The 144,179-nt window shown below is 37.0% G+C and overlaps 1 protein-coding gene across 1 annotated transcript; it reads right to left on the reverse strand.

Moving 5' to 3' along the window:
• Positions 1-11,421: 11,421 nt before the first annotated feature.
• NXPH2 (neurexophilin 2) lies at positions 11,422-86,980 on the reverse strand. The gene is made up of 3 exons (XM_090287292.1): positions 86,860-86,980; positions 82,954-83,069; positions 11,422-13,814 (listed from the first exon to the last, which is right to left on the reverse strand). Exons 1-3 carry the CDS (start codon positions 86,978-86,980, stop codon positions 13,071-13,073), a joined length of 981 nt encoding a protein of 326 aa, XP_090143418.1. The 3' UTR covers positions 11,422-13,070.
• Positions 86,981-144,179: the final 57,199 nt, after the last annotated feature.

Genomic DNA, 144,179 nt, shown 5'->3' on the forward strand with positions numbered 1-144,179 from the left:
TGAATTGGAAACAATAAGCACAAATCTTTAGAGAGCAAAAATTTCTTCAGCAAGATTTGAGGAATGGAAAGTAAGTGGGACATCATCAGTGGTCCTTATATTATTAAAAGTATGGCATTTGGGAATCATGGAGATTTTCCTTTGACTTTAAACTTGGTCCATTCCCTTCAGTCTCCCTCTTGTAACCTGCCCACTTCTTACTTAACATACAGCAGGCTGATACCTATTATGATTTTCCTTCTTGCTCTCTCCTTAGAATGCAAACAAAGGGGCACTGTAGTTATAGATGCACATAAAATTTAAAGAAAACAATTTTAAAAATACACATTCTATAGTTACTTTTAAGCTTTAATTTATATTATTGGGTCCTCAAAGGAAATGCCTACGAAACCTCTAAAAGCTTCTCTCTAGCTGATGTCTGCCACTGAAAATGAGTGGCTGACTGCTCTGATGTTATCGATGGTGATACCACAGCATAAAATAGGAAGAAATAAATGGGACTGGGCTTCATTGGTTTAATCTCTAGAAGAATCATGGAGCTAAGAAGAGAGGTTGTGGGAGGGGATCAATAGTTGACAAATGAAAAGAGTCTCAGTGAGTTGAAAAGGGCATTTATTTTCCCATGACGTAGCAGAATAAATCATTGTAGAATCCCACAACTCAGTGTTGTCTTTTGCAAAATAGCAGACTCTGTTTTTCTTTACCTAAAATCTTTGAATGCTACAGTACAAAATTTTTTTCTACATTATATAATCTGGAAAAGAGAAATACAACTATCTAAATTGATGCTGGAAGAAAGGCAAATAGATCATCATTACCGTTGTCTTGATCAAGTATTTAGGTAATATATAAATTACATAGAACAATTCTAGATGCCTTGGAATCTTCATAATAAAATGTGATTCCTGTTCCCATCAAGTATTTTTCCCTCAATAAAGTAGCTTATTGCCTACAAGAAACATATGGTCTCTATGTTCTTTTCTATTGAGAGATGTATCTCAAATCATTATGTTTCTCTCACTAATTCTTTGTGTAAGTCCAATTTATCTTCACTTTAGGAGGTCTCTTGGTTGTACATAACCAACAGATTTGAGCTATTTTTTATGGTCATTCTACATCTTCCCTTCCCACTCTCCATCCATTCACTGCCATCTTGGCTAATGGCTGGTGTCTGCCACTACGTTGCTTTATGCTCTGGGAGGCTGAGCTTCGTGGGCTCGTTCTGTTGCACCATCTTGTTGATTGACTTGTGATTGGTTTGGCAATGGGAGGTGTTATCAGTTATGAATGAGGGCAAGGGAAGAGAATTTTGCTCTTTTCTGAACAGCAGCTACATTCCCTTGTCCATAGACCCCATGAGGCTCGGCAGCCCTTTCTGCACTGCTTCAGCTCTCACTGGCTCTCTCTATACTATTCCTTCCTTTATTTCTTAAGGCTAAGGTAGTAAGAGCTTACAATGTTGCTCATTTCTGGGTGCCTCACTGTATTTTTCAGCTTTTATTGTGGCAGCAAACAACCCTGAAGTTTCAATGGCCTAAAACAACAGATATTTGCTATTAGCTCTTATAATACGAGGGCTAGGGGTCAGCTGTGGCTCAAATCCCAAGTGTCTTCTCATTTATCATTCCAGGCTGAAAGAATATGATGTTTTCATGGTAGAGGGCAGAAACTCAAGAGAGCCCAACCCAAATCCCACAATTACATGAAAAGCTTCTGCTTAGACAGGGGAAAGATCGAGTCTGTTCACTTCCAAGACGTCAAAGCATGTAACATGGCCAAGCCTTCAGTCAAACAAGTGAGGACATGTACTTCTCCCACAAAACTTTCAGACTCTCTGGGTGACCTTTATTTCTGTTATATCTTGGACTGATACAGTTTTCTATATTAAAAAAAAATATTATGACAATATATAAAACAGTCTCACTGAACCCAAAGGTGGAGATTGCAACCAGACTCCAGAATAAATGAGAAAGAGAGCCTTGAGTATTTTCAGGAGTTTCTCTTTATAAAATTTTAAAAAATTGTTTACACTATTACAATTGTGCCCATTTTTACTCCCTTTGCTTCTACTCCTTTCTGTTTGCTTCACTCTTTCTCTTTCTGTAGACAATTTCACTGCTTCTTTACCTACATGCTGGCAAACATTGTGGCCAACAGTCCCTAAGTGTAATATTCCATGATGAATTGTCTTTTGATCCAACCCCTAAATTCCTCAAGAAGGCAACAGATTTGGGCCAGTGTGCAAGAAATGCTCATTCCCAATACTATTGAAATAATCCGATAGGCAAGGTCATATTGTACAAAAAATCTACTAGGATCCAGCAATGTAATGGCATTGATTATACCAAAGTGAAATTAACAGAAAAAGAAGGGACTGGGAAGATCTCCCACCAGGTGTTCATACATCTAGAGATCATTTTTGTCATAGGTTTTTCTATATAATCATATTTTGTTAAGTGGCATTTATTAACTATTATTTTGCTTAGTAAAATATCTATTCTCTACTTGAAAGAAATATAGGCTTTACAATATGAAGTTGTCTCTTGTTTTTTTAATCTTAGATTTTTCAAAAATATAAGACAATAAGTCTAATATTTTAACCTCCCAAATACAAAAAGAAGGATTGCACCTTAAGTAGACATCTCTTTGAAGACATCTGAGCAGTCCAACATCCTTTCTAGTGGCATATATGACTTTGAGCCTGGTAATAAGGACATTTTTACTGATACCAGGTAATTTTGGAAGGAAGAATTTTAAAGAAAAACAATGAAGTGCAATTATTCACAATGGCTTTCATATGTCTACACTGTATAAAAATATTGCTAGCAAAAATAATAATAAAAAGAGCATTGTATTTTAAGGTTTCTGTCATCCCTTATTGCTTAGAATCTATGTAATATTTATTTTCACATCAACACCACTTTGAACCAGGTATTATAATTCTACTTTGCAGATGAGAAAAATCTAAACCCAAGGTCAGATAGCTATTAAATGGCAGATTAAGACATAAATCTAGGTTGGACTAACTCCAAAGTCTGTGCTTATTTGTAAAGTATCTAGGATAGTATCAGATTCATAGTAGACATCAATTATGATTAACTTCCTTTCCCTGTAAAGACTCTTTTACTTCTATAATATTATGACTTGAATCGTTCTTTCCGTATGTAAGTGGAGCTGGATTATGACAATGATATTTTCCATTTGGAACACTAGATGCCATAAGGGTTCTGAGAATGAGTTAGCTTCCCAGATTCTATAGGGAGCAGAATCTGAGCTTGCTCTTCTCAATTAAGATTTATAATTTCTGCTTTGGCTCACCAAATTCTGCAAGATTATTTTATATTTTAGGAATCAGAATAATTCTACCCAACCTCTGGTTGTGATAGAGTAAATGACAAAAAGAGAGAAAGTGGAGGGTGTCCCATTACTCAGGTAATCCTGTGGTATTCCATTTTTGAGTTCCTGTTGAGCCACACACTATTTCTCAGATGATTTGCTTAGGAAATGTTCTTATGTATTTTAATTACATTCAGACTTTGTTTATATATAAGATATAATGGTAGATTTACTACATTACCATACTTTGCATAATTGCAACTACATGCAAAAAATATATGAATCTATACACACATTCATATATGGGGATAAAAATGAAAAGAAAAATAGAAGAATGAATATGTTTTACTTCTTAGAGATTGTATTATGGGCAGTATTTTTAAAGTGATAAAGAAAGTAACTTACTAAATTTAAAAAGGAAACAATAACCAATTAATGCATCATAATGTTTCAACTAACCAGAATACATGCAAATGGGAGTATCCTGGAAAACTAAGAAAAATATTTTTAATCATTTAAAACACTTCAAAATATATTAATTTATTTCTGCCAGGATATGAAAGAAAGTTTAGATACTAGAGTTTTCCCCTTGAGAGGGAAGCAGGGTGGCTACAGAAAAGTGGTGGGGACATCCGGTCAAGATGGAGGCATAGGAAGACATGCTTCACCACCCTCCACAACAATAAGAAGAAATACAACTAACTTAAAACTGAAACCAACCAGAACTACCAGAAAACTGAACTACATAGAAATCCAATAAACACAGATACAAAGAAGCAATACTCATCCAGACAGGTGGGAGGGGAAGAGAAGGGGCGGTGTGGATGTGGTGTGCTGGCAGCTCAGGCAGCAGGGCGGTGGCTGTGGCCAGTTATCAGAAAGAGCAGTCATGCATTATAAAAGGCAGGAAGGACACCTGGGGAATGATCCCAGCCCCAGGCCAGACTTGGAGAAAAAAAAAAAGTGGTGAGGGGAAGGGCTTCCACATTGGTACCTTTGGAATTATGATTTCATTTAAGCATATTACTAACAACAACAACAAAAAGATATAAAAAGACTTTCGGCCAAGATGGAGGCATAGACAGACACGCTGAGTCTCCCTTCACAACTAAGAAGGAATACAACTACCTCAAAACTGGAAACAACCAGAAGTTGCAGAAGATCAAATTACATGGAAGTCCAGCAAACAAAGATATAAAGAAGAAATACTCATCCAGACAGGTAGGAGGGGCGGAGCCTGGGCAGTCCAGAGGAAAGCACAGTCACAGATTTTAAAAAGTCAAGAGGGACACCTGGGGAGCTTTTCCAGCTCCTCACCAGACCTAAAAGATCACAGTCCCAGCACTGGGGAAGATCAAGCCTCATTGCTTCTGACTGTGCAGACCAGTGGGGGTTGGGGTGGAGGCAGAAACTGCCGGTCTCTCAGCAGAGCCCGCATGTTTAAAGGACCCCCATGGTTGCAGAATATCCTCAGACCTACCTACTCTGGGAAGGACAGCCAGGGCAGCAGCTAGAGGGGCACCAGTCCGGTGCAGAAGTGAGAGAGGTGCTTGGAAAAGGGGTGAGTGCTGGGTAGGCAGCATTGTGCCCTCTCGGACCCCTCCCCCACATACAGCACCACAACGTGGTCAAACGGGTCACCCTGTACTGATGAACCCCTAAGGCTCTGCCCTTTACAACATAAAAGGAGCAACAGCTCTACCTGGGATGTGGAGGCAAAGAAACACAGGAGCCTGTCAAAATGAGGAGACAGAGAAGTATGGCCCAAAAGGGGGAACGGATCAAGGTTTCAGTGGGAGAACTAAGCGATTAGGAGATAGCCGACCTAACAGCTGAGGAGATAGACAACCTAACAAATGCAGAATTCAAAACACTGGTGATAAAGATGCTCACAGGCTTGACAGATATGCTTGAGTACAGCAAACGCATAAGAGAAGAAGTGAAGGCTATTGTAAGTGAATCGAAGGAAAATCCACACAAAACCAATGGTGAAGATAAGGAAACCAGGGATCAAGTCAATGATTTGGAACATAAGAAAAAACAAACAAACAAACAAACAAAAAAACAGTCAACCAGTGCAGAATGAGGAAGAAAGAATTGAAAAAAATGAGGAAAACTTCCCAAATTTTGTGAAGGAGATGGACATACAGGTCCAGGAAGCACGGAGGATCCCGGGAGAGCTGGACCCGGAAAGGAACACACCAGGACGCATCATGATTGAGATGCCAAAGGTGAAAGATAAAGAGAGAATTCTAAAAGCAGCAAGAGAGAAGCAGAGAGTTGCCTACAGAGGGTGCCTATAGGACAATCAACTGATTTCTCAGAGGACACTTTGCAGGCAGAAGAAACTGGCAAGCAGTATTCAATGTGATGAAAAGCAACCGACAACCAAGATTACTCTACCCAGCAAAGTATCATTTAGAATGGAAGGGCAGATGAAGTGCTTCCCAGACAAGGTGAAGCTAAAAGAGATCATCATCACCAAGCCATAATTATATGAAATGTCAAAGGGACTTACTTAAGAAAAAGAATATCAAAGCTATGAATACTAAAATGACAACAAACTCACAACTATCAACAACTAAATCTAAAAAATAACAAAGTCCAACTAAGCAAACCAGAATAGGAACAGAATCATAGGTATGAGGATCACTTGGAGGGTTATTAGCTGGGAGGAGGAAGGGGGAGAAATGGGGAAATGGTGTAGGGACTAAGAAGAATAATCAGTTGGTACAAAATAGACAGGGGGGAGTTAAGAATAATATAGGAAAGGGTGAAGCCAAAGAACTTATATGCATGATCTATGGACATGAACTAAAGGGGGTAGGATTGCTGGTGGGAAGGGAGTTACTGGCCAGAGGGGAGCAAAGGGGAAAAAAATTGGAACTACTGTAACAACATAATCAATAAAATATACTTTAAAAAAGGCAATAGCTTCATCTGGGCATTGTGGGAAATTCAAAAAAGTATAAAATGTGATATCTAGTTTTGGTGAACTTACATTTTTTGATGATAGAACACATGAAGAAATATTTTTTAAAAGGCAAGCTAAAAGTTGGGCATATGAAATTATCATTTAAATGCCTAGCAGTGACAGAAAGAAATAATTCAAATATATGGGCTACAGCACAGAGAAGGAATCTATGCAATGTTTGTGTTAGTTAGGTCATACTGAGGTGCAGTAACAAATCCATCCTAGTACTTCAGTGACTGAGAGAATATATTTGTTTATTTCTCAGGCAGCAGTCCAGAGTGGACTTCCATGGTCAGAAAAACTCAAATGGGCAGTTGCTCTGCCTCTTTCACCATCCAGCATCTCAGTTCCCTCAGGGCATCACTCCGAGACCGCCAAAGGGGAGGAACACAGAGAGCATGAGGGCACTTTTATATAAGTCTATAAATATGAGTCTCTATATATGAGTTTTGAAAGCATACGTATCCTCTGCCCTTCCATTCTATTTATTGCAGCTCAACAATGAGGCCATATCTCACCATATGAGAAAGGGGCATGCAACCTAGTAAGCTAGCCACATAAAAGCCACAAAATTGACCTTTCTATTGCAAAAGAAGAAGGAAGAGGGTCCATTTTGGTGGACTGCTGACAGTATCTATCACAGATATGGAACATCAGTGATTTAGAAGAACAAAAAAAAAAAAAGGACTGGCTTGACTCAGCAGGAAGAACAATAAGAATCACTAAGTTGTTAAACCTCACCAGGCCTCTTTTATCTGATAAAACTTATTCTAGATGATTTCCAATTTTTTTCCAGTATTTAATTTTTTGTGGTTCTGTGAGCTAACATTCAATTAGCATTGTGTTCAGCTGGGGCAATGTGTTTATGTTGAAAATGGTGCAAGGTAACACATTACATGGGTAGAGTGGGGTCTTGAACAGTCACTGTATTGCACTGGAGATTTTTTAGAAACCGAGTAACAGATATTGAACGAGTACCTCCTAGCAGACACTTTACCAGGTACTATGGAGAGTGCAAAGAAACCAATTATTTTTGGAGAATAGATTACATACTACCTATAGGGTAGCTGAGTTGGATGAAGAAGAGAGAAGACTGGAAATGAAGAAGGATGGGATGTGTTTCCAGGGTTCCAGACTTCACAGTATTGGGTAAGAGATAAAAGTGAATATGAAATTGTTCTGGAAACTTCTCTATACAATTTTTATGGAAAAAAAATCTCTTAACGTGAACTTATTTCTCTGATTTGTCTCTTACCTTTGGAGATATTAAATTTCCATTTATTGAAAGTTCTGATTCACTTGAGGTTAACTATAGTTTTACTGCAAGTAAAAATGTATAACTCTGACTTAAATTTTATAGACCAGTTAATTAATTTAAAATTCTTTATGAAGTAGAATTGGACCTTTAGGGAATTAAGATATTTCACATAATTTACCTATTTCTATGAAAATATATTCTCAGGTGTTATAATCACTTGAAAATTCTTCTAAATGTAGTATTCTGTTAATTTTTACCCAGTCCCACATCAAATACCTAGGACTCTTATCTTTTAATATAATGACTCTATCCTGACTGTATTTTTCTTTAGTTTTAGATTTTAAAAGTTTTGTGTTCATAGAGAAATTACCATCCTGAAGGTTTTGGGGAGAGAGCATTTCCAGCCATTTTCATGTTTAGTTTTAGCTTCTTGAGTATGTTTTGATATCAACTCATTGCAATTATTTCTGTTTTCTCTTGAATATTTGCTTTCACTTAGCTTTCTTATTTAACATAAAACCTGGGTCTAGGAGTCAGGAGACCTGCATTTCAGTGGGGTTTGTTACTATTTGCTGGGCATATCCTTTACTCTGATGGGGCCTCAGTTTTACTTGTCTGTCAGAGGAGGGGGTTGAACTAAAAGTACAGGCTACACTCTCTTTGCAATATTACTCTTCCATATGGGTTGATCACTTTTCTTTATTTGGTCCACAATCTTTTAGTTTAATTTTGTTTTTAAAAGGGTCAGTTCCTTCAATGTATTTTGAAAATATTGCCATAAAGTCCATTTGAACCATATAACCTAGCGTGCTTATTGATGACGTAGATTTTTTAAAAAGTATATTTTATAGATTATGCTGTTACATTTGTCCCATTTTTTTCCTTTTGGTCCCCTCCACTTGGTACCCCCTTCTCTCTAGCAATTCTACCCATGTTAGTTCATGTCCATGGGTTGTACATGTAAGTTCTTTGGATTCACCCTTTCCTATACTACTATCAACATCACCTATTTTGTTCCTATCAATTATGCTTCTTGATCCCTGCACCATTTCCCCTTTTCTCTCCCTTCCCTCTCCCAGCTGATAAACCTCCAAATGATCCACATACCTATGATTCTGTTCCTGTTCTGGTTGTTTGCTTAGTTTGTTTCTGTTTTTGTTTTTATTTTTTAGATTTAGTTGTTCATAGTTGTGAGTTTGTTTTCATTTTAATTTTCATAGTTTTGATCTTTTTCTTAAATAAGTTCCTTTAATATTATACAATAATGGCTTGATGATGATGAATTCCTTTGGCTTTACTTTGTCTGGGAAGCACTTTATCTGCCCTTTCATTCTAAATGATAGCTTTGCTGGGTAGAGTAATCTTGGTTGTAGGTCCTTGCTTTTCATCACTTTGGGTACTTCTTGCCAATCCCTTCTTGCCTGCAAAGTTTCTTTAGAGAAATCAGCTGATAGCCTTATAGGTATCCCTTTGTATGTAACTCTCTTCTTTTCTCTTGATGCTTTTAATAATCTGTCTTTATCTTAAACCTTTGACATTTTAATTATGATGTGGTCCTCTTTGAGTCCAACTTGTTTGGAATACACTGTGCTTCCTGGACTAGTATGTCTATTTTTTTTTTTTTTCCAAATTAGGGAAGCTTTCTTTCACTCATTTTTAAAATGTTTTCAATTTTTTGCTCTTCCTTTTCTACTGGCACCCCTATGATTCAGATGTTGGTACATTTCAAGTTGTCCCAGAGGTTCCTAATCCTCTCCTCGTATTCTTTTTTTTTTTTTTCAATTCTTGTTTCTTCTTTCTGTTCTGGGTGGATGTTTATGTCTTCCTTTTGTTACAAATCATTGGTTTAAAACCTGGCTTCCTTCCTATCACTGTTGGCTTCCTGTATATTTTTCTTTGTTTCAATTTGTATAAGCTTTCCTTCTTCCTTTATTTTGTGGCTGCATTCAATCATTTCTCTGAGCATCCTGATCACCAGTGTTTTGAACTCTTCATCTGATAGGTTGGCTATTTCTGTTTTGTTTAGTTCTTTTTTCTGGAGTTTCATTCTGTTCATTCATCCAGGCCATATTTCTTTTCCTGCTCAATTTGGCAGCCTCCCTGTGTTTGTTTCTGTGTATTGGGTAGAGCTGCTTGGATTCTGTGTCTCAGTAGTGTGGCTTAATGTAGTAGATGTCTTGTAGTGTCCAGTGGCACAGTGTCCACAACCATTCCAGCTGGGTACTCGAGGTGCACCTTTTGTGCGGGCCAAGTACATCCTCCTCTTGTAGGTGGACCTGGTTGCTGTTGGCAGATCAACGGGAAGGATTTACCCATCCCAGTTAGCTTCAAGGACTGGCTGTGATCATCAACTACTAAATTCTGTCCTCTGTGGAGGATCAGCTGTGCTGGGGCTGGGTGGTGGTGCTCCCACATGGTCTGTAGCTGTCCATCAAGTGTGTTGGCTCTGGAGCTTCCCAGGTGGTGCAGGCCAAAGGTCAGCCCCCACCTGTGTTTTTCCATGGGCACCCTGCCTGAGCTATAAAGCAATCTGAGATGGCTTCTATGTGTGCTGGACTTGGAGATTTCCAGGCAAAGATGAGCTATAACTCTAAGCTGGCTGTTTTGCTACTAGTGTCAGGCCTGAAGCTCACTGGGGCCAGGTATTGCTTGTTTAATAGAATTTAGGAAATTGTGAAGGATGAGCCAAGACCAGCCATCCATATGGAGAAGCAACTCGGGTGGGCCTGTAAACCGGGTGGAGTGGAGTCTCTGGTGATTTCCAAGTAGATCAAACAGTGTTAGCCAGGTTGATGGAGTCTCAGATATGGCATCAGCTCACCAGCTCTGTGGGAAGAGAATTTAGAAAAGAGATAATGGCCTCTGCTTTCCTTGATGCCAGACACCTCAGTTTCTTCCTATATACCACTGATACCTTTCAAGCTGCTACCCCAGTGCTGGAACTCAGAGGGAGTGAGTCTGTGTAGGTGAGTCCATAAGTGGATTCTTTAAAAGGAATTGCTTGGGGCTCCAGCAGTTTCTTCCACCAACTCAATCCCCTCTTGTTTTTGAAGACAGAAGTTGCGGGGACTTATCTTCCTGGTACTGGAACCCTGGACTGGAAGGCCTCAATTGATGATTTGGTGTAAAATTGTCTTACATGAATATTCTTTTCCTCCACAGCAGGGCTCAAAGGCAAAAATGGTTCTGTAGAAATGTGTGCATTTGCATGTTTAAATGGAATCTGATATATATTGTGCCAAGCACCATTATTGACAATTATGTAGGCTTTGAAATGGAGTTATGACTAAAAAATATATGTGGCATATGTTCTACTTCCATTTAAGAATATGCCTAGGGAAACTTTCTTTCTTTTTTTAAAACCTTGTTAAAATCTAAGACTCATGTAAACTGATTTCATATTTTTTCTTTGCATAGATATAATGTTTATATCACTCAATTTTTTTATATCACTCAATTTCTAATCATCAGTGCTACATCTCATTTCATATTGTAATAATAATAACAATCATAAAGGCAACTCACACTTATGGAGTTCTTACTAGATGCCAGGCTATGTGCTGAATACTTTATATGAATTATCATTTTATTCTACTTTATAATCTTCATAGCTGAACTGCTTTGTTTAATATGAACATATGGAGAATCTTAACTCTTGGTTGATATTGCACACATGCACACACATATACACACACAATAGGCACTAGTGAAGTAAAACAAGAACAGTCTTTTAAAAAGTAACCTAACGGCATGTGACAGATTTAGCAAATTCTTTTTATTTACATAGAAACGTGTACACATTCTTTCTCTGTACACAGAAGATTCTATGTATATATACAGATATGTTCTCACATAATTTACAATAAACAATATTTTAATCTTGTTTCTAGATGAAAATAAAAATGTCTCAAAATATTTCACACCAACCACAAAATTGCAAAATCACCTGATGAGTTCAGAGCAAAAATTTCAAGCCTGGACTACCACACACTAAGCCTAGTACAATTTTTACAAAAGACAAACCAAACACTATGCAGTCGCAGGAAAAGGAAAGAGATGGAGATGCAAAATAGAGAGCAGAGCTGTTGACTTTTTCAACAAAGTGGCAAAAGCATTTTTTGTTGGTTGAGACTGATTTTTCTTCAGTCCTCAACTTAATATTTTACTTTAACTGATAGCTTACAGATGAGAAGGAGGGGGAAGTTAACATCTGAAAGTTAGCATGTACAAATATGTTACCATTCCATGAGTCTTACAAGTTCTAGAAACTTATTTATGGGTCACTCAGACTCTCATTCTGTGCCATTTCCAAGAGCACCCAGTTCTGCAAACCAGGATGACTGTCCACCCCCTCAGAGAAGGTGGGAAGAGATGACTGTGCAGAAACATTAATTTGTAAAAAGTTTCAGAAACCTGGTAGCTTGATTATTAGCACTTAATAATAATTGGTAAGGTTTAAATATACACTTCATTTCCACATAGAATTTGATCCTTCACTCAAATAATTAACAATGCAAGGATGACATAACCTGAGAGACTAGAAATAATGAATCCATAATCCTAAAATGTCTTCCCTCCACTTCCAATGCTTTTCCCATTCTAGCCTAGGAAACAATAATTTTCTCTCCATTTCAGAGTTGTTCCACATGTGTATGTCAAAATCATACTTCTGAATGAATAGAATGAGGGTATAGGTTATAGGAAGAATATAGACTTATGACATCTTTGACAGTCTCACAGCACTGAATTTGGCAAAATAATCTAAAATATCATGATCGTCATTATTGTTGAATTTACTTATAATATATCCAGATTTACTTTCCCAATACACCAATATTACTACTCAGACAAAAATTATAAGGGCAATGACCCACATAGGGCTAAGTGTTTAAATTACATTTGCTCAACTGTAGCTTAGGTAATGATGTATTTAGTTCTACTGTGGCACTGTAACTTCACACACAAGTTTTGAAACAAATTTTAACCTTTCATCTCTCATATCAGTAACAGCACAGATGTGGGGGGAAAGAGAGAAATAAAAAAAGAACTCAATGTCAGAAATGCAATTTATCTATCAACAAGAATCTTTTCAGTTACTTTACTGAATCTGCTATTTGTAAGGTAACTTTCCAAAACATATTTCAAGGCAGGCTCATTTTAAGAGCAATGTTTATCACATGCATAATTCAATTATTCCTTGTTACATGTTGTTACCACTGATGCTTCTTTTAGAGAAACAATAATTTGAGAACTTAGCCACCTTACATGAAAGTGATGGCTTCATGAACAGTTTGACTCTTTACAGGAAGGTACTTATGATCAAAACAAACACACTTCACATTTAAAGAGGTGTTGTTTTTTTTTTAATTTATAAACCTATTAGGGAACTAAAGTTCACTGCCAGAAACAAAAGGTATCCTTTACCATGAAGAGCTGGGCTTCATTCTTGGTCATTCTATTTAAATATACATCAGTCCCTCATTTCTATCACTGTGGGAAAATTCAGCCAGAAGATAAGTAAGGAGTCTCACTATGGTAGTTATAGTCAGGACAGACCTTTTGCACAAGTTTGTAATCAACACTGTAAAAGGCAATGTAAATGCAAATGACTTTGAAGGGCTTGGAGCACAGCCAAGACACATGGCTTTGAGTCTGCTCCTGGTAGCAGATCTTCGATGGGTCAAAGTTGCACAGTGCAGTCTTCTTCGCCCGATCTGTTTTTTCATACTCAATGCGACAATTAAAAGATTTTGATTCCTTGGTCTCCAAGGAAGACTGCGGGGAAACTTCAAATTCCACCACTTTGGAGGGGGGTACCAAACTTACTGAAACATTGCCCAGGCCTGTGGAATTATGTCGGAAATAAACACTGAAGGTTCCATTTCCATGGTCAACAATTTTCCCTGTGATCAGGAGGTTGAGTTTAACAGTTTTAATGTTGGAATGAAAGTCACCCCATCCAAACATTTTCTTAAATTTTCCTGTTTTTACTATTGGCCTCCGTTTAGTTCTTGCCAATGGCTCCTGCACCTCTGTGATGTTGGCCAGCCAATCCCAGAAGTCTTCCATACTACCCACATAGGCCAAGTGTCCGGTCTTTGGGACTGGAGACTGTTTAACAAACAGGCGCAGAGGATTGACGATCCTTGAGTGAACCACGTTCCCGACCAATGTCCCCGGAGCATCTTTGTCTTCCCACTCCAGCCCCTCTGTGGCATGAACCACCTTTTCACTGTCACAAAATAACTGTGTGAAAAGAAAAAAGAAAATAAAATTTAGGTTAGGCTTTGAGCAGACACATACTATAGAGCCAAAACACAAGGGAAATTCTTGCAATACAATTTTGATTCTTGCTAAAAAGCATTTCACACAGCTGGCTGACTCAACAGTGTAATAAGATGAGCATTTAATTCGAGCAGTAAAAATCTGTGAGTACAAAACTTAAAATGATGAGATTAAGAAGAAAGTGCTTCATTGTAATGGGTTGATGTAATTTTAGTCTCTGTTTCCTAATCTTTATAATTCTATCTTTCCAGATTGGGATAAGTAGTATATTTTTGTCTCTTATTTAATAAAAACATTAAATTTGTGATGTACTCTCTTTCAGCTAGAAGACATATCTAAAATGCTGAAAGTTTCTTTCAAGGGGCTACAAACCATCTGAATATAAACTATTAATAAGTCTTAAGTATATTTAGAAATATTAAGGATATTATATTTAAATGCTTGTCTTATATAACTTCATAGCTTTTGATATACTTCCATTTCAAACTTTGTAACAAAAAAGAGCATGACTAATAATATAAAGTTCTACAAAAGTTTTAGTTGTAAAAAAAATAATTTAAAATTTAGTTACTTTTATAGAAACAAATAGATTAGAAATGCATAATTTGAATTAATAGCCTGTATATTATACAATAAACTTTATTCCAAATAAATTGTACCTTGAAAGACAGAATTGCTAAGAGTTATGTGCATGTGGTTTATAAATTCCACAGTATTTTGGTTTAAGTCATACCCACTGAAACATAGCACTTTACCTGCATTTGATTTTTCTTTTTTTGTAGTAGTATGGAAGCCCTCATGATTTCTAAAAATCATGTAATTAAGTCAATATAAATTCTGAGACACAGAAGTGTACTATATGAAACTGTTGCCTGGAGTGAATATTTGTAAATGAGTTATAAAGCCTGGAAAATAAAGGTTTCTAGTAGAAACACAGATAGCCTCTTATCTTTAATGGCACAAACCATGCTGGTAATAATTCTTGGGAGAACTGTCAGCATGATGGAGAGGATGTGAAAGAAGTGAGGATGTGCTTATGTGCTGTTTCCCCAACTCCTTCAAACTTGGTAAAGTACCTGGTGAAACTAGTCTCAGATTATTATAAAAATTATTGCTTTCAATCCAGTTTTGAAAAAAAAAGACCTAGCCTGGATTATAGATATTGTACTTGACTACATGGTATCATTTAATAATACCAGGTTACCTTTTGTATGTTCATAAAAGTTTAGAAGTTCAAATTCTAACAGAGCTTTGTGAAAAGTGTCCTCAAGATCAATTTAGAGTAGGAATCTAAGGTCTTAAATGTATGGGTGGGTTTTCTTGTGTTTTGCTTTGGGAGGAGAAGTTTGGCTGCTTTGATTAATTTCCTGAAGACTTTTCTTCTTCATGTATAGTATTTTCTACAATCTTTTCTCTTCACTTAAATTACTGAGGTGAGGCAGAAGAGAAAATTGATATGATGTACATTCTTACTATTTTGAGAACTGAAATCCACACTGCCTCTCCTTAGGGACTCACACATCCTGAGTTGATACTTTTTTTCTCTCTCTTGGTATTGAAAGCCTAGCATTCTCGGCAGCGGCAGCCGTCCGTCTCGAGAGACGATGGTGTAGCTTCTTAAGAGTCTATCTGCACCGCCGAGAATGGCTGTGCAGTCCGACTGGGGAGTGACACGGTATCTGTCTCCTCCCGTGTTGAATCGACATCTTGCGATGACGCTGGAGTGTCCTCTCCAGTGAAGCTGAAGCTACAGAGCCTGGGCAGGGTGATATGGAGGCTCTGCTGTTGCCCATGCAGCAGACCCCACCTCTCTTCGCAGCTGAAGGATCCAAGGGAAAGACGGAGTCAATACAGCTTGGCTTCAGGTGCGCCGCAGGAGTTGCCGGTGTTGACTACAACGTCAAACCGCCTTAGGGACTCTGGCTCCGGATTTTCTGTCGGGGTTTACTCCCTTAGCCTTTCCCCTGAAGAGGTATGCCGCAAGGCAGCGGAGGTTTTTTGGAATCAGAGTTTTCCTTCTCTGATGTGCCCTGACTGGAAGATCGAACCAGCGACACTTAGCTCGCAGGCCGACGACGCTCAATCCACTGAGCCAAACCAGCCAGGGTAAATTGAAAGCCTAGCATATTCATTAGGAAATGATGGATCTGGCTTAAAACATTCTGGATATTTCTGATACTGTAATCAGCTTTCTGATTTTTAATACATTTTATTAAGACATGTACAAACCTCATTCAAAGCAATTGGTAATAGCCTGTGGAGTTAGTACTGGCTCCAGTTATCACTTGAGTTTCCTGAGAACTGATGCAGTCTGCTCCAATTGATGTGTACTGGTCTCTCTCCAGCAAGAGATCCAAGGACACACAGCAGTTAAGAAGCCCCTTGATGATCAAGGTCCAATTTCTCTTCTCTGTGATTATGATACTTGTTGCACAGTCTATTGTCTATTTTTCACCTGTTTCCAGTATTCCATACGCTCTGCTTTGCTTGCTTAATGGTGACAGGCACACTCCCACTTGCTGAGACTTATTGGTATACAAGAACTTTTCCTTGACTTCCTGGTCTCTATTCCCCTATTTGGTACAACTTCCTAACCCCTTCCTCCACGACTGCCTTATTTTCTCTTTCATAGAGTAAATCTGTTTTGACATTAAAAAAAAAACCTCACTTGAGGATACACTTTTTGATTTTAAAGAGAGGAACTGGGATGGGGGGGAGAGAGAGAAACACAGATTAGTTGCCTTCCACATGTGCCCTGATGGGGGATCAAATGAGCAACTGAAGTATGTGCCCTGACCAGGAATCAAACCTCTGACCTTCTGGTGCATGGGATGACACTCCACCCAACTGAGCTACACTGGCCAGGGTCCTTTTTGACATTTTCTCCTTTTAACTTATTGTTTTTCTTTTGTTGTTGTTTGCTTGTTTTTTTAATCTTAGTTCTTACCTTTACATACTTTCTGCTGATTAAATATTTTTTCACTCACAAGTATAACAACAATCTTTGCTATAAGCAGCAACATGCTATTTTTTTTCTTAAAATGTTTGTTTTATATTACACTCTTTTTTTAAAATTTAGCACATTGCCTGATTTTCTCCTTACTTTTTTGTTATCGAAAAACCTATAAACATTGAACCCATCATTCAAGGACAAGTAAATTTGCAATCATGAACTTAACTGGTATTGGTGCATTTTGGAACACATGATAGACACCATTGGTAGACAGACATTATGAGATCCTACTGTTATCTCTAGGACTTCTGTGGTGGTTCTGAGATTACTCAATGATAACAAAAAATGGCCATTTACTGAGATTTTTAAAAGTATCTGAAGACTTTCTTTGTAGTAATTTGTGTTGTTACAACTTGATCTAAACATATATTATTCACCCAATGAAATATGAATGTAAAAAAAAATCTAAGTTTATCAAACAGTTAACTTAGATGTGATTATTTTGTTTTAGAAGAACTCCTTAACTCTCCAGAGAAGATTCTCCACATGAGGTTTTAAAATGGAATTTGATTTCTAAAAAATAAATTCTAACACAGTACTCTTCAGGTTCAAACCTACTGAAAAAGCCCTTGATTTTAATATTGGCCTACACAAAAATAATAAAATTTAACTGATAACACAGATCTATAATGTTCTCTGTTCAGTGAAAACACTCACTGACAGCTTCTTAGATGAAAAGTATATGTATATATTTTAAATTTTTAAATTTCCTCCAGACAGTTCTCACTTGCTTCAAGAACAAACATTAAATAAGTTGAGAAAAAGCTGTTAATAACTTCACCTATTTATTATTTTAAGATACATGGATAGTGTTCATGAATATTGATTTCCATATCTAGACCCAAATCTCAAAAACCTATCAGATAGTAATGTATAATAAAAGGGTAAATATATTTCTAGATGTCTTAAAAAGCTGATAATAGCACCTCCTCTCCCAACTGCCTCTGCCTTTGGTATAACTTGTTCAGCCTTCCTCCTGGAATATTTTTCTAAAAAATGTGTGCAACACTATTGAGAGAGTACCCTCTCCTATGGCTGTATGAGCTAAGACTGAAAGGTACATGCTTAATCTCAAAAGACTTGGTCAAGGATTACTGGGTTTGGAAGAGTCACAATCCTGCCCCACATACATCCGCACACTCCCGATATGGAAGTAGCATGGTAGAAAAAGCATAAGACTTGGTGCTTGATGACTCATCACCCCTCACTTCAGTGTTTGATGTGAACCCCAGCTTTTTTTCCCTATGTGTACTTTGCTGGTCAATTATAAGAACTAACTAAAAGAATGGTTGGAAATGCTAAACCCAATTACTGGCAAAAGGCATTCAAGGACTGATAGCCTTTACACGGTCCAATGGATAATCCCATGTTTCCTAATTAAAAATTTCCTTTAAGCCCTGGCTGGTGTGGTTCAGTGGATTGAGTGCTGGCCTTTGAACCAAAGGGTTACCAGTTCAATTCCCAGTCAGGCACATGCCTGGGTTGTGGACCAGGTCCCAAGCTGGGAGCGTGCGAGAGGCAACCACACGTTGATGTTTCTCTCCCTCTCTTCCCCTCTCTCTAAAAATAAATAAATATAATCTTAAAAAAAAAAAAAGGTGCCCCCAAAGAATACATTCAACATAAGATAAGAAGCTACCTGTGTTTCTACTAAAAATCTTTATTTTCCAGACTTTATAACTCATTTATAAATATTCACTCCAGGCAACAATTTCATATGGTACACTTCTGTGCCTCAGAATTCATATTGACTTAATTAAAAATTGTAAAAATTGTTTTCAAAAACTCTTATGGGTAGTATGGACATTTTAATGATGTTAATTCTTACTATCCATGAACACAATATGTGCTTCCACTTATTTGTATCTTCAGTGTCTTATAATTTTCTAAGTACAGGTCTTTTACATCCTTAGTTAGGTTTATTCCTAGGTATTTTATTGTTTTTGCAGCAATTGTGAATGAGATTGTTCTCCTGATTTCCCTTTCTATTAGTTTGTTATTAGCATATAAAAATGCAACTGATTTCATGATATTAATTTTGTATCCTGCTACTTTGCTGAATTCATTTATGCATTCTAGTAGTTTCTTGTTGGAATCTTTGGGGTTCTAGCTGCAAATAATGACAGTTTTACTTTTTTCTTTCCAATTTGGATGCCTTTTATTTCTTCTTCTTGTCTGATTGCTATGGCCAGGACTTCCAGTACTATGTTGAAAAAGAGAGGTGAAAGCTGACATCCCTGTCTTTTTCTGATCTTAAGGGGAATGCCTGTAGTTTTTGCCTATTGTGTATGATGCTGGCAGTGGGTTTGCCATATGTGGCCTTTATTATGTTTAGGTATGTTTCCTCTATTCTCTCTGTGCTGAGAGTTTTTATCACAAATGGGTGCTGGATTTTATCAAATGCTTTTTCTGCATCTATTGATATAATTATGTGGTTTTTATCCTTCATTTTATGTCATGAATCACATTTTTTGAGTTGTGAATATTGTGCCAATCTTGCATTCCCAGAATAAATCACACTTGATCTTTTTGACACATTGCTATATTTGGTGTACTAATATTTTGTTGAGGATTTTAGCATCTATGTTCGTTAGGAATATTAGCCTGTAATTTTCTTTGTAGTGTCTTTATCTGGTTTTGAAGTTAGGATAATGCTGGCCTTATAAAATGAGTTTGGGAGCCTTCCCTCTCCTCAAAGTTATCTGTAGATTTAACACAATTCCTATCAATATTCCAATGATGTACTTCACAGAACTAGAATATTTCAAAAATTTATATAAAACCACAAAAGGCTCTGCATAGCAAAAGCAATTCTGGGAAAGAACAAAGTTGAAATAATCACACTACCTAATATAAAACTATACCATGAATATATAGTAATCAAAACAGCATTGTAGTGACATAAAAAACAGACACATAGAGCAACTGAACAAAGTAGAGAGCCCAGGAATAAACTCACACCTTTATAGTCAATTAATATTTTACAGAGGAAGCAAGCACATACAATGGGCTAAAGATAGTTTTTTCAATAGATGGTATTGGGAATATTGAACAGATATGTACATAAAAATGAAACTAAACCACCTTCTTACATCACACACAAGAATAAATTCAAAATGGATCAAAAACTTAAATGAAACCATAAAAATCCTAGAAGAAAACATGGGCAGCAAAATCTCAGACATTGCTCATAGCAGTATTTGTCAGATATACCTCCCAGGCAAGGGAAACAAGAAAAATAAATAAATTGGGCTATATCAAACTAAAAAGGTTTTGCATAGCCAAGAAAATCATCAACAACAAAAAAAAGACAAACCACAAAACTGGAGAACATACTTGCTGATACATCTAATAAGGGGTTAATATTCAAAATTTATAGAGAAGTTAAAAACTCAACACCAAAAAAAAAAACCACAACAAAACAAACAACAACAACAACAACCCCCCCCCCCCCACAAAACAACCAAATTTAAAAATGGGCAAAGGACCTGAATACACACTGCTCCAAAGAGGACATAGCGATGGATAATAAACATATGAAAAGATGCTCAATGTCACTAATCATCAGAGGAATGAGAATTAAAACCACAATGAGATATTATCTCACACCTGTCAGAATGGCTATCATCCATAAATCAACAAACAAAAGTGCTGAAAAGGATGTGGAGAAAGGGGAACCCTTTTGCACTGTTGGTGGAAATGCAGCTTGGTGCAGCCACTGTGGAAAGCAGTATGGAGATATTTCAAAAAACTAAAAATGGAACTGCCTTTTAACTCAGCAATCCCACTTGTGGGAATATATCCAAAGGAACCCAAAACACTAATTTAAAATAACATAACCATCCCCATGTTCATTGCAGCATTATACAATCACCAAGATATGGAAGCAGCCCAAGTGCCCATCAGTAGATAAGTGGATAAAACAACTCTGGAACATTTACACAATGGAATACTATTCAGCCATAAAAATGAGGAACATTTACTCTTTGCAACAGTATGGATGGACCTGGAGAACATTATGCTAAGTGAAATAAGCCAGTCAGAGATAGACAAATTCCAGATGATTATGCTCATGTGTGGACTCTAATGAGCAAACTGTACTAACAAGGAAAATGGGGACAGACTCATAGATGCAGAGCAGGATGACAGTTAGGGGACAGGGGTTAGGGGGTGGAGGGATTGAGCAAAAAGGAAAAAGGACTCGTGGATGTGGACAGTAGGGTGGTGATTGCTGGCGGGGGGGAGCGTATAACGGGACTAAATGGTAATGAAAAAAACAAAATAAAGGTTAAATAAAAGAAAAGGAAAAAAAGTTTTATGAATCCTCAGGCCTTTAGGATACAGATCATGGTTAATCAAAAAATTGATTCAGTGCCATACTGAGTAGAAATTAACCTTCTCAACTCCAGAGCATCCATTAAATGTTTCCTCATGTTTCTAATCTCACTGGCATCTGAGTCATATCCAGATTGAAGGCACAGGAGAGCTCTCGTGGCCAAAAAAAATGTGTTTGTGGATTTTTTATTTCAACCTACCAATTAGTCAATAAAGGGAGCTGAAAGTACACCATGTGTGCCAGGTGCCCTCATTCACAATTTCTGTGATACAACCTGCTGTCCTGGGAGAGGGCTGTAGGTGGGTCTGAACCAGTTGACAAACAACTCCGTACAAGGCTGTTACATGTCTTCTACGAAACACATGCCTGTATCCCACTGGTTACTTTTGTGCCAGCTGAGGCTGTCTATGCTAATATCTGTATCACTGCTGTCTTTGTCCCATCATATTATAATAATAATGCAAAAAACTTTTAGCTGCAAGCACAGAATGGAGTTTTTAAAAGGGAGAAAAAGAGAAATTGTTGTGCTTTATCTGTTTGAACATTCCCTGATTTCAACACATTTATCAAAGCTTAAGTAATTTATGTCTTGGCAGGGTGTATAAATTTTACAAAGCACACACATTAGCTAGATACAATGATATCATATTAGCTTTTTTTGCATCTTATAGAAGAGCTCAAAAAGATTAATAAAAGCTCAACATTCATCAATTAAGTGAAGAAGGTGGAAGAAAGGGAGTTGAGGAAGAAGACTATTTCAGTTCTTTTGTTTTAGGGGGAAAAAGATGACAGGTTCAAATCATTCATCATAATAAGCTGGAGTTGAATTTTGCTGATAATTAAATGCATTTTTTCCCCAAGAGGCAGAGAAGCTGCAATGAATTCTATAGTAGCATATGTGAGAACAGTCACAAATTATGATAATTATAAACTAAAAATCATCTTCCTCTGCAAATACTATATTAGAAGATCCCTTTCAACCATATCTGTTATATATTTTTTCTTTTTTTAAATTATATGTTATTGATTATGTTGTTACAATTGTCCCAAAGTTTCCCCTGTTGCCCCCCTCCACCCAGCTCCCCTATTCCATCAGACAATGCACACATCATTGACCATATCCATGGATCATGCATATATGTTCTTTGGCTACTTTGTTTCATATGCTGTACTTTATATCTCCATGACTATTCTCTAACTATCAATTAGACTTCTCAATCCCTTTACCTTTTTCACCCATCCCCTGACCCACTGCCATCTGGCAACTATCAAAATGTTCTCTAAATCTATGATTCTGTTTTTGTTCTGTTTGTTTATTTTGTTTTTTAGATTCAATTGTTGATAGATACACATTTCTTGACATTTTATTGTTCATACTTTTTATTTTTTTCTTCTTCTTAACCCTGTGAAAGTTGTGGTCAAAAAAAATTACAGTATAAGCAGTCAAGCAGTACAGAACAAAGAAACAAGAATTGAGAAAAATGAGCAGAGGCTTAGGAACATCTGGGACAACTTTAAACGTGCCAACATCCAAAATATAGGGGTGCCAGAAGGAGAAGAGGAAGAGCAAGAAATTGAAAGCTTATGTGAAAAAATTATGAAGGAAAACTTCCCAAATTTGGTGAAGGAAATAGACATATATAAGTCCAGTAAGCACAGAGAGTTCCAAACAAGCTGGACCTAAAGAAGATCACACCAAGACACATCATAATTAAAATTCCAAAGGTTAATCGTAAAGAGAGAATGTTAAAAGCGGCAAAAGAAGAGAGTTACCTACAAAGGGGTACCTATAAAACTATCAGCTGATTTCTCAAAAGAAACTTTGCAGGCAAGAAGGGACTGGCAAGAAGTGATGAAAAGCAAGGACCTACAACCAAGACTACTCTATCCAGCAAAGCTGTCATTTAGAATGGAAGGGCGGATGAAGTGCTTCCCAGACAAAGTAGAGCTAAAGGAGTTCATCATCATCAAGCCATTATTATATGAAATTTTAAAGAGACTTATTTAAGAAAAAGAAGAAGATCAAAACTATAAACATTAAAATGACAACAAACTCACAAATATCAACAACTGAATCTAAAAAATAAAAATAAAAACAAACTAAGCAAACAACCAAAACAGGAAAAGAATCATAGGTATGGAGAACAGTTGGCAGATTATCAGCTGAGATGGGGAAGGGGGAGAAATGGGAAAATGGTGCAGGGACTAAGAAGCATAATTGGTTGGTACAAAATAGACAAGGGGATGTTAAGATTAGTATAGGAAAGGGAGAAGCCAAAGAACATACAAGCATGACTGTGGACATGAACTAAGGGGGGGTGGGACTGCTGGAGGAAAGGGGGTTACTGGCGGATGGAAGCAAAGAGAAAAAAAATGAGACAACTGTAACAGCATTATATATATATATATATATATATATATATATATAATATAGTACATGATTTTTATTTATTTTCAGTTACAATCTAGAAATTACTAAACAAATAAATATAAAAATATAAAGAATAAAAAGTTTTCTTTTCAAATAATGAACAATGAATATTTGTAAAAAATGCAACCAAATTTTTTTAACTTTAGTTAATTGGAATCTTCAGTAGTTGGCTTTGCAAAATGTTTGTAATAGTTATCACAAACAATATTGCTATGCTCAAGGCATAAATACTTTTCACAACACTTGCAAAATCATTTTGATAAGTGACTCAAGTAGCATTCTACATCTCTTGGATTATTGAATTGATATATTTTTGCAGCCATTCTCAATGGTAACTAAAAAAAAAAACCACAACACTGACTTTGAATTCATGAATAAACAAACAAAAAACAGCTACATAAATACTGACTTTGGAGTTCATGGTATCTCTCGGATACAATTTACTATCGAATATCACACCATTTCAAAACATGTTATAACCAAACTGATGGCTTAAACATTGTGGCTTAACATTAGTCATGTATTGCTTAAACATTGTGGCTTAACATTAGTCATGTATAAACACAGAGCTAGTCATGAGCTTGAACTTATGCACCCAATATATGTAACAATATTTAAGAAAAGAGTTTGTATCTCTCAGATTAGCTGTAACCTCTGCAGAGTTAAAGAAGACCCTTTAACATTTCATATATTACTGGTTTAGTGATGATGAAGTCCTTTAGCTTTTACTCATCTGAGAAGCTATCTTTCCTCTGATTCTAAATGACAGTTTTACTGGGGAGAGTAATCTTGGTTGCAGGTCCTTGCTTTTCAACAGTCTGAACATTTCATGCCAATTCTGCTAGCTTGGGAACTCCCCTGTAGGTAACTAACTGCTTTTCTTTGCAGCTTTTAAGATTCTCTCTTTATCTTTAACCTTTGGCATTTTAATTATGATGTGTCTCTGTGTGGGCCTCTTTGGGTTCATCTTCTTCAGAACTTTCTGCACTTCCTATACTTATATGTCTATTTTCTTCACCAAGTTAGAGAAGTTTTCTGTTATTTTTTCAACTAGGTTTCCAATTTCTTGCTCTCTCTTCTCTTTCTTTCACTCCCATGATAAAACTGTTGGTATGCCTGAAGTTGGCCCAGAGGCTCCTTACACTATCCTTATTTGGGGGGATTCCTTTTTTTTTTCCTTCTTCTTGCCATTCTGATTAGTTGTTGGTTTTTTTTTTTGCTTTCTTATATTCCAAATAATTGATTTGATTCTTTGTTTCATTCACTCTACTGTTGATTCCCTGTAAATTGGTATTTCAATAAGTGAATCCTTTATTTCTGACTGGATCTTTTTTAATTCTGTGGAGGTTCTCACTAAGTTCCTTGAGCAACCTTATAACCAGTGTTTTGAACTCTGCATCTAGTAGATTGCTTGTCTCTATTTTGTTTAGTTCCTTTTCTGGAGTTTTCTTCTGTTTGTTCATTTTGGCCATATTTCTTTGCTTCCACATTTTGGCAGCCTCCTTGTGCTTGTTTCTATGTATTGGGTAGACCTGGTATGTTTCCCAGGCTTGGTAGAGTGACCTAATGTAGTAGGTGTCCCATAGGGTTCAGTAGCACAGCCTCCCATACTATCCAAGCTGGGTACCCAAGGTGTGCCCACTGTGTGGACTGTGTACACCCTCTTGTTGTAGTTGAGCCTTGATTGCTGTTGGCACATCCATGTCAGCCATCACTTGTATTCTGTCCAGGGCCACACGGCATTAGCAAAAAAAGCAATCTGCAGATGGCTGCCACTCATCCTGGGCTTAGAGATATCCAGGAGAGGCCAAGCTATGAACTAAGGCCAGCTGCTACTAGTGCTCCGCCTTGGGAAATCTAGCATGAGGTACAGGGCTCACTGAAGCCAGATGCTGTGTATTTGAGAGAATTTTGGAAATCTGAAGCAGGAGCCAAGACAAGTCACTTACATGAAAAAGCCATTGGAAATAGCTTGAGTTGGCCCGAAAGTTGGGTGTGGCAGGGCCTCAGGGAATCACCAGTGTGGGTCAAACAGTGTGAGCCAGGTTTATGGAGTCTCAGATGTGGTGCCCATGTGCCGACTCTGTGACTCTATGGGGGAAGGGCTCAGAAAAGGAAAAGTGGTCTTTGTTAGCACTTCTCTCTGGGAGAAAACTGCTTCCCAGCTCTTGCCCTGATGATGAATAATTCACTTCCTCCCTGTATGTCTTTCATGCCTTTCTATCTGCTGCCCCAGTGCTGGAGCTCAGAGAGAGTGAGTCCAAGTAAGTCTGTGTTTTGGCCCTTTAAGAGGAACTGCCTGGGATTCCAGAAGTTTCTGTCTTCCACAGCATCGATCCCTGCTTGTTTTTACAGCCAGAAGTCATGGAGACTTCTCTTCCTGGCACTGGAACCCTAGGCTTGGGGGACCTGATGTGGGGCTGGCGCCCTTTACTGCTGAGATACCTCTCCCAATTTTTAACTGTGAACACATGGGTTTCAACCAGCCCACTCTGCATCTCTGTTCCTCCTACCAGTCTTGTTGCAATTTCTTTAATTCTGTAGTTGTAGGATTTCCATTGAGCTCTATTTCTGATGTTTCTGAATGATGGTTGTTTTATAGTTTAGTTGCAATTTTGATGTAGTTGTGCAAGGAGGTGAACCATGTTTACTTATGCTGCTATCTTGATCAGAAGTCATATTTTTCAGTAAACCTTTTGTTTTAGAATAGTTTTAGTTTACAGAAAAGCTGTGTAGTACAAAGAGTTACTGTGTACCCTGAACCCAGTTTCCTTTATATACTATTGTTAACAAAAGTCCATACTTTACTTAAATTTCCTTAATTTTTCCTTACAGTCCTTTATCTGCTCCTGAATCCCATTTAGGATCTCACATTACATTTGGTCCTTATCAGTCCTGAGGCTTGTCTTGCAAGTGTTGGGGATCTTGTAGAATGCCCTTCAATTTGTGTTGGTCTGAGGTTTTTCTCCTGATTTGACTGGAGTTAAGGGTTTTGGAAGGAAGAACACAAAGGAGTCATTTTTGTTACTTCTCGATGGAATGCTAGCTACATAACATCATTGTTGATGTTCATCTTAATTTTTCTTGTTTAGGCAGAGAAAATCCTTTTTATGAAGTTTTGTTTTCAGAATTCTCACAAGGCTTGTACATTTTTTGTTATAACTTAGTTTAATATACATTTAATTCAGTGGCACTTAATTTAGTATTGGTTATAAAATGTCAATTTTGTTAATTGGTCAACAATGTCAATTTATAACTCTTTACCACATCATTGAATGATCTTAAATAACCTCTTCTCATTTGTTACTTAGGAAATCATACACTATTTATAAATTTTTCTGGCAGGTTAAATGTGATGTGTTTGTCACCATCATTATTACTTTTATTGTTATTTTGTTTCATATTAATATCTTAAAAATGGGGCTATTTGATAATTCATAGCTTAGTAAAGAAAAGCGTACTCTATAAATTCTTATATAGAGTTGGAATTACTTTCTGACTGTATTAGCTCCAAATATCCCTTTCCTCAGGTTTGGAGCCAGTCCATCGTACCTGATTCTACACATCCAGTGAGTCAATATCAACCTTTAGATAGGGCTTTCTTTGTAGGTCAACCTGTTTGCCAAGGGGAATGGAACTAATGAAAGAAAACCTCACAAATTAATGTTTTATAGTCATAGCACTCTGGATGCTGCAGGACCATGAATGCTGCTTGTTTACTCTTGGGATCTGCAACTGCCAGACCTTTTCCATAATTATGATAAAACCATTTACTATACCTCCATTTTTTGTGGTAGCTTTGTTTCTTCCCTGTGGTTGCATGGAGGGCTGTGTCCAAAACTGTGGGGCAGGAAGATGGAGGATGGGAGAGAGGAGAGCTTTCCTTACAGAGAGTGGTTAATAGAAAGAAAGTTAAGGACATTTAAAGCTTTGAGCTTCTGAGGTAAAAATTTTATTCAATACATACAATACCATTGCCAGTCCAGGTAGCTCCATCCTATACCAGTCCTAACAGATGGTATTTTTCCTACTTGACCAAACCCCAGAGGAAGAGGTACTACCACTAGCTTTCCTGTCCAGTGTTTAACCTTTCTAATAGATATGTTTATTTAATACTTATTGACTCTTCACTTTCATGGCACCTGGGGAGTATGAGAGGCTTGAACTTCATCAGTCAGCTTTTCACTTTAAGCTCACCGCCTCTAAATATAGCTCTCCTGATGTTAACACACCTTGTTTAAGAAAGTAGGAGCCCTAGCCCTGGCTGGTGTGGCTTAATTGGTTGTGGAATCATCCTGTGAACCTAAAGGTTTCAGGTTCAATTCCCAGTCAGGACTCATGCCTAGGTTGTGGGTTTGGTCCCGGTTGGGACACATATGAGATGCAACAGATAGATGTTTCTCTCTCGTGTGGATATTGCTTTCCCTCTTTCTCCCTCCCTTCCCCTCTTTCTAAAATCAATAAGCATATCCACAGGTGAGGATTCAAAAAAGAAAGAATATGGGGGCCCTAAAACAGTTTAGAAATATTTCCACAAAAATGTGATCTTATTTTACAAAAGTAAGTTTATTGCTTCACTGACTTTAGCCTATACCAGCAATAATATGAATGCTACTGTATTCCCACAACACACTTGCAAATTATTGGACTGGGAGAAAAAGTGGAAGTCTATGTATTGTAGAAAAGAACCTGTTGGCACATATTCCAGTGGCCAAATTTACCCAATCAGAGAAACTGCCAAGAGTGAAGGAATGAATAAAAGAAACAGGGGCAATAAACTCAACCAGAAGAGATAAAAACAGAAGCAGGAAAGAGCAAGGGATGAAAAGAGCAGGGATTTGATTTACCACAAGGAACGGTGGAATGGAAATCTGACACTGTCCCATCATCCTGTGCAAACCACATACCCTCTCTCTGCCTAGTTTTCTCAACAGTAAAATAGTGAAAAGAAAAGGCTGGAGCTGCATGTCAAAGAGAGGAAGGAGGCTGAGAAATAGAAAGTGAACTAGAGTGATTTGATACTTGCTAGGAAGTTCAGAGGAGAAGTGAGGAGACGTAAACTGTGGTAATAAATGCATGCATTGATTTTTAGTCAGTGATTCAACATAGAGTTCTTTCAGGTGCATTATTTGTGTTCAAAGCTCTGAGAGCACACTGCTGAACCAGGCACATACAGTTCCTGTCTTCATGTGACTTGCAGAAGAGTGGGGAAAAGACATTAAATAATCATGCATAAATAATATCTCACTTATTTAGAGATGTCATAAGGATCTGGAAATATCTATCTATCTATCCAGAAAGTATCCATTCATGTAATATAAAAAAGAGACATTAATCAAATAAGATATAAGATACAAGAAACATTGTACATAAGACAATGACTCCTGAGTCTTCTTCAAAGTAGGCACCTTGGGACCTCACACAGTTCTCCCAATCACCATCAGCAGTCCGGCTGTATTTTCCTGAATCTCACTGATGGTCTGAAATCTCTTCCCTTTCAAAGGTGCTTTTAGTTTTGGGAAAAGCCAGAAGTTGCAGGGCGCCAAATCTGGGCTGTAGGGAAGCTGAATCACCTGGGTGATTTGAAGTTTTGACATAAAACTCTGCAGGGGACATGATGCATGGGCGGGTGCATTGTCTTAATGAAGCTGCCAATCATCAGTTGCCCATAGCTGCAGCCTTCTGAGTCATCATAATAGTTTCTGAGAAGGAATGTTCAGGCTTAATTCAGAATTTGATGCAGATTTGTTGCCCTACTCCCTCAGTCCTTTTATCGATTAATTAATTAAAGTTTTCTAAGGAATCACTTTTTTTTTTAACTTACCTTTTAGTCTCCTTATAGCCCCTCCCCCAAGCAATCACCACATTGTCGTCCATGTCCATGAGTCCTTTTTCCTTTTTGTGCAATACCCCCAAGCCCTTACCTCCCTCCCCCAGCTGTCATCCTGCTCTCCATCTGAGTCTGTCCCCATTTTCCTTGTTAATTCAGTTTGTTCAGTCATTTTGAATGTGACAACCACAAAGTACACATGCTCACTCAATGGTGTCTATCACCCCCAATAACTAGTACAGTTAAGTCATCATTGTTCACAGATGCACATTCCAGTCCACTCTTTTTGGGTGCCGGGTTACATCGATATCACCCAAACTGTTCTCATTATATTAATAATGGCTGGACTTTTTCTGAACAGACCTTCATGTATGTAAGTGTGTGTATATATATAACATCAGTATAACAGTAAGCAGGGAGCTTTAGTCCTAAATAGAGGAAGCAATGGTGCAGGGAGTGAATACAATTGAATAATTAGTCTTTCTATTATGTTGAGAAATAAAATCCAAGATTTACTAGTTGATAGTTTATAATAAATGAATTCATGGCAAGAAAACGAATCGATCTTGGTATTTATGGTCTTTTTTCTTCTCTCAAATTGTTTATCGATTGGTTTATAATTACTAATGAGAGCATGAAACATCATAAGATTATAGATATATTTTTACTAGAGAAAAACCAATTTTTTATTTTCTTTTTTCAGCTTTATTGAGATTAATGGACAAATAAAATTGTAATACACATGGTAGGGCAAAAACAAATGCACGCTAGTGAGTATGCAAAACACAGAGTGCATTCTTGTATTATCATTTATTAACTATTGTATTATTTTCCATATGAACAACTGTAAACCTACTTTTGCCCCACCCTGTATTGGCAGTGTACAATGTGATGATCTGATATATGTTTACATTATGAAAGGATTCTTACCATCAAGTTAATTCCCCCGTCGGCAGCCGTCCGTCTCGAGAGACGATGGTGTAGCTTCTTAAGAGTCTATCTGCACCGCCGAGAATGGCTGTGCAGTCTGACTCGGGAGTGACACGGTATCTGTCTCCTCCCATGTTGAATCGACATCTTGCGATGACGCTGGAGTGTCCTCTCCAGTGAAGCTGAAGCTACAGAGCCTGGGCAGGGTGATATGGAGGGTCTGCTGTTGCCCATGCAGCAGACCCCCCCTCTCTTCGCAGCTGAAGGGTCCAAGGGAAAGACGGAGTCAATACAGCTTGGCTTCAGGTGCGCCGCAGGAGTTGCCGGTGTTGACTACAATGTCAAACCGCCTTAGGGACTCCGGCTCCGGATTTTCTGTCGGGGTTTACTCCCTTAGCCTTTCCCCTGAAGAGGTATGCCGCAAGGAAGCGGAGGTTTTTTGGAGTCAGAGTTTTCCTTCTCTGATCAAGTTAATTAACACACCTATAAACTCACCTAGTTCCTTTTTTCTTTTTGTAAGAACCCTTAAGGAAGAATTTGTAGCAAATTTCAATTATACCAACAGTATTATCAATTATAGTCACCATGCTATACCATAAATCCTCAGCATGTATTTATTTTATACTGAAAGTACATGTCTACTTCTCTTAACTAGAAATTGGCTCCAACGTTCACTTAGTACTTAATCCTGACTTGGAGGTTTAGTGGTTGGAGGTGACCACCTTAGCAGGCATTGTCTGTCACCCTTAAATCTCCTAAGAGCTGTTGAAAATTTAAAGTCCATATCTAATCTTGGGTTCTGTGACAGTTAGACCTTTGCCATAATTATAGTGTAACCTTTTTCTGTAATTCTAGATAATTAATGTAATATATATGAATGCTTCTTTATAATAAACTACATATGCTCTGGATGAATAAAAATATTCTGGCCCTGACCAGTGTGAATGAGTGGGTTGGGCATTGTCCTGCAAATCTAAAGGTCGCCAGTTCAATTCCCTGTCAGGTCACATACCTGGGTTGTAGGTTTGGTCCCTGGTCAGGGTGCATATGGGAGGCAACTGACTGATATTTCTCTCTCACACTGATGCTTCTTTCTCTTTCTCCCTCCCTTTCCCTCTTTCTAAAAATAAATAAATAATATCTTAAAAAATATAAAATAATGTAAATTTCTCTTTATGTTTATAGGTGTATTAAATATGCTAATAGACAACAAATCAGGCTAATACCTATGATTTTCATAAGAACTAATGAGTGTTGTAAATGAAAGGTAAAACAAAACAAACTAACATTTTTCTATAGTTATAGAATTGAAGAGGGAGCAATTCCTCAAGAGGATGTTTTCAGTGTTTATAGTGATTGTAAAATATTCATAGCCTATACTTGTTTGAGGCTGTCCTGCCTCCAACGCCTCGGCTTGGTTGGAAACTCCCTGTCCCACAGAGGTTTCATGACCATGGCAGAGAAACAAATTTATCCAGGACACTGTATCTTGTCTGGAGGGATGGGAGGTAGCTAATCTCTCTAGGGGAAAAGAGCACCAAACTTCCATCTCCCATGACTTTTATTGAGGAGGTGATTCGGGAGATACAAAGTCAAGACTTATGAATCACCAGTAAGCTTTTAGACACTTGGGTTACAGTTGACAGTTACTGATTACAGATATCAATATAGACAACACAGTGACCAGTCTATGTCAGGGTCTGCTAAACATCCTGACGCCATGCTGACATCAGGTGCAAGGTTTCATACATTTTTAGCTACAGATTTTTCATAGTTAACTAAGAGATAAGAAAAATGGAGCAAGCTCTAAAGCATAATAAGCATTCTTTAAATCCAATACCAATGGGAACCCTCTGAGTGGCCTTCAGTCCTGTCTGTCGCACAGCCTTTGGGTTTTCCTCTGAGACTTAGAGGCCTTCCTGGAGGTGGGCCTGGCTCACGGCTTGGGCTACAATTCCTGAAACCACAGGAGTGGTTCCCCATACTGGTTTACCATGAAACACTTGATATATATATATATATGTGTGTGTGTGTGTGTGTGTGTGTGTGTGTAATAAAGAATGCATAGATTGAATAGATCATCTACCATTAAAAAGGAAAACAATACCCTTAACTATTTTACAGTATACCAAAATATATAGTCCCCTATTCATCAAAGAAAAATATGACTTTCCAGGATCAGGCTAAAGGAATGGAGTGATCCAAACTTGTAGATTTGCACCAAGCTGGGAGAGTGGGCTTTTCCTTGACAACAGGGTTGGCATATGCTACAAGAGATAAATTGATACAGATCTGTACAAATATTTTTTAAAGGCAGCTGACTTGCCCGTCTAGGATAGCTTGAAAGCATTTATTAATGTTTTTTTCAGAGTGGCATTCATTGCTAAGTGCCAGTTTGGAAGGATAACTGGTTTTTTAATAGATCTGTTTGTATTGTTGCTCAACATGGACTCTATATAACGTAGCCATTGGTTATTTCACTGGGGGTATTAATTTAAGCCAAGAAGCCCTAAAGTGACCACTGCTATACAATCTAGAGATTTCATTATAGCTGAAGAATTAGAGAACCAATAATGAAAGGTGGTCTAAAGCCTAATTTTTTTTGCACATATATAGCTTATATAATTGGATTGTTTTAACAATTTTGTCTAAAATGACAACAGGCTCACCAGGAATAAACAAAATAAAACAAAACAAAACACAAAATCCTGCCACGATCAAACTCAGCACTCTATTAAATTTTTTGCTTGTAAACAAACCTTGGAACACATTTTCTCTGGGTAGAAATTGTATAGAATATCACCCATGCTGACAAAACAGGAACATGTATCTGCTGGACAACATGCAGAGCTGTATTGATGATGAGCAGTGTGGCTTGCCCTAACTCGTATTTCTGAGACTCCATTACAGAACTGTCACAGCAGATTAAAAGAAGAATGGCATTAAAGGATGACAGACTCAAGCATATATCAATGTATTGATTGTACCTATTAATATTTTGTGGCCTAATGAGGCATTGTTTCAAAATTCATTTTGCAAGTTGAAAAACAAATGATTGCTTAGGAGAAGAAAGCTAAATAGCGGACATCCTTTCTGCTGAGAGTAACAAATTTATTTACCTTCCAGATATCTTTTAATAGCTACTCTTTACAATATTCTAAATTGATATAGGAAACATAAATGTGAAGACAGAAGTCTTAGCAGTGAAAGCCAAAAAGCTAGATTGCAATGCTTGGCAGTAGTTTTATTGCTAAGGTTAAATATGGCAATTCTTACTTTATCTTGATGACAGTAATCTGGAAAATCAATGACACAACCTCTGCAGAAACAGAGCACACACACATGCACATTCTGACACACGGAACTATCATCTGTATAAACACACATGTGTGCATGAGCATACCATAATTTTTATAAAGATTTAAGATGAATGATGTGAAAGAAACCTTAAATTTTATTTTGTGTTAGCAAACTGAATAAAGGGACTCTTTGACAAATTATGAATAAGCTAGACACAAATGTTAAAGATGCCTTGTCGTAGGGGGCTGCTATCCAATCATAATATCATACATTTTATGATATGGTCATGCTTCCTGAGTAAGTCAGGGCCAGATCAGATTGCAGTCTCATTTGATGCAAACTTGAAAGCCAAACAAAGTATTCTTTTGATAATCAAATAGATAGAAACAGTCCCGTTTTGGTAAGTGGCACTGTCTGTTTTCATCCATGTGTCCTTATAAACACCATTCAACTGTTCAATGAGTGAAAAGAGCTTCACAGGATAAAACACATAAATACTTCTAAAATATAATGACCTGGAAGAGACAGCATGAGTCTGTGTCTTGGCATCTAAAAGTTGGCATTTAAAACAGAAAAGTTGCTACACTGGAAAGGAGCCAAATGAGGAGTGGAGATGCCAGATATTGTATTTATTTCTATTTAAGTTCAGGCCGTTTCAAGGCAGAATGAGGAACCATAGGGTGGGGAGAGGCGCCAGGGCAGGGAGCAGGGGCGGGAAACATGGCTTAGAGGAAGTGCACACGTGTATGACTTTGTATTTTACCATCAAATCTATTTGATAGTTTAATCTTCAGGTAACATTAATCTGGCAATTAGCATATACTGCCTGTGGTGGTTATTTTTAGGTATCAACTTGGCTCAGTTATACAAGCACTAAAGCAGGTGTTGCTGACAAGGTATGCTGTAGATGTAGATGTGGTTAGCACCTACAGTCAGCTGGATTATGTTTTTAGTTCAAAATATCAGCATCCCTTGGTTACATTCTTAAACCAAGAATGACATTTATTAATTTGAAATAATTTTTCCAACTGTTTTATATACATCATATATTTTACTTAAATGTAAACACTTACAGTCTATTAGGCATTTTTACAGGATCCTACATAGATGTGCTGTATTATGATTCAATATAAACATAGTTTGTAGCAATAGTGACAGTTTCCATACTATAAAATACCTATATGATAAAAATTCAAAAGCATAGTACTTGTGTATATGAAACTGATGATTGTGTTAAAATTATTTTTGTGATAATATTCGTGACATTTTTTGCTGAGAATTACGTCTTCGTAAATAATTTCATTCGATCCTTACGCCTACTTTGAGAGGTGAGTAGAGCGAGAAGTAGCCTTAGGCAGCTTAAGAGACTCGTCCAAGCTCCAAATGTTGAGAAGCAGCAATAAATCTAGAAGCCATGTCTTTTGTATCAAGTCCCTGCTCTTTCCACACTAACACTCTAATGGACATGATACTAAATATATATATATATATATATATATATATATATATATATATATATATATATATATATCCTCAATCAATATAATATAAATAATGTAACACATTTACCATACGAATTTTTTTCTCATTACAAAATGAAAAGCTTATTCTAGAAAACAAATCTAAGAAAGCTGAAGAAAATTAAAGTGATAACAACTATCAATATTGAATGTTTATTCTATCTTCTAGTAGAAATAACATATTTTACAGATTATCTTAAATTATAAGAAAAATATATAATATTCAGTTGCATAATAGCTTAAATACTCTATAAAATCTTGCTACTACTAAGAGTAAAAATCTAGATTCAAATCAGTGTCAATCCTATAGAGCTCCTCCCTAAATCTTGAAAGGACACTCAACTATTTTATCATTTATCACAAAGTTCAAATCAGAAGGATCTCTGATCATTCTGGGCAGGAGCAAGATCCCTGGGCTCTGGACTGTCTGGGGAAGCAGCCCCACCTTTGTCAGCCCTGGTCTTTACATCTATGACTCTGTCTTCAGTCATTATTTATTTTGTCTCTTTGTGCTTTCCCTTCCCCTCCAGGCTGGTAACATTTCTGGTATAAAATTCTAAACCTTGTCAATATCCTGTGTCTTTTGCGGGGTCCAAGCTATCAACAAGAGTGCCCTCCACACATCTTTTCTAGTTAATGCATCTCCATTTTTGTTCATGCTGAGATGGTTGATTGGATCCAAGTGTTATATTCCTGGATGTCTTTAGCAAAAGTCCAGTCATGCCTTTGGTGGTTTTTCCCCAGAAAAGCTATTGGACTCTAAGGAGATTACAGTGTATTTTTAATGTTGTGGTTGGGTCTCATCCACTCAGTTGAAATGTTTTAAAAGCAAAATTCAGGTTTCCCTGTAGAAGAAGAATTTCTGCCTCAAGACTATAGCATCAACTGCTGGAGAGTTTCCAGGGCCTGCCCATGGATGTCGCACTTGCCAGCCCCCACAGTTATAAGAGATAATTCCTTGAAACATAGCTCTTTATTATCTATGTCTCTATCATCTATTAGTCCTATATCTCTAGATAACTCTGATAACACTGCCTTTAGATTGAATAATTATGTTCATGTGGGAATATCTTATTTTCATGACTCAATTATGCCTCTTGCTTCCTTAGATTGTTCATAGACCCTAGTATAAGGATACCTGATGATGACTTAATCACAGGTTCAGATTTAGGTCAAGTATCACATTGTTGTTTATTATTATTATTATTATTATTATTATTATTATTATTATTATTATTATTTCTCTTTTTACTTGACTTTTCCTTTTGTAAACTCCTTGATGGCAGCTACTGGGTCTTGCTCACCTTTATGTCTCAAGCACTTGTCACAGTGCTCAATCCACAATCAGCGCCTGAAAGAAACTGAATACATTAATCTGACTGGCACTGTCTAACATCATAGACCTTTTCCAACTTTTTATTTCCTTAGGCTTTACTCTTAGGCCACTTTGGGAAATGTTTTAAATCTTAAATAAAATGTTGTTGATAAAGGAGTCAAGTGGGAAAAATAGTGGAGATGGGGAATGAGGAATTACAAGTTGGGAGAATGGAACTAAATAATAAAAACAAGTAATAATATAATTTGATAGGAGAATAATAAAACCTCAATGAAAACACATAATCATAATATTTGGAAAAGTTGATATAATAATTAAGATAATTAATTTATAGAGTGTTATAAACATGGGTGAATTCTATTACTTTCAAAGGGTAATCATTCCCATGATGTCATCTACAATGTGTAAGATGATATTATCAGCACCTTTACCCTAGACTTTATCTGGAGTTCAAGGTCTATATATCCAACTTTCTAACAGACAGGTTCACTTGAATTGAATACAGCACCAGTTTTACACTTTGTAAAATACAATATGATCCTTCCATGATACTATAAGTACCAGTTAAAAATGAGAATACAAATTTTTAAAAGTTGGTTGCCTAAGAAGAAGGCTCTTTGTTAAACTTAACTGACTGAAACACTTTGTCATACAATCTCTATTGGGCTGACATTCTTTTTGTACAACCACATGAACTTGCTGATAACTGGCACAGTTAGCTATACATACTGGAATCTCTTTCAGTCATCTGATAGTTGGCTAATGTCAGTTGCGACTTCTTTCTTGGTGTCTGAAATCATTTGCAAATAAGTTCAAAATCAGTTTGTTCTGTGTCTCCAGCAATCTGTCCTCCCCCCTGTCCTCTCCCCTCCCCCAATGCTGCTCTTCACACCTGCTGCAGAAGTCCTGGGAAAGGTCAAACAGGACTGTCCTGGGGTTAGGAGATGATTCAGAACCATAGGCAGTGAGTGGCCAGGCTCTGTCTTACCAACATTTCTTATCAAGCCACACACATCAGGCATCTGTCCCAGTGAATCTTTTAAGATCTGGTTTTGAGCCTTTAAATAGCTTCCTGTTACTTAAAGCACTGTTTTCACACTGAACAATAGAACTTTTTTTCCTTAAAATAAGCTTTTGTAGAATCTCAATCTCTATTTATCTATAAAAGAGACACCAATGCCATTTATTAATGCACAATTATATATGAGTTCAAATGTGTAACAATGATTATAACCTATATGAGTGAGAACAAAAAAGATCTTAAATATGAAACTTCAAATTAGAGGTAATAAATTATTATTGCAGTCATATCAGTCTTGAAATAGCTCTGGCAGCATCTGCTCCATAAAATGACTTTGACAACTCGATAGGCTTGGCCACTCACCACCTTTTAGGCTCCCATCATTATACTTCTATAGTAGCACTGGTTGCTCTCCCTTCATGAGGCTGAATTCCATAAAGATGGAATGTTTTCTTATTCTCTGCTATATTCTCAAGACCAGCATAATGTTTGAAATGAAGTAGACACGTTTAGTAAACATATGTTGCTCAAAAAATGTAGCCCTCCCCATAAAGTGCCAATATCATTTCAATATTAACTGAACAACATGATTAAATTTTCTCCTGAGATTTTATGTATTACAAAATCATCCCTGTTCTATGCCCAAATCATTATAAAATATTTATTGAGTTATTGGGGATTAAATTCATGAGGTTGAACTGAGTAGTTTTTGTAGGGAACCTGGAGAAAAAAAAGTCATGCTTAGGAAGGGAATAAACAATTCCTGATAGGGTCTTGGCCACTCTGGCCCTTGGAGACTTGAGAACACTCCCAGCCTCTGGGGTCCAGGAGAGAAGGGTTTTTGGGCTTGGTTGAGGTCAGATCCAGGAAGGGATGCTGTGGCTTATCTTATTTAAACAGGGAGTGGGAGAGAAAGGTTACTGTGAAGAGTATTCTCAGGTATCTAGGGAAGAATTATCACAGCATCCATTGAACTGCCAAAAAGAGAGTACATTTTTCCCAGAGTGTCCATATCAGTGTGAAGGACCAAGAAAGGAGTTATTTAGATAAGTCACAGTGTCGTGGGGAGAGATGAGTTTTTCAGACTAAAAGTGTGGATCTCTAAAGCACAGGTAAATGCTCCATTTTGTACTGAACTGCATTTGGTTTTTATAGACATGTTTAACTACCTATTAAATAAGCCACAATATATAGTAACCAATGGAAACCTTCCCAATGTATTCCTGGGGAAGAAGAGCAATCAGTGATTCACTAGGTCTTTATGTACAAATAAGTTTTAAGAATGAATCAACCTGTTAACTAACCGGTTTGTTTTTGTGCTTATTGAGCAACACTGCCTCATTCAGAACTTGCAGGGAATGGATGGAGCTTTAAGTAGTGGCAGAGGGAGGAAGTGGTCAGAAAGCAAAATCATCCAGAGACTGAGAAACTTGAAGTGTAGATGTAGACTTATCCTCAACAATGTCCATCCCTCATGCAATAATAGGGCCATTATTGCTTATTTTCTTACTGATTTGCCTCTTGCAAACATACTCTCCTCCCTTTACCACCTAATCTTACCTGGCTAGTGTGTCTCTACCCACCAGTAACTTAGCCTGGAACCTGGAGTAATTCTTGAGCCCCCCCACCTCATCTTGTTTTCACTCCCCCTCATTTAATTCATTACAAATTCCTATATTCTATTCCCAAGTCTATTAAATCGATTTCTTCACCTCCATCAACAATGCAATCTCTCTCCTGGACACCTTCAGAATGTTTTGTGTTTAACCTTTGTCTTTCCATTATTCTCCCCACAGCATCCAGAGTGACCTTTATACAACTGGGCCATGTTCCTCCACTGCTCAAACTTGTCAGTGTTTTCCCTTGCACTGAGAATCAAATTCAGATTCCTTAAATGGTGAACAAGGTCCTTCTGGCTATGCCTCCTCTGCCTTTCCAATGTGTGTTCTACTTACTCCTATGCAGTAGCCTTCTGTGACTATTTTGTTTTATTTGTCCTCAGTACATGCTTATTGATTTTAGAGAGAGGGTAAGGGAGGGAGAGCAAGAGGGAAAGAAACATGGATTGGTTGCCTAGTATGTGCCCTGATCAGAGACCAAACTCGCAACCTAGGCATATGCCCTGATCAGGAATTGAACCCGCGACTTTTCAGTTTATGGTACATGGATGTGAGAGAAAAACATTGATTGGTTGCCTCTTGTACACACCCTGACTGGGGATTGAAACTGAAACCTAGGTATGTGCCCTGACTAGGGAGCAAACCCGCAAGCTTTTGATGCACAAGACAATGCTCCAACTAGCTTAGCCACTGTGCCAGGGCACTCATGGCTCTTTTAAGACACATTAATCCTCTGCCTCATTTTACCTCAAAGCAAGTTACTTTGAGTCTTCCAGAACACCCATTCTACACATATTTTGGGGATACCTCTGTGTTTCAGCACTGGGTTGGGCAATAGGACCTAATGGCAAATAAGACAATCACAGCTCCTACTTTATGGAGTGTAATGTCTAGTGGAGTGGACTGACAGATTTTGTGAACAAACTCACTTACAAAATAAACACAAACTGTGGGGAGTGAAGAGAGAAAAACCAAATGGAGATGCACCAGAGAATATGGTGGGCTACTTTAGACTGTGTGGCATAAGGAGGTGGCATTTAACCTCATATGAAGAGAATTCGCCAGAGCTCACCATAGGGACAGTGCAGGAGTGCTGCAGGCAGAGGGGTGGCATGTGAAAGTCCCTGTGGACATATAGAGCTCAGTGAATTCCAAGAATTATGTGAAGGCAGTTAGGAGGGAAAGGGCACAAGGTGACACTGGAGAAGTAGAAAGAGGTGAGATCATTTGGGCATTAGTTTGAGCGTCTCACTTGTAGGAAGTGTTCATTAACTATTCGTTGTGTTTTCATAAAGTGAATATACACCAACTGCAGAATTATACAAGTTAAGAAATTAAGGCCATGAAAATTAAGAAAAATCTCTAGAACTGAGGTCTCCACATTCCCAGTTGAATGCTTTCTCCAGTATCTCTATAGTCTGTTAAACACAAATGAAAACATGGAAGCAGAGTTGAAATGTGAACACTCAGCATCTGAAGATGACAGTGCCAGTTTCTATCATGCACAGATTGAATATAACTGACATGTATTAATTGACAGTCTTTTATCAGAATATGTGACAGCTATGGATAATTTTCATGGGTCTATCTTTATTTTAAAAGCAATACTGCTCTCTGCTAAATGTTCCCTCTTCCCCAAACTCCTTTTGTCTAATTGCCCCTTATGCTTTTGACATCAGGTAAGCTTTTCTTCATTACCGGGACCAAGTTATATCTCTTATATACTCACTCTTGGAACCCAAGCAACTTAGTAGAAAGCTGAATTATTTTACTGGAGAGACCATGTATAGACGCTCTGAAATTATAAGGAATGGAGAAGGGTCCCAGGTGTGTCCAGATTTCTGGACATCCCTTCCAAGGCCCCTGGTGTGTGAGTGAAGCCATCTTGGACCCTTTAAACTGACTGAGCTGCCAGATGAGTATCAGTAAGCCACTTGGAGCAGGATTATCACTCAACTAAGCCCTGGTCAAATTTTGGATCCACAACATCATGAGATATAATAAAATAGCTGTCACTTTGAAGGTCGTTGTTAAAAAAATAATTTTTCCTTTATCATTATTATTTTTAAATTATGAGGTAGAGAACATACTTATTAACAATTTCCTTACCCTTCTTTTTGCTGGACATTAAATAACTATTCTTCCATGATTTCTAAAATTCTTTGTAGATATAGCCAAAATAACTTTTCTTGGGTTTTTACTTATTATAAGAGTAAAATATATTATCACTTATTCAGGTGAGAAAACCATCAAAATCATGCATAGTCCTACCACTCAGAGACTTACAATTCTACAAATATTTGCACAAAATTGCACTGTATGGGTGATTCTTTTACTCAAAAATTTCCTTACTGTTGGATGTCTAATCTTATTACATTATTGGACTTTTTTTAAATTTTAACTTTTTATTATAGAAATTTTAACATATGCACAAAAAAAAAGAATAGTGTAATGAATTTCTATGTATCCATCACACAATTTCAATAATGATGTATATTCTGTCAACTCCTTATGATAATAATTCTTAAATCAAAAGCGATAAAAATTATTAATCAATTTTGAGTTAAATTTTGTGAATGGTGATAAATAGCAGTCTAGTTTCGGTCTTTGCATGTGGCTTTCCAATTTTACAAGCACCATTTATTAAAGAGGCTTTCTTTCCTCCACTATGTTTTTTTTGGCTCCTTTGTCAAAAATTATTTTTCCATATACATATGGATTTATTTCTGGGTTCTCAAGTCTGTTTAATTGTTCTGTGTGTCTGTTTTTCTGCCAATACCATGCTGTTCTGATGACTGTCACTTTGTAGTATAATTTGAAGTGAGGGAGTGTGATACCTCCAGTTTTGTTCTTTTTTCTCAGGATCACTTTGGTTATTTAGGGTCTTTTGTGTTTCTGCACAAATTTGATGACTTTTCATTCTATTTCTTTAAAAAATGCTGTTGAGATTTTGATGAAGATTGCTTTAAATGTATATATTGATTTGGGTAATATGGCCATTAACTTAATTTAAAAATTGTTTAAAACTTTGTAATGGGCAGAATATTATTATGGGATGTGAGTACAAGATGTTATGCTTAATATGCTTTAGGATAGAGCCTCCAAATTAGAAATTAGGGCCAAATTTTTTTTTACATGTTCCTGAACCTTAGTTCTCTTTGCCTCAGTTTCACAGGTTCACCAATACTTCTTATTAAGTCTTTAAGGTAGTTTTTCATGCATTCAGTAGTTGAAATGGGGAGAGTATGTGTAACTCTGTGAGTCAATAGAGTAGTGGCCACAATGTGCAGGTGATAAAGAGATAATCAAAGCACTGTCCTGTAGATGAGATTGTCTGTGCTTAGACTGACCTGCAGTCTTAGTCTGAATGGTTTAGCCCTGAGTCATTCTGATTTATGGATCCTATGCAAAACCCAGGTGTCTGCTTAAACTCTGTCTCTAGGATTTCATGGTCCTTGTTGAGGCAGGTTCTTCTTTTTTATTTTTATTTTTTAATTTTGTTGGCAACATCCAAAATGTCATAGTCAGGAGCCAATCAAACATAGGCCTTCTCTCCATCAGGCCTAATCAGGGTATTGACCTTGACCACATCAATGTCATAGAGCTTCGTGGCACAGCCTTTTGGATTTGGTGCTTGTTCGCTTTGACATCCACAGTGAACACAAGTGTATTGTTGTCTTCTATCTTCTTCATGCTGACTCAGTAAAAGTCAGGGGAAACTTCATGGCATAGCAGTCAAGCTTGTTTTTACTGAGGGAACTCTTTTCAGGATACTTAAGCTGCCTTTGGAGCCACAGTGTCTTTGGCCATCAGAAGGTGGGTGATGTGCTGATCTTTTTTTGTGGCTGTGGACACCTTTCAGCACTGCTTTCTTTGCCTTCAAAGCCTTTGCTTTGGCTTAGACTTTGGGAGTTTCAGGGGCTTCCTTCTTTGCTTTCAGCGCCATCTTGGAGAAAAGTGAGGCAGGTCCTTGAGAAGTCCAGATGTAGTCCCTGGGATCCCCTGAACACAATCACCTGAGCCCAAACTGCTGCTATAACTTCTACAAGATTCTAAGGATGTGTTCATGCCACCAGGGAACCACTGCTAGTTTCTCATCAGTCACTGGAGAGCTTTGGTCAGTTTAATATATTTAAATGACATTTTAGATATTTGTAAGAGAAGCTAGAATAAACACCCTCTAGTGCTAAGTTACTATCTCTTTATTTTGTTTTCCATAAGAATTTTTATACGTCTTCAGTCTTAATAGAGCACCATTTTGTCCTGAAGAGAATTCTTAAAGGTTAATTCTGAATGAACACCCAAGAGAAGAAAATGATCAAGCATGCACTGTTATACCAGACCAACAGAAAGCAGGTAAAATTCTTAATTATTAGTTTTTATTTATTTAAAATACAACATATATCATTTTTATGTGTAGCTTACTTGATATTTAGATATATCTCACTCATCTTGATATGATCTACTAAAAAGTGGGTGCCTCAGAATACTCGGAGATTTGTAATATTTATTTTAAAAAGTACATCAGCAGCAAAGGATAAGACAGGGGCAAACAGAAGACGTTTGGTTTCTAAGTCATTTGTCAAAACCTCAAGAAAGCCTTTTTCAAATAAACATTTTTTTCTTCTTATACAGTGCATGAAAACAGAAATACATGTTTCCATTTCATGCATATTCTTTTTTTTAAATAAGTTTTGAACAAGGAATTAATGGTTAGTATAATTTAACACCCTGCTTTTCTCCTTTCCATATTATCTCCTTTTTAAGGTCTTTGTTTGATTTGCTTTCATGGTTTGCCTCATGAATGAAATGTATTTATGCTTCTCATGCTTTGTATCTCAACACAGATAAAACGCTTAGGAGCGGCCCTCTGTTCCGGCCACCATGGTCAATTAAAAGATGGCTAAAAATCAGAAATGCTGATCACCACTTTCTCACCAACTATATATCTGTAGGAGAGAATTCAGTGTTATATAAATGTGGGAACTTCTCCATTAGTAATCTTTAATCAGGTTAAAAATGTAAGGTCTGTGTTAGATAAAGATCAACTCAGATGCTCTGGTACCATCATTAGGAATTGGGAATTACCTTCTGGGACAATTGATGAGAATCAGAGACAGGGTATTCAAAACTCACAAGCCCTATAACCTAGCTTTAGTATGTGCACCTCTGAAGGGTCTTCTATGAATGGGTGGTACTGAGACAGGCTAAGCTTCTCTTAAATGGGTGGGAATGCTCTTCACTTATTTTTTAAACCTCTCTTAGATAAGTTGAAAGTTTCTCTTCAAGAATGCCAAGAGCTCTGTTCTGTGCCTGTGCTGGATGACATCAGGCCATAGCGGAAACCTGGAAAGCAAAAAATATCTCCTCTGTGCCTTTGTGAAGAACCCAGCTCTGTATAAGCCAGACCCCAGCAGCAGTTTGGGGAGCTACTCTGTCTTCGGTGAGTGCCTCCTTGATGCATCAAGTTCCCTCTCTTTCTCCTTCCCAGCTGTCATGTTTTCAGTAAACCTCTTCTTTTGAATCTGTTTTGTCTCCTCTCTTGTTTTCTACTTTGTAGGGTGGGGCAAGAAGCCCTTTGTCTGGTGATAGTATGAGGTTACCATATAAATTTATAGTTTTAATTGTGGCCAGTTCTTGATTTTTTTTTTTAATCAAAAATGTGATTGTCTCAGAACAGTTAGTATGGGAACTGTTCTGGTATATCTGAAGGGCTGTCCAATAAATGCCAGATGATTTGTAGTGATTTTCCTTAGGACTAAGTATGGAGACAAGAGGTAGGCAGACCATGGGTTGGTAAACGGAAGGAATTTCTAACCATAATGACTGCCCATCAATAAATTGTACAGCCTGTTCCAATGATTGTGCTATGGATTGAATCATGTCTCCCCCACAAAAAAATATGTTGAGGTCTTAACCACAGGTACCTGTAAATGTGACCTTATTTGGAGATAGGATCTTTGCAGATATAATCAATGTAATATGAAGTCGTTAGGGTGGGCACTAATCCAATATGACTGGGGTCTTTATAATAAGAGAAGAAAAAATGCACAGATAAAACACAATGTGAAGACAGAGACACACAGACACAATCTCTGAAGATGGAAGCAGAACAGGAATTATGTTGCCACCAGCCAATGAACCCTTGGGTTTACCAGAAGTTGAAAGAGGCAAGAAAACCTCCTCCCGTAGAGGATTCTCAGGGAGCACACTCCTGCCAACATCTTGATTTCAGACATGCAACCCATAAAAAAATTAACCATCTTACAATGTGATTTGAAAAAATGATGCTATTCACGTTAGCAACATAAAGTTTAACCTATGGAGAACCGAGCTTAACAAGAAATGTGTAGGGCTTCTATGAATCAGTTTACAGACATCTACCAAGAGAAACAAAAGAAGTCTACACTAAATAGAGACCTGTCAGGTGCTTGACTGAGAAAAATGGATAGTGTGAAGATATCAATTCTATCCAAATAAATGTATATACTTCATGTAATTTGATCTAAAAATCCTAATGAAATTTTTTTGGAGAACATAAAAAAGTGATTTTAAAGTTCAGTAAGAAATAAAATAATAAATACCAAACCTCTTGATATTTGAAACCTGACTAATGAAGTTAAAATGCTAACATACATTGATAAACTATTTGGAATAAATACAATGAAAATAGAAAGTTCCATATCCTTATCATATAAATAGATTTTACATATTAAGAGGTTAAAATCACAATGAAAACACACATAAAGAATAAAAACATTCAATTCACAAAACAAGTCATACAAATACTGAATGCATACTCTGATAAATAGATAAATATTAATTTTAAAATAATGACACATTTTCCAAGAGTTGGCATATATTAAAAAAAAATGAAACTACCAATGTTGATGATAGAAAAGTGCTTGGAAAATAAATAGACACAAACTTTCTAGAGAGAAATTTAGGTACATGAGTCAATAATCTTAAAAAATGTAATAACTTCAAACCCAATAGTCCATATTTAAGAATTTACACAAAAGTAAAAAAAAATGCCCTAAGTTATTGATATATAGAAAGGCAAATAGAACAATGGAACAGAACAGACATCCCAGAAATAAACCCACATATATATGGTCAATTGATTTTCAACCACAGTGCCAAAATTATTAAATGGGGAAATGATAGTCTTTTTAACAAATAGTGTTGAAATATCTGGATATCCAGATGGAAAAAAAAAAAATGGAAAACTTGCACCATACACAATAATTGGATCTAACTGATCTTAGACCTAAGTGTAAAAGTTAAAAGTGTAAAACTTGTAGGGAAAAAAAAGTTAATCTTCAAGACCTTGTTATACAAAGGTTTCTTAGATTGGCAGTAAAAATTAGAAGCCATAAAAGAATTAATAAAATTGTATGTCATCCGAATTAACAATGACTGTCTGCTCTTTGAAAGATTCTGTTAAGGAAATATAAAACAAGCCACAGATTGGGAAAACATATTCACAATACATTTATCTTACAAAGGCTTTATATCCAGAACACAGTAAAGAAGGCATTCAATGCAATAATAGACAACCAATTCAATTTTTGAAAATGAGAAAAACAGTTGAGCAAAAGAAAAAATATTTCACTAAAGATATACAAATGGCCAATTTACTCATTATAAAATGCTCCACATTAGTCATATCAGGAACATTAAAATGAAATTTGTCTGAGATAGCACTACATACCCACTAGAGCAGTTAAAATTAAAAAGGCTAACATATCAAATGGTGGCAGAGATGTGGATTAACTAAAACTTTTGTACATTCCTGGTGGGAAAGTAAAAAGTAAAGGGGGTTTTGGAAAGAAGTCTGGCAGTTTCATATTAAGTTATAGATAGACCTACACTAAGACCCAGTACTTTTACTCCTTGATATTTATCCATGAGAAATAAGTATGTATGTCCAAAAACTCTTATACAAATATTTATAGTAGCTTTATTCATAATAGCCCCTAACTGACAATAATACAAATGTTCAAATAACGGACAATCAAATATGGATAATTAAATAACGAATAATCAAATGGAAAATAAAAACAATAAAACAGATAAAAATTCACTTTTCTAAAGAGCCATATAAGTGAAGAATTTCATACATCAATGGAATACTACTCAGCATAAAAAGGAACAAACTATTGACTGAGAAAATAATATATACTGTATGAGTCCACTGATATGAAATTTAGAACAGGTAAAACTAATCTATAGGCAGATCAATGGTTTCCTTTGACCAAGGGTTGGTTTTGTCAACAAAGGTGTTGGAGAGAAGTTTTCAAGGTGGTGGAAAAGTTCTATACCTTGATTGTGGTGGTGGTTACACATGTGTACATTTGTCAAAACTCTTTAAATAATCTAATTCTATCATATGCAAATTATATCTCCTAAAAGTTGATTATAAAGTTAAAAGTTATAATATGCATAATCTGTGTATTAGCATGTTAATTATGGCATTCACAATGACAAAAAGTACAGTGTATCCATTTAATGAAAGCAGTAAAGTGTATTGTATATGGGGATTCATTACAATAATGTAAGTAAAAACCATTTAATAATATGTTAAGTGAGGAAAAGTGATACACTTTTGTAAAAAAAGAGTTTATAAACATGTTAAAAATTATTGGCAGGACATATACAAAATATTAACTAGTTTTCTCAGGATAATGGATTCTTACTGTTTAATAGTTTCCTCTTTGTACTTATCAGTATTTCATTTTCTACATTAAACCTAGATTATTTTATAATATTAAAAGTGCATATATTGAGGAAAAATAAAAATAATAAACTGAACAAATAATTCTCTTTAGAGATAATATAAATGGGTAATATTAACATTCAATAATAATTTTAACCTTATTACTAACAAACAAATTAAAGAACATGTACTTTTGTGACTAACAAATTAGCAAACATAAAATTCATAAAAATAACAAATATTTTTTTCAGAATGAGAATTTCTGCTTCTGAAAATGATATTTCCTCCACCTTGTTATAGCAATATGAATTCCTAGAGGATTTCTGAAAAGCAATTTATAATATGTACAAAAAGCCTTAAAATTCTTGATTACTTTTGATATACTAATTACACTTCTGAAGTGCTAGACCTTAAAAACTTTTCAAAATACCAACAGTGATATATGTACAATGATGTTCATTACAGTGTTGTTTATATCATAATAAACTGCAAACAACCAAAATCCCCCCAAAATTAAAAAAAATTGTTACATGATTTTGCTACACTTACTTAAAAGCTTATTAAGCAGCATTTTAAAATGTTATGGGTTTTAATAACATGGGTGATGCTTACTTTTGTATCATTAGGTTAAAATAACTACAAAATTATACATAAGGTATTATTTCAACTACATTGTATTAAAAATGAATTGAAAAAATAATATCCTAAAAAACTCATGAACTAGGCAGAAAGTTCACTGATAATTTATCTCCTATTTTTAATGCATTTCTATATTTCAAAAATAGTTAACAGTATGCAGGTATAAATTGAATAACTACTCCCAAATGAAATTCTGGAACTAAAATATGACCAGACCACTGTTAATGCATTCAGGCAATTCACTGTCAAAGTAGAATCACTTAACCTTCTAGTGTCTAGGGAAATTGAAAAAGGTAAAGAATTTTGGGAATCAAACTACTTTAGTTCCTGGACAGTATTTAATAATTTTTATATGATGCCTAGCATAATATCTGGGAAATGATGGTTAATAACTGTGCAATACAATGAACAGAAATGAAAAAAATATTGAAAATGTACATGATGGGTATATACATAAACATATACATTTCTATACATACACATTATACAAAGCAGTCTCCCAAAGTAATCAACAATATGTAACAAAGTTTCAACTATAAGTAGAGAAAATTGAAATGGATGAGAACCCATTCTGCAGTTGTCAATAAAGTATAAATTTAATCTTTCATGGGCAAAAGTGTCTTCTTAAATGCAAAGGCTGCCCCACAGCCCTGGGAGAAAAAAGCAATGGAGGGTGTTTTCCCTTATCCAATCATGGCCCAGAGTGGAGCTGGGAAAACAGATAAAGTAATGAAGCAATACAGCCTGGGTTACCAGTTGATACCTTGTGAATAGCCCATTAAAAAGAATCATCATTAACAGATCAGAGGAAGAGAGGGCAAGACATTCCCCTCTTTGTTAGAATGGCATCAAGTCCCTGGGATGAGAGGTGGCCTAAAAACAGCAGCAAGAACCGATGAATAGGGTTCAGGAACTCAGGTGGGGTGAAAGTGAATAGATCTTATTGTGCCCAGTTTTTGAGAATGGTAGGTGCTAGCAGGAGGGGCATTTTTCTTCACGGAATAGACTGAGTCAGAGCTTAGAGTGAACAAAGTATCCCAGCCAGTCTCTTGTTGGAGTGTGTAACACCAACTTTGGAAATATGTTCATGTTTATTTTTTGTTAATAGCAACTTTTAATCCAAAATAAGATATAAATTGAGGCTAGTGTGCTATATATGGTAGGTATCCTCAATGCATGTTCCATGTATAATGCAACATTGTTTCATTTACGTGCCAGATATGTGTTTGTGCTAGCCTGTGCAGTTTGAGAACATCACCAAATTCCGTTTTCTCTATTTCCCAGGAAACCATGTAAGGCAAATGGTAATAACCTCATTTGGAGGATGAGCAATCAGGGCACAGTTTAAGCAACTAATTCAAGTTTCCCAAGCAAGTGAGCCTTGGAAAATAAACAGAGCCCAGCTCCTTTTATTGCCCCTACAGGGATGCTTCTAACAGTCCATTTTAATCCAGCATCAAACCATTTTTAACATTATCTATGGCTTTCTTTTAATTGAATAGGTCATATAACAACCAAGCCCTTGGCAAAAATACATATTTAGCACTATAAACATTTTAAAAATAAACCTTAACAATTTCACCTACTAACATCTGCTTTCTAACATTTCTATTTTGCTGAAACAGTTTGTGATATTGCTAACAATCACTGCTAGGTATCAGGTCACATAAATATTTAATAATGCTGTTCATTTCCGAAAGAGAAAAAGAGGACCTTGGCATTAGGTTTAAATAGATGAGGAATTTATTTTCCTATATATTTGCACTGATATTTAATACTTTAAAATTTTTTAATTGATTTTAGAGAAAGAGCAAGGAAGAGGGGGCAGAGAGAGAGAGAGAGAGAGAGAGAGAGAGAGAGAGAGAGAGATATTCATCATTCCACTTACTTATGCATTCATTGGTTGATTCTTGTATGTGTCCTGACTGGGGATTGAAACTGGAACTTCAGTGTATCTGGGAGATGCTCAAACCAACTGAACTACCTGGCCAGGGTTTGTGTTGATATTTAATATGAGGTTTTTGGATTGAAGCATCAGCTTTATGATCGATTAAAATTTGACATTGCTTATGTTAAAGAAGAAACAACAGCCCAGAATAGAGTCACTTGTGCTAAGCCCTACATCAGCAAACCAAGACTTAACAGCAGTTTCAGCATCTCCCAGGAATGTGGCCTTTAACCAGTCAATAGGGAATTACCTGGTCAGCATTGGTGAGGTAATCTGCCTGGTAGACCCTCAACCTTCCCCAAAAGAAGGTGATCTTGACTGAAATAATCCACTCTTTGCTGTAAACTTCCTTTATTCTGCCCCCTTCCATCTATGAAATCCCTCCATTTTGTACAGCTCCTCAGAGCTCCTTTCTGTTTGCTAAGATGGGATGCTGCTCAATTCATGAATCATTAAATAAAGTCAATTAGATCTTCAAATTTACTCAGTGGAATCTTGTTTTGTTCTGTTTTTAAATCACTCTTTAGGCATTTCTGTTCACCTTTAAATATGGACTTTTCCGTACCTTGTGCAGCACATAAAAACTGGAGCATTCAACTCTCTATCAGACCAGCACCTGCTGACCATCCGTCTGTTGGATGTCTTAGTTAATGTCCTCCCTCCTGCTCGCTTCTTGAATACCTGGGAGATTTCATTTACATTTGCTAAAACTGGTTCATTAAAATACTAATTTTAAACTGTAATTATCTGTTGGTTCATATTGAAGGTTGAACCACAGTGGCACTGATATCTTCTAACTGCAGGAGAATTTCACATCTGTTCTCATTCCCTGGAGCCTTGAACAAGAGTTACCTTGCACTGGAAAGGAGGCAATTTGAGAGCGATGTAGAGAACTGTTTTAAGAAGGGCAACAAAAGCAGGCAGGAAGAATTATAAATATGGTAAATAGGCTCATTTGTAAAACTATTCATGATAGTACCTTCTGGGGTGGGGTGCGGGACAAGAGCCATTGAATAGGAAGCATGGCAGTTGGAAGGAAATGAATGGGGCAACAGCTCATCTAATTCCTGGAGAATCTGCAATCTGCTAACCCAAGTGGGTGGGAAGTGGGTGGGTGCGTTATTCCTTGTTTTAGAATAAAGGTCAATGATATCATTAGTCTGTAAGAGCATCATTCAGCCTAGGGAATGCCTGGTAGTGGCAGAACTGAGTACAATTCTTAGACCTAAGTTATAAATGTATGACAAAGAGAATCTTCCCACCCCTGGTCAAACTAAGTAAAATAGACAGAGTTTTAAAAGGGGGGACAGGAATAAAAATATGGATAGGACAGAGGAAGACAGCAAGGGGAAATAAAAAAAGGTGCTGGGGAGGAGCCACAGTATTTTTGAGCTCCAACTAACTATCCATAAGTCACTAAAGGAGAGAGGTTATTAAGGAAAAGCCATTCATTGATGGTTTATTATGTACTTGATGATTAGGGTTTTAGGGTTAGATGGAGTGGTATTATATGCATTGTACAGATGAGGAAACTAAGAGTTGGAGAGATCAGAATATGGGTTTGAGACCCTGGTTGTCTAACTTTAAACTCTATGTCTTCCCCGTTATGTGATGTTGCTTTTCACTATTTCAGAGAGATACAGAGATGAATGACATGAACACTTCCTTCAGAGAGCTCACAGCCTATAGTATACCTCAGAGCAGTGTCATCCATATGCTGCGGAAACTTGCCTTCAACCGGGGCTCAGGCCTACTTACAGAATCCGTCTTGGGGCATTTGGGGAAATTCACCAGATGACATTCCTCTTCTATATGAGTGCCATACACAGGCACGCACAGCTAGCTTTTGTAGGAAGCAGGTTCTGCAGGCTGTCCATGGGAAGAGAGGAGAGGAAGAGGGGCACGGTCATTACTCTGGTTTAGGGGACTAGTGTGGAGCAATGTTGGGAGAATCCTGTACAACACTGATGATACCTTATCATTTTCTAGAGACTGTTTCTTTATCTTTTAATATATTCCAGACTCAAGCACTGACTTGAGCAAAATTACAAAGTTGACCTATGATGTCATATTGCTTCATGCACTCACAGCACCCACTACCTGGAGAATTACAGAAGATTCAAAATTTTTCTTGAGTTACCTTGTGACTCTACCCCCTCCACCCTCAAATAACCTAAATCAATTCACCTTAGGGGAAAAAATTAATGATGGAAGTGTAGTAACGATGAAGCCAGAGGGGCTTTAGCTTCCTTGAATGAGAATGTTAAATACTTCAAATACAGAGTAAAATGCTGCTGCCTTGAGAAGGTGCCAGGTATTATGAGTGAAACAAGTGAAAGATCTTTAAATCTTGGAGCAAATAAGAGCTTTAACAATAGCTAACCAAAGGGAAGATAAAGGGAAGTTTAAGAGGGCAAAAGAAACTTGCTTCTGTTCTGAATACAGGAAACAAAGCAAATATGAGCTCAACTCAGCTTACTGAGAACTAAGCCAAGGGATGTTCTATTGACAAACTAGTTTGGAAATTATTTAAGAAAAGTGTGCTTTAGTTCTTATTTATATCTGCTGGAGGACGGGTTGTGTTCTCTCCGCTGTGTTAAATAACAACTATTTAATCCAGGAACTTAAAGTCTATTTTACATTTATATCTCCAGCACGCAGAGACTGGGTTATTAATAATTTAGCTAATTGAGTAAAACCTAATGCTTCAAATCTTGAAGTAGGGAAATAAAAATTCAAGATTTCTTGTAGATATGGGATGCATAATATTTAATGCTTCAGAGAGCATCAGTAAAAGAAAATATTACAGTCATATATACCCTCTGAGAGTCTAACTAATGAACGTTGCCCAGCTGCTCTTGAAAAATCAGCAGTAGCATCGGTACCAATTTCAAGACAAATCACAGCTGACAGATGTTTGAAGGGATAAATCAGGCTGTACAAGGATTAAAATAATAAGTCCACAGTGCCTTTCAAAGGCAGAGGTGCCACAGTAAACTATTTTCAGCCACTTGAGTACAACTGAAGGATGGATCCTGGTGGTCTTTACCTAGAAGCCCAGTAGGCACCCAGGTGGTACATAAAACCTAGCACAGGTTCTAACCACACTATTTTAATGTGGTCTCAAGGCTTCTACTTCAGTAGACATGATGTGACTAAATGTGAATTGAGCCAATATAATGAAACACAAATGACAGGGATTATTTATATTCATTGTAAAGGATACTTAGCATGGTGATACAGTTACTTAAATTAAAAAAAAAAAAAAGGATGGCAAACAGCCCCCTAATTGAGAAACATGTATTAATTGGGAATCTATTGTATGTCTACTACTATTTATCATTTAACAAGATGGGTTAGGAGTCTTCTAAAAAAATATAGTTAGACTTTATTCCAAACTTATGGAACCCTTGGGAGCTACAGGCTTCTCCTATAACATTGCCCTGGATATGACTTTATTACCTCACTTACTGAATTGCATTGTAATAGTTTGAATGCATGTTAATTACATTGCCCTTGCCCCTACCTGATGTAAACCTACTGAGGCAAAAGCCTGCACTGTGTCACCTTGTGTCCTTCAGAGCCTTAGGTAATGCCTGTATTATAACAGGTTTGATAAAGGCCTAACATTTTCCTATGTATCATAGTGTGGTTCATTTTATGATCAACCTGGCTGGGCAAGAGGGGCTTAGATATTTGGTCAAACATTATTCTGGGTGTTTCTGTGATACTGTTTTCGGATGAGGTTAGCATTTAAATCAGTAGACTGAGTAAAGGAGATTGTACTCTCTAATGTGAGTGGGCTTCACGCAAACAGTTGAAGGCCTGATTGGAACAAAAGCTGACCTTCCCTTTAGTAAGAGATCATTCTTCCTGGCTGTAAGCCTTTGAGCTGAAATATTAACTTTTTTCCTGCCTTCAATCTTGAACTGAAGTATTGGGTTGTGAGCCTACTGTCTCACCCTGCAGATCTTGGGCCCTGCCAACATCCATAGTCATGTAACCAATCCTTCAAAATAAATCGTCCTGACCAAAAAAAAAAAAAAAAAAAAAGAAAAGTCTTCAGGTTATTAAAATGTAAAATACAAGTAGCCATGTAAGAAATTACAGGGCAGGCAAGGACTGACAGACAACCCAGGCTCTCTAAGCCTGTGGTTCACTACTCTGCGTTCGTGTCAGGATCAGTGCTTCTTAAAGTATGAACCACAGGCTGTCACTAGTCCAAGATAAATGTTTCTCTGTGTAGAAACTTTTATAGCAATCTGACATTGCAGCAACACCCAAGCAACAACTGGTCATTTACGCAGTTTGAGAAACACTGACATAAAAAGCTGGTACCAACTCACCCCAATTATATCAGAATGAGCATTTCCTGGGTATTATGCTCTTCAGGGGATTCTAACAAATTGAACAAATCTAACAACTAATTCAGAGCAGGTACTAAGCCATCAGAATGGAAGCTGGTCAGCACCCACTAATCAGAACAGATGCAGACTATAAACAGTCAGTACTACAAGTACCAGTAACCACTGGTACTGGTGGAGCAAAGATATACTGGGGCTCAAATTACATTCCTAAAAATGCAACAACTATTGAAAGTTAAAGACTACTTATAACACAGCTATTGTGTATTGTCTCAATACAATGCAGCTTTTGTGTAAGAAAAGAAAGGAATATCTATGCTATTCGACTTCTATGCTCTGAGAGCTATCACTGTATCAAGTGGATTTTATTCAACAGGGTAGGTAGGACCCAGCACTATATTTACAAAGGAAGCACTATTAAGCATTATCAGTCTTATATATTTATTTTAAGAATTGGCATGTTAAATTCATAACAAATTTATTTAACAGATCTTCATGTAAGAGAGATGCAAAATAATCTTACTCCATAAAATATTATTAACATAAGTAAAACCTGTTTCTTTGTTTTACTCCTTGACTTGAGATATGAATCCTCATACTGAAAGAGAATATAAATACATATATAATATAAATATTATATATATATTCTAGTTAGATTTTAGGCATCTTGAGACACTAATAATTCTTTTAAAGAGAAAATGTGTTTTTTAAAGTTAAGATGAAGCAATGACGTTTAAAACTATCTTTATTTTGGCAATCGAAAAACCCAAAGAATGTTTTCTGCCTATTCCTTCTTAGTAGGTTTTCCTCAATTACTGACTTCCCTTACAATTAGAGACATTACCATTATCTAATTGAATTACCCACAATATCCTGAATTTGCTTTGCACTGTCATTGTCAAGAGAATCTATCTCATCTTTAAATTCTTTATTAAAATTCATGCTGGTATGAGCTGAAATTTGTTTTCCTATAACATTATTCAATGGTATATGCCACCCACCCTGATCCCAGAGAATCTTAGATATAATAAACCTTCCAATAATGAAGGGCATTCATATAATTGAATCAACCCCATTTTACACTAAATACCTCTACTTGCTTCAATCATAAGCCACCTTTCAGTTCATATAACCATCCTGGAAACTGCATTCTGATTACAATCTTGATTCACAAAATACTGACTACTCCCTGCTAGTGGGCTCTTCTCTAGAACCCACCAGCTTCTCCTGAGTTGTGTGTGAGACAGCTGTCTGTCCCCATCTTGTTTCTGCCAGTTATATTGATCATTTTATTATGTAATTTAATAAAATTTACATAAGCTAATTAAATGCGAGTGAAAATGAAATTTATTTATATGAAAATTAAATTGAATGATTGAAGAAACTTGTTGCAGATGAGTCTTAAAATATTGCTGTAGAAATAAGAGAAAGGAAATTGTAAAAGAAAAAAAACTGTAAAAATTCTAGAAAGATTTGGACCGACTGGAAGATATCTTCAAGTACTTGCTCCATTAAGGAAAAATAAAAAATAAAAGAAACAGGCTAGAAATCTTAGATGATTCATTAAGGATAGGGTTTATTTAAATGAGAAAAGAAAAAACTCCAGTCAGGGGATCCATAATCTGAGGAACTCATATTCTAAATATTGTTATAACCAATCAGAACACACACCTAGCCAATGACAATGGAGCGCAGTCACAACCACAGATGTGGCCATGCCAGTATGTTCTGACTGAAGGTCAGCTCCACCCTCAAAGAAAAAGGCTTGATCCTACACCAGAAAATTAGTGAACCAACGAGCATTTATAATTCAAGTTAAAAAGTGTAATGAACTTTTGATATTTTTATACTAGATCACTCCTAAAGACATTCTGCACCATAATGAGCTGGAGATGGGATCTGAAAAAGTCATCTGAGCCCAAAGAGCATTTGCTTGACATCTATCTGGGTATACTGCCTGCACATGCTTTGTGCATCATTGTTCTTTAACTAAATATCATAGTCTATTAATACCATCTAGGGGTCCATAAGCGTTCTGGAAATCTTAGGCACATTTGGAAAGCTTTCACCACATTGATGACTCACAGCTTCAGTTTATGCCAACAAAATCTTTTCCACACCTGATAACCACACATCCTTTATCCTCTGGTAGCAGTGTTCTTTTTGTATCCAAGTGTCAGACCTTAAAAATATCACTTTTAACTTTCCTCTCTGTGGATTTGGCTTATCATTCTGGCCTGCTGAGACCCTTTTGAATGCTGTCAAGCAAGATATACCCCCATCTCCCTGAGCCTCATGTCATCAGCTAATTTAATAAGACTTGCATCTGCCCTTTCAAAATCTGACCTTGTCAGAAGGCTCCCTGGGCAGCCAAGCTGATGACTATACATACTACTTTCCCTATTTCTTCTTCACTGGAATGATTTGTGATTGCACTCACAACTCAGGCTGTCCCAAGATGCCAGGCTGTCTTCCGGCAGAGCCTCATGCGTGGTGCTCTGCCTGTCTCGTCCACAATTGCATTTAGCCTAATACACAGGACATTTAATAAATGTGTTTAAATCAGAAAATTTCATTCTTTTTCTGGCATAGGATGACAAGAAAAAACAAAACTAAACCAAAACAGCCACTGTTTCTCCTAGTCATCCTCATATACACAAACAACGTCGCAACTACCACCAGAACCATGAACCCAGACTTGGGAGAAGAACGAGCACAGAAGAATTAAGATGTTCTAGAAAGTATCTGAATGTACAATTGAACCAGCACTATTTCTTACACCAGTATTTTAATATTGCAAAAGCCCATATGGATTGCCTAAATTCAAAAGTAATTTCATTAATGGAGGCAGATATAATGTAATTTAATATGCAAATTAATACTGCATTCACTGAAAAACTATTAAATTACCCCTTTAATAATTTGACTGGAAATCACTAACAAAAATTGAGACAATTTTTCCCCCTTTAAAAACTTACTGAAAATTCTTGAAAGACAATGTCTTTTAATCCTGAATATTCTACACAGCTGTCTAGAAATAAGCCCAAACTAAGGTGAGGTACAGTGCTTATTATTCTTTGAATGTTGTTCTAAATAAAGGAGACAAGTTGCAGAGAAGTTAACTACTGTGAACTGGAAAACATGCAATTAAGTGGTAGGATTCCAACCTCTCCTTGACTCAAAGCCTGGAGAACATTTATCAAATCAAGATTGAAAACAAGGTCTGGTTTAGGTAACAAAAACCTCTGATTCATTCTCTCCATGTTGACAAAATATACTCTGCCCACAAACCTAGGCTGTGTCCACACACACAAACAATCTGAAACAAAAACAAGTGAGAATTTAAATGTAGACCAATTATGACAGCAAAAGCTGTGTTCTCTGGCATTCTACCAGATCAAAAGCTGCAGAAAGCCGAACCCCCCATATTCCCTTGGTCCCATGTGTATTCTAGCATCAGGGACCAGTGGAGCTAATCCCAACCAATGATGAAGGTATTTAGACCCCACAAGACTGACTGGGAGTCACTTGGGGGCTGCTGGGACTTAGTTAGGCTGGCAGTTCCAGTAGTGGTGCATGCAGATGCAGAGCAGCCCTGCCCACCCTTTCAGGACTAGAGGAGCAGCTGTGGGGCCAGCATTCCTGAGGAGAGAGGGAGGATCTTCAGGAACTCTTAGGCTCAAACTGCATTTTCTTTCTTACTCCTAATCTTACAAGCAGTGTTTGCAACTTCTCTTTCTTACAAATATTTCAAAATTGTGGTAAATATAAATAACATAAAATTCGCCATTTTAATAATTTTTAAATGAACATTTCAACAGTATTAAGTTCGTTCATGTTATTGTGCAACCATCATCACTATCTTTTTCCGAAAGTTTCATCATCCCAAATGCAAACTCTGTAACCATAAAGCAGTAATTCCCCAGTCACCCCAAGGCCCTGGTAACTTACTTTCTGGCTCTATGAATTTTATATACATGGCGGGACAAAAGTAGTCTACAGTTGTGAGTATGTGAAACACAGCATTTTTCTTGTATTATTATTTACTAATTATTGTATTATTTTCCATACAAACAACTGTAAAGCTACTTTTGCTTCACCCTATAATTTATAAATAAAATATATAAATATTTCATAGAAGTAGGCTAGATATTGTATATAAGTATGCTCATACAATATTTGTCTTTTTGTTCCTGGCTTATTTTACTTAACATAAAGTTTTCAAGATTGATTCCTTTTTATGGCTGAATAACATTCAATTGTAGGTATGTACCATTCTTTGTTTATCCATTTATCTGTTGATGGACAGTTGGGTTATTTCCACCTTTGTCTATTGTGAATATATTCTTCATGAACATTAGTGTATAAGTATGTTTGAATCCCTGTTTTCAATTTTTTCCCATTTTCTTGTTTTTCCATACCTAGAAGTGAAATTGCTGGATCATATGTTTACCTTTCTGAGAAACCACCAAACTTTTCCACAGCAAATGCATCATTTTTATATTCCCACCAGCAGCGCACAAGAGTTTCAAACATGCAGCTTATCTTAAGACCAGAGCAGAGTGGTTAGCCCTGCTGAGGTTTACTGTGAAGTTACCTGCATTCTAACTCCACTTCAGACTCTGTGAGATGAATTTTACTATAATTGCTTATAGTTTACCAGCCCCGGACCTACAGTTCCTCACTGGAGTTCCCCTTACTAAAACCTCGTTTTCTATGCCTCAGGCTGACTACTCTCACTACCATAGCTTCATTCACCTTGTCTTCTCTTGGCTAAAGCAGTCTAATCCACCCCAGACTAACTCACCTAAACCACCATGCTCACACAGTGAGCAGCACGTCTGTAGCTGCAGGGTCAAACGCCAACCAGGAGTGCCGGAGGGAGAAAGGGCTCTATGCCCCAAAAGGATCAGGGGCCGCACCTGGGGCAGGAGGAGGCTGGCTGCAGCTCTGACCATGAGAGACTTTTGGCTTTTTGGAGAAGTGGTGTGCGTGGAAACCAGACAGTGGCTCAGCACTGCAGTGAATGTGCCACAAAGAGACTTTTCAAAAGGGGAGCTGAAGTGTGCTGGACAGGGACCTTTTGTGCAGCTGCCCTGCCAGCAAAGGAACAAGACTGAAAGTATGGTTTGCTCCCACTGAGTACACTTGGGCAGAGAGATCACAAAGTTGCACAGCAAGGGGATTTCTGGGCCCCAGCCCAGCACAGCTAGCACGCTGAGGGGGCTGTACAGAGCTGAGAGTTTGGAACTCGGTCTGCTGTGAGGGTAGCGGGCTGGGAATTGGATGGGCAAGAGTTGAGTGCCTGAGATTATTTACAACCAAGAAGAACTCTTTCCGTGGCAGAGTTCAAACCTCTGGCAAGGGAAGGACGCACCCAACCCCACCTCCTGCAGGATTGCAAGCACTGCCTCCAAAGGGGAAACTCTGGAACTGGCAGGACAAGCCCAAGAACCCCATGCAGAGTACATATCCACAGAAGAAAGACAGCAAGAGAAAGCCAGAAGAGGCCATTTTGAACTTCTCTCATGGAGGCAAAATACACTGGGTCCTAGTGCCCTATTCCATTGAATCCAGTAAGGCAGGAAGATCAGAAATTGGTGCAGCAAGGGAGAATCAGAGCTCTCCCCAGCCTCTGCTCGCACACTGAGCTGTCATCAGCACCACACAGGAAGGAGGTAACCCTCTTACACAGACTGGCCCCTCCCTCGAAATAGACAACTAGTTCATCAGAAACTATACATTATTGGAAATAAGCTGGGATAGACTAAGACCAGTGGTGCTGGGGCAGGGGCAACACACCCACAATTTTCCCAGAAGACTGAACAACTCCTCCCAGGGGAGACCCAGGTGTCCCACCCTCCCAATCACAATAGAAGCTTTCTCTAGAGGGAGGTAAATATAATACATGCAGTGCTGCCAGAAGTTGGAGGACCCACCCCTGGACCTTGAGTTGATCAAAAGCAGAGATGGATCTGGAAGAAGACAGAAGGTAAACACCGAACTCTGTGAATTCCACCTTGTTATTCTTCAGAATTTGCATTATTTTTTTCTCTCACAAAGAACTTAAACATTTTTTTTCATTTTCTTCAACTGTATTCCAACTAATTATTTACTCTTTATATTTTATATTTTTATTTTTATTTCAAATCTCACATTGTACTCTTCCCTTACCCTACTCCATTTTGCCTTCTTCCTGTCCTTTCTTATTTTTTGTTTTAAATTTTATTTTTCCCCTTTCTACATCTCATTACACATCCTTACTTTCACCATTTCTCTTCCCACTATCCTCTCAAAATCATTTTTCTTTCATTTTCCTTTAGACAGCTCACATTCTTTTCCCCTTTGTTGTAATATTCTTACTTTCTTTCCACCTTTATTAATTGTTGCTTGTTTGGCATGGATATTGTGGTTATTGCTGTTTTTCTTCAATTTTATTCTTATTTGTTCACTATTTTTTAATTTCAGATATCATAGGTTACTCTCCCTCTGTCTTACTACATTTTTCTTCCTCCCGCCTTTGCTTATTTGAGTTTGGAATTTTATTTTTTCCCTTTCTTAGCCTAGATTCTATTCCTACTCTTATTATTTCTCCTCCCTCTATCCTCTCAAAGTCATTTTTCTTTACTGTAGACATTTCATATTCTCTTTTCTTTTTCTCATAATATTCTTATTTCTTTTCCACCTTTATTAATCCTTGCTCATCTGTTGTTATTATTGACCATGTTGAGGTTTTTCTTCAATTTTGTTCCTATTGGTTCACTATTGTTTAAATTTTATTTCAAATCTTATATACTTCACTTTTCTTACTCAATTTTGCCATCACCTTTCCCTTTTTTACTTATGTTTTAAATTTTATTTTCTCCTTTTCTTCATCTTGTTTCTACTTCTCATTCTTATTATTTATCCTCACTCTTCCCTCTCAAAATAACTTTTCTCTCCTTTAGTCATCTCATATACTTTTATCCTATCTTATAATATTCTTAATCTCTTTCCACCTTTATTAATCTTTGCTCATTTGCAGTTGATATTGATGATGTAGTAGAGGGATATTTTTGCTGGCATGGGTTTTGTTTTCTGGGTAGTTTTGCTTTATTCTACCAGTACCTGTACAATAGCATACAAGATGTGGTGGGGGCTGTGACTATCGATCGGAGAGAGAGGGGAGAACCCACCGATGAATGGGCCATCATGACTCAAAGCCCAACTACAACAAGACAGCCCATGTAAACTAAATAAAGGGCACCCCTAAGGCATCCATCCAGCTCAGGAGATCAAAGAGAGTGCACCACTGAGTCCCACATAACTCCTTCATGATAACCCCATGAAGACAGGAGGTCAAAGCAGAGAAACCTGATCTACAGAAACAAACACAAAGAGTAATCTAAAATGGGGAGACAAAGAAACAACCCCCAATAAAAATGAAAAATAAAATAAAAAGAATCCCCAGAGAAAGAGCTAAATGAAAATGAGGAAAGTAATCTATCAGACACAGAGTTCAAAATAATGGTTATAAGGATGCTCAAGGAACTCAGTGAGAACTAAAAGGAACTTTATAGGAGCTACAAGGAACTTAGCGGGAACTACATCAGCAGGAAAAGGGACATAGAAACTATGAATAAGAACCAGGAGGAAATGAAGAATACAATATTGGAAATGAAGAATACACTAGAAAGAATTAAAAGCAAGCTACATGAAGCATGAGGATAGTATAAGGAGCTTCAGAACAACATGAAACATAACAACATCTGCATCATAGGGATACCAGAAGGAGAAGAAAAGGAGCAAGGGATAGAAAACATGTTTGAAAAAACAATGACAGAAAATGTTCCTAACTTTGGGAGGGAAAAAGTCACTCAAGTTCAGGAAGCAGGGAGGGCCCCAATCAAGATGAACCCAAAGAGGCCCTCTCTAAGACACATCATAATTAAAATGACAAAATTTAAAGAAAAAGAGAGAATCTTAAAGGCAGCAAGGGAGAAACAGCTAGTATCATGTAAGGGAGCTCCCATAAGGCTATCAACTGATTTTGCAACAGAAACACTACAAGCCATAAGGGACTGGCACAAAATATTCCAAGTAATGAAAAGCAAGGACCTGCAGCCAAGACTACTCTATCCATTAAGGCTCTCATTTAAAATGGAAGGTGAAATAAAGAGTTTCCCATACAAAAGAAGGTTAAAAGAGTATATTTCCACCAAGCCAGCACTGCAAGAGATGCTAAAGAGACTGTGTTAAGAAGAAATAGAGAGAGAGAGGAACACAGGTACAATGGTACAATGGGAGAAATGGTAATGAACAAGTACTTATGAATAACAACCTTAACATAATGGATTAAGTGGTCCACTGAAAGACATGGGATATCTGAGTGGGTAAGAAAACACAACCTATATGTATGCTGTCTACAAGAGACCCACCTCAGAACAAAAGATCTACACAAGTTGAAAGTGAAGGGATTAAAAAAATATTCCAAGCAAATGAACATTAAAAAAAAAAAAAAAGCTGGAGTAGCAATACTTATATCAGACAAAATAGATTTCATAACAAAGGCCATAACAATAGGCAAAGAAGGTCACTACATAATATTTAAGGGATTTGTCTAATAAGAGGCTATAACACTTGTAAACATATATGCACTCAACATAGGAGCACCTAAATACTAAGGAAAATCTTGGAGGACTTTAAGAAGGAGAACAACAGCAATACAATCACTGTAGGGGGTTTTAACACCCCACTGTCAACAATGGATAGATCTTCCAAACAAAGAATCAACAAGGATATTGTGGCATTGAACAACACTCTAGATCAAATGGACTTGGAAGATATTTATAGAACATCCCACCCAAAAGAAGCAAAATGTACATTCTATTCAAACACACATGGATCATTTTCAAAGATAGATCACATGGTAGAACACAAACAAGCCTCAGAAAATTCAAGAAAATTGAAAGCATATCAAGCATCTTCTCAGATCACAATAGCTTGAAACTAGAAATAACCTTAAGTAAAAAACTAAAATGCATTCAAATTTGGAGACTGAATAACATGTTATTAAATAATGAATGTGTTAACAATGAGATTAAGGAAGAAATAAAAAAGTATCTGGAAAGAAATAAAAATGAACACACAACAACCCAAAACCTATTGGACACAGTGAAAGCAGTCCTGAGAGGGAACCTCATAGCAATGTAGGCCTACCTAAAGAAGAAGAAAAATCTCAAATAAACAAGCTAACCCTACATCTAAAGAACTAGAGGCACAAAAACAAAAAGAGCCCAGAGCAAGTACAAGAAAATAATCAAGATCAGAGCAGAATTAAAGGAAATAGAGACAAAAAAAAAAAAATCAATGAATCCAGGAACTTATTGTTTCAAAAGACAAACAAAATAGACAATCCATTAACCACACTCATCAAGAAAAAAAGAGAGGACCCAATTAAATAAAATCAGAAATGAAAGAGGAGAAGTAACAACCAATACCACAGAAATACAGAGTATTGCAAGAAATTAGTATGAGCAACTATATGCTAAAAAACTGGACAACCTACGAGAAATGGACAAATTTCTGGAAACATACAATATTCAAAACTGAATCAAGAGGAAACATAAAGTCTGGACAGACCAATAACAACTAGTGAAATTGAAGCAGTAAACAAAAAACTCCTGCCACACAAAAGCCCTGGACCAAGTGGCTTCACAGGTGAATTTTACCAAACTTTTAGGAAAGAGCTAACTCCTATCCTTCTCAAACTATTCCAAAAAATTCAAGAAGAAGGAAGACTCCCAAACTCTTTTTATGAGGCCAGTATCTTCCTAATTCAAAAACCTGGTCAAGACACAACAAAGAAAGAAAATTACAGACCAATATCTCTGATGAACATAGATGCTAAAATCCTCAATAAAATATTGGCTATCCAGATCCAGCAATACATTAAATAGATCATACAACATGATCAAGTGGGATTTATATCAGGGATGCAAGGATAGTACAATTGCAAATCAATAAACATAATACATCTCATAAACAAAATGAAAGACAAAATTATATGATCATATCATAGTTACTGAAAAAACATTTGAAAAAATCCAGCACCCATTTATGATAAAAAACACTCAGCAAAGTGGGGATAGAGGGAGTTTAGTTCAAAATAATAAAGGCCATATACGAGAAACCTACAGCCAACATCATACTCAAGGGGCAAAAACTAAAATATTTCTCCTTAAGGTCAGGAAGAAGACAAGCGTGTCTGCTTTCACCACTCTTATTCAACGTAGTACTGGAAGTTCTAGCCATAGTGACCAGACAAGAAAAAGAAATAAAAGGCATCCAAATTGGAAAGGAGGAAGTAAAACTATCATTTTTTTGCAGACAACATGATAGTTTAGATAGAAAAACATATAGTCTCCCCACAAAAACAACTTGACCTAATAAGTGAATTTAGCAAAGTAGCAAGATACAAAGTCAATATTCAGAAATCAATGCTGTTCTTGTACACCAATAATGAAGTATTAGAAAGAGAAACTAAGAAAAAAATCCCTTTTACTATACCAATAAAAAAAATAAAGTACTTAGGAATCAATTTAACCAAGGATGTAAAAGACCTTTACTAGGAAAACTATAGTATACTGAAGAAGAAATTGAAGAAGATACAAATAAATGGAAGCATATACATACCATGTTCATGGATTGAAGTAATTAACATCATTAAAATGTGCATAGTACTCAAAGCAATCTATAGACTCAACACAATTTCTATTAAAATACCCATGACATATTTCACATATTTAGAACAAATGTTCCAAAAATTTATATGGAACAAAAAAAGACTTCAAGTAGCCTCAGCAATCTTGAGAAAGAAGAACAAAGTTGGACGGATCACTATGCCCTCTATCAACTATATACAAGGCCACTGCAATCAAGACAGTCTGGTACTGGCATAAGAACCAAAACACAGATCAATGGAACAGAATAGAGAGCTCAGGAATAAACCCATGTCTGTATGGGTAGTTAATATTCCACAAAGGGGGCATTAACATACAATGGAGTAAAAACAGTCTCTTTAATAAATGTTGTTGGGAGAATTGCATTAGTATATGAAAAAAATGAAACTAAGCCACTGACTTACAACATACACCATAATAAACTCAAAATGGATTCAAATAAACTCAAAATAACTTAAACATAAGTCGTGAGAACATAAAAGTCCTAGCAGAAAAGATAGGTAGTAAAATTTCAGATATCCCATGTGGCAATATTTTTGCTGATACACTTCCGAGGGCAAGGGAAATAAAGGAAAAAATAAACAAATGGGATTACATCAAATTAAAAGATTTTTCCAAGTTAAAGAACCATCATCAAAATTAAAAGGGAACCAACTGTATGGGAAAACAAATTTGCCAATGATACATTGGACAAGAGTTTAATTTCCAAAATATATCAAGAACTCATATGACTCAACACCAGGAGGACAAACAACCCAATGAAAACAAGGCCAAAGATCTTGAATAGACACTTCTCCAAGGAGGACATACAGAGGACCCATAGACATGTGAAAAAGTGCTCAACATCACTAGCCTTCAGGGAGATGCAAATTAAAACCACAATGAGATATTATCTCACACCTGTCAGAATGGCTACCATGAACAAATCAACAAGCAACAAGTTCTGGTGAGGATGTGGGAATACAGAATTGTGCAGCCACTATGGAAAACAGTATGGAATTTCCTAAAACAATTAAAAATGGGACTGCCTTATGACCCAGCAAGTCCACTGCTGAGAATATACCCTAAAAATCCTGCAACAGCAATTCAAAATAAATTATGAACCCCTATTTTCACAGCAGCACTGTTTACAATAGCCAACTGCTGGAAACAGCTCAAGTACCCATCAGTAGATGAGTGGATTAAAAAACTGGTACACTTACACAATGGAGTACTATGTAGCAGAAAGAAAGAAGGAAGTCCTACCTTTGGGGACAGCATGGATGGAACCAGAGACTATTGTGCTAAGTGAAATAAGCCAGGTGGCATAAGACAAATACCATATGGCCTCACTTATAAACTGTAATCTAATGAACAAAATAAACTAATGAAAAAAGTAGAACCAGAGACATGGAAACATGGAACAGACTGATAGCTGTAGGAGATGAGGAGGGAGCAGGGAAATGGTGGAAGAAAGGGGAAGGGACTAATCAAAGAACATGTAGGAATGAGTCATGGACATGGACAATGGAGAGGGGATTGACTGTGGGTAAGACAGAGTGCTGTGTGAGGGGGAGCAAAAGGGAAAAAAGAAATTGGGACAACTATAATAGAATAAAAAATGTAAAAATTGGAAAAATATTTAAATAAATAAATTATACTGTTTATTACCTATGCAAAAAACTAAACAAATAAACCACCAAGTCAAATTCTTATCCAAATTAGTATCTCCCCATCCCCCATCCTCAGTCTTTTCCCAACCTCCCTTGAGCTAGTAAGCATTTCTTATCCTTCCCTGCGTCTTAGCTAACATTCATGTTACTGCCATCTTCCTCTAGTGAGTTCCTCACTTATTAAAATGAGTTAAGATGCTCCTTTTGACTCTGATATTGCACAGTGCTATTCTATGACCGGCATAATTCTACTTAAAAATTTTAGCCAGAGAAAGGAGGCTAATTAATGGACACTTCAGTAGAAATTTCCTTCACCCTTTTTCTAGCACTTACTTTCCTTTCAGTCATCCATCCATCCACCTCCATCCTACTTGAGGCCATAGTTATCTCATCACAACAGCTTCCTAACCTGTCCAAATATGTCTATTTGCCTCTAAACTTCACCTCAGTAGAATCCATCTTGCCTACTGCAATCACAGTATAGCTTTTCCAGCACAAACTGTTTTACTCAAACCCTTCACTTGTCCTTAGTCCCTAGTCAATATGATCCAAAGACCTGACTTGAGCAGTTCAGGCCTCCACTGATGTCCAAACCACCTTTCCCACACTGTCTTCCACTGTTTCTGGCAGCTCCTGCCTGCCCAAACTGTGCATTTCCTTCTACCACATCTAGCTTATAACTTGGTCTTCGGGTTCCCAGTCACCAAGGTCCTTTGCCTAACGAACCTCAACATTTTTTTCAAGGATAGTTTTCCTGATGACTCCATCTAGAAGTGAAATGTGTATCCTCTGCTAGTCTTGTGTGGTTTGTGGCATTTGGTTTATGTTTTAGCTTGACTTGAAAAGCATTTAGTGAGTTTGGGATGTCACTAGAAGAGGGCAGATGGCTGGCTGTTAATGATCTCAATTAGGTTGCCTTGAGGCATTCACTAATGTCAGGCTCCAGTTCACAGGTTGGTAGGTGAGGAGCCTGGCTTTGAACAATGTATGCTGGGCAGAAATGTTTCTTAGAAATGGATACACATTACATGAGCTCATGGGGCTGATGTGTGTGCGTGCGCATATGTTTGTGTGCACACATGCATTGCAGAATGCCTTTGCATTAATTAATTTACAATGACAGCTATGACCTACATGGATATAAGCATGTATGTCACAAGACTAGAAGAGTATCTCCCTAATGCATAGACTTAAACTAGAAGCCAATTTATAATAAGAATATTAAATGAGTATAGAATCAAAACATGTTGCTGGCACGATGAGCCAAACTGGGGATTTCTGTCATGGGGTCTGAATGGCTCATATTCTTTGGATAATGGGCACTGGACTGTGGAGTTCCCTCCTCTTTGCACAGACAACCTTCTATCAATTCAGCTTTACTCCATGCAGCCTAAGTTTAATTCACCACAATTTTACACCCCCTTCTGTATCCCCATCAACACACTTCTTAAGACATTCAGCCATCATTGAGTATAGTTTTACTTTTCCCCAAATCTACAGAAGCATACTGTCTTTGGTTTATCCTCAGACCAAGTTTAATCACTGCAGATGTGTCAAAGTGTATCTTCCAACTTTAATTCCCAGAAGCAAAGCTTTTTCTCCCTTTCTCCACATTCTTAGCAGTTACTTTACTGTTCTATTAGGCACTGACTACTCTGTGACACTGAGCACAAACTCCATTGTTTTGTAAGTACTTGGGCTCAGCCCTTATTTCCATGTATGAACAAAAACTTCTTTGAGAACCAGGCCAATGTCTTGTATGTCAGTCTACAGCCTATGTGGCCTGCCAACACAGCAGGTGTTCAGCCAATATTATTGAAACAGGAAGAACCAGAGACCATCATAATAAATATTCTGTGATAAATTCCCTCCAATTCTTCCTTCTCTCAAATAAGTCTATCATTAGTGATTGCCTTGAGACAATTTTAAATGTTAGTTGTTCATGAAAATGCTCTGAATGAAAAAGTAAACAAATTACCCAAATGTTTCCAGGCCTTCAATAGGTGATTGGTGAGAAATAGTCCATGAGGGCTTCCTGCTGGAATAAAACTGGATTGGGGGCCATCAGGGGTCTTCTGTCACCATGCCAGGTGGCTTGGACTCAGAGCTGACACTGGGCCCTGAACACTGCCCATCTGATTGGGATTCTCTTTTGACTGAAGGCCTTAGAGTTACAGGAGAGCATGCCAAATATTCTCAACTGTGTTGCTGATTCAAACAAGTCTAAAGAGGGACTCTTATACATTGAGAGTTAACAGTTTATTTTTTTTCCTTGGCCATCTTAAGACACCTCCAAAGGAAGGGAGACAATATAAAAACCGAGTGAACTTTACTCACAGCCTTGAGCATGGTGCTGGGTTAACTGGTTTGCTAAGTATTTATCTCCTGATTGCAATGAGGGAAACAAAATGAATAGGAAAGGGAAACACAGGAATAGAAAACCCTTTCTCCCTTTCTAAAGACTGGCTTTAACTGCATTTAAAGTCAATTATAGAAACCTTTTTAAAAATATGCAAAATTGGTGCAAGCAAAATTTGCATTTTTCCAGGATACCAAGAGAAATATTATCATGATGTGTGTTCTGTGATGGGGTGTTAGCCAAGACAATAGGACTGGGGGCGAACAGTGGGCACCGGGGATCCTTTCAGCCTTCTTTTATTTAACACAGACTCCAATGTAGCCGCCAGGGGAAGCCAATGTGTTTCTTATCGAACCTTTCTGTTTCCAGTGTGAATTACCAAGCAATCCCCCAGACACTGATTTTTATCTCCTCACAATGTAAATTTTAGTTACTATTGGTAACGATTTCTACTCAGGATACCACTCTCAAATTATGTTTAAAAATATAATTAGTCAAACAAAATTGACCAGAAAAATCACTAAGAACTTCTTTCTTTTTTCTTGTTGTTATAAAAGTGTAGGAGCTTGAATATTTATCCTTATATAATAGAGCACTCATTTAGACTATAATTATTGGTTATTACTGTAATAAAATACACTTATTTTCTATTTTGAATCCTGTCTTGCTGTGTGTGCATGTATGTGATGAGGGTGAGGACATGCTAAATAAAAAAAACAAAATAAAATCTCACCATTAGATCACTACTTGTATGATTGTTTTTCTATTTAAAAGATTCATTTATTCATTTTTTTTTCACTCACTCAACTATTTATTAAGTGCCTTTCATGTACCCCATTTGATATTGGATATAGTCTCAGTTTGTTGCTCTTCACATCCTGGATTTCTTTGAATTCCTAGAAATGAAGTAACCCTTCTCAAATAACTATAAGACTTCCCTAGTCCCAGCATGTTAGGAAGACCTTGGTTGCTTCTGAAGATGATATGCAAGAAGAGTGCTGGACTTTTCTAAACACAGAGGCAGGAGGCTGACTATGTTCACTTTTCCACAAATTGGAAATAACACACTTTGCTGCTAACACCCTGATTTAAAAAAAATAAAAGGTGAGATATTGAAGGACCAGGTCCACTTCTAGTATAATGGTGTTAAGTCATTTGAATTACTTTACTTCTACTATGTTGTCCCACCAAATTATCTGATTCGTTTCAATAGATTTATGCACGATAGCACAAGAACAGAAGTCCAGCACCTTAAAGAAATTAAACCATGTCCTAAAACACCCTGACCTCATGCTAAATATTACACCATCTAAAGGCATATACATATATAATATAAACTGATAGACAGATAGATAGGTCTGATACCTTTTTTCAAATTATTGATGCATTTGCTATGTGACTCTTTTACCCATAAAAAACATAGAAAATTGGAGAAAGCATTATATATGTGCAATAGAACCAGTAAAGTTACTTGCTAAATCAGTTAAAAGGCTTATTAGCACATTTTTTCTCACACTTTTTAATGAAAATCCATCAAATATTGTGGACAAGCAAATTAATTTAGGAATTAATTAGAGATGTTAAAGAAGAGATGTTGCAGTAATACAAAAGAGATCAGAATGTTATTTTCACTATATTAATAGGAACATCAGCTAATTACAATTTATCCTAATTCATCAAACAAATTCTTTCATTCCATACTCACTGACTTTTTATACACTCATTCATGGCTTCCGAGAAAATTTCTATGAAAATTCATAAAGATAACTGCTTCCAGCAATATGGTGGGCCAGTGTTATTGTGATGAACCCTCTTTCTGTATAAAGGATCCTAGTTAAGACCTGCTTTCTGATGATCATAACAACTCAAACCAGGAGCAGCTCAGAACTGGGAGTAGAAGGGAAGGGCAAGATTGGTTGCCTTGAGGTCTTACGCCGATAATGGTGCAGTAAATTAGATATTAAGCTATGGGCCAAAAATCTAGATACAGTAAGCTGGAGAATCTTTTATTGATTGTGACTTTAGGACCAAGTAGTCCCAGGCTGGTGCACACTGTTAGTTCACAGCAGAAGCAAATACAAACACTTTCCTAAGGAAAGTATCCCTTCAGGATCCCAAAGGATGAAGAACAAACAAAAAACTTGTAATCAGAGATCCCCAAACTCAAACAAAGGCAAGCTCCATGAGAGGGAGTCATAGAAAATGAGAAGGAACAGAGCTAGATCCTTAAGGATCTAGAGAGAATTGTCAGACATAGAATAGAGAATAAGCATGTGTGAACAATTAAAAAATGATATAGAAATAAAAAAAAAAAAAACAAAAGTCAAGAAATTTCACGAATGATCATATTGATATGTAAAAGAATCAAACAGACATTCTAAAAAGTAGAAAATATTTTGGGGAAGAAAAAAGGCAAAAAGCCATTTGGATAGAGCTAAAGAGAAATTCGTGAACAAAAAGAGACATCTGAAGAAAATACCAGCATAGAAAGACAAGGCAAAACATGTTCTAAAAAGTTTTAAAATATGAAGCAAATGAAAAGTTCTAGCATGCATCTTATTAGAATAGCAGAAGGAGAAAAGAGAGAGAGAGAATGGAGAAGAAACATTTGAGGAGGCAATGTCTGAGAAATTTCCAGAATTGATGAATGACATTAATCTATAGATAATAATCAAAAGAAGATGAGTATAATAATTCTGAGTGAGCATATCATAGTGAAATTCCAATGACAAAGAGGAGATATAAAAACTGGAAGTAAAATATGAAGAAAAATATGTTTTTTAATCAGTGATGGAAATGTCAATGTTCAATCAACGCTATGTAAACTCATACAAAAACCATGAAAAGAATTCTGTAGTAGGTATACTACAATTACCTTGCTTTTTATTTAAGTCCCTGTATATTTATTGTAATTGAATATAAGCTGATGGCTCTCTTGGAACAAAAACTTATTTATTAAGTATGTTTAGTATTGGATTTGTCACTCTAAACTCGATTTTAAAAGAGCAGAGATTATTTTACTAGACATATGCAACTATTCAAATGTTTAGAACAAAGTTTCTCAATCCTGACTGCAACTTGAAATTGCTTGTCGATTTAAAAATATATTTTATTAATTTATTAATTTATATTTAAAGATTTTATTTATTTATTTTTAGAGAGATGGGAAGGGAGGGAGAAAGAGAGGGAGAAAAATACCAAAGTGAAAGAGAAACATGAATTGGTTGCCTCTCATATCTGCCCCGACTGGGGACTGAACCTACAACCTAGGTATGTGTCTTGACTGGAAATCAAACCAGCAAACAGTGACGAGTGACCTTTCACTTTGCAGAATGATACCCAACAAACTAAGCCGCACCAGTCAGGATGCTCGGGGAGTTTTTATGGTGTATGTTTTGCACAAATTTTATGAGCATAGTCAGATGGATTGTAAAAAAAGTGATACATCCCTGGTGCAGGCTGGCTTACCAAGTGCTTTCTCTTCTAAATTGGAGGGCAGATCATATCCATGACAGTGTCAGGTGTGTTGACAGACAGGCTTCCAGGTAGGACATGCTGGCTTTGAGCAGACAGGAGGTTGGGAATCCCACAGAGATCGAGGAAGAAGGACCTTGTTCGAGTGGCAGAGGATTTTCCCGTTTTTATCCTGAACAGAGCTGATTCCTTTGTATTTTCCTTCACTCTCTGAATTGGAGATCTAGAGTGACCTAAACCTGTTTCTTTTCTCTCTCAGGTCCAGGACATTTGCTGGGACTCCTTCAGTCACATCAGCCACCTTTTCACTAAAAAATAGGGCTTCAATACTAAGGGCAAAAAAACTCCCTGTGCTAGCATTGTGGTAGCTTCTGTATATTGGGGTGGGGTAAAGCTAGGGAAATAGATGAACTGCCTATTCTAAATTTAATTCTTAACTTAAAAATCTTGATGTCTTCCTGATGATCTACTCTTGGCTTTATCCTAATTAACTTTGTACTTGGAGTTTCCTTGGAAGCTATCCTGAGAAGAACTGCTTTTATCACTGGTGTTTCTGGCTGTAATTTTTCCTATCCTGCTTTCTCTCTACAAAATTTCCTTAAACTTTCTTGCCCAGTGTTAACTCCATTTTTATTTTGCTTTGCATTATCTTCAAACCATTTTTAAATTGTCTTCATATATCTTTTTAGATTTTTTTTTTCAATGGAGCCATGGGTAATGGGAGGTGGGTACTTGGAACTCTTCCAGACATTGATTCCAGGTATTTCAAGAGCCCCTGATGATCAGTTCTGCCAAATTACCTGGTCTTTGCTCAGAGAACAGTGAAAGTAGTGAAAGAAATACTGAACTGAATGTCATGAGGTAATGGTTCTATTCTTCATATTGGCATAAACTTTTTACATATCTATAATCAAATCACCTTACCTTTCTGGGGCTATTTTCTTACATTTAAAAATGAAGGGCAATTTGTCGATATTTATGAAAATTAAAAATGCATTTAACTTTTTAGACAGCATCCCATCTTTAGAGAATTTATTTTACAGGCATGACTGCAGGTGTATAAAATGATGAATAAGATTATTTATTACAGCATTAGAGGAAGCAATTCCTTGCTCTAGTATTTGAAAATGCTCAAATGTTTTAAATCCATAGGGAAATAGTTAAATAGCTATGGTACATCCACATAACAGAATCTAGGTTTCCCTCACAATCCAAAAATAGTGTTTCTATGGAACCTTTCATAAGCCAAAATGGCATAAAACAAAGAAGCAATTATCTTATGACACATCTTGCTAACAGATGCACAAAATAAATCTAGACAAAGTACAGATGCTCACAGGCACAGTTCAAAGCTATGGTGCTTGATGTTGAGATGCTGAGGGTTCCCAGGGAAGGGGCTTGGGGTTGCTATTCTTGTTGCTTGGGGTGTGTGCTGCCTCTTGATCAGCTCATGCAAAATAAACTTTGAATACTGTTTTTGATTTTCATCTTCTTTTTAAAGGAAAATCTTCTTTGGATTCCTTTTAGTTACTGAAAACAGGTACTAATGTAGGTCTTTTGTAAAAGCAAAGTGATGTAAAGTGAACTTTGAAAAAGCAGGGGTTATCTTGTGCTATGAAGCTCTAATAAAGGAGGGAGCTTTTACTGTACTGATAAGAAAAAATCTACAGGGCATGTTATTAGATGAAAGAACACGGTGAAGAAGCATGTGCATAATCATACACCTGCCTTGTTATTCAGCAGAGACACTCCTAGGCCTATGCCCCACAGCAAATCATCTGAAGAGCTGTTAGCAATACTGATGACATGGCACCTGAGGTCACCTATACACATCACAAATGTGAACAGGCAACAGAAGATTAACTGAAACATAAAGAATAATAGATCCAAATGACCCTAAAAATTCTAAATATTATCCTTAGAGAAATTAGAAAGCCTATTGCATTCACCAAACAAGAAATAATTTTTGGAAATTAAAATATAATTGCAGAAATAAAAAATCCATTTACAATAGAGTTAAAAACCAAGCTCTTGGTTGGGAAGCTCAAACAAAGAAATTTCCAAGAACTCAAAACAACAACCAAAAAACAAAATACACATAAATAAAAGAGAAAGTTTAAAAATATGGAGAATGGGTCTAAGAGTTTCAGTAGTTGACTAAAAAGGTTGCCATAGAAGACAGGAAAGAGGGGGATAATAAAAGAAACAATTGAATAAAAATACTCCAGATGGAAGAAATAGAAGATCTTTCATATTGAAGATCTCACTGAGGCCAGGTGAGGTAGATGGAGAAAAGATCCATGCTTAGACATGCTCTGTTGAAATTTCTGGCAAGACAATAAGAAAAATTTGCAGAGAAAGGAAGAAAGCAAGGCACCTATAAAGGTAAGAGGATCAGATTAATAGCAGGTTTCCCAGCAGCAGCGCTGGACACTAAAACTCAGAGGAGAAAGATTGTCAAAAAACTTCACTGGGTAATGATAGGAAATTTAGAAGTCTATATTTAAACTACTATTTTGTGTAACTTTTTCAGTCATACAAATTCATAAGAAGGGTATCACTCTCACAAGTTCTCCAAAAACATTACTCTCTAGTGTACCAAACAAAAAATAAATAATTTTAAAAGGGCCCATCATGAGACATAAGAATAGCAACTAAACTGACTTAGGAAAACTCAAAATTGATGAAAAGAAAATCATTGGACCTTCATGCTTAGAGCATCGTCCTTTAAGTAGTGGGGGAATCAGTGTGTTAACATATTTCTTTGTCTCTGAATCCGATAGTGTAACTTGGTTCTGTAGTAAATGTTTATAAGAGCATAACCTCATTGATGCCTCTTAAATCTGGGTTAAAGCTTTGCATAACCTATAGACTAAACATGAAATACATAATCACAGTCACAGAATCGCAGATGTAGGGAAATAGAGGAGATGGGAGACAGGTATAAACTCATTAGATCGTCTAGTTTGCATACCAGAAAGTCAATAACTACCCTCTAAAATTGAAAGACACACACACACAAACACACACACACAAGGAAAATGTAATTTAAATTGTAATGGTAACTCCAGAAGAACTACATCACAAAAATGTTTGTGTTTATTCCTAGGAAAAAAGTATTGGAAATATAGCACGAGAGTGCCTGACTTTTCATTTTTGTCCCTCTGTATGATTTGACTTTAAAAATATATTAAGAAATCCCTTATGAATAAACAATTATATAAGTTGAAGTAGAGATATAATGGAATGCTGTTTAGCCTTTGTAAAGAATGAGATTCATCAATATATATTTTTTTGGAAGGTTGTCCACAATCATATGTATGATGTAAAAGAAATACAGTGGAATTTGGAAAATAATATCATGTGTTTCCTGTTAAGGTAAAGTACTATATATATGTCTGTGTGCATGTGTATATATAAGTGTACATAAAAATACCAAAGAGGAGAAACTATAAACTGAGGTACAGGGGAAAGAAAGGAGTCTCTCAGTATTCACTTTTAAAATGTCTGAATTGTTTTGAATTGTTACTTCTAAAGTAAATTCTGTACTTTTAAATTACAAAGATAATATGTGTTGTAAGATGTCAAAATGTAAATTTATAAATGTATAATGTTATTACTTCCTTACTTTCTTCATTTAAAACTTTGAATGCTTAAGTATATTTTTAAAATTCAAAGTAGTTCTTTGTTTTAATAGCCAAATAATGCCAATATTTTTTATTAAATAAACTCTCTATTTCCTCTGGAATGAAAACACTCTCATGATCATATAGTAATTTTCCATATTTTTTATATATATTTCTCAACTGATTCTATTTCATTGTTCTATTTGCTTTTTCTTGTGCAAATAACATTTTTTATTACATTAGTTTTAATGTAAATCGAATAACTGGTACTGCCTGTACCACCTCATCATTCTTTCTCCCTTTTGTATGCTTGAGAATTCTTGCATTTATTTTCCCATATGAACTTTCAAATAATCCAGTTCAGTACAAAAAATAAGTCTATTGAATTTGGGGGGAATTACATGAAACATGTTTTTTACTATAATACAAATGTTTAAATAAAAAAAGGCACAGGGTGAAATCAACAGTGGTAATTTCCACATAGGAAGTACAATGCAAAGCTGACTTTTTATTAATTGTATGAAGAGCACAGCAATGAGCATCAGAGAATCCTACCTTCATATGCAAAAATCCTCACTAACAGAAAGTAAGTATGCCTGTAAACTTCTCACAGGCAGAGCATAGCAAAACTATGGCAGAGAATGGACCACTATGTTCACAGACCTGTGGTTATCATTAAACTGAATGAATAAATTTCAGTGTGGGCATCTTTTTGACACCTTTGTATGGGTGGTGAGGGACAAGCCTCATGGTCAAGAGTGGGGCTGACTGCTCAAGACTGGGTGTGAGGATGTAATTTCCAGTCATGGTCTTTTTCACAGACAATTAATCCTATTTATATAACTGCAACATTGATGACCCAGGTCATTGAGTCACTACAAAGGAAAACAAAATGCTCTGCCAGCGAGGGGCTTGCAGCTCTTGGGAGAAGGTTTAATAGTATAACATAATCAGGGCTGTGTTCCCAGCACAGTGGGGAGATTAGATGTTCTGGCAATGGGGCAAGAAATGTGGCTCAGATCCCCGCACTCCTATGGTCTGCTCATGAGATCTTGGGCTCTCTTAGCTTCATTCCCTTCTCTGTAAAATGTGGATAAAGATGCTGATGAGTAGGGCCACTGTGAGCATTAAACAACATAGAAAGCACCTTGAACAACACTTGACACGTAGTGGGTTGTCAACAGATTCTAGATATTAATGACAATCAGAAGTGTACCACAGATGGAAATAGGGCAGATAAGGTAGTATTTTAGTGTCTGGAGTAGGAATAAGTATTTAAATGTGAAAGTGAATGACATATGACAGGCATTACTAAATACTTTTGTATTGTGAAATTAAATGTTGCCAGAGAAAGGCTGAGCAGAAGATTGGGGGGAACACAGGAAGTCAACTAGAAAGGGCCTCAAATGCTAGTATGCTGGGTCAAGGAATCATGACTATGTTATAGCAGTTTTTATTTTTTAAAATGGATTAAAAAATAAAATTTATGTTTTACAAAGACCCTTCTGGCAGCAGTAGAGAGGATGGACTAGAGGAATTTTGAGGTAGTGTTTTGGGGTAATACTGCAGGCAGGAGGGTCATTTTATTTCAAAGGAAGCATTATACCATTTTTTTAATTTGCAAAGGGAGATACATGATATGTGCAGAAAAAAGCTAACAAAAAAAGAGTACGTTGAATAGCTACAGAGGTGACACAAATTCTGGAAGTTAAGGCATCCCTTGTTGGGCTCAGTCTTGCTATTTTACCTTTCTTCTCTCTCCTGCAAATTTAAGACTAACAAAGGCTTAAAGTTCCCCAGGCTGAGTAAACTTGTCAGCGCATAGATAACACCTGTACGTCTGCAGGATTTAGATGCAGCAGGTAGATATGAAAGTGCAGTGTGCTTTGAACATTCTGTCTCTGTTGAGTGTGCAGACTCACAATGGCAATGGCTGGTGCATGGCTATTTTTGCTTCAAAACCAGCTGCTTGATTTAGCAGAAAGAGCACAGGCTGCAGAGACAACCAGACTAAAGGGTGCGGTGTAGCTGCTGACTTACACTATGGGTAAGTAAGTAAATTTCTCCCAGAGACTCAGTCTCATCTGTTAGTACATCACTCATTTAATCTATATACTAGTGGAAGCACATGAGATATCAATAAACAAATGTATTCCAAAGACAATATGTGTGAAAAAGATGATAGCAGTGTGAGGAGAGTAACAAAGAATTGCTGTTTATATGAAGTGGTCAATGAAGGCATCCATGACAAAGTCTCATTTGAGCACACACTTGCAGGAAGTAAAGATGTAAGTATTAAAAGATATCTGAGAAAAAGAGAATTATGGGCCTAGAAAACATCAAGTACAAAGGCCCTGATGGGGAACATCCAGGAGGCATGTGTGGTCAGTGTAGAAAAGCAGTTGAGATGAGGCAGGAGTGGCACAGGTCAGACCATGGTGGATTCACAGGCAGCGTGGGACTCACCCAGGAAGCACAGGAGGGGTCCAGGCCAGGATCTCCTCTGAGAGAGATGGGAAGCCATTCTGAGCAGAGCAAAGGTGCCCACTGACTTGACTTGCTTGAGGATCATGAGGGCTGCAGTGCAGAACAGACTGTACGGGAACTGGGAGGAGAGATCATTTCAATAGTCAAGAGATTCTGTAATGGTCCAGCAGAGCAATGAAGAAGGCCTAGACTAGACTAGAAGTTGAGGTGTTGTGGAATCGTTATATTCCGCACATAGTTTGACCATGGTGGCGGCAGGATTTGAGGATGGATGATCAAGATGTTAGTTACCCTTGACTTAAGGAATTTTGGTTGTAGTTATGAAAATAAAACAAAGTAAGTAAAATGCCTAGAATTTGATAGTTGCTCAAAAACATGAGTTCCTTCCCCATTCCTTTGAGGCTGTTTAGCTTTTGCAGCTTCTCAGCATAGGCAGAGCATAGTCAAGAATGGTATAGTGGATAAAAAGACAAAAGAATAGTATGAAACCCCACATCAACCAGACCTGGGTTTAGATTTTTCACCAGAAGCTCTCTCCTTATCAGTTAGGTGCCCAAATCATAAATGACATGGGGAAGAGAGAACAAAATAAAATAAGGTTATTATCTACTGCCTTCTTTGTCCTTGATTACTTACTTTCTGGGTAAACAGAAATTAAAAGGTTAAGCACCACATTCTTTTATACTTATCAGTAGGGCAAGCAGAGGCAAGAACTGCTTGAGATGAGGTATTATCTTTCTTAGAACAGCACTGATGAGATTCATCGTAGGTTTTCACATTGAAGTACAGCCAAGCAACATAAACAAATAGTGTTTCTCAAGGCTTAAAGCTTTAATCTGAGTAGATTTAATGAAGCCTTGAAAAGCAACAATCATTAATGGCAGAAAATTTAGTTCCAGAAGGAAGCGATGAAAAAATAAATTCACTGAACATGATAAATACTGAAAAATGGGTGGAAAAAACCATGGTTAAATGTACTTATCAGAATAGATAGCATTTGAACCAAGTCACTTGGTTCAAATCTTACCCTGAAATCTAATTTTCAATGATTAAGCTGTAAGGCCACTCTTCTCCATGTGAGTATTAAGCCAACTGTTTGGGCACAGCCTTGATTTTTCTTAGTGTTCTGCTTTCTTAGATACATCTCCATGAAAAACATTGAATCTGACCTGTTCTAAGGATAAGGCATCTAAAAGGCCCTTTGGTTGTATGTCTCAAAGGAAAACTAACATTCATTTTGCCTCCTGACAGGTCCTTGGCACTCAGTTTAATTCTCACAGTATTGCTCTACGTTGACTATCATTAGTTTCAATATTCAGAGGTGATACTTGAGACTAAGAAAAACCAGAACACTTGTCACAAGCCTCACAACTGCTGCACCCTAAAGCTGAAGTATTACTGAGCTGAGACAGATTCTAAGCTCCTCATCTTTAGCCTGAGCAGTCCTTCCTCCCAGTACCTTCTTTATCATTGACTTCTATTTACACTCTCTGAGCCCCTGGATGATTTCATCATTACTCCTAAACCATTAATTTCATGGTTTCCTGATATTTTATTAGGCACAACTTTAGGCAGATGAAGAGTATTGCATTACACTCAGCATGACTGTTTTCCACCAATCATCGCCATACTTCAGAGTTTGTAGTATGTGATAGGGCTACAGCAAGAAGTGAACTCATGTCAAACCTAACTTCATCAAATGACTGCTGTTGAATGGACTGGTGTGCGTGTGCATGTGCACTTACAAACAGTGTATATGGCATTATATATGGCTCTGTGGGGCAAGCTCAGCATATCATTGCTCACTGTTGAAAACCTTTTCTTTTCTTCTTAACCATTTTCACCCTTATATTATTTACTGTTATTTTTACCTTTAATAAGAGCATAGCCTCACCAGGAGGGAACATTGAGTAGCTCATAATTTATGACTTCTTCAGTGCTAAAATAATTTCATGAGCTGGCATAACTTGGCCACTGATAATTGTCTGTGTGTGTGTGTGTGTGTGTGTGTGTGTGTGTGTGTGTGGTGTATGTGTTTCTTGTCCAAATTAGTTTGTGGCTCAAAAAGAGGAATATTATAATTAATTAAGCAAACAGCAACAGAGTGTTTAATATGCAGCAGCATTTTGCTACATACTCTCTTTGGAACCAGGCTTTCATTACACAATAGGATTGATTACACATGGTTGAAAATCAATCTATGATGGAAGAGGCTACCCCAATGAGAAGATAGCAGTTGCTATGATTGACACTGATATTATTACTGAGGCTTTCCTTTTTCTGGGGCTCTAAATTATGGAAAACTCATCAATTTTGTGTTAACAAATGGGAGCAGTGAAAAAGATGAGCATGATTATAATATAACTTGTATTTGCTTTGAAAATGTAGTCTGAAACATAAACATAGATCCTGTCTATTCCATAACTAAAGAGTTGAGAGGCTAGCTAATTACTGGAATATTTTATTTTACCGTTTTAAACCTCTGCAAGTTTTTAAATGTGCAGGTATATAAAGTAATGCACTACAAATATTTACTAAGGAACTGATTTTTAAACTTCTCATCTGATGCTTTGTGTTTAATGGACTTTGCACCCCCTGACAAATTCACATATCTGCCTGTCTTCTAAACTCAGATTTTACCATATTTTACTAATGCCTCAATATGAGATAGATACAGGGTCCTTTGAGGAGGAGAAAGAAAGGCAATGGATCTACAAAGTCATGAGTTCTTATATGATATGAGTACCTGACTCAGTAAATGTTTATTGAGTTACAGGCAAATAATTCATTCATATATGCTAAATTGTGACTATTTTAGTTAAAGTTTATGAACACAAACTCTTTCACAGATAGTTTTAATTTAATTAAGATTGGGGCAAAGGATGTTTGTTATACTTATGTTACATGGCATTATAGATGCACGGCTTTCTATTCTTGAGTTTGTCCCACACTTGTCCCACCAACCTACGTATGTAGTTAGTTGTACTTTGTATTTCAAAATAGTCTCTGACAATGAATTGTATTTTCCAGCTTCAATGACCAGGAGCTTTCTCTGACAGCATCCCTATACTTTTTTTATTTTCCTGCACTAAAAACCCATTTACTGTGTGTAATGTATTTTTAAATGCACAGGTAAGAAGTATTATCATTATTCCAGTATGCCTACTTCTAGCATTTACCATCATTTACATCATCTCCATTTATATTCTTCTCTCATGAATATACAAGTTTATCTTAGCTATGCTACAATCCCCTGACTATATCTCAATACTGTAAGTATTTGCTTATTGCCTTTTTGTTCTTAGCACCATTCATAACAGTTCCCAAGGTATGGCCAACAGAGTTTAATTAACCTAATGTTGATATATTTCCTCCTAGATTATTAACCAAGATATAGAAATTGTATTTATAAATTGAACTATTATTATACTGCTATACTTTCCTTATGATTTCTAGAGATTAAATATATTCAATCTGTATTGAACTAAATTGCTTAATTTGTATCAACTTTTTAAAAAGAGCACACACACAGACACACCACACAGCTCTAACATAGCACCCAAATCCAAGTTTTACTGGTTGAGTATATAAGATATGTTTTCATATTATTTTACTAAATAAATTATAAACTTCTGCCCACCTACTATATTTACTTCTAATTTTTATGTACCTTGCTAAGGTTTCTGGAAGACAGAAACCAATGTTAATACAGAAAGCTAAATGAGTATAAATATAAAATAGTAGTTTGAGGCTCAAAGTTCTAGAGTCAGCCTACCTGGATTCCAAATATGGCTCCTGTACTTTCTGGGTACGTGACCTGGGGTAAGTTAATATCTGTTATGGACTGCACTGTCTTTCCCCAAAATTCATATGCTGAAGCTTCATCTCCGGCTGCATTAGGAGATAGGACCTTTACACAATGGATACTACTTGGCCATAAAAAAGAATATTTTACCCTTTGCAACAGTATGGATGGACCTGGAGAACATTATGCTAAGTGAAATAAGCCAGTCAGAGAAAGACAAATACCATATGACTTCACTCATATGTAGAATCTAATGAACTGAACTAACAAGGAAAATGAGGACAGACTCATAGACAGAGAGCAAATGACAGCTGCTGGGGGGAGGTTAGGGGGTGGAGGGATTGAGCAAAATGGAAAAAGGACTAGTGGACATGGATAACAGTGTGGTGATTGTTGAGGGGAGGAAGGATGGAAGAAGATTAATGGTAATGGAAAAAAATGCAATAAAGATTAAATAAATAAAAAAGAAGTAATTAAGCTTAATGGAGGCTGTAAGTGTGGGGCCCTAATACAATAGGACTATAATGTCCTCCTAAGAGGAAGAGACAACAGGCTGCTCTCAGTGCACATTGAAGCAAGGCCATGTGAGGACATAGTGAGGAGCTGGCCATCTATAAAGCCAGAAAAAAAGGTCTTACCAGAAACCAACCCTGTGACACCTTGATCTTGGACTTCCAGCCTCCAGAAGTGTGAAAAATAAATTTCTGTTGTTAAGTCACCCAACCTGTGGTATTTTGTGTAGCAGACCAATACAATCTCAAAACTGAGATTTCAATTTCCTGGTATAAAAGTAGCACATATCTGATAAGGAGAATTGGATTGAAAAGTCATATCTATTACTTAGCATACTACCTGACATACAGAAAAAATTTAATAAATGTCAGGTATTATTAATTTTAATAAGAGGATATTTAACCTACCAGAAGCCAAACAGATGGCTTTAACCTGAAACACATTCTTCCTTAAGGCATAAATAATGCTTTTAAACAAAAATAAAACGTTTTTATATGAAAATACTGCCAGAACAACAATGTATGAATTTATTCTCTGATAACATTGTTTGCCATTATTTAGATATTAAACTATGCATAATAAAGTAAAAACTGTAAATTAAAATTGAAAAAAATCAGTAAAAAATGAGATGTGATTTATAAAACATTTTAATGATTTCTGCTTTCACCTTTCAGTCTAAATGTTTGGAATCATGCAGATACAAAGTTTTGCTACAGGGTTTAAGACTTTTTCTGATAGTTTTTAAGGTATCTTACACATCTAATTAATTTTCTAGGGTTAAATAAATCAAAATTTTCTTCTATTTCATTTTATACACATTAGCCCAATTATTCAACAAGATTGGCTGCTTTTCAAGAAAGCCACATATTACTGGGTATGGACGAGTCTATTCTTCTCCTGAGATTCAGAACTCTCTTTATGTTTTGCCAAATATATCATCAGAGAACTGGTTATACCTATTGTTCTTAAGAAGAAAATATATTGCTTACTTTTAAAAAAATGGGTTGATACCAAATTCTGCTTAGAATTCTATTCTTTTCTAGATGTATACAGAGTTCTAATAGTGTTCCAACTATTTTGAGGGACAAACTGGATTTACTTGTTCCTTAGAAGAAGTGATATTTCTTCCTTTATAAAATAAAACTGGTACTCAATCAGGTCTAGTCTTATATTATTATTTTTTTAACTGAAAACACAGTTTTTAGCACATATCTGCATACATGCAACCCACCCTGAAAGTTGGAGGTGACTTTGATAATTTCAGATAGTTTCTTTTTATTCTTTTTGTGCTAAATTAGAGAAATGTGAATAATAATTAGGTACCCTTTTTCATTTCTGGATTATTTTTTGAGGGGTGATTTGCCAAACTCCCCTGGGGAAAGTTCAAAAGATGCTTTAAATATCCGAAATAAAACTTCTAATTTACATTCCCCTTCCTGTCCCAATCTGTATTTCCTCATTTCTCCCAGACCAGTAAATAACACCATTATTAGTTTCTCAAGGCAGAAACATGGAAGTAATCTTTCTTTCATACCTTCACTTCTATCTGTACTCACACTCAGTTCTTCAAGTCGGGTCAGTTTTGCCTCCAAACTCTATTCTATACCCATCCATCAGTCTCCATCTTTAAGACCACTACGCTTCAAACCAAGAGCTTTGTTCACCTGAACTGCTTGGTTAGCATCACAATCCTGCATCTTGTGGTTTCTTTCTGGTATTTTAACCAACAGAAATTTATTTTCTCACAGTTCTTGAGGCTGGAAGTCTGAGGTCAAGCAGTTGATAGGGTTGGCTTCCTCTGAGGCATCTATCTGCTTGCAGACAGCTGCCTTCTCACTGTGTCCTTACATGGTCATCCCTTTGTCTTGATTGTCTCTGTCCTAATTTTTTCTTATAAAGGTATCAGTCACATCAAAAGGGCCTACATGTTTTATCTCATTTTACCTTAGTTACCACTTTAAAAGCCCTGTCTCCAAATGCAGTGATATTTTGAGGTACTGAAGGATAGGACTTCAAGTTATGAATTTTGAGGGGACATAATTCAGTCCATAATACTTCTGATGCCAGGTTATGAAAGGCTAGGCATCACCTGTTGTTCACCTTTGAGGCCCTGGGCTGCTACGTGAGATATACTTCTACTCCGAGGCACCATCCCATGGTGGAGACTATTGGACAGGCAACATGTAGACACTCAGGGTCATGGCCCCAGCTGAGCCCAGCCTTTGAGTCATGTTGGCACAAAAAAACAGACATAGGAGTAACTCCTAATGACTCCAGCTGATTTCAGTTCCAACACATTGGAGTTACCCAGACATTTTGAGTCTTTCCTGATGATGCCCCTTACTTCATGGAGCAGAGATAACCCATCCCAGCTGTAGTCAATCCACATTCCTGACTCAAAGGACCCATGAGCACAATAAATTGGTTGTTTTCTGCTACTCTGTATGGGGTGCTTTGTTACAGCAATAGATAACTGAAACACCATCTCAGGGGGCTTCACATAGTCTCTTTTCTCTCCCTGGAATGCTCTTCCCTCTGCTCTTTACCATCATCCTTTGAGTCTCACCTTAGGCATCACCTCCTGAGAGAGGTGTCCTCTGACTACCAATGTAAAGTGTTCCCTTTCATTTGTCTTAAGAGTCCCCTGTCCTTCTCAGAGTTTCTACAAATACTTAATAATATTTATTTATTTATTTTTAATATTAGTGTCTACCTCTTCCACATTATTACTTGCTTTTTAAGAGCAGGAACCACTTTTCATTTGTTCACCCTGTACAGGATATGTTCTATGTGCTCATAATAGGAGGCTGTGGAATATTTGGTTCAGTATTGCTCTGTTCTTGTGGAAAAAAATAATCAGTGAAAGTAAACTGATCGAATTTTAAAAGAAGCTTGGTTATATTTAAGCAGTACACTCGTGTCACTCCCGAGTCGGACTGCACAGCCATTCTCGGCGGTGCAGATAGACTCTTAAGAAGCTACACCATCGTCTCTCGAGACGGACGGCTGCCACCGCCGCCGACGACACTTTTACTGAGTCCTGTTCTTGCTAGCTCTTATCTAGGAGCTGATGGAGCAATAATGACCAAGGAAATCCAAGTGTTAAATAATCCTTTAAAGGAGAGAACAGTGGCAACCCACAAACCATCAACTTTTTGGCATAGTCTCTGGGAACTTAAAATTGGAGTCAAAGTGATGAAACTACTGGGTTAAAAATGCTCGTCACCATCTGAACTTAGTTGGTGAGGTTGTTTCCAAGTTCTCTCATAAATTCCAGGACAGGGTTTAGAAGTCTATGAACACTGCAGATCAAAGAGTTAAGCACATGTGTAGTATATCTTTTAGGAACCAGGGAGCTCAAACCATGGACAGGTCTGCAGGTTTTGGGCCCAAGGACCAGACTGGAGTCTCGGGTCTCCAAATCAGCATTCTGATCAACAGTGAGCAGAACCATCAAACCATCCAAAGGAGGAGGTGGTGGCATGGCCTTGACTAATCTAGCTTCCAGGTTCCTAAGCCACTTCTTTTTGAAGTAGTACTTCTTGTCCCCCTTACCCCCCGCCAAAGTCTTACAGTTATTTCTCTCAGTTCTCATGAGTTATACATTGCCTCAACCTATAATCATGTTTGCACTGCTTCTAAAATCTGAAAATTATGTCTGTGTAGGTTGCTACAAGTGGGCAGTGTGGATGGATTAAGAGGAAACAAAAATAAGAAAAATGTGATGAATGTGGCAAAGTAGGTTAAGGAATAGCTGATTATTCTCAGGCATCTTTGTTTAAATCCACAGATGTCACCTTGAAAATAAGAAACTATGGACCACTGCATTGCTTTCCAAATTTGCTGATATCATAAGGGCTCGGTGACAGGAATATAATCATCCTGGGCAATCAAAAATATTTCTAGAATACTATAGGAAAACTTGGCCCATTTAAAGTCATAAAGAGAAGGAGAAAGCTGGGAAGATCCTCAGGTGACCTGTCATATATATAGCACTGGAAAATACCTTTAAAAAATCACCTGCATGGTTAAGCAAGGAGAAAAAGTAGAAACACTGATTGAGTTAAACCATGAGTGGAAGACTCTTTCCAGGAGAAGGTCTCCTGTAAAATTCTGTCCATGAATTTCTTTCTAAATGAGAGGAGATCCTCAGGCTCTCTTGGGTATCCTGACCCAGACTTCTGATCCCTGTACCTCAAAGCTTCACTATCTGGGTTCTGCCCTTCTGCTGCCTTGTCACCTTTGCTATATGAGCCTGTGGGATCAAGCCCACAACCTTGGCATATCGGGACAGTGTTCTAACCAACTGAGCTACCTAGCCAGGGAAAACTGTGAAATGTTTTTAATGTTAGATCAAAGAACTAAGAATGAAAAAAATCTTGAAAGGCAAGAAGGAAAGAGTTGAAATTAATAGAGAAATGTGACATTTAGAACTTAAACTTGAAAAAAATCTGCAGAAATTGCCATTTCATGTAAAAAAAAAAAAAAGTCTGTCTTTTTAATTGTCCTCTAGGAACAATTAAGCCAATAAGGGAATATGACAACTAAGAAAGCTCTCACAACTTTTGGCTACATTATAAGAGCAGAACATACAGGACCATCAAAGGAGTTTACTGTACCCGCATAGCTCAGATCACATCTTGACATTCATACTTGGTTCTAAAAGGGGCGTTGCATAATGAGTTGTTTCCAGAAGATGGTGACCAGGATCTAGAAATGTCCTAAACATAAAGTCAGAAATAGTGGAAGGGCTTGCAGTTATACATCAAGAAGAGAGAAGACTTTCAAGAAAATAGGAATGCTGTTTGTAAATTATCTGAAGAAATGTCAAGTAGAAGAATGAGACATTTGGATCATTATAAAGGTTAAGTCTAGAATACATGGAAGTTACTAAGAAGCAGGCCTCAGCTTGGGGATATTTAATTAAATAAAATTTTAATGACCTATCATGTTCTGAGCATTGACAATAAAAAGATAAATGAGGTTCAATCTCTGCTCCCCAGCTTATATTTCAGAAAAGGAATAAAAGTTCTGAGCATTTAACTTCAATATGTATGGATTGTTTCACCCCCATCAACAGGCAATGCTCTGGCACCAGCTGGGTATCCTAAAATTTAATATAATTCTGATACTATCTACCCAGATATATATCCACAGATTAAGGGTTAGCCCTAAAAGACCGCACTGCCCACTACTGCAGGTGCCAGTCGCAAGTCCAGGTCCTCACCTGTGCTTTTGGTGCGGTAATGAGGATCTCACCAAGTGAGAAGGACAAGAATAAAATACTGGGAAAGTCAGTACTTTAAAGCCAGGCAGGAAAGGGAGTTGTGTTAGGTAAAAACTGTGTTTCAACATAGACATGGTGCTATTCTGGGAAATCCATGATAATAGATGTCAGAATTTGGACATGTTGGTTTTTTATGACTTAAAAGCTCATTAGTCCCAAGTGATTTTGTGAATATGAAAAGATCTGAAACTTGAGGCTGATTTTTGTAGGAAGATTTAGGTCCTATTATGGTGTCCTTGTCTCCCACTTTCCCATGTGTCCAATCCCCTCACATTTTAATATGTATTTCAGAGTCAATCTGTCTCTGGTATGTCTCAGCTTCTCTAGGACATTTTTTCAAGTCAAAAGCAGTGTATTTGGATTAGTCAAAACAGGGTGATCACTCAAGCATTTGAAATTGTGGGTGTCCTCATCATCTGTAAAATACTTACATGATGTTCAGGCAACTAATAAGAGATCACTTATTTGAATCATTATGAAGTGTATCATTCTTTGAAAGACATTGACAATCTAAGTTGTGGTTAACAACTCAATAATCAACACAAAGGAGTTGCTCTATTGTCTTGTTGAGCAGAACATCGTTTTCATATGAAGACACAGTCCAATAGTGGAAAGGAAGCAGAGTCTGGATTAGGTCTTTGGGTTCCAAATGTGACTTTATTACCTTTTAAAACTTATTTTCTTTATCTGTAAAATGGGAATGATATGTAAGCAATGAGGCTGTTCTTGTAATTAAATAAAATAATGAAGAAAAATACTTGGAATAATATATTACACTTAGAGGACTTACCCCCAAATGATAATTACTACTTCAAATTTTATTTTGGAAAATGTATTTTCATGTCCCCTCATGTGTGCAAAGATCTTAAATCTAGTCTTTAAACATATACCTATTACCTAGGGCCATCAGGATAAAAGACTAAGGAAAAAAACATTGTTATTCACAGGATTGCCATGACACTGATAAATGGGTGTTTTGACCAATACAGATTTCCTCGATAACATCAGTGTTCATTATAGAAGCACCTCTGTTCTAGTTTCCATTTTCAATTTTGTTCTTACAACAAAGGAAATCAAAGCACCCAAGTTCAATGCAACACAGTGCAACTCTGATCTAACCACACTGAAACAAAGTCACAACAGAGGGCACTGTCTGAATTCACTCCCCTAGCTTTGCTGGCTAGTACTGCTTTCAGCAAATATGGTATCGCTCATGCCACATCTGCTGTAGCATTAAAGGAGGCAGAATTGGGTGAATTGGAGATTTTGTCTCTCATCAGTTTCTTCAGGGATGGGCAGACCTATAACACCATCCGCAGAGACCTCATGTGCTCATAACTCACAGATTCACTAGGCAGTGCAATGAAGTCAGCAAACCCTGAGAGACATCTTGGCACTAATAATTAACAAACTCCTGGGAAAGTGTCTACTTTTTTTCAAAGTAGGAACTTCTTAAAACAATGGGTTATAGTCCACACTGGATGCAGGATGGTGAATAAAATTGCAATTATTGTTTCCATGGGCAACATTTTATTGCCTGAGGGGCAGAAACTTGTAGCACTGTATCAATGATTAAAATAAAATAACAGTGATAATAACCACAACTACCACCACAATAATAATAATAATCTGCTATCATGTTAGACTGCTGTACTAGGAGGCACTGCAGAGAGAAGGAGAGTCACATTCCCTCTGTAAATGACAAGAAAATTTAACACAGTGACACACACATTCAGAAGAAGAAATGATCACTGGTTGTGATGATCAGAAAAGCCTTCAGCAATGAAATGTGGCAAGGAACTATTTGGAAGTAGGATATGGGATGAGCAAATATATGGAGGGCACAAAGAAGGAGAAAGGGAATAGCAAGGGAGGAAAAGGCAAGAAGTCCTGAGTGCCTGCCACACAGGTCCCCACCGTGGTATCGTGTTCAGCAAAGCCAGGGAAATATGGAGGAGGCAGGTTACAGAAGGACTTGGATAACAGGTTGAGAAAATGGGATTTTTCTCTGCAGTTTACTTGATAAAAAGCCATCTGCTTTCCAATAGGAAAATGACATATGATCAAAGGTGCAGTGCAAGATGAACCTAGCAGAAGTGAAGTGCCTCAGGTCCTTTTTTGGAATGAGGCAGGATCTGTATGTGTATATAAAATAACAAAATAAACCAAAATACATATTATTTTGGCATTCTACAAAATGGATTAAAATGAGAAGAAAAAGAAAAAAAGAAGCAAGGAGAAGAGATAGGAAGCAGATGGGAATATGCAGTTCTTGATCCTAGAACTACTTGGACATACAGACTTTGAGATGTTTGTAATAGCTGTGATAGTTTTGCCCTAGTTCACCTGTATGAGTTCACTATGATCTTCTTCTTGTGTGGAATGGTGCCATTTGGCACTGGTGTTCCATATACCCACAGAAGAGAATCGTGCAGGCTGGCCCATGCTGGGCTCAGGCTCACACTCAGGCCTTCCCATTCGGGCCCTGTTAGCACGAATGGCCTGACCATCCAGAGATCATGATTGCAACAATGAGAAGGGGCAGGTGAGTCAGGAACTTGAGTGTATTTCAGTAACTACATCTTAATTACCTTAGGAAGAGAGGGTCCTAGAACTATTTAAGTCTTTGACAAAGTCTCTCTTGTAAAAAAAAAGAATAGTGGAGTGTGTAAAGTATTATTTCTCCCTGCAGGTGCTCTGTTTTTTGTTTCCTCTCTTAATATGCCACAGAGATGTCCGATTGTTCAGGAACTTTGCTTATTTGCTTGCTCACCTTTTCAGAAGATTATCAAAGTGTGATAGTGTGTTCTAGTCCTCCTGAAATAAATCCGCTAATTAAATTAATTTTTTCTCAGGTATATTACACAGTCCAATTAAGTTCCTAAGCTAGTCACATCAGAATAAATCAACCATATTGTTACACAATTCTTTTTAATAAACAGAGTTATAATTATATGAAGGCAATTCTGAGGCTACCATATGCTACAAAGTAGGGAACCTAATTTATTTCCTTGATTTGGAGAGACAAACTCACTCATGTGTAACAACATTTATCATCCAAATTTTAATTCTTATTATATTATAAAGTTTAAAGTCTTTTGCTTACTTTAGAGATCACAGTAAGAATTAGTTCTCAGTGGGGCTTGAGGGGAAAAGGGAGGCTGCGTAATAGATTTGTAATGATGTGCATGAAGTCATGCTGAAAATTCTGCTAAAGTGATGTTGGAAACAGGCACTGATCCCCCCTGTTCTTTTAAAGAGCCAATACAAGCAGAGATGTGAGTCAGGGGTTGGGTGGTAAGTAATACACTTTGCAATAGATCCTTAAAGAGGAGAGTCATGTTTGGGAAAATCCCTACTTCCCACTTTCCCCTCCAAGTAACATGTGCTGTGTCAACTTCTGGAGAACATGACTTATTTTAAAATATAACAGAACAGAAATTCACTTAACAGATCTGAGAAGGGCAATGGAAACACCTTTGTTTGACAATTTGGCCTGATTCTCCATGAATGCTGCTGACGTTTCAGCTTGGTTGTGGATGGGAACGAGTGAAGCTGGCACAGGGAGTCGATCCATGCAGTGTGATGTTCAGAAGCATTTATCATCTCTGGCCAACATAGTGTTGGCAGAATCATGGACACCCTTAGCCTAAGAGCTGATGATCTGCACAACCCTGCACACACTTTTGTTTTAATATTTCTAATATAATGAACTTCTAAAATTGTATGATCCAAATCCCAGTAATTTCTATAAGAGATAAACAACCTGATTTCTCAATTGGGGATGGCACCCCTTGTCTTTTAACTAATTTCCCTAACTTCCCTACAGAAGTAATACCTCTCATGAGTTAGTTTGAGTGCTCAAATGAGATAACCTAGACACAGATATCCTAATTTTAGAAAATAAATCTAGAGTTAAGCAACAAAAGTAGCAAAACTTGAAAGCAAGATATTGAGTGTACTGTGTGTTTTCCATCATGGTTACATCTAATCCCCTCTGGATTGCTGCTGTTAGAAATGACCGGATATCAAATACATTTATTTCTATTTCCTTCTTGCCCTTATGTAATTAACTAGATGCAAGACAGAAGTAGAGGATCCTCAAAGCAGAAAAAATCTTTTATTGCACTCAGTTTGGGCATTAATGGGGAGAATGTTACTGTGGTAAAATGTATGACTGCTAATTCATGACACCTTCCACAGAAACAAGCATATTGCTCAGTATTTAGTGGGCGTGCAAAGTCAGTCCCGTGCCATCATTCACCCATAATTCTAGCCAACTATCAGCATTCCAAATGAAAGAGATCAACACAAAATTTGGCTCAAATTGAATAGTTGCTTACCAAGGCATTAATCCCAGGAATAATGAGTCTTGGGCTCAGAATTCAGATTTTTAAATTTATTCTCAACAATGTCAGATGTGAGATGCCTTGAAGGTAACATCTGACTTTGTCTTCAATCACTTAGTTGTTATGAGGGACTGGAGCCCTGAAGAAGGTGCCAATTTTTTCTGGAACCTACATAAATTAGAATACTGAGGAATTCTAGGGTGAAATAAGGGTTTTTAAATAGAGTGTACTGAATAAAACAGTGGTTGCTTTTTATAATTGAAAGATAAATTTGGGTCTTATGGGAAAGTATCAGCAGGCATTTTTGACAGAAATTTTCTTATTAATATTTTTGCTGAATATTCATATAAAAAAACCCTCTGATATAATTATAGAATCATAGAAGATGAGATTAAAGATTTCTTCCTATGGTCCCCAAACACCATGAGTACCACTAACAGTAGATCCTATGATGTATGAATGTGACATTCACAGCAAGAGTATAAGACACCAGCAGGACACTCGGGAAAATAAAGCAAACTTCCCACTTGGATGAAACTCTATCAAGCCCTAGCAAGCAGGCATCTGCCTTTCCTGTTGGGCCCAGAGCAAGTTAAACTTCCTTGATGAACTCAAATAAAAATAAATAGTCACCTAATTTAAATGCAGATGGCCTGGAGACTGAGTTTGAACATAATGGATTGCATCAAAATAGAGATATGGTAGAAATTAAAAATAACAAATATTGCTTGGCCTTGGATATGGCAAACACAAAGAGCAACAATATTTTCTAGCATGCATTTTTATTTCTAAATCCATGTATATTGCTGTAATTTAGTGAGATTTGTTCCTTTTGATAAATATTTGTAACTCACTTCAAAAAAAAAATTGGCTAAAAGAAAGCATTCACAAATGTATTCCAAAAGATTTATATAATAGTGTCAAAGTAGTTGCTTTTATTACTTGTGGCAAAGGCAGTTAGTCTGCCTCAATTAAATAAGATTTGCCAGAGAAGGAAGAATGAATTTACATACTCTATGAGGTATCTCTTTGAAGTCATGGCTGTCTGAGAAGAATCTAATTCTAGCTGAAAGAGACTAAAATCAATGTCCATCAGTTGATGATTGGATAAACAAAATGCAGTATATCAACACAATGGAATATTATTTGGTCATAAAAATTGATGAAGCACTAATATTTGCAACAACATGGATGAACCTTGAAAACATTATGCTAAGGTGAAAGAAGCCAATCACAAAAGACTACATATTATATGATTCCATTTGTATAAAGTATCCAGAATACACAAATCCATATGAGAGGTTAAATTACGCTTGTCTAGAGATGGAAGAAAGGGAGGAGATGGAGAGTGACTATTAATAAATATGGTATTTCCTTTGAGGTGATGAAATGTTCCAAATTGCTTAGTAGTGATAGTTGTACAACTCTGTGAATATACTAAAACCCACTGAGTTGTACACTTTATGGTCTATGAATTATATCTCAATGTAACTGTTATAAAAAATGACTGAAGCTATCTTGTTTTATTTTTTACCATGTCTTTAAATATTCTATTGTCTTTATGAACATTATTAGTAGAGGAGTTACGTGGCCATAAGAATAACTATGTTTTCAGTAAGTATAAAGTTACAGATTTGTTGTGACTATTAGCATGTATTTCCTTTTTTAAAAAAAAGAATTTTGTCTCCATAAATAAAATAGGCACAAGTTTATTTCTCTTTCTAGTGCTGATAATCTTTGAATTCATGATTGGCTTAATAGTGACTCTCTTTTCTGTCAAAATAAAGAGAAGTAAAAAAGAAAAAACAAAGAATAAAACAAAACAAAAATAGCTTTCTTAAAAGTTAGAAGAGAGGGAGCAGAAGTAATATATTGTCACCTTTGATACTGGTCCTACTATTCATATTAGTATTTAGAGAATTATATAAACTGGCTGTTGTACAAGAGTCTGAAACTATCTCTTAGACTAATCTTTTCTTTGATGAGCGCACTGTTTTGGCATTGGCTAGGTGTCCCTCTGATGCTCCCTACAGTTACTGGTGCCCTTAATCTGTTGTTCCTTGCTGCCATCTCCCCTAGATCTCCCTTCCTCAGTCGTTTGGACCTCCTTCCTCTTCTTGAGCCTCTCTTGCATTACAGACCAACTTGAACACTCTTCCCAGGCACGTTCTCTTGGGCACAGCTCTGTTCCTTAAGGTCTGTGTGAAGAAAAGAGTTAGTTCTTCCTGGCTCCAGCCTCCCCATGTGAGGATCTGTGAGGAAAGCTCACTTCTCTCCTGGTTGGGCGGGGAAACTCTGAGTACAGACTGCTGCTGCCAGAGGGTTCTTCCCACTTCCATGCCCAAATGCAGTAGAAAATTAAGTGGTCATGTATTCCCAAAGAGTCCAGGACCCTCTGCCATGCAGCCTTTCGGGTACAAGTGTATCCAGCTGTCACATTGTTGGAAAAGCTATAGAAAAAGTTTCAGCTGCTGCAATGATGACCACAGGAGCCTGATTCTTACCCACACTGCTCTCACTGCTCCAAATACTCACAGAACACTCTCAGACTGCCCTGTTCATCGTTCTGTTCCAACCGTAGCTGGGCTTGCTAGGCATCCAGTTTGTCTTGTGCTAATAAAGAGAAGTAGAGTGAAGGGTCATTCTCTAAAACAGGACCAAGTAGGTCACAGGGTTTGCACTGGGTAATAACAAATAGTTTTCTAAATGTTGCACCTCTTTACACTATCACCAGTAGCGCATGGAGCATCAATCTGTCTAAATTCTGCCAACATTTAGATGGATATGGAATAGAATCTTTTGTGTACTGCATATGTATAGCCTCTGTCTTTTTTTAATGGATTCTTTGTAACTTTTTCTTATGGATTTGAAGTCTTATATAAGGAAGCTAATTATATAAGCCTTTCTAATAAAAGAAAAAAATCAGACAAATCTGAAAGTGCATCAGGAGAGAATGGATAAATAAATTGTGATATATTTATATGGTGGCACACACTCTAGCAGTAAAAATGAAATACATGTTTCAAAATGGAAATATCTTGGAGACATAATATTAGGTTAAACAAACAGATGCTAGTGGATGCTCATTGTGTGATATGATTTATGCAGTTTTTAAAAAGAGAGTATCCTAAATATTACAATAACTTTATTTACATGTATTTCAATATGTAGTATTCCAGGCAAAGCTACTCTGCAATTACAGGATAGCTATTTTCACTGGGGTGGGAAAGAGGAAAATTGAATTATGGGGGAGGGCTGGAAAGTGCTTTGATTGTAACTATGATGTTTTATTTATTAAATTTGATATACTTCAAAATTACACAATGATTGAAGGATCCAAACTCCACCTGGTGATGGTTCAGGCATTCCACTCACGTGGGACAACATGACTGGTGGTCAGGTCCACAAAGAGGTGGTCAAAGCCACCATACGCAGACTCTGAAGTTCTGCAGGTAGTGTTGAGAGTCATGAGGATAAGAGGTGAGGAAGATGGCAGCACACAAATGCTCTTCTTTTTATGGTTATCTGATTGGACTGAGTTGGCACTTTGGGCCCATCTACAAAGGCGTAAGGAGATGCTGTACATTGAGCATGCAACAGTGGCCACTGAACCTTAGCTCAGTGTCATCATTTACACCCTTCACAGGTCAGCATCGCAATGCTCAATTAGGCCACTTGCTGGGCCATCATGGTCAAATCCTTGGACAAGAATGACAGTACAAATAACAAAAACATGTGTAAAGACTTAATAATGAAATGGATAGAAATGATCCAGAAATAAAAAATGCCAGTATTTGAGCTTTAAATGCACACACATACACATACACTATACTGTGGAGAATGTATATGTTATGAGAGGAAGAAGAAATTGTGGTATCTAAGTAGTGGAAATAGAAAATTTTACTTCCCATAATTGTTAGTTTAAAAAATAAAACAGTAAAAACAGTCAAGGGTTTGAGGACAATTGCTTGAACTGCAGACAAAAAAAAAAATGTGGTAATTTAAAATCACAAATAGTAAAGAGTACAATTTACAGTGTCAGAATAAAATAATAAATTCACTGACATAAAATATTTCTCTTATGAAAACGCCGAAGTCTAAGTGATGTTCCTCATAAGAGATTAATTTAAATGAGCAAACATTTTCTACCAACTTAAGAGCAGTGCAAGTGGTTTCTGGTATCCAACTCAAATGAATAGCAGTGAGTGTGCTGGTTACATAAGACTTGCTTCGTTTTTCATTTCAAAAGATGGTTGCTTAGAAGTTCGGTTGACACCAAGAACCTAAGGTACAAGTGTCCATTACCTGTGCATCTCAGGGAAGACAGGGGAATAGTACTCATTTCCTGTTTAGGAAGCATTTCAGTTTAAATATTTTTTCTCTTGGTCTTAAACAGAAAACACACAAGTAATAAACACACAATGATATTTGGGGTGATGTGAGGCTCCTACAGGAGGAAAATAAAAATGCAATCTTTTGTTGCATCCAAAATACATGTCTCCTCATTTTATTCTTTTCCATGGTGAAGGCTGAAAAGATGTTTCTTTTTATAGTTCACCATTTATTATGTTCAAAAGAATCATTTTGTGAATGTGAAAGCCTTTGAGTGTTCTGCTTTTAGTGTCTCTCATGGAGTAAAAATACATCTTGAAACAGATGCAAATAATTTAATTCTAAACATTAATATATACTCTAAATATAACCAGTGACATAAGCAAATGAAGAATGAAATAATTCATCATTTTTGGATATAAAAGAAGCTCATGAAATAAGCAAAACCTATCTAAATATTCTAGATATCACATACATTGTGAATCTAGCCCAGCAAGTAGCAGAAGTGCGAAACCTCATTCATCTGTCTAGTCAGTCAGTCATTCATTCAGCAAACATTTACTGAGTGCTGCTACAAGGTCACAAACTATGCAGTTTTAGGGACACAAAAGAAGATATGACACAGTCCTTATCTTTGAAGACTTTAAAGACAAGTGGATGATGACAAATCCACTAAACAGTAAGTTGAAAAATTAAATTAAAAGAAAGGAGCAACTTCAGATAATTTTTAAAAAATTTAAGTATTACAGGCTATAGTAAAGCAGAAGTGTCGAAGTATTTATTGTAAATTATAAGTAATAGTGAGTGTTTCTATTGCCATAGATTATTTTGTTGCTTCTCACATAGAGTGGCACCAGGACAGATCTTTTGGCTGACTGAAAGACCTGACAAGTCTGACGGAGAATACTTTGTGGCCAGACAAATGTATTCCCTGAGCATGATGAAAATAATTAGAAAGGAAAAAAAAATTTTAGGTTAAGAAGTATACAGAAGAAATTAACCAAGAGTTAGTTGATTGCACATAATTAAGTTAAATGATTAGTTTATTCTATTAAATATTTTCTAACAATTGCTTTTGTACTTTAAAAGGTATAAAATAAACCTGCATCAGAGGTACTAGTTTTAACCCTTAGAATCATTGTAAGTTTTGAAATATATTAAAAGTGGTAAATGGTGTGTGACATAACCTTAAAGTAATAACGGGAAATGTTCTAGTTCTAGGGAACAATTTTCAAAACTCATGGTCCTACTAAGCCTCTTGCTAGATAACGCGAGAAGACCTCCTCAAATACTTTTTCTGCTAACATCAAAACTCTGACACAGGCCATTTACAGATGAGTTTGTTCATTAGTTCAAAGATGATATATTTTCGATAAATTAAAAGCATGATAAAGTTAGCACACATTTTAGTTTCTACAATAGTAGGACAATTGATTTACTAGTTTTCTTCAATGCTGCATTTAATATTATCCTTAGCTTTAAAACTTTTAGTACATAGTAAATTGATATCTCTAAATCAATTTTTCTTTGTTGTTGTTGGCAGAAGTAAGTCTCTTCCCTTTCTCATCTTACCAAAAATAACCCAAGACTTCCGGCCAAGATGAAGACCTAGACAAACAAGCTATGTCTCCCTCCACAACTAAGAAGAAATACAACTACCTCAAAACTAGAGACAACCAGAAGTTCCAGAAAATCAAGCTGCATGGAAGTCCAAAAAAAAAAAAAAGATAAAAAGAAGAAATACTCATCCAGACAGGTAGGAAGGGCAGAGCCGGGGATGAGAGGATGCCCATGTGGTGGCAGAAGCAACAGTGGCAGTGGAAGGCTGGCAGAAAGCGCAGTCACACGTTTTAAAAAGTAGGGAGGAACATTTTGGGAGTGCTCCCAGCACCAGATTGGACTGCACAGCTCATGGTCCCAGCACCAGAGAAAATGAAGCTTCATTGCTTTTGACTGTGCAAACCAGTGGGGCTTGGTTGGAGGGAGAAACTGCTAGTCTTTCAACAGAGTCCACTTATTTAAAGGGCTCCCACAGTCCTAGAATGTCCACAGACTCACCCACTCTGGGAACAATGGCCAAGACAACAGCTAGAGAGGCGCCAGTCCCATAGAAAGTGGGAGAAGTGCTTGGAAAAGGGGCAAATGTTGTGCAAGCAGCATTGATTTCTCTCAGACCCCTCCCCCACAAACATCACCACAACGTGGTGAAATGAGTCGCCCTGTACTGACAAATATCTAAGGCTCTGCCCCTCATAACGTAACAGGTGCAACAGCTCTACCTAAGACACAGAGGCAAACAAACACAGGAGCCTGTCAAGCTAAGGAGACAGAGAAGTATGGCCCAAAAGAGGGAAACAATCAAGATTCCAGTGGGGGAACTAAGTGATGAGGAGATAGCCAACCCAACAAATGAGGAGTTAGCCAACCTAACAGACACAGAGTTCAAAACACTGATGATAAAGATGCTCTCAGGCTTGACAGATATGCTTAAGTATGAAAAATGTATAAGGGAAGAAGTAAAGGCTATGCTAAATGAAACGAAGGAAAATCCACATAAAACCAATGGTGAAGGTAAGGAAACAGGGGTCCAAATCAATGATTTGGAACATAAGGAAGAAAAAAACAGTCAACCAGTACAGAATGAGGAAACAAGAATTGAAAAAAATAAGGAGAGGCTTAGGAACATCTGGGATAACTTTAAATGTGCCAACATCTGAACCATGGGGGTGCCAGAAGGAGAAGAGGAAGAGCAAGAAATTGAAAGTGTATGTGAGAAAATAATGAAGGAATACTCTCCAAATTTGGTGAAGGAAATAAACATACAAGTTCAGGAAGCACAGAGAGTTCCAAACAAGCTAGACCCAAAGAGGACCACACCAAGACACATCATAATTTAAATGCCAAAGGTTAAAGATAAAGAGAGAATATTAAAAGCAGCAAGAGAAAAGTGGCGTTTCCTACAAAGGGGTGTCTATAAGACTCTCAGCTGACTTCTCAAAAGGAACTTTGCAGGCAAGAAGGGGCTGGCAAGAAGTACATATTGAAGGTGATGGAAAGCAAGGACCTACAACCAAGATTACTCCATCCAGCAAAGCTATCATTTAGAATGGCAGGGCAAATAAAGTGCTTTCCAGACAAGGTAAAGCTAAAGGAGTTCATCATCACCAAGCTATTACTATATGAAATGTCAAAGGGACTTACTAAAGAAAAAGATCAAAATTATGAACATCAAAATGACAACAGACTCACAACTATTGACAACTGAATCTAAAAAATAAAAACAAAATCCAACTAAGCAAACTAGAATAGGAACAGAATCATAGGTAGGGGGATCATTTGGAGAGTTATCAGCTGGGAGGGGAAAGGGGGAGAAATGGGTAAATGGTGCAGGGATTAAGAAGCATAATTATTTGGTACAAAATAGACATGGGGAAGTTAAGAATAATATAGAAAAGGGTGAAGCCAAAGAACTTATATGCACAACTCATGAACATGAACTAAATGGGGATGGGATTGCTGGAGGGAAGGGTGGTACTGGGCAGAGGGGAACAAAGGGGGAAAAAATGGGACTATTGTAACAACATAATCAATAAAATATACTTTAAAAATAATAATCCAAGAGAAATGTACCATATTTTTTGCTCCATAAGACACATTCCCCCCCATCCCCCAAAACTTGGAGGGTAATGTCTGTGCATCTTATGGAGTGAATACAGTATTGTTTCACGGACTGTGATGTGTATTACCTGACCTGTCAGCAGTGGAGACAGCTGTTAGAAGAGGAAGTGGTGGGCCCATGCAAAATCCATGGAGATGCTTAAATTTCCCACTTTACTGCTGAATCTCAGGGTGTCTGGTCAGTATGAAGATAGCAAAGGACGTGATATCATTGATTGTGAGCAACTGTCCTTTATAAATTCTGACACTAGTGATGATGAGTTCTTGGGTTTCCCAGAAAACTAGGAGTACTTGAACCTTAACATCTCTCCTCATTTGTTAATGACAGTGATGATAGTTCTTTATACTGCTCTTGACTGCTGTTTACACGGTTGAAATATTATTCTGTTATGTTTTATTAAATATCTTAGTACACCATTTGGTTCAGAATATTTTTTTCTTGTTTTCCTCCTCTAAACCTAGGTATGTCTTATGGTCAGGTGTGTCTTATAGTGCAAAAAATACGGTAACTCTTTTTACATTTTTCAAGAACACACAGTCTCCCGTTATATTAAACTTTTTTTTTTTCAAAAGCTGCCTTGTAATATCACTACCACAGTCACAGAAGGCAAAAAAGCTTCTTCCTGAACCAGGTAAAAATAGGTAACACCAAAATGGGCCTTACCATCCTTCCTTCAAAATTTATTATTTCAACATTGTTGTTATTGAACCTATTAACACCTAGAACAGGAAATAAATGGGCATCATTGCATCTTTTATTCTCTCTTCCTGGCCACAGATTCTCTTTCCTCAGTTATTCCTATGTCTGGCTTCTTTATTTCACTCTGGTCTCAGCTCAGATGTCAAACCAGGTAGGCCTTTTCTTACCACCCTCTATAAAACTTTGTCCCTCTGCTCAACCCTCACCCCCTCACCCTAACCTCTCTCTTCCTCATTACCCTGGATTTTTTCCTGTATAGCACCTCTCCCGTCTAGGTCTCCTGATGGTTTATTTTCTGTCTCTGTCATAGAACATATGCTCATAAGAGCGGGTATCTATTTGTCAAATGAGCCAAGATATCTTGGGATATAGAAGGTATTTGAAAAGAAATATCTGTGTAATGAATCAATGAATAGTACACATCACATATTAGATATGTGTGCACTCCCTGAGACACAGCTATTCACAGAAACTAAGAAGGGAAGGAAAATATTTAGAGAAAATAATTTTAGGAGCAAGCTATCTATATGCTGCTCTTGGTTCTTTCTAACACATTCTTAAAGTGAATTAGAATTTGGAGTTACTATGGTAAACATGGACTACATTAAAATATCATTCTAATTACATTGAATTGTAAATTCCTTGAATTGCCTTCTATTATTATGACTTTAATATTTTAGTTAGATTTTATGAACAATAATCATACAAATTTTATTTCCATATTGGGTGTGAAATCATATAAATTTTATTTATTTATATACAAATCATATAATTTTATTATTATATTGTGAACAATTATTTTATTTTACCACTTTCAAATACCCTAAATAATAAATTATTTCAAAATCTGGAATAAGGGAAAGGTTTGCCTCTTTGAGAAATTGGTATGTGCCCTCCTCAAATGAGACATACGATTTAATCACCTTTCCTTGTTTTTTCTTTTTCTTTTTAAATTTAATCTTTACTGTACTGTTTTCCATTACCATTACCCTATACCTCCCTCCTCCCAACAATCACCACACTGTTGTCCATGTCCATGAGTCCTTTTTCCTTATTGCTCAATCCCTCCACCCCATAACCTCCCCCTGTTAGCTGTCATCCTCCTATCTATGAGTCTGTCCCCATTTTCCTTGTCAGTTCAGTTTCTTCATTAGATTCCACATTCCACATATGAGTGAAATCATATGGTATTAGTCTTTCTCTGACTGGATTATTTCACTTAGCATAATGTTCTCCAGGTCCATTCATACTGTTGCAAAGGGTAAAATTTTCTTCTTTTGTTATTACAGCCAAATAATATTTCATTTTGTAAATGTCCCATAGTTGTTTTATCCACACATCTATTGATGGACACTTGGGCTGCTTCCATATCTTAGCGATTGTAACTAACTCTGCAATAAACATAAGGGTGCTTATGTTCTTCTGAGTTATTATTTGCGTTCCTTCAGATATATTCCCACAAATGGGATTGCTGGGTCAAAAGGCAGATCCATTTTTAATTTTTGAGGAATCTCCATACTGTTTTCCACGGTGGCTGCACCAGTCTGCATTCCTACCAACAGTGCAGAAGTGTTCCCCTTTCTCCACATCCTTGTCAGCACTCATTGTTTGTTAATTTATTGATGATAGCTATTCTGGCAGATGTGAGATGATATCTCTTTGTGGTTTTAATTTGCATTTCTCTGATGATTAATGACATTGACCATCTTTTCATTTGTCTATTGCCATCTGTACGTACTCTTTGGAGAAGTGTATTCAGATCCTGTGCCCATTTTTTAATTGAGTTGTTTGATTTTTTGTTGTTGAGTTTTCTAAGTTCTTTATAAATTTTGGATATTAACTCCTTATCAAATATACTGGCAAATATGTACTCCCATTCTGCGGGTTGTCTTCTTATTTTGTAGATGATTTCCTTTGCTGTACAAAAACTAATTTGTTCATTTTTCTTTTGTTTGCCTTGCCTGGGGAGATATATCCAATAAAATATTGCTATGAGCAATGTCCAAGATTTTGCTGCTTATGTTTTCTTCTATGATTTTTATGGTTTGGGGCCTAACATTTAACTCTTTGATATATTTTGAATTATTCTTGTGTGTGGTATAAGAAGATGTTCTAGTTTCGCTGATCTGTCCCATTTTCCCAACACCATTTATTGAATAAACTATCTTTAACCCATTGTATTTGTTTGCTTCCTCTGTCAAATATTAATTGACTATGAATGTGTGGTTTTATTTCTGGATTCTCTATTCAATTCCAGTGGTCATATGTGTCTGTTTTTATAATTGTATCCTGCTGTTTTGATTACTATGGCCTTATAGTATAGTTTGATATTAGATAATGTGATTCCTTCAACTTTGTTCTTTCTCAAGATCACTGTTGTTATGTGGGGACTTTTGTGATTCCATATAAATTTTTGAAATATTTGTTCTAGTTCTGTGAAATACGACATTAGAGTCTTGATAGGAATTGTGTTCAATTTATAGATTGTTTTGCATGGTATGGACATTTTAATGACATTAATTGTTCCTATTCAAGAACATGGTTTTTGCTTCCACTCATTTGGATCTTCTTCTATTTCTTTCTTTAGTGTCTTATAAATTTCCAACTACAGGACTTTTTACATCCTTGGTTAGGTTTAGTCCTAGATATTTTATTCTTTTTGTAGCAGTTGTGAATGGCATTGTTTTCTTAGTTTTCCTTTCTGTTAGCTCTTTATTGGAATATAAAAATGCAACTGATTTCTGGATATTAATTTTGTATCATGCTACTTTGCTGAACTTATTTATCAGTTCTAGTAGTTTCTCAATGGGATCTTTGGGGTTCTCTATGTACACTGTCATGTTATCTGAAAATAATGACAGTTTAAGTTCTCCTTTTCCAACTTGGATGCCTTTTATTTCTTCTTCCTGTCAGATTGCTGTGGCTAGGACTTCCAGTACTATGTTGAATAAGAGAGGTGAAAGCAGGCATTCCTGTCTTGTTCTTGATTCTAAGAGGAATGCTGGCAGTGAGTTTGTCATATGTGACTTTTATTATGTTTAAATATGTTCCCTCTATTCCCATGTTGCTGAGAGTTTTTATCATAAATGGGTGCTAAATTTTACCAAATGCTTTTTCTGCATCTATTGTTATGATCATTTGTTTTTTATCCTTCATTTCATTTATGTGGTAAATCACATTTATTCATTTATGAATGTTGTACCAATTTCATTCTCAGAATAAATCCCAATTGATCATGGTGTATAATCTTTTTGATGCACTGCTGTCTTCATTTTCGTCATATTTTCTCAACATCAGCTCCTTATTCACGGATTTGAAGATAAACACTATCCCTGTGAGGTTGTGTTGGGGACTGGATGGTAGAATAAATCATCTAGTGGAATTCCTTGTCCTGAATTAATGGCAGAAGTTTCAGGAGAAGGCCTCTTATCTGATGAGATCAAACCCCTGGTGCTTGACCACTTCAAAAGAGACTTCTATATCCAAGATGCATGCATTATATACATCACACAGACCTTACATGTTTCTTAAATATACCTTTAATTTTACAACAGCTTTAAACTTACAGAAAATTATGAAAATAGTACAGAGTCCCCATTTACCCCATATTATTTCCCCATTATTAACATCTTACATCAATATAGTGTATTTGTTGTCATTAATAAACGAACATTGAGATATCATTGTTAACATCTCATGTTAAAGTTCATATTTTTTTAGATTCCATTTGTTTTTCCTTAATGTCCTTTTTCTGTTCCTGGATCTCATCCAGGATGCACAGTACATTTAGTGTGTCTCTTCAGGCTCCTCTTGCTTATGACAGTTTGTCTGACTTTGTTTTTGATTACCTTAACAGTTCTAAGGACTACTAGTCAGAGATGTTGTGCACTGTCCCAAAATTGGGAATTGTCTGGTATTTTTCTCATGAGTAGACTGTGTTTTTAGGAGTAAGATTACAGAGGTAAAGTGCCATTTTCATTCCATTATATTAAGGAAATATACTATCAATGTGATGTCACTGTTGATTTTAACCTATCATCTGCCTTAGATACTACTTGTCGGGTTTTTCCCTACAAATTGATTTTTTTACCATTACCATACAGTTCTCTCTGGATGGAAACCACTCTGCACAGCCTGAGTTTAAGGAATAGATGTTCATTGCCTCCTTGCTTGTACATTATCTATAAAAATCAGGTGGAGTTTCCCAGCATGGAGATTTGTTTATTCTTCCCATTTCTTATTCAGTAATATATCAGCAAGTACTCACAGATATTTATTTTAAACCTTGGGTTATACTAATTTACTTTTTTTTCCCTCATATTGTCTAGCTTTGACCTTGCTATACTCACTGATTAGTTCCAAGAGTTTTTGCTATTGCTGTTGATTCCCTGGGATTTTCTAGTTATACAGTCATGTCATTTGTGAATAAGAACAGTTTTATTCATTCATTTCTAATATAAATACCATTTATTTCTTCTTGTTTTAATGCACTAGCTAGGATTTCTAATACTATAAACATTTTTTTCTTTCCTCACCTAAGGACATGCTTATTGATTTTAGAAAGAGGGGAAAAGAAGAAGAAAAAGGAGAAGAAGGAGGAGGAGGAGGAGGAGAAGAAAGAGAAGAAGAAGGAGAAAGGGAAGGAAGAGAAGGGGAATAGGGAGAAGAAGGAGAAGGAGAAGAAGAAGAAAAGAAAAGAAGAAGAAAGAAGAAGAAGAAGAAGAAGAAGAAGAAGAAGAAGAAGAAGAAGAAGAAGAAGAAGAAGAAGAAGAAGAAGAAGAAGAAGAAGAAGAAGAAGAAGAAGAAAGAGGAAAGAGTGGGAAGTGGGAAGGAAGAAAGAAAGAGTGCACATGTGTGAGAGAGAGCAACATCAGTGTGAAAGAGAATAATCAATTGGTTGTCTCTAGCATGCACTCTGACCTCCTGGTTGAATCTGGAACCTAGGAATGTGCCTTGACCATGGAACAAATTCACGACCTTTTGGTCTATGCCATGATGCTCAACCAACTGAACCACCTGGCCAGGGCTAAACATTTTTTATTTTGATCAAAACATAAAAATATGCCAATCTTTCATTGTAAGGCCAAGACCTTTTCTTTGAGAATGGGTTTGCTGATGCAAGTTATGTGTCATATTTCTTATAAAAACCACACCTTTTGTAAGATTTCCAGTGCCAATTCCTTTAAGCACCCCCAAAATGAACACACTTGCCAAGTAATCTGGGTGCAGAATTTGCCTAGATGTTTAGGAATTTTTTTGCCAGTTGCTGTGCCTATGCCTAATTTTCCATCAATTTTAGGAAAAATAACTAGCCTTTATTTAATCTCTCAAAGACATTTAACTGAATTTTTATCAATGAAAATGTCTATTTTCAGAATCAATTTTTTATCAATTCATGATAATAATTAAATTATAGAATCACAATAATAAAGATGACATAAATAAGCTGTGTACAAAAGTAAACGGACTTGATAATAGTAACTCTCTTGTACTCAGAAAGCACCCAGAAAGGTATCTGATGGCCTCAGACTCTCAGTGTTCCATAGGGTTAGTCAGTATATTTGACAGAGCCAAAGCCATTGGTTAGACTGGCAAACCAATTACGTGGGTTAAAGGTAATTAACTGTATTATTAAAGAATAGCCTTAATTTTGAATCCATGAACAAGTGAGGCAACACTCAGCAGGTATGTGACCCACTCATTTAATAACTAAAGTCTCACACTAAGCAATGTAATGTACCACAGTCTTCTTTTTTTAATCTGTGGAAGTGTGACTGTTTATAAGCAGTAAGATTGTAATAGAAAAACCTGAACATGACGTTAAATCCACCATAATACAGGGCTACCTAGGAAAGGGAACTAGCAGCTTACAAGAATTATGCTGAGTACTTGACATAATGTTGATGAGATGCCACAGAAACCTAACTCTTAATTAAAGCAATGAGCCTATGGTAAAACTGATTTCATTATACATTGTTTCACCACAGTTCCAAGAACCTATGGACAACATTAAGTGAAGTATTACTGTATATATATTTTATGTATATGTTTATGTTTTTATGTTTGTGTGTCTGTCTAACTACCTAACTTCCCAGTGGTTCTGCTTGTCTAGTTGAACCCAGACTGACATACACACCAATGAACTGTCTCCTGGAGTCATGTCTGAGTGACAAAAATGGTAGCCCAAGTAACACCATTGTTAGTTACAATGTGGCTTTCAATAAGCTATGTGATGAGAGATGGGAGAGTGATTCTGTTAGACTCTCAAACAGACTCAAGTTTTAGGGAAATTTCTTCTATCATCTCCTAAATCTGCAGACTTAATCTTATAAAAGAGGTCAAAACCCTTAAACAGAGAACTCCAGAAAAATAAAAAAATTATAATTGAATAAGACTGCAGCTCTCTTGAAGAAGCTGGTCACTATTTTTTAAATCTTACCATCTGTGTTCTACATATAATAATATTAAATAATATTCTTGAGGAGCTATACAGGGGACTAGGAGTCCTCTTCTTAAAATCTGCTCTAACTCAAAGGACCATATTCTTCTATCCTTGTGAAATTACTAGAGAAGTATAGAATTTTAAATCTGAGCATAACTTAAGGTTCATATAATATTTACAGGAAAGAACATTGAGGTTTGTTTACAGGGAAGAAGAATGGGTTTAGTGATATTGTTTGTAATTGTTCTGCATCAGAGCCACACAGCCAGTAAACAAGAAGAATTCAATTTTTGAGCTCTATTTCCTGCCCCAAATCCACAATGGCCTAGACAATACTTTCTCTGTGCCTGACTCATGTCTTTGCCTAAACAAGCCCTGTGCACTCCTCAGAAGCCTTCTGGCTGAAAAATGCTCTGCCTCACTGTCAAACATCCTAAGGTTAAGTCAAATGTTTACATTTGCAATTTCAGTTCTCAAAATTTAAAGACTCATAATTAGAGACCATGGCCTTCTAGACCTATTTCCCTGAGAATCTTACCATGTTGAAAGAATTCTGAAATCATCAGACTATACTTATACCAATTGTATCTCACCAAGAAAACCTTAAAAAGTTCACTTAGAAGTGGTTCCAAAACATTTCCTTCTCATCTCCCATTCTGAGGGAATGAAAGCATGTCTAATTATTATATCACATTACATTTATTTCCATTAGAGTGTTAATTCTGATTACCTTGATAGATACAAAGCTCATCATCTTAGGCCCTGAGACATTTTTTGACTACCACTTGAAGTTGCAACACAATTTATGGCCATGTGTGCTGGGGTAGAAATAGATTGTCATTTGAAACTTCTTGTAAGTCCTTGTGAACCCCATATGATTCTGATGCATGATTTTAAAGGACATTTTTCTTAATTTCCCCTCCCTTTCTTTTTTAAAAACCAGTGTGTGTCCCATTTATAATGGTTCACAACTATTTTTGATAGTGAGTATTTTTATTAAGGTGGTACGTTTCACAAAATGTTTCAGTATCCCGTATCAATTAGGACAGTATGTGGTTTCAAATAATGAAAGTTTAGTTACCACAGTGGTTTACATGGGCAGAGACTCAAGAAGCCCTGAGACAGGCAAGTTAGGGCTGGCACAGAGGCTTTTTCATCATTCCTCTCTGCCATCAAGGCTTAGCTCTCCGTCTGTGCTTGCTGCCTCTGGTTCACAGGATGGCTGCTGCACCCCCTAGCAGGATGTCTGTAATCCAGGTGGAAAGGTGGCAAAGGGGAAGTGTGCCAAAGGGCAAAAGACATTTCAGCCATATTTATCCTATTTCAATTAAAAAAAAAATTTCCTGGAAGAAGAACTCAGCATATTACTACTCACATGCCATTGACCATACCTCTGTCTTATAAACCATCCTATGCTAGAGTTTTACAAAGGACAAAAATGTTGTAGATGGTGATAGTGACTAGACAACAGTGTCTGCCACAGACTCTAATGTTGCTATTCTTTTTTTTCTTTTTTAATACATATTGATATATTTAAGAAAATTGTTAGGACTCCATGTTTTTCATTTCTATATCTCAGTATTCCCCTGGCTGGTTTGGCTCAGTGGATTGAGCGTCGGCCTGCGAGCTAAGTGTCGCTGGTTCGATCTTCCAGTCAGGGCACATCAGAGAAGGAAAACTCTGACTCCAAAAACCTCCGCTGCCTTGCGGCATACCTCTTCAGGGGAAAGGCTAAGGGAGTAAACCCCGACAGAAAATCCGGAGCCGGAGTCCCTAAGGCGGTTTGACGTTGTAGTCAACACCGGCAACTCCTGCGGCGCACCTGAAGCCAAGCTGTATTGACTCCGTCTTTCCCTTGGACCCTTCAGCTGCGAAGAGAGGGGGGGTCTGCTGCATGGGCAACACCAGACCCTCCATATCACCCTGCCCAGGCTCTGTAGCTTCAGCTTCACTGGAGAGGACACTCCAGCGTCATCGCAAGATGTCGATTCAACACGGGAGGAGACAGATACCGTGTCACTCCCGAGTCGGACTGCACAACCATTCTCGGCGGTGCAGATAGACTCTTAAGAAGCTACACCATCGTCTCTCGAGACGGACGGCTGCCAACGTCTCAGTATTAAATTCAGTGCTTATGATGGTGTGGGTTCTCAATGCTTGAGTAAATTATGAAAAGAGCCAAGACCAGTGTTTTTACTGAATGGGCATGACAGATTTTCTGTACTTGCTGGGGTCACCATGAAATCCATGGTCTTCAGCTTTGCATTTCCAGCAATGCAACTTTACCAAGTTATCTTCAGGTGAGTAGTGAAACCCTTCGAGGCTGATTCATGGCAGGGTGACTTTGCAATGTGTCAGTAGCCTATGTTTCCCAGGGCTCCCTTCCCCATGTGCTTTGGTTAGGATGGGCTGCTATTTTTACATGAATTTTTTAAATTATCCAATAATCTGAAAAATGTTTAACAACTTATAACTTATTCTAAGACATTTTTTACCCCAAATCAAAAAGTTAAAACTCATCTGTAATTTGTTCATTCTCAAAGGTAACTGATGAAATTAAGAAACCTGACCCTATATTGGACAAATTCCCAAATGTTTAGTGACAAAGCAGTAAGATAAATGGACTACCCACCTCCCAACTACTAGTGGGCAATAATAAACTCATCCCCAAAGCATTCTCCTTTATTCCCTGATGTATATTCTTAGTCTGTCCACATACCCAATATCTGCTTAGGTTTTAAGATCACTCAGCTTGAATCCCTGAAACAGAAAGAACTGTCTGTTAAAAACATGGTGACCAATGGCGTAATCTTGACATGTTATATGTATAGCATATAGGAACCACATCTCATCCTTGAACAAAGGACCACAGCTTTGGAGGAGATGTGCCACCAAGATCCTTAAGTAATGTCTGTCTGTCATTAAAACTTATAATGCTCTTAGAGAAATATTTTACAAAACAAAGTAGAACCAGCTGCCTTTAAGCTAGTGTTTCTTAAAGCATCTCTAACATCTGCACTGGCAATCCTTTAGATGTTGCTTAAAATACAAAGCTGGGCCCCACTTCAAACACATGGTATCTATCTCATGGACAGCAGCCCAGGAATATGGATTTTCTTCTTCTTTGCTATTTTATGGTTCAATTACAGTTGTCTCAATTTTTCCCCCACGGCTCTCCCTTGCCCTGACCACCCCCCCACTCCCAAAGTCAATCCCCACCCTGTTGTCCATGTCCACAGGTCTTTAATACTTGTTTCTTAACTAGACCCGTCCCCTTCTTTTCTCTATTATCCTCCTCCCCCCTCCCCTCTGGTTACTGTCAGTTTGTTTTTTATTTGCATGTCTCAGGGTTTATTTTGCTGATTGTTTGTTTTGTTCATTAGGTTCCTTTTATAGGTGGGATCCTATGGTATTTGTCTTTCACTATCTGGTTCATTTTACTTAGCATAATACTCTCCATTTCAATCCATGCTGTCTTGAAAGGTAGGAGTTCTTTCTTTCTCTCTGCTGCCTGGTATTCCATTGTGTAAATGTACCACAGTTTTTAATCCACTCATCTACAGATGGGCACTTATACTGTTTCCAGCACTTGGCTATTGTAAATAGTGCTGCTATGAACATAGGGTTGCATAGGTTCTTTTGAATTGGTGTTTCAAGATTCTTAGGGTATAATCTCAGCAGTGGGATCACTGGATCAAAAGGCAGTCCCATTTTTAGTTTTTTGAGGAAATTCCATACTGTTTTCCACAGTGGCTGCACCAGTCTACATTCCCACCAACAGTGCACTGGGGTTCCCTTTTCTCCACATCCTCTCCAGCACTTACTGTTTGTTGGTCTGTTAATGATGACGGACTGATGTGAGGTGGTAACTCATTGTGGTGTTAATTTACATCTCTCTGATGGCTAGTGATGTTGAGCATCCTTTCATATATCTTTAATGGTCAATTAATATTTGACAAAGGGGACAGAGCATACAACAGAGTTAAAATGGCCTCTTCAATAAATGGTGTTGGGAAATCTGGACAGGTACATGCAAAAAAATGAAACTAGACCTCCAACTCACAGCATACACCAGAATAAACTCAAGAGGGATAAATGACTTAAGTATAAGCGTGACACCATAAAAGTCCTAGAGGAAAACATAGGTAGTAAAATTTCAGATATCCTGCACAGCAACATTTTTACCAATGTATCTCCTAGGGCAAGGGATATAAAGGAAAAAATAAACAAATGGGACTACATCAAATTAAAAAGCTTTTGCACAGCTAAAGAAAACATCAGCAAAATGTGAATGGAACCAACCATATGGAAAAACATATTTGCCAGTGATACTTTGGAAAAGGGTTTGATCTCCAAAATATCTAAAGAACTGATATGACTCAACTCCAGGAAGACAAACTATCTAGTTAATAAATGGGCAAAGGACATGAACAGACACTTCTGCAAGGAGGACATATAGAGGGCCCATAGGCATATGAAAGAATGTGCATTTTTAACAATCTTCCCAGGTTGTTGCACACTAAAGGTTAAGAACTACTTTATTAGATTAATATACCAGGGTCATGGACTGAGTGGATAGGTTGGCAGAGTTCTCAGTCAGAGCAGATGTGGACCACCTTTCAAAAATCTAATGCTGTTAGGAGAAGAATAATTTCAATTCTTCACAGGAACCAAGCTCAGACAAAGGCCAGAGCTCCTTTTGCCAGGCAAATATCTAAAGTAGGAACAGCCACCTGACTAAACCAGACTCTGCACATACAAGCCTCTGATTAACACTGCTGCCAGGTTAACACCCATCCCAAGGTGTTAGAGCTAGTTCTACCTGAAGCTCAGAGATCCATAAAGGTCCAAAGATTTTCTCCTCATGCCTGACCTACTGTCACAATGCAGCCCACCCAATCTTCCTCTTCATTTCAATCTATCCACACATTCCAGTCTTCCCAGTCTATGCTCTGCCTAACCTCAACTAATCCATTCACCAGAGCAGTCTAAAATGTTCTCCAGCTGCCCATGGCTAACCCCTATGCCAAACATTTTTTTCTCTGATCTGTATTACATGACTTCACCGATCACCAGTGGCTGTCAATTGCTGTAGTAATGGGGCAACCTTGACACCCAGTTTCTTGACCAGGTCCCCAGTAGTCAGGGGTCATGGCATGCTTCGGCCACATTTATGCATTACAGCCTTTCGATGGCATCTAGCTGTACTTCTTTGTGGTCCTGAATTTCTGTGACTTAGTAATCCATCTGCTGTACCTTCTGTCCATTTTCAGCAAGAAGCTAAAGCATGTTCTGTGGCATAGAAATGAGTGCTATTCTGAGAGAGTATGTTGAAAATTTAAGGGGATTTCCTGTGCCATTTGAAGCTGAGAAAGGAGGCTTGGGCTTTAGTACCCAAGTACATGTTGCTCCACCCCCAAAGTTCACTAAAATAAAGTTGGGGAGTGGTTTTCTGGCCAATTGGAGATACAAGAATATTTATCCTTCAAAGATTCTGATTGAAGTATATCTAGAGAAAATGTATTTTATATGAAGATTAAAAATAAAACAGGTTGGCAGGTTCAGCTAAAGAGAAACCTAGCAGCTCTGAGACTGAGAAAATGAAAAGTAGGCATCAGAAGCTCACCAGTTAAAGTACTTATAGGTGTTCAAAGAGGGTGGCATGGGAATAGAGCTAAACATACATAACATCATCACACTTCAGAGTGCAGAGTGACAAAGGTGGAAAGCCTAGATTAGACTTGTTAAAATTCAGAGTAGCATAAGGGTCAACCACAACTGAAACTTAGAGAATTTCCTTCCTGGATAAAGAACTATGGTATCTAGAGAATTGGGAAGTGGCCAGGACAACATGGGTCCCCAGAGAAAGAGCTTAGCTGGAGTTTCTGTTAGAAAGTATATTAAGCAGATTCAGAGCTAAGTGTATGTGAGAGGGGAAGACAGCAGATGTGAGGACAAAAACCATGACTTCTGCTCTTTTCTAGCACTCTAGCCTACTCCTGACATAATCAGGAAATGAGAGCCTGGAACTACACTATTATATCATCAAGGTCAAATTAAGATAATAGGAGTCCATGAGCCATTTTGTTTTACCACCAAAGGAACCAGATTTCACACCAACACTGGCATCTCTCTATGACCCACACTTTACCCAGAAGCCTCTAGTATCTCAGAATTATTAATAAAAATTTTCAAAAATATCATGAATAACATTCAAAGATGACAAAGATGACAGCTTTTGCCCACTTCAGGCTTTAACAGAATGCTGTTCTTTCACTGCAGACGTCTCACTTAATAACTTGAATACAGTTGCTTTAGTTTTACATCTCTCCAACAGAAATCCAAAGACAAACCAGTAGCAAATATTATAGAATAAATTTGCTTAATTAGTTTGTCAAAATTAACCATTTCAATTTTGGGTTACTAATTCAAATGCTGTACAACATATAAGAAAGGTTTATTATACCCTAAGATTTTAATAGCTCAGAATCCTGAAGAAGAGTTGTTCCTGGATGAAAATCCAAGAACCTTTCCTGACAGTCCATGTGCGAATGCTGGAAATAAAGAGAGGACATCTTTACTACACAGGAGGGAGCATGTGGACTGTGTTCCACTTGAATCATAATGTTTGCTGGTAATCCTCTTCAACTGAAGATTGGTCTGCCCCCTTATCTGTTGGAAATATGCTTTTTTAATGTAATGAGAACCATTCCCTACAGAGCCCTGCATGGCTCCTCAGGTCAGGACACACCTACCTATGTGCACCATTAGGTTACATTACATTTACTGATACATATATAAGGTGGAAGAGTTTAGGTTTATTCACTGTTACAAAAAAAAAAGTTACAGTGCTTGTTGATAGGTAGAGTGATGGCTGTTAAAACCACATCAGGTCTTTGAAGTTTTAAAAAATCTCAATCATGAAATAATCACCTTACAAAGAAGCAAGCACATACAATGGGCTAAAGATAGTTGATTCAATAAACGATGTTAAGAAAATTGGACAGATACATGCAGAAAAATGAAACTAGATCACCTTCTTATACCACACATAAGAATAAATTCAAATGGATCAAAAACTTAAATGTCAGACCAGAAACCATACAAATCCCAGAAGAAAGCACAGGCAGTAAAATCTCAGACAATGCTTATAGAAATTTTTTATCAGATATGTCTCCCCAGGCAAGAGAAACAAAAGAAAAAATAAACAAAAGGGATCACACCAAACTAAAAAGTTCTTACACAGCAAAGGAAACCATCAACAAAATAAAAAGACAACCCACAGAATGGGAGAACATATTCTCTAATACATCTGATAAGGGATTCATATCCAAAATTTATAAAGTACTTAACAAAACTTAAAACCAAAAAAATGAACCACCCAATTAAAAAATGGTCTTTCATCAATAAATCAACAAAACATGTGCTGGCAAGGATGTGGAGAAAAGGAACACTTTTGCATTGTTGGTGGTATGAGCCACTGTGGAAAGCAGTACAGAGATACCTCAAAAAATTAAAAATGAAACTGGCTTTTGACCCAGTGACCCCACTTCTGGGAATATATATGAAGGAACCCAAAACACTAATTCGAAAGAACATAAGCAGTGTTATTTACAATCGCTAAGATATAGAAGCAGCCCAGGTCTCTATCAAGAGGTTAGTGGATAAAACTATGGGACATTTACCTTGGAGTTCTACTCAGCTATAAAAGAGTAGAAAAATTTACTTTTTGCAACAGTATGGATGGACCTGGAGAATATTATGTTAAGTGAAATAAACCAGTCAGAGAAAGACAAACGCTATATGATTCCACTCATATGTGGAATCTAATGAACAAACTGAACTAACAAACAAAACAGATAGACTCATGGATGGAGTGCAGATGACAGCTAGTGGCGGGCAGGGGGCAGGGTTAGAGGGTGGAGGGATTGCGCAAAAAGGAAAAAGGACTCATGGACAACAAGGTGGTGATTGCTGGGGGAAGGGAGGTACAAGGGGGCTAAATGTAATGGGAAAAAATACAATAAAGATTAAATTGAAAGAAAGAAATTATCACCTTAATTAGCACTAAATAAAAACCAGCTTACATGGTGGTTATAATTTGAAAAAACAGTAAATTAAGCTATACTAAGAAAATGTCCTTATATAAATAAGGGCAAATTAAATTGGTTACCTCACAAAAAAAATAATTGAATGAAATACGGAGATTAATGTAGAAAAGCACTAAAATATCAGGATTAAAAACCAGATGATAAATCTTGATCACAACTTTTAAGTTGTTAAATGTTTAAATCCTTATTTTCATGGTATTTTTCTTTCAAAAAAATTTTAAAACTTTACTTATTGTCTTTTTCTATTACAGTTGACCCACTTTCCCCCCCCCCATTGTTCACCCCTCACCCTGCTCATCCCTTCTCCCCCTTCTCCCACAGCCCATCCCCACCGCGTTACCCCATTGTCCATGTCCATGGGTCATTTATACTAGTTCCTTGACTAGACCCTTCTCCTTTTTCTCCCTTTCTCTCCTCCCTGCTCCCCTCTGGTCACTGTCAGTCTACTCCTTGTTTATTTGTCTCTGGTTCTGTTTTGCTCATTTTTTCGTGTGGTTCATTAGTGTCCTCTGTTAGGTGATATCATATGGTATTTGCTTTTTGCTGCCTGGCTTATTTCAGTAAGCATAATACTCTCTAGTTCCATCGATGTTGTCTCAAACAGTAGGAGTTCCTTCTTTCTTTCAGCTACATAGTACTCCATTGTGTAAATGTACCACAGTTTTTTAATCCATTCATCTACTGAAGGGCACTTATGCTGTTTCCAGCACTTGGTTATTGTAAATAGTGCTGCTATGAACATAGGGGTGTATAGGTTCATTTGAATTGGTGTTTTGGGATTCTTCAGGTGTAATCTTAGCAATGGAATTGCTGAATCAAAACGCAGTTACATTTTCAGCTTTTTGAGGAAATTTCATACTGTTTTCCTTTGTGGCTGCAGCAGTCTGCATGTCCACCAACAGTGCACTGGCGTTCCCTTTTCTCCACATCCTCTCCAGCACTTGTTTGTTGATGATGGCCATTATGACTGGTGTGAGGTGGTATCTCATTGTGGTTTTAATTTGCATCTCTCTGATAGCTAGTGATATTGAGCATTATTTCATATGCCTTTTGACCCTCTGTATATCCTCTTTGGTGAGGTATTGGTTCAGGTTCTTTGCCCATTTATTAATTGGATTGTCTGTCTTCTTGGTGTTGAGTTTTACAAGTTCTTTATGTATTTTGGAGATCAAACCCTTGTCTGAGGTATTACTGGCAAATACATTTCCCATACTATTGGTTCCATTTCACCTTGTTGATGTTTTCTTTTGCTGAGCAGAAACTCTTTAGCTTGATGCAATCCCATTTGTTTATTCTTTCCTTTATTTCCTTTGCTCTAGGAGATGTATCTACAAACATATTGCTACGTGGTATATCTGAGATTTTCCTACCTATGATTTCCTCTAGGACTTTTATGGTATCATGGCTTACATTTAAGTCTTTGATCCATCTTGAGTTTATTCTGGTGTGTGGTGTAAGTTGGTGGTTTAGGTTCATTTTTTTGCACATCCCTGTCCAGTTCTCTCGGCTATTTTCTCTCCATTTTATGTTCCTCCCCGCTTTGTCAAATATTAGTTGTCCATATAGACCTGGGTTTATCTCTGGGCTCACTTATTCTGTACCATTGATCTATACATCTGTTCTTATGCCAGTATCAGACTGTTTTGATTACAGTGGCCTTGTAGTATAGTTTGATATCAGTATTGCGATTCCTCCTATTGTGTTCTTCTTCCTCAAAGTTGCTGTGGCTATTCGAGGTCTTTTTTTTTTTTTTTTTTGGTTCCATATAAATTTTTGAAGTATTTTCTCAGGTTTGTGAAATATGTCATTGGTATTTTAATAGTGATTGCCTTGAACCTATAAATTGCTTGGAGTAGTATGGACATTTTAAGAATGTTGATTCTTCCCATCCATGAACATGGTATATGCTTCGATTTATTTGTATCTTCCTTAATCTATTTCTTCAGTGTTCTGTAGTTTTCTGAGTACAGGTGTTTTACCTCTTTGGTTAAGTTTATTCCTAAGTACTTTATTTTTCTTCTTGCTATAGTAAATGAGATTTTTTTCTAGTTTCTATCTCTGATATTTTTCTTTTGGTGTATGGAAATGCCTTCAATTTCTGAATATTGACTTTGTACCCTGCTATTTTGTCAAGTTCACTTATGAGGTTGGGTAGTTTTTTTGTGGAGTCTATAGGGTTTTCTATGTATACTATCATGTCATCTGCAAATAATGACAGTTTTACTTCCTCTTTTCCAATTTGGATGCCTTTTATTTCTTTTTCTTGTCTGATTGCTGTTGCTAGAACTTCCAAGACCATATTGAATAGGAGTGAAGACTGTGTACATCCTTGTCTTGTTCCTGATCTTAGGGGAAATGCTTTCAGTTTTGCCCACTGAGTGTGATGTTGGCTTCAGGTTTCTCATATATGGCCTTTATTATATTGAGGTATGCTCCCTCTGTTATCATTTTGCTGAGTGTTTTCATCATAAATGGGTGTTGTACTTTATCAAATGCCTTTTCAGCATTTATTGATATGATCATGAGAATTTTGTCTTTTAATTTGTTTATGTGGCATATTACATTTACTGATTTGTGAATATTAAATCATCCTTGCATCCCTGGGATGAATCCCACTTGATTGTGGTGTATGATCTTTATAATGTGTTGCTGGATCTTGTTTGCCAATATTTTGTTGAGGATTTTAGCATCTATATTCATCAACGATATTGGCCTGAAGTTTTCTTTCTTTGTTGTGTCTTATAGTTTTGGAATTAGGGTAATACCGGCCTCATAGAAAAAGTTTGGGAGTATTCCCTCTTCTTGAATTTTTGGAATAGTTTGAGAAGGATAGGAGCTAGTTCTTTCCTACATGTTTTGCAAAATGTGCCTGTGAAACCATCTAGTCCAGGGCTTTTGTGTGCCGGGAGTTTTTTGATTACTGCTTCAATTTCACTAGTTGTTATAGGTCTATTGAAGCTTACTGTTTCTTTTTGATTCAGTGTGGGAAGATTATATGTTTCCAGAAATTTGTCCATTTCATCCAGTTTGTCAAATATCTTGTCATATAGTTATTTAAAGTAATTTCTTACAATCCTTTGCATTTCTGTGATATTGGTTGTGATTTCTCCTCTTTCATTTCTGATTTTATTTATTTGGGTCCTCTCTCTTTTTTTCTTGATGAGCCTGCTTAAAGGCTTGTCGATTTTGTTTATCTTTTCAAAGAACTAGCTCCTGGTTTTATTGTTCTTTTGAATTGTTTGTTTATTCTCTATGTCATTTAATTCTGCTCTGATCTTGATGATTTCCTTCCTCATACTCACTCCTGGCTTTGTTTGTTGTTCTTTCTTTAGTTCAGTGGTTCTAAACCTTCCTAATGCCACGACCCTTTAATACAGTTCCTCATGTTGGGGTGACCCCCCAGCCATAACTAAAGCATAGCAATTAATCACAAAAACAATATGTAATTATACATGTGTTTTCCGATGGTCTTAGGCGATGCTGTGAAAGGGTCGTTTGACCCTCAAAGGGGTTGCGACCCATAGGTTGAGAACCGCTGCTTTAGTTCTTATGATTGTATGGTTAGATTTTTTATTTGAAATTTTTCTATCCTTTTTAGGTAGGCCTGTATTGCTATGAACTTCCCTCTCAGGGCTGTCTTCACTGTGTCCCATAGGTTTGGGGTTGTGTGTGTCATTATCATTTGCTTCCAGAAAGTTTTTATTTCTTCCTTGATGTCATTGTTGGTCCATTCATAATTTAATAGCATGTTTTCATTCTCCATGAATTTGAATGTCTTTGAGTTTTTTTTTCCTTGAGATTGGTTTCTAGTTTCAAGCCATTGTGATCTGAGGAGATGCTTGATATAATTTCAATATTCTTGAATTTGTTGAGGCTTGTTTTGTGTCCTACCATGTGGTCTATCTTTTAATGTTTCATATGCACTTGAAAAAAATGTATATTTTGCTTCTCTTGGTTGAAATGTTCTATATGTATCAATTAAGTCCATTTGGTCTAGAGTGCTGTTCAGTGCCTTAATATCCTTGGTGTTTCTTTGTTTCAAAGATCTGTCCATTGTTGATAATGAGGTGTTAAAATCCCCCATTATGAGTGTGTTGCTGTTGATATCCTTCCTGTAGTCTTCCAAGATTTGCCCTATATATTAGGGTGCTCCTATGTTAGGTACATATATGTTTATCAGGGTTATATATTCTTGACTGATTGTTCCCTTAAGTATTATAAAATGTCTTTCTTTGTCTCTTTTTATGGCCTTGTTGTGAAATCTATTTTGTCCAATATAAGCATCGCTACAACCACTTTTTTTTTTATGTCAATTTGCTTGAAATACTTTTTTCAATCCCTTCACTTTCAGTCTGTGTAGATCTTTTATTCTGAGGTGGGTCTCTTGTAGACAGCATTTACCTGGGTCATGGTTTCTTATCCATTCAGCTACCCTATACATTTTTATTGGAGCATTTAATCCACTTACATTTAAGGTTATGATAGATAGATACTTATTTATTGTGATTTTTTCCCCTTTGTATCTGTGTTCTTCTATCTCTCTCTTTTTCTTCATCTTCTTAAATCAATCCCTTTAGCATCTCTTGCAATGCTGATTTGGTGCAAATGTATTCTTTTAGCTTTCTTTTGTCTGGGAAACTCCTTATTTAACATTCCATTTTGAATGAGAGCCTTGCTGGGTAGAGTAGTTTTGGTTGTAGACCTTTGTTTTTCATTGCTTGAAATATTTTTTGCCATTTCCTTCTGGCTTGTAGTGTTTTTTGTTGTGAAATCAGTTGGTAGTCTTATCGGAGCTCCCTTTTATGTTATTTGCTATTTCTCTCTTGTTACCTTTAGGATTTTCTCTTTGTCTTTGAATGTTGCCATTTGATTATGATGTGTCTTGGAGTGGGCCTCTGGGTTTATCTTCATTGAGACCCTCTGTGCTTCTTGGACTTGTGTGACTTTTTCTCTCCTCGAGTTAGGGAACTTTTCTGTCATTACGTTTTCAAACAGATATTCTATCCTTTGCTCCCCTTCTTCTCCTTCAACTTTCTCTGGTACCTCTATGATATGGATATTGTTATGTTTCATGTTGTACTACAGCTCTCTTAAACCCTCTTCATTCTTTTTCAGTCTTTTTTTGTTTTGTTGCACTGTCTGGGAGTTTTTTTCTATGTTGTCCTCCAGGTCGCTGATCAGATATTCTGCTTCCTCTAGTCTGCTTTTTTTTCCTTCCCTTGTGTTCTTCAGTTAAGAATTTGTATTCTTCATTTCCTACTGGCTTTTATCAATATTTTCTAGTTTTCTAGTCCTTTTTAATGTTAGTGTAGTTCCCTGTAAGTTCCTGGTAGCTTCCCTGGAGTTGTTTGTAGTTTCCCTGGAGTTCTCTGTATTTCTCCTGGAGTTGTTTGTAGTTTTCTCTGAGTTTGTTGAGTTCATTAAGCTTCCTTACAACCATTCTTTTGAATTTTGTCTCTGATAGTTTGCTTCCCTCTGTTTCATCTAGCACTCTTTCTGGGATTCCTCTTTTCCTTTCATTGGGGGCTTGCTTGTTTCCCCATTTTAGGTGCCTATTCTTGTTTGTTTTTATTTCTTAGATTTTTCTGCTTTGTCTTCCTGCCTTTATAGTGTAACTTTCTGTAATAGGAGACATGGGGATTCAGTGGTGCAGTCTTTTTTATCCCTTTATGCCATTTGTTTAGGCTGCTTGGTTGTATTTCAGTTTTGGTTGTTGTTGTGTTACTCTTTGCTGGAACCTTCCGTCTTGCGAGCTGATTGATAGTCACTGCCCACCATGTCTTGACTTTTTTTATGGAGATGCTGTTAAAACATAAACACATAACCCAGGCAAGAAACCCACACCCCCCAAAATATCCCTCACCCACAATCACACTATCAGCAGCAAATGAGCCAGAATTTATATAGATGTAAAGAGACTACGACTATTATATTAAAGAAAAAACACATAAAACTTGGATAACTGAAAGAAAGATGGTTTTTTGAGAGGGAAGGTGGAAGAGTAATATGGTATTCCCTCACTTATTGCGGGTATTACATTCTAGACTCCACTGCGATAGGTGAAAATATGCGAAGTAGGAACCTTACATTTATTTTAGTATTTATATATATTTTAAGGCTTTATAAACCCTTCCCACACACTTATAAACCATTCCCAGACCCTTATTAACCTTTCCCACTCCCTTATTAACCTTTTCCACACTTTTATAAACACTACTTATGTTCTCAAACGTATTCTACACTCTTAAACCTACATAACTTTAACAACATACATATACAGTACCGCAAAATCCCACAATATAGTGAAAAATCTGCAATAAATAATTAAATATAATATTTTAAAAAATCCCATGATACAGTGAGGCCACGATAAGTGAACCGTGAGATAGAGAGCGACTACTGTAATAGTAGTGAGTAGGAACAAGGCAATGTGAGACAGTAAGTAATATTTACATTACATGTTGAAAAAGGGAGGGAAGAAGGCAGAATGATGTGAAAGAGTGGAATCATATAGTATTAGGTTTATATAAAAGTTATATGTTACATATTTAGTGCAAGAGGGGGCATAAACAAAAAAATTAATAAAGAGGAAGACAGGGTAAGAAACAGATTAAAGAAAGACATTTTCCCCAGTACAACCTTTCAGCTATGATTGATATAGGTGGGATGGGAATAAGAGGGAGAAAGAAAAGAAAAGTTTAAGAGATGTCCAAAGGAAACGGAAGTGAATTTGAGGTGATAGAGGGGGTATTTATACTAAGAATGAAGAGTTAAAACCAGGCTAAGAGAGTGAAACTTTTTTCAAATTTAAGCTGAAAGAACGGATACTAGTCATAGTAGGAGAGTATAGAATTTAAGACCAAAGTAAGAAGAGGAGATAGGATGTTAAGGTGGGGTAATACGAGGGAGAAGCAACATATAATATGTGTAATTAACAACTAGTGACTTAAAATGCATAAACTGGGAGGCAAGAAAATAACTCATGAAAAATACCGTGGTGGAATTTGTCCCAGTAATAACTGGTTTTTACCACTTTCTTCTCTTTCTGGATCTGCCCCTGGTCAAAGTTCTTTGGGTTCCATATTTCCTTTCTGGCTGTCTGGCTGTGAGGAGATCTAGCTGGATTCTGTGGCTGCTGTTCTCTCGTGGGTCTGCTGCAGCTCTCCACTGTAAGCCGCACTGAGCTGGGTCATCACCCACCCCCCACGCCCCAATAGTCATGCAGCACCCTCCAGCACTCCTCGTGCTTGTCTAGCAATGCTACTCTGTCGGCGTGGCATGCCCATAGTTCCTGCCCAGCCTGAGTCCTGTCTTTGCTTCTCCTCCAAAAAAGTCTCTGCGTGGCCTCCAAACTGCAGCACTGGCCCATGTTCCTGCTTGGCAGAGCCTTGTTGCACACACGCACGCGTGTGCATGGGTGCAGGGTTGCCTGCCCAGGCGGTCCTCACCAAGTCTCAGTTCACACAGTTTTTCCAAGTCCAGGCTGGTCTCTGTCTTCCCACACCTCCAACTGTTTCACCAAACTTCTCGCTGTCTCCCTCTTGGACTTCGCTGGTCAGGACGCCTATGGAGGGAGCACAGTTTCCAAGCACATGCCTGCTAATAAGCTGGTCAGCAGCTGCCCTTTTTGGTGTGGCAGAGGTGCTGGACTGGGTAGCCTGGCAACTCTGCTTGGAGAGTGCAGGCTGTGGTTTCTGCCCTCTCCCACACTGTCCCCATACTCTGTTCCTGATCACCTCTCTGAAAGCCGCTCTCACTCTCTGCTCCAAGTCCTTCCACGATAGGAGCAAGAAGGCAAGACTGCCACTTACTCTGCTGCCATCTTTCCTGTCCTCTTTCAAACAACTGACTCTAAACTTTAGAAATACATTTTTCCTATATTAACTACTTCTTTGATTATAGAAATATCAATATATTACAAAGGAATGCTTTTGAAATACATAAGTCAATAATAATGATAGGAAGAGATTATAAAGCATTATAAACTGGATGTTTGTGAATGAGTGTGGAATTTTATTTGTGGCTATCTGTACTTACTTCTAATGGGCAAACACCCAGTTTCTTGACTATGCCACATATCTTTCCTTTATCCTAATAGAAGAAAACAGACTTAGTCTTGACAGAATCAGACAGAGCAAACTGTCTATTGCAGTGTGGTGCTTTCACATAGGCATAGAAGTCTTGTCCCAAAGGATCTTTGTGATGATGCTGTCGTGAATAAGAAACATTAAAGGCCTTTTCCTATATAAATCCAGACATCCAAATCAAAAGGGCTTCCAACATACTTTGAAGGAGGCCAGTGACACTAAATTAGCAGTCTAAGGGCTTACATTAAATAGACACCAGACATCTTCCTTGTAATGTCACAGGTAGTTTTCTACTGGATTTGAAGCGTAGTGTGCTGGGGGGTTACTGAGTGGTTTCTTTCAATAGTTCATTCATTCATTTGTTCATTTGACTATGTATTAAATGTCTTCTGTGTGGTTGACTGTAGACATTGACAACCACATTTTCTGTATTCATAGATTTCACCTGAGTTAAGTGGAATATATAAAATATACACACACACAATTACAATGCCATGGGATAAACACTACAATGAAGATTTGCCCTGAGTGTGCAGGAGCCCAGAGAGAAGCACTTAACACACCTTTGGAGGGAAGGCTGCAAAAGCTGGGAAAACCCCTGGTAACCTGAGGCATTCTCCTTCCTGTGTCACTGGCAGTGCCATCACTATAGCTGCAGCTAGAAAGGGATTGGCTCACAGCCACCCACAAGAGATCAGGGTTCTGACAGCATCATAAATTCATAAAGCCAAAGGACATCTAAAAGATCTTATGGTTTCCCAAATCGGGTCAGCCCCAGCATCACCTGGTGCATTGGCCCCAGCCCAGACACACTGATTACCACGCCTGAAGGCATTTGGGAATCAATGTGTCCAACCACCTCAATTTTCAGAATGAAAATTTTAGAGGAAATTCATATGCACAGAATTGAAATGACTCTATCCAATTTCAGATATGTCAAAATTTCAGGACAGCAATGGTGAAACTTCTGGCAAAGAAATTTAAGCCCATATACTTTTAAAAGCTATTTCCAAGATGTATGATATAAGCCCTATATATTAGACTCATTTGTAAAAGAGTACACATATTCAAGAACTACAGGATGGGAGAAAAAATGTCAAGAAAATTGGGTTTAGTACAGAGTTTTGTTGCAGCTGAGCTATAAATTAGTTCTGTTCTACCTGGTAGAAACGTAAAAAAGAAACACTGAGTTGAAATTCTCATTCTTTAAATAAGGTTATTTGCTCTATCAGGTAAAAAACAGTTTTGTTCCCTAGGAGCACATTCTAAGGAAAAGCTTAGCATAGCCTACAACAGACATTTAGCTGTTGAATGAAGAAATGAATGAAAAGATAAATATAAGTGTTACCAAAAAATGTTTTTCTATGGCCATTTCCTAAACTAGTCTTTGATGAAAGCTAAGAGTCTATCAACAAATACTGGCTTGTTTAGGCATTTGTACATAGAGACACAGTAGGATAATATAAGTCTATAACTTCCAAAGGTGGAGACAAGACACCCTCCTGCCAGTGAAAAGATAATTCTTTTGATGTGGTGGGTAAATAAAGATCAGTAGGTGAGTGTTACTTGCATGCATATATGTGTGTATGTCTAAAGGCAGGAGCAAGAATGTGCTGTCTGCCCAGGGTGTCTGTCACACTCACTCAGAAAGCTGCAGGAGCCTACACTGAGGCTCACCTTCTATGATACAAAGGACAGAGTGACAGCCCAGGAGCATTTCTCTGTGGATCTCACTGTACCCCAATAAATAAGGTCATTATTTATGTGTAGCTATCGTTTCATTAAAATATATTTTATTTTAAGTATTTTGTTTATTTATTTGTAGAGAGAGGGGAAGAGAGGGAGAAAGAGAAGGAGAGAAACATCAATGTGTGGTTGCCTTTTGTGCGCCCCCAACTGGGGACCTGGTCTGCAACCCAGGAATGTGCCCTGACTGGGAATCAAACTGGCGACCTTTGGTTCACAGTCTGGCATTCAATCCACTGAGCCACACCAGCCAGGACCATGAAAATATATTTTAAATTTTGACACGAGGAGATATTCCATTTACTTTTTTATTACCATACTTATCTCTGGAGGAGAAGATGAAGCTCTCACACTATACTTTCATAGATACTGTTGTTGTTTTTTTTAATGAGAAGTGCCTTAAAGGAGAAACTTAATTAAAAATGCATTCCAGTGTAGAAGAAAGTGATGCATACCATTTATGAAAAATAAGTATCTCATAGTTTACATTTCAGTAAACTTGAACAACCCCAATTTTTCAATGAAAAAGAAATGCATTTAGTTCCTAATAATGAACTTAAGAGTTTTAAGCTACTTTTTAAATTCTTAGTGGAAAAGCTCTGAATCAAATTTTCCACTCAAAAGTGCTGCTCCCTACTTTTGATACCACGATGTAATCTGGGTTTGTGATAAACTCTTTGAAGACTGTAATTCCACAATATTTTAATTGTTGCAAATAGGCATGTCAAGTGTGATTTAACTCATATTTTTGTTAACCAACTATTATTTGTAATTGTCATTTTCTGTTTTACTTGCTATCTTCTACAAAGTATTTTCTCATTACTGCATCTTAAAATATGAAAATTGAAAGGCTTTACTAAAACTCTCTGAGCCAGCACTAATAACTGGTAAGATCTGAACCTGAGGCAAAAAGAAGCATGTGAATATCTATTAGAGAGGGAAATATCCACCAGTGAGGAGTAGCAGGAAAATCACTCATCATTCATTTACCTTAAAAAGGAAAATTTGCCAAATAAAGATGCGTGCTCTGGGCACGGTACCTGACAGAGTTGGCACTCAAATATATTGGTTGAATTGAATTGAACTGAATGAAACTTGCCTAAGATGAAAAAAAATCTATTAAGAAAGAAACTAGGTTTATGCAAAATGCTGACCCCTCCCTAACAACTCAAAGACAAAATGCATTTATTTGGGGGAGACCAAATGGTCACTTAGTTCAGCTTCTCACTGCTAAGAATTCTCTACAGCTGTGGTTCTCAGCTGGGGTGTGTTTGCTCGCCAGGGGACATTTGTCAATGTCTTGAGACATTTTTGGTTGACACAGTTGAGGGAGTGTGCTACTGGCATCTGGCAGGTAGAGGCCAGGAATGCTGCCGAACATCCTGCAATGCACATAGGTCACTGCCTCCCTTCCCCGCACCCCATCCCCCAACACAGCAAGTAATTATTTGGCCCAAAATTCAACAGTGGTGAGGCTGAGAAAACCCTCCCTACAGCATGACCCAACAGATCTCTTCTGTTCACCCATTTTTAAACCACTTTCTTGAAGCATGATTGGCCCACTAAAAGCTGTAAATTTTGAATTTACATAACTTGATGAGTTTAAAGTATACATCCATAAGACTGTCACCACAATCTATGGCATGAGCACATTCATCACTTTCTAGTGAAGGGGAGGGATCTCATGGCCTTATGAGCATGTCGTTACCACTGCTAGGCAGCTATCCCTGCTAATAAGAACTTCTTTATTTTGAAATTCACGTAGAAGTAATATTTGTCAAAAACACTACAGAAAAAAAAGTGCACAATTATGAAACTGTATTTTAAGGTTAAAATGCCTTTTCCAGATGTTAATTTTAAATTTATTTTTCTAATCTATTTACATAATAGAAGAAATGAAAAAGCATAGTATTTAAATTTACATACTGAATTTTTGTTGGTTGTATTATTTTTAATTCTTCTATTATTTGGTAGCTTTAGGTCTATTTCTTAATTTATTAACATTAAACAGCTTCTCTTAAGTTCTAATTATGAAAAATAAGAAAATTGGCATGCTCCAGTATCCTCATCTTTTGTATTCCCTCTACCTCCAAATTTCATATTGTTTTAGTCTGTTAATATTTACTATAGTTACATTCCATTCTTAAACTATATATAAATCATTCACGCTTTGTGTAGAAATGCGTAAACATCATTTATTAAATGAAATGATTTAATGAATTCCCTCTAGAACCAGTGTGATTGGACCACAGAGAAGGAAAGAAACCTTGTGCCTTCCCAGCATCAGAGGCTAAGGAGTCCTCTAGCTCCCTTTACTTCTGAGTCAAACTCAGATACCACTTTATCCCACCATCAGCCCCTTGATCTCTATTCTTTCTTGGTTTGCTGAAGTACCTCTCTGAGGATTTTCCCATATGGAACAAATAGTAACTCCCTTGAAATCCTTGCAGGCCCCAATGCCATGTTTTATTTTTTGATTTTTCTCTTTCTCTTTTTCCTCCTCCTTTTTTCCTTCATACTTGATTGATAATTTGGCTGTCAGTTCAATATCCCTTTCCCTTCAGAACTTTGAATGTATTATTCCTTTGCTTCTAAGATCCAGTGTGGTTAATGAAATGTGTGTTTGTTCTGTCAGTAATCTATTTCATTCCTCTGAAAGCTCTTAGTATTTTTTATTTTTCTGAGTTTAGAAATTTCACTAGAATTCTGTTTATTTTTCAGTCAGCCCATTCAATACTCTTTCTTTGATTATGTTGCCTCCCCTCAGAGTGTGTTGTTTCTGAGGCTCCTCACTGGCCTTTCTAGATTAATCCCCTGTGTCTCTTTACTGTTCTCTCATGTTTCTCACTTTGGTCTTCGGGCTCTGTTATGGCAGATTTTCTTGACTTCACAGCTCAACAGCATGGGCTTTAGTCCTGTTTTTTTCAATCATTTCCCTGACTTTTTAATTTTGTCAATTATATATTTCATTCCCAAGAATCATTTCTCGTACCCAATTGCTCTTTCTTTAGGATGCAGCCAGCACTGACTTTCATGAGGCTATATCCTCTTGAGACCCTGAGAATAGGAATCAAAAATCTTTAAAATTGAAATAGGCCCCTTGTTTTACTTGTTCTCTCTAGTGTAGATTCTGTTATTTACTCTGTCCTTCTTTTTAGCTAATGAGTTCTCTTGAATGTCTGATGATCTTTGATTGTCCATGTCTACTTATGAGTAAAAAATCACACTCATTAACATAAAGATCCAGAACGGGTCTTCTCTGTAGGTGTTCGGGTCTCTTTCTCTAACAGAGGTCTTCCTTTACTGAGAGTTTTGATCACAATTTATCTAATTGGACATATAATTCTGATTTTCCAGGGTGTGTGGAATTGTTCATCAAAGTGCCCCACCTTTCTCAAGCCAAGACATATGATCCAAGCCAACCAGGCTCTCTCAACCAGAGCAGACATCTTAAATGAAATGATACAAGGCCTAAATAAAAAGATAAAATAAAATAAAATAAAATAAAATAACAGATTGGTATTTATTCATCATCTTGGCTAATTGATACTTTCTTGATAAGTAAACTCTTGATTCTGCTCTAGATATGCCTGGTTCTCCAACCTTTCCTGTAAACTGTCCTGTTTTCAAAAATTTCTACCTTGCCTAAGTTCATCAGTCAGTTTCTGTTGTTTGCACAGAAAGAAACCTAAGCGGTTGCAGGTGGAAATAAAAAGTGACTTTTCTTACGCTAATGCTAAATACCAGGCATTTTACATTTTTATATATAATCATCATAACCCTATGAGATAGCTATAATTACCATTATTGTATAAGGAAAAACACTGAAATTGAGCAGATTCATTGGCTTGGCCAAGATGCTAGAGATAAAAGCACTGAGTCAATCTGACATCAAAACCTATGCTTTCCCCGTGCTCTGAAGTATTCGTGGAGTATTAAGAATAAAGACCTGGCTGCAGTTAAGAATCTGTGATGAATATTGGATGAGAGATTCAAGGTTGGAAAACCAGGAAGAGAGCCCTGGCAGCTGTGGCTCAGTGGACTGAGTGCTGGCCTGCAAACCAAAAGGTCACTGGTTTGATTCCCAGTCAGGGCATCTGCCTGGGTTGCAGGCCAGGTCCCCAGTTAGGGGTGTGTGAGAAGCAACAGATCTATATACCTCTCACTCATATATTTCTCTTCCACTATTTCTTCCTCCTTTCTCCTCTCTCTAACAATAAATAAATAAATACTTTAAAAAAGAAAAAGAAAAGAAAATCAGGAAGATAAATTTAGATTTAATGTATTAAGAAATAAAGGAACTGTAATCTCATTCTTGATAGTGGAGTGGCATAGTAAATCAATCGAGAATTTAAGAAAGAGGATTCTGTGACATGTGACATGAATTAAGACAGCTCATGCTGGAATAGAACAGACCAGCTAGGAGGGTGCTGTAGTGATGAAATGGCAGTTTACAGAGGAAATTTGGAAGGAAATTTCATAAGATTTTGTAACTGTATGAATATTGTAGGGGGTAAAGAAAGATGAGCCAAAAATGACTAAAAGATTTTCAGTTGCAATGAGGAAAGCTGAGTGGTTATATTTACCTTGCCTCCTTCCCAAACTGCCAATGAAATAAATTATGAATGTGAAAACCAAAATGAATGCATAGTGGTGATAGAAGGAGGAAAGGATGCCAACAGTTGATAAAATTTGAGGACATCTAGAAGATATAAAAAAGAGTGAATTGCATGATGGACAAACCAAGTGCGCTGAGCAGCTTGTAAGCAGACAAAGGCAAAGGAGAACAATAGCACATAAGCAGTAAGCTAAGGTTTCCCTCGCCCTGCAGAGTACCCTCCTCCCACCACCAAGCTTAGCACAGAGGAACTGGAAGTGCCCGCCCACAGATCCTAGCTAGGTCAGCTACCAGGAGGCTGCAAGGTCCTCCACTAAGCAGGAAGGGTTCAGGCTCACTCCTTACCTTGAGGCTTCATTCAGGACAGACCACTTAGTAAACTAACAATGGATTGTGTCACAGAAAGCTTCCATTTACACTGGTAGACCTAGAAAGAGAATGAAGGCAGTCCCCTAACTACAACTAATACAAACTTAGGGAGGAAATAAGGCATAAATTCACAAGAATGAAGTAGATTTCTTTTTAATTAAGGTAATAGTATATATAAAAACTTATGCTAAATTTGAAGATTACAAAAAATGCATAATTTTCTTTTAAAATCCATAAAAGGGATCCAATAAGGGTTGAAGAAAAAATCTGAATACATAAGAATTCATGGAGGAAAAAAGTGTTTATAAAAGATTTCCTCATCTAAAAAAAAAAGATTCAAATCAATTAAAATGATTCCCAAAACTTCCAAGGAAAAAACAATTCTAAATTATTTTAACTTCTCCCAGAATTGAGGGGGGGAAATAAATTTTTTCTAATTATGATCCTCAAATAATCTCTGTGCAAAACCTAACATGTTTCACTTTGCTATATTTTACTTATGAATATAAAGAGAATCAATTTTCTTAAATAAAAAGAAAAAAAACTAACAACATAAAAACACATATATCAATGCATTAAAATATAGATAGTTTAACTTTGTTTAAACAGCCTGATTTTAAGAAACCTATTCAGAAATAAGAAATATAAACAGGTTGACATTTTAAAAATATAGAATCATTCTGAAGAATGATAAAAAATGTATTTGAAATTAACCTCTATGATCAACACAAATTTATTCTGATATGGAAAAGAGCATTCTTAACTTGATAGATTATTTATTGGAAATCAAAAGCAAACACCATATTTAGTAAAGTTTAGAACTGATATTATGAAAAAACAGCCATGTTTACAGTGTTATACAACAACTTTATGAAGGTTCTACCCAATACATGAGGAGAATAAAATTTAAGAGTTATAAAAGTTAAATACAAATAGGAAATATTAAATTATTTATAGATAATATGATTATCTATACATAAAACCCAGAAGAATCCAATAAAAATTATTAAAACTAATTATGCAGTTCAAAAATAGAACTGATTCAAACATAAATATACTAAAATAAATAGCTTTCTTCATATTCTAACAAAAACAATTTTTAAATGTCAGGAGGCATAGAAATGATATCCACAACAACACCATAATACATAAGCTATCCAGGAATAAGAAAATAAGCAACTGCACAAGAATAATATAAAAATGAAATTAAAAGTTTAAAGGCTGTAAAAAAAAAAGGAATTGAAAAACACGAAATTAAAAAGGAAATCACAAAATAAAAACAAATTGTTATTAAGTATGAAAACACACTCCGCCTTCCTAATAAGTAATATATAGCCCATTTTTAAAACAATAGGTGTTTTCCTCTTCTAGATTGGTGAAGTTAAAAAAAAATACACTATCCAAATAGGTATGCATATACATTATAGATGTTATTTAAAAGAAAACTTATATTTATCCAAATTCATATTGTACATTTCCAGCATGGAATCAGTATTTTCAAATCTGGGAATTCATTTTATAGATATACTTATGATCATATTCAAAAAAATATAAAACAATCAAAAAATCAACAAGGGACTGATTAAATGCATTATTGTATACCAATGTCATGAAATAGTAAGGATTCTCAAAAATATAAATTATTCTATAGTGTATTAAATTGATTACAATATTATTGCATTAAAAATACATGTTATAGAACATTATGTGGTGCTGATATAATTATGATAAAAGCATATGTAGCCATGATTTCTGAAAAGACAACACATTAAATTATTAAAAGTAAATATCTCTTAGAGTGAAATGGCAGAAAAGAGGCAGGGGGGAGAATGGCTACTTAAAAAATTTCTGAGTATTAAAAATATTTTATACAGAAATATTTTGTTGGGTTCCTGAGAAGCAGATGCCCAGACAAGTGAAAGAGTGCAAGGAATTTATAATGAACCACTCCCGAAGAATCTGCTAACGGAGTAGGGCAGTAGGTCTGAGAATGAGAACGGAAGGCAGCCTTGGAAGTGTGTGACTCAGGCAAAGTGCCCTTAGTGTTAGCCTCCTCCCAAAGGCACACTCCAGAATATTAGTTAAACCTCAGGGCAAAGAAAGGGCTTTTCACATCTTCGCTCTAGTCAGTCATTTGTTAAGAGCTGTCCTGGACTGAAGGAAATAGCAGTCTGCCTCTGAGCTACAGACATCTAGTGACAAAAGAAAAACCAAGAAGGGGCATAGAGGGAGGGGGGTCACTGGGTGGAGGGGAACAAAGGGAAAAGAAATTGGGACAACTATAACAGCATAATTAATAAAGTACATTTAAAAAAATTACATAAGAATTGAAAAATACACTTATGATATTTAAAAGTATTCATTTTTCTCTGGGTTCAAATATGAGTACATAAATCATATTCTAACCATAAAACTTCTAGGCTTGATTAAAATCTAGTTTAATCATTTTCATATTTTATTTTAAAGCCAATTAATTCACTTAATAAATGTACATATACTATTTTTTTAAAAAAGGGCACAGAAATGCTAAAAAGAGATCCAAATGGATTTGACTAGAGAGCCAATTACATCCACTATCATATACTATCTTTATAATAAAATGAATATTTTCATAAAATGTAAGAAAGGGAGAGAGAGAGCAAGAACAAATACACTACATGTAAAGCAAAAATGTACATGAATGCTCACAAGGTCTGCACAAGTGTGATCGCCTGAAGTAATAGATGGCCTACCCCACCAAAATGGCTTCTTCTCATAGTCCCACCTGTCCATTAGACAACAAGGATTAAGTGGATTTTATCTCAAATTAGGGCCCTACTCTCCTAATACATGTTTTTAATCTGAAGTGGTGCAGGTTGAGATGTTGAGAAGCAGAGGAACTCTCGAATCCTCTGCTGATCCTAAGTGGAACCACATTACTTGGCCATCAACTTCACCCTCAAGCTGCACAGAAGCTGGAACACTTGACTTCACACTCTGTGAGACTAAACTCTATAAATAGAACTCCTCATTAAGAAACACGCTCCAAGAATCAGTTGGTTTTGTTTAACTTGTTTGATTATATGACAAACTTGTTTAAAATGAATGAGTTGAGGTTTTAACCTCAGCGTGGTCACTGAGCAGAATGGTACATTTCCTAAAAATGGCCCTCAAGCCACCATTCTGGGGGTCAATAATGGAGCTCACAATCTTCTCCTACAAATGGATGCTGTTGTGACCTAAAAGCTGGACTGGATGGGAAATTCAAGTTCCACCATTTTTGTGGTCTACAGTCCATCTCCGAAACCTTCAATGCTTCTGTTTCTTCATCTGTAAAATGAATTCAATATCTACTCTGTTTATCTCTCAGGGCTGATGTGAAATTGAACCATAAGATCAGATACATGAAAGAATCTCGTAAACCATGTAGCACTTTATACCAAGTCACTTGTCCAAACACAGAGATACCAGGTTAGAAAGGAGGAGGTGGTTACTTCAAGATCTGAATCCATGAATGTTGGAAGCACTTGTTCAGGAAATATGGACTTTGGACATGTTGAGTGTGAGTAGGAAGTAAAACATCCAAGTAAAAATGAACAGTAAGTATGGTGATATGGCCTTGGAGCCTGAGCACTAGGTTAGAAACTGAAGTACACATTTGGGAGTCATCAACATGGAGGCAGGAGGTAAATTCATGACTCTGGGAAGCACGCCTTCAAAAAGTTCACCTTCCTTTTCATTTCTGTAACCATATTTCTTATACCAACCCCAAATGTCTCCTGTTTGGATTATCCAAATCCAAACTTTATTCATAAAAATTATCATTACTACAAAATATTAAATGGTTCTTTGGAGTCCTTATTCTTGTGTACCTTTTATCCCTTCAAAATATCGTGCAGATTATCACTTCAACTACTTTCCTTGATTAAGTCACACACACAAATGTGGGATAAAATTCTGAAGTAGGAATCACACAGGCTTTTAACAACCATGTAAAATACACATGCTGTCTCTCCCTTCAAATAATCTTCAGTTGCCTACTGTTTTGAGTAAATATATATACACACTGTAACTTAAGGCAAAACTGATGAGATTTTAAAATTCTCAGTATTTATGACAATCCTTGAAAATCACGATCTTTCATATTCTTGCATGAGGAGATTTACACAAGTGTTTTCATGATCTTAGAATCACTGTATTTGGCCAAAAACAGCAATATCACAAAAACATGTATATTGTTTAAGGATTAACAGGACTAAACCCCAGGAGAAGTCAGGCTGTTTCAGTTGACTTATTTCCTCGGGTTAAGGTCATTAACAATTTTCTCTATCTTTGATAGGTCTCACATGACAGTTCTTGTTGGTCTTCTTTTAAAAATTTTGCACCATATAAGTATTCCTGATTTAAATAGGCTTGATTCTACTGAGGCATACAAAAGTCACATGCTAGTCTTCTGGTTAAAGTACAGCATTAAACTGTAATGTTCCTTGTTTTAATAATTAGATTAACTGAGAGAATCTACTTTTTACTTAAATTAAAACAATGACTAAATGTCAGTAGTTTACAATTTAAAAATCATATAAATAGGAGTCCTGAATGCACCATTTTAATAAAATTTTACTGATTTTGTGGATTTGTATTAAATAAATTCTTGTCAATTCCCTTTGCCTATTTCACTAAATTTTCCTTTTACATAATCAGAGATAACATAAGCAGTTTTTCGGTGTTCTAAATCTACTTCTAAACATACATATTATTTGTGATGTAATTAACACCATGTAAAATTTATATCTAAAACAATTATGCTTGTATATAAGACATTAAACTGTACAGTAAGTTAAGATGTAATTCAGAAAAAAAGAAAAAGCCAGAAAAACTTTTACTATATATTTTTTAAAAATGAGAAGTTAAAAAAAATTTTTCATCCTCTTTATCATTAATGACTTCATTTTACAGATGAAGCACTCAAGGCTGTTGCATGACCTGCCCAAGATGTGTACATACCCGTGTGCCCACACACACATGCACACTCTTGAACCAGTTCTATTTTGTTTACTGCTATGTCCTCAGTGTTTGCTCTATATAGTCTCAGTGTAAAGTCTGGGTCAAAACAGCCAGTAACCATTGGCTGAATTTGTAATTTATTTAGAAGTAGAACCCAAACCTTTTGACACTACATGCGTTGTTCTTTCCAATACATGCCTGGAAACATTGAAAATTGCCTTCTCTGTCTTATCCTTTTATCACAGGACAGAATGTGATAAACTGTGTGAAAGAATTTGAAAACATGTAAGCATGTGCAAATCTAAGACAGCATTATTATCATTGTAGTTTAAGTTTATAAAACTTCCACCTCTCTTACCATAGGTCCATAAATCTAAGGGAGGCAAAATTTATAAGAATGGCAATTTTAAAGATAACTATGTAAATTTCTTGAATAATCTGGCTAGGAAAAAGAAGAATACATCCTATAGCTTTTGAATTTGAAAAACAAAACTTTCATTTTAAATGGTAGTTAAAAAACAGAATTCCTTATATACTAATCTTAAAGCATAATAAGACAGTTATTTGAAGCTTTTTTGTATAGATTTTCATAAGTTAAAAATAACATAAAATGGAAGTTTTCAATTAATCATATCTTTGAGTACATTCTATAATATGAAAATCTATACTGTAAATTGCTTTAGATCCTTTTTATTGATCAGGATGATAAACTAAGAATGGAGTTGTCATCAACACCATTGGCCATATCACAAGAAATAAATAGTTCAAGTAGATTCTTAATAATAAAGACAAAAAAAAACACTGACTAGGGCATCTGAATTTGGAACAATTAAAAATATTCATGATGAAACAGTTACAAAATCTTACAGAGGTGCAATAAAAAGGTTAATTGGAAAAAAAAGTTTAAAATAATTTAAACATATAACAATTTACATTATAACCACTGAGCAAGAACACAGACATTTATTACATTCTCATTCTGTGTTCTATAATAATATCTAGAAAGTAGCCTCCTCACATGGCTGAGTGTTCCAAACCATTCGAACCAATTTTTTAAAGCAGCTTTAAAATAATTGACTCTCAAATCAAGATATTAAATGCCAACTTTTGACCGGTAATAATGCTTATGGCTAAGATAGAAATGAGATTATTTACAGAAACGCTGACACAGCACTAACTGTAGGCACTGGAGTGTGAGGCTGTAATTATTTTTTCAAATCTTACCCAGCAAAGCTTCAGGTAAAGAAGTCTGCAGAATATGTAAATAGTAAGGCAGTCCTAGAGCTTTTACAAAATCACAAACCTGTGGCACATTTATACTCATCTTTGACTTCTACTACTAAATGACTAAATCATTGGAAGTACTGATTAGCCCTTCAATAGATAAAAGGTGGGCAACATATTATAAAAATCAACATTCCTTAATTTATTCAATTTGTAAGAACTACGTGTTTTAAGATGACAATGTATAGCCTCTAAACTGTTTTTCAAAAAAGCCTTCTGCCTTCCTTAGCATTTAGACAACTAATCAGAAGCTATATTTTTTAAAAAGGAAAATAAAAGAAAACAGAACAAAGATTAAGAAAGTTTTTCTTTTCCATTTGGAAATTTAGTTAAGCTATAATATAAATTCCCATGAACAGTCAGTTTCCTACGTAGAGTCACTTAAAAGTGAAACCAGGTGACAATCTCAGAATAGGCCAAGGGAACACAATTTATACTGGGTGGTGGGTGGCTGGAATAGAAGACTTAACTGTCTAATCCAAATTTTCATTTTAAAAATGTCTAAGATAATAATGTTTTTAAGGAGGAGTTAATTTTAAAGTATAACCAGCTCTAAATTGTAACTATGATATGATGTTTTACTCCTCCAAATTGTCATCTAGCCAACAGATGACTATTGATCCTACACTGAGAAATACTGATGTGATGTTTACTGATCAAAAGTGTATGAGAAAAAAACAACTGTAAGGGAAAAAATGAGATTTTTGAATAAAAAACAGTCAGCAGTTATCACTTCTTATACAGAATTGGCAATAAATATATGTTAAATATACACTAAATAAATATTAAAGTTATTAATTTGTTAAGATTAACAAAAATATCCTTAAATTTATGTGGGATGATAGAATATAATAAGAATGAAATTAGGCTTTTAACATCTTGCATAGTATTATGATTTTATAGGGTCCTAAAAATTTACTAACTTACATTACTTTTAATTTATATATTACTTTATAAACTCATCATTATGTCACAGAAAAACAAGTAGAAATGTATAAAAAACTTATTTTAAAAATCATAGCTAAACTTCATCTTAAAGTCGTGCTAATCTTCCACTTAAATTCAAATTTAATCTTTTTACAATATGCATTTTACATAAAGGCAAAAATCATACTTATTATGAGTTCTAAATTATTATACAACTCTGAAGAAGTTGTCATTGATAAGTCATCACCTTGGATCATATCATGAAATAACACTCAATTTATTATAATATTAATTTCAAATGCTAATTTTCTCTTTACTAGATGGCAAAAAAGAAATAATGTGCTGTTAATATTTTATAAAGAATATGTTGTTGAATAAAAATTTCAGAGAAAATAATACATTCAGGATTGACACTTAAATTTTGCAAGCACCTAGTAATCCTATCAATTAAGCATAGCAACTTGTTTATTAAAACATTGGACAGAGGCCAGGAAAATTGGGCAGACAGGTAATGTACACACATATGTCACAGGCTACCTGCAATATTTATCAATTCAGTTCATTGTTTTCTTAAAATTTTTAAATATCACAAAATAAGTAAAAACATTGTAGTTATTGTACGATATTCTATGAGGTTAGTGACTTATTTGGGCCAAATTCCTAAATAAGACTGCTTTCAGACAAAACAGGCAATTTTCTTAAAATTAAACTTTAATATCCCCAAATGAATCACTTCTCATTAAAAATATTTAACATTAAAAAAAATTTTTTTTCAGGCTGGCAATGTGAAATGGAAGTAAAATCCAATTCCAGCAATAACCCAATCCTGCCCCCACTCCCTCCCTGCAAGGGCAGATCTACTAAGCACATATGGTTTCTAGAAAATGTTTTAAAATAACAAAAAAAATCCCACCTTGTTTTAAAATCTAGAAAATATTTTTATCGATTTGCTTTTAGGATTTAGCTAAGAAATTCAATATGACCTTAAAAAGGAAGAATAAAACTATAAGCCACAGGCTAAAGTATAATCTGTCTTGTTTGAAACTTACTGTGGTAAGGCCTGTGGAGAGACTGGGGGATGTTTTAATTTAGATCTACCCTCCCTAACCACTCAGGTTTCCTTTCAGATTCTCACACTCTTGTGTTGTAAGGCTGGAAACAACTCTAATATAATGTGGAGAATGTAAATAGCCTTTTATTGTCCAAAAGGATGGCAGTGTAAGGAATGTGTGCTTATCATACAGCTGCAGCTCCCCACCTCACTTACCATGATAAAATGCTCCAGGAAAAACACATTCAACCCAAGCACAATCCAAAAAAGGATTAGAATTTGACATAAGCTTCCTTAAAAAGTAATCAATCAATCCATGCTGTAATGTTAGAATCCAGCTCTTAAGAAGGGTATGTAATACCTTCAAGATGTATTTCTTATTTCTTATTGACTACGGTGGTGTGAAAAAAATTTAAGATTTACAATATAAATAAAAAAGAACTTTTCCCCAATACATGCTGAAATATATCTTCTCATCATTGAGTCTAACACAGTGGAACAGATACACAGTTCATGATCACTAAATGCCAAAGTAAATTAATGAACTAAGAGATTCATGGAGATATTCTGAAGATCTTACCTAAGTACCTGATTTCCTGAGGTTTTTAGAGTTTTATTTACTGACACCATAGAAATACCATTTTGTTATATCACCTTGTATTGGAATCCAGATTAAATATTTTTAAAAGTAAGTGATACTAAAGACTAACGTGGACTATATTTTGCTTGTATAATGCCTTACTTAAATATAAGATTTATTTTAAGATTTTAACCAGCACGTACTTGTTCATTCAAGGACACTTGGGAGCATTACTGCTTTTTTTTTTTTCTTGATGCCAAAGACGAATTTCTTAGTTAATGCTAAACAAGTGAAGCTAATCTCCATTGTAACAAGAGTGAACCAGCCCTTCCTTGCAGCAACCTCTCCCCTTCCCTAACACCTTTCAGAGGTCCTTTCATGTTCAAAACTTGCAAAGTATCTCTGCCTCCACAACAGCATACATATCATTTAAAAACTTCGATAAGTGATTTGATCTTTCCCTCTAAAGGAAAATAATAGAAGGATAAGGAAGGGGGGGAAGGATGGAAGGGAGGAAGGGGGGAAGGAAGGAAGGAAAGAAGGGAGAAAGGAAAAGAGGGAGGGGAAAGGATATTAAGGAAGAAAAAAGAGAGAGTTCATCATTCTCTAAGTGCTCCAGTTTCTTAATCTTGTTTTAACAGCCCAGAGCTAACTGGGTAGTCTTTCCTTTGACAGCCAAAGAAACTGTGCATCTGAAGAAAGCTCTCTTAACAGCACCCTATCAAGATGAGTGCCAACAAGGCAGGAGAAATCCATTACAGACGCAGACTGAGCCAAAGTAGTCCCTTTCTATAATTTTACTTTAAAAGTTGTCTTCTTGAAAATTTTACTCGGGAATCTCCCTTAAATGCAATTAACTAGCAATACATACAGTACACATGTCTATTTCGGAAGGGGGAGAGCAGGGTGCCACTCGGGAAAGGTGAGAAGTGAGTTACATACAATGCCAACAGTCGCCTAGAGCCTCGCTGGAAAACCCTGAAACACCTTCTAACACCCTTCCTATTCCTCAGCGCCCCCTGAGCTATCCAGACCAAGTGGGAGAAGTCTTCGGGAACACTCATACTGCTTAGAGATGCCTGAAAGGGGCTCCTGCGTGGAGTTGGGTGTGAAAGTTACATCCTGCGTCGCAGCCGGGAGAAAACCTCATCCCAGTCCCCAGAGCCAGATGAAAAAGAGAAATCAAGCCCCCCCACCCCACCCCAAATCGGTCTTTCATCTGAGTTTTCCCCCAGCAAGCCTCCATTAACTGGTCCTGCGGACCATGATGCACCATGCAATGTTTTGGAAGAAGTGTCTTCAGGCATACGGGCAAAACACGTGAAAAATAAAAACTACCAAGCCCCTCAGACTCCGGGCTGGAGGTAGGTCTTTCAGCCATCCTCATCGTAATCCTCTACTCTCATCTCCTTCTGGCCACTACTCAGTATACAAACGTCTTCCTCTTCTCACACCTTCCCAGCCGCTTTCTGCTTACCTTACCCCACCCTTTAAGTCCCAGCCCTTGCTAAGCTCCTTACTTGCCCCTAGGTCCCCTCCACTGCAAATCCTTAATCTTCCTCTCCGACCCCTAAAACAACCCCCAACTCCCTCCACGGTTCTCTTCCCCAGCCTCAGGTCCCAAGCAGCCCAAAGCTCCGCTTCCGAATCGGCCACCAGCTCGGTTTTCCCGCCGAAACGTGTCTCCAGTTCGTGGGGCGCACGGCTGGACGAGCACTCACCAGCTGCAACAAGCCTGGGACCACAACAAGGGGCAGCGGCCGTAGGTGCATGGTGCCGGCTGGGCAGCGTCTCAGGAGCTGCGCGCCCTCGCCTGCCTGTGGTACATCTCCACTTCGCGGGGGCAGGACTGAGGACGCCAGGGACACACAGCGCAGCGCTTCCCTCCTGGAATCCAAGCACAGCGCCTCTCCAGGCAGAGCAGCGGCCGGGTGGTGGGCGGGCGCTGCCTATCGGGCCCCCGCGTGCCCCTCCTTAGAGGGGTTGGAAAAAGAACGTGAGAGGCCGATGGAGTTCCTGTACACGGTGCAGGGCTCTAGCAGCGCCCAGGACTCCGGCGTCCAGGGCTCTAAATGAGCGCTTTGGGAGTCCTTGAGCTGCAGGTGGAGCGCTTTGGTGAGGCTTCCTTCGTGAGACTGCTTAGTGATCCGGTCTCTCCTTGCGGCTGCAGGTCGGAGCTGAGTGCGCCCTGAGCAGAGTGCGTCCCGATCCCGGAGAGGCCCGGTGTCTTCTTTGCCCCCACGAAGAAGAGGGCTAGTCTGGGTGGCTAAGGCTGGGCCAGGTGCCCTGTGAGCTAACCAGTCCTCATTTTGCTGGGGTGGTGGGAGAGGGGAGGTCTCCTTGCGTGGATGCGTGAAGTACTGCGCCCCGAAATCACCTAGGGAGTTTGGGGCGGGGGGCGGGGGCGACTGCTCTATCCTGGGCGTGGCGTGGCGTGGAGGGCTGCGAACTGAAAAAGCTAGGGCAGGGAGGTAGGGCTGGAGTCTGAGGCATCCTGGAGAGTGCCCTGCTCCAAGGCAGTCATGGTTCGAAGAGCTCCGAGCAAGGGGTGCAAAGTGTTGTTGGCGAGGCTGGAAGGGTCTCTGGAAGTGGGAATAGTGGGAACCAAGAGGGACCTCAAGGAGGGGTAGCGGCAGGGCTATGAGAAGTCGAGCTAGGTGCAGCGTCCGGGCTTACTCTGGTTTGAGGACTGTGTAGACAGCTGAATGTCCCAGAGGCGAACAGAGCTGCGCTGCAGCGACCTTGTGCCCAGCGAGAGAGGAGGAGAGTAACAAGAGGAGATCCTGCTGCAACCTGCCTCTTAGGAAATCTTGGAGAGAGGAATATGGCAAGGCTACAAACCTGCTGCACTGATTCTTAGCCCCCTGTTAACAACTCTCCTTTGAAGAGATCCTTAAGCTTTATCTCTGTGCTGGACACTCGAGGAGAAAAATCAGAGGGCTACGGGGCTCGCAGACTCCTACACATTTGCAGTGGAAGAGAATTTAGACATCATCCGTCAACTCTCTTATTGAACAGATGGGAACTCTAAGGTCCAGAGAGGTACAGTCACCTCTCCGGGGGTGAGTCTCTGGGCAGGGGCCTCAACAGTATAAGCAAGGCAAAGCTATTTCCTACATCCTGAATCGCAAAGCTTGTATAGAAGAAAAATATTTTGAGTCAAGGGAGTGGAATTGAGATTGGTTTCCAACCTTGAAAAAAAATGAAATAAAACATGCCCTGATCGCCTGTGTGGGGAGCGCTGTCCCGAAAGTTGCAAGGTCACTGGTTCAATTCTGGTCAGGGCACATGCCTGGGTTGCTGGCCTAGTCAGCACTTGGAGCAGGAGAAGCAACCTATGGATGTTTCTCTCACACATGAATGTTTCTCTTCCTCTCCTTTTCCCTCCCTTCCTCTCTCTCTGAAAATAAATAAATAAAATATTTTAAAAAATAAGTAAACTACAACAAAAAGTGAAGTTTGGGTTAGAATTTTCAGGGACCTCCACTTACCCTCCCCCATCGAAACATAGAAATGAGAGGGGACTTTGTAAATGGTCAAGGATCACGTTTGAAGTAGAGCAACCTCATGTCCTTGGTCCCAAGAGCAGGAGGATTGACCTGGGTAGAACAAGGTCCCACCATCCTTTCATGGGGTGTGCCAAGCTTGTGGATTTGGGGAAGGAAGTTATTCCAGCGTGTTCTGGGATCCCAGTGTGATTTTCAAAGGTTCAGTTCTCAAGGCTGCAGGTGCAGTATTTCTCGAATACAATGCCATTCTCTGTATAGGGGGAGAGCGGTAATACAGAACTATGCATCCTAACTAATCCCTTGCCGAGCTTGAGTGGGGGGTTCTGGGGCCCTATGGCAAAGGATACACTAGTTCTCTTCTTCCTCTGCTTATTCCCAGACTTTTCCCGTTCCTTGCAATACTCTAAAAAACAAACAAAAACACCATTTGCATATCTAAATCTATACCACCTCCTATGGCTATCCTTCACCTCCACAAAATTCTCTGCCAATGTTTAGATTCCACTTCTGGGAAGTTTTTCTATCCTAGAAGCATAAAGATAATTTCAACAATGGAAAGAGACCTTTCCATTTCAACAATGGAAAGAAGCATAAAGATAATTTCAACAATGGAAAGAGACCTTTATAGGT

This window comes from Furipterus horrens, unplaced genomic scaffold (genome assembly GCF_987537825.1).
Source record: "Furipterus horrens unplaced genomic scaffold, mFurHor1.1.pri manual_scaffold_1, whole genome shotgun sequence".
Taxonomy (NCBI): Eukaryota; Metazoa; Chordata; class Mammalia; order Chiroptera; family Furipteridae; genus Furipterus; species Furipterus horrens.

Excerpts from the sequence above, each read along its gene's own strand:
- NXPH2 (XM_090287292.1), bottom strand. The coding sequence starts at position 86,980 with ATGCCACCACCTCCTCCTTTGGATGGTTTGATGGTTCTGCTCACTGTT. Across the intron at positions 83,070-86,859 it reads AACCTGCAGACCTGTCCATG|CCGGAGATGAAGCTTCAGCA; the intron begins GTTTGAGCTCCC and ends CTCCTAATGCAG. Across the intron at positions 13,815-82,953 it reads GAGCCATATTTGGAATCCAG|TTATTTTGTGACAGTGAAAA; the intron begins GTAGGCTGACTC and ends CTTTTCACACAG.